This window comes from Lycium barbarum, chromosome 4 (assembly GCF_019175385.1).
Source record: "Lycium barbarum isolate Lr01 chromosome 4, ASM1917538v2, whole genome shotgun sequence".
In the NCBI taxonomy this organism is placed as follows: domain Eukaryota; kingdom Viridiplantae; phylum Streptophyta; class Magnoliopsida; order Solanales; family Solanaceae; genus Lycium; species Lycium barbarum.
This window is the reverse complement of record NC_083340.1, coordinates 146,912,657-147,056,047: the sequence shown is the minus strand read 5'-3', so window position 1 is coordinate 147,056,047 and position 143,391 is coordinate 146,912,657. Positions and strand designations below refer to the sequence as shown.

Here is a 143,391-nt window from a genome sequence, read left to right as displayed (position 1 = left end):
TGAAAAGAAGTGTAGAGAGACGAGCTCATTAATGGTGAATTTTAAAAACTACCATTAATAGCAGGGGCAGAATTACAGGGGTGCAAGGGGTGTCAATCGAACCCCCTTCGTCGGAAAATTGCACTATATATATGGGGTCAATTTTTTTATTCATGTATAAATATTAATGTTGCATCCCCTTAACATAATGGAGAACTCAGCCCAGCGGCTGAGGTGCCTACTATTGAGCCCATGATTGCGGGTTTGATTCTTTGTAACGACCCTTTTTCATCCGGTCCCTTTTTCCCTCCTTATCAAATGTTCTGGCTCCGCCCCTGATTAATAGCCGTCGAAAGAGTTGGCTCTCGATTATAAAAATAGTGCTAGGAGTGATAAAGAAGTTAAAAGACATAATGGCCATATCCAAAGCTCAATTACTTGTTTTATAGCGCAACTAAACCATCGTTAATTCATACGATCAATTATGGCTCAAGTAGAACTAATACTCTGATCTGAGAGATCACTTTTTTGAACAGTGTAAAGTCACTTAATCATATCCACAAAATTAAACAATCCAAATTAGCGTGTAACTTGCTCTAATGTTTTTGTTGCCACCTATAACTAATTCCAACAATGAATCAATCAAGAATATTGATAACACTTTATCATAAATATTTGTTGGGAATTTTCCTTTTACCCACTTGCAAAGAAAGAACAAAGAAACAAAGGTAATAAATGAGTTTGTAATGTATCTACCCTCGACATGTTTAATCAAATAAAACACTACTCCCTCTATCCCAAAAAAGAACGATACATAAATATATTTAGAAATAATTTAACGTAAAATTTCTTTTCTATCCTTAATAAAATGATTTACAGCCGCACAAATATTTCTGACTTATTTTAAGCACAATTTTCTGACTTAATTTTTAAAAGTCTAACTTTTCTTATTAAATTCCGTGTCTAATTAAACTATATTAGATGTAATGAGACAGAGCGAGTACTATTTAGACTTCGATTGGATAAGTTCTAATGACATATATAAAGGATGTCGAATGTTCGCTCCTGCGGAGCGAATTCATTTGAACCTAATATTTTCAATAAATATTTAATTTAAATTCATAATTCTCAAAGTAAACATGAATTCAATGTTGAAAACTTTAAAAGTCAAACCATTAAGTATAAATTGGATGATTGTTCATTCGATGATCAATCTAACACCCAAATCACATATTAATTTTAAGAAATTTACTCTCTTTGTCCATTTTTACTTGTCCAGTTTTGATTAGAGTTTGAAAAATCAAGATCAAATTTATCACTTACTTCCTAATTCATCCTTATTAATAACTATAATCATTTCCACTGCATTTCCCAAAATATTGAATTTATACCTTTCTCAAAATATTAAATTTATTATATTTAAAAGGTGATATAGTAAAATTTATTTTTTTATTAATTATTTCTTAAGAGGCGTGTCAACCCAACCATGAACAAGTAAAAATAGACGGAGTAAGTATTTCATACGAACAAATTATTAATTTACAATTAATAAGTCAAAATGACTATAAAAGTTCAACCTATAACTTTTCAAATCCTGCTTCACCTTTGATCAAAACCTGTCATTTTAGCAATGCATAGGAGAACATGACTCTAACAGTATCATAGTATGGAATTGCCGGGGCGCAGATAACTCGAATTTCTAAAGGAATATGACTACTAAATCTTATTAATAGGAATTATCATTTCTCAATACATTCTCCTGAAGTTCGAGTTATTTTCTCCTGACAATTCCAAAGTATAATATTTATATTTAATTGTTCAAGTTTATTGAAATCTCACCATGCTAAAATTGTTGTTTACTTCTTGCTGGTTGAGGTTTATAATTTTGTAGCCTATCAAGCTTATCTCGAGCTAGATTTATTGTGTCATTTTCTTGGTTTATTGTCTGGCCTCTCCTTATATTGTAAGATTTTGATGATAATTATAAGAATGAGGTTTTTTTTTTTTATCTTGTTGTGTAGTAGGTTGAGGGTTTTTAAAGGGGGTGTTGGTGTGTATAGTGAAATAGATTTTTTAAAGAAATAGATAGCCATGTTTTTGTTCTCTAAAAGGGTACGTGGAGAGTAGATAAAGCAACTTCATGTGAGGGTTGTCCATTTGTAACCTTACGTGTCTTCTTGCTAATATAAATTCACAAATGTTGATGATCAAACTTAGCTAATTAATGTTGCAAGACTTGGGCAATGCCAATTGTAATGCGATCAATTTCCTCAAAAACAAAATTGTTTCTCATTCAGTCGCCCGTATTTATATTGGAGTCCGTTTAATTTTAAATCGCGAACTGTAAGGTCCATTAGAATCATTTGCACTTTTTCCCATAAGCTACGTATTATATGTCAACTTCTTTAAAGAACTTATGCCCTATTAAGCATAAATTTAATTTTAAAAGGCAAAAATTAAAGACCAACTTATTTGAAGGGAAAAACATAAAAGACCGGTCCTTTTGAAGGACAAAACGTGCAATTACTTGTCCCTTTATGGGGGCAACACTTCAACGAAATTTTCCCATTCTGATGTTTTTTTCTGAAGCTCGAACCGAGACTTCTGATTAAGGGTGAAAGAACTCACCTATCCCACCAAATTGATATCGGTAAATTTCTCGTCTTAGTATTGAGTAAGAATTTGAGCGTTGATTTTCGTTCATTGAACAATATTGGCATAATATATAAACTGGCACTCAAACTTGGCTTCAGATAGCAAGTATGTCCTCCAACTTTGGGTGTGCACAAGTAGGTACCACAACTTGTATAAAGTTAAATACGTAAACACAAAAGTTGATTTGGCACCGACGTGGCACATAAAATTTGGAGGTGTCTAGATCACATTTTGTAAGTTGGAGTGTTTAACTGACTAAGTGGAGACTAGTTGAGGTGCCTACTTGTGCACACCTAAACTTGGAGGCCATACTTGCCGGCTAAGGTTAAAGTTGAGGGTTTGTTTATGTATTACGCCAAACAATATTCTATGCTCATAGATGGTCAAAGCTTTATGCGCTGCCCTTTAATTCTATCAACAATAAACTTCGTTAAAAATCTCTATATCTAGGCCTTCTTTTTCTTTCCTTTTCCTGTTCTTTAACCAAAAAATAAATAGATTTGAAGTAGAGACAATAAAAAGGATAAGTGTTGATAAAGTGATAGTGAAATACAAGTACAAGCAGAGATCTTCGTATATTTTACACCAGGATACAAGAAATTAAAAGAAAATAAATAATTAATCCTAATTAATATCAGTCCATCACTAATTATAAAGACCATGATAGAGTTACGCCTGATCAACTGTCCACGAAGATCTGTCTGCATTCAAAACCATCAACGTTTCTATGTCAAATAAGATGAAAAATAAATTATACTAAGGTGTATTTGGTGCGGAAAAAAAAAAATCTTAGAAAATTTATAGACATTTGGACATAAAAAGTGTGATATCTTAAAACACGTGGTATTTGAATTTTTTTTGGGCAATTTGCTGGATAACCCATCGCTGGGGTGGGTCTTTAATTTTTACCCCTCAAAATGGTGGTCTTTAAATTTTACCCTTCAGGCAGAATTTACATCTCATAGGCAAAATTTCTGTCCATGTAAATTCTGCCTAGCGATTTTTTTTTTACCTGAGCTGGGGTTCGAACCCACAACCCCGGGATGTTAGGCGAGGGGTATAAATTAAAGATTACCAATTTAGAGAGCAAAAATTAAAGACCACTCCAAATGAAGGGCAATCCGCGCAAAAAAAAGATTTTTTTTTAAGAAAGGGTATTTGAAAATTGACATTATGTTTGACATGTATTTAACTTGACCAAAAATTAGTAGAAGTTTTGTGAGTTAATTTATAATTTCACTTGAAAACCAGTCCAATGTATAACCAAACACAGTTTTAAAAATCATTTTTGCTAAAAAAGAAAACAAAATCATGTCCAAACAGCCCTTTGTCTATTTGGCAATCAAATACTAAAAAATGTGAAAATATTTTTCATTAAAAGGAAAAAATACGACTTTATTCGATTATGTCTTTTCTCTAATATTCTGTGTGAAATAGTTTTAAAATTTTAAAGAGTATTGGACAACAAGATAAAAAAAATTCTGAAAAATATTTTCATTCGTACCAAACGCACCGTAAAGGCCACTCAAGTCAGAAAATACCTTAGCTAGTATATATTGAAATCATTATCAGGCCATGATCCCTGCATCTGAAACCAAATTAAAAGTAAATTGATTAGTTCTATTTTCTATTGAAAAAGAATTATTAGAAGAAATTGATTATTAAAATAAAACAATTAATCGATTTGAATATTTAAAGCTTGAGAATAAACTCCGAATAAAAAACACTTATGAATGTATTTATTTTTTCAGCATAAGCTGATTTTAGAAGCATGGTTAAACAGACTATTATTTAAGAGTTTTAAGGCCTTATTATCAAAGTTAAACTTTTGACTGCTGATTTTATTGAGTCGTACCACTCTTGGCATGTGTAACTTATGTTGAGATCCTTCAAAAATATTGTATTTTGAAGAATCCAACACACACCTAACAGTATTTGTAAGAATCCGGGCAACATAATATCCAACAGAGATAAAACAAAAGTATATGGTTATGTGGGAAAAAAATTACCAGAACCATTGTGATGATTATCAACAGGGGCACATCTCTGATGCTTCTCCATACATTGCAACAAAAACTTGAATGTCTCAATCTCACAAGGAATAGTAAGCCCACCACTATGATCAAACCCAAACTCTTCCTCAACTTTTTCAAGTAACACTTTGAACAAAGGGTCACTTAGATAACTTGTTGGAATTATAAATCTCCTAAGTTCTGGCCCAACATAAACTGCTAAATATCCACGTGGCACGCCATGTGGCGATTCTGGACTCTGACAATTGTCCTCGTCTGAATCCCGTAGCCTCTTGCTTATAGATGGGGAAATACCTCCGTAGGTCTCGTTTTTTCTATTATTGGATGATTTTATACGTCCGATTTTCGGGCTATGGTTTTTTTCCTTAGTAGGGCTAAGTGTGACATTTTGCCATTTCTGTAATAATTGTTTGAGTCTCACAATTTGTCCAATACCTGTCACTTTGGTTCCACCATGACCATCCATTTTCCTTTGCTAAAATAGCCACAACAAGATTGATGATGAGGAAATTAATACTCCAGTGCTGAGGTTGATTACAAGGCCTTTGATTTGCTAACATATAATTGGACTCATCAGATCTTGTTGCACTGCATGCAATATCATTTGAGTTTAATTTAGATACACTAATAATTTAAAAAAAATTATAATATCAGGTTACTTTAAAATAATTGTAGAAACTCATTCATGAAAAGTGAAATTAGTAATGTAAGTGGAAAAACGAGGAGAGTTCCATTGTATAAAACCATCAAATTTAATGGTAACTTTCTTAGCAGTGCTATGTTTATTTTAGTGTTACAAATCAATGTGAATTGACAATGCCAGTGATGAAATTCCATGTAGGAGATCAAGCTTTTATTCGGCTAATAAAGTATAATAGGAAAATTAATTTAAATAGCTATCCGTCCAAAAGAATCAAACAATTAAAGCCAATGCTGAAGAAAATATATTGTGCATATAACCTTTTTCAAGCAATATATTGTTTAAATATGATTTTGTTCAAATATTTTAAACTATATGAAAAAGTTTATAGTGTTTTAATATGCGAATTCATTTTTAAAAAAATCAAAAACTATCATGCCTTTGTTTGATACTATATATGGACATCAAAAAGTATCATGCCTTTGACGAAAAATATTTCTTGAAAGCTGTTTTAGTAGATTAGCAGATAATATTTTCTTGAAGAAACATATATACTAAATTTAACAGTAGTATTATAAAATTGGAGCCTAGTTTGATATCTAAAATGCAATGATCTCCATCCATAAGTGTGCAAAATCTTTTTCCCCGCCCTTTGACAGAATGCTTTTGGATAACATTTTTTTGGTAAATAAACACATAGAAATGACTTGTTCATCCGAAACATTTTCTTGAAAAATGACTTCTCTCGTATCAAACATACATACACTAACATTAATACCGCAAATCCCGTCATTCATTCTCGATGAATGGAACATGTAATCAAATATATATAAGAAACGAGAATATAATATATTGAATTAATGCTCAACTTTGAAGTAAATTACCAGAATAGGGTGAGCTAGAGGTAGCGAGAACAATAACCCGCCATCTTAGAATAAACATACAAAATAATTGGGCTATATAGAAGATGAAGGCTCTTTGTTTAAGAATTTTCGCCTTGGAAGATAGAACATGTATAGATTTTTTTTTTTCAGAATACACTAAATATGATATAATGATTCTGAATAAAAAAAGATACGAATTATGTAACTTCCATGACATGAAAATAGATCTCTATCTTTTGCCTATATATGTATTCATTCTTTGTCGCAGTAAATTTCTCTAAAACTTATGGCTTTACTATGTTTTCGTAGGTAATTTTCCTTTTATTCATTCATATCCACCATTTTTTATTCTCGTTCATACAATGTTTAATTTTCCTTTTATCCATTCATATCCACCGTTTTTTAATCTCGTTCATACCATATTTTTCGAGAGAGAGAGAGAGAGAAAAATTATATAAACTTCAAAAATGGGCCAAGGGATGTAAGCATGAGAATAAATCATTAAAGATTAGGCTTTCATTTCTTACAATTTTACTGAATTTTGAGAATTAAAGCAGCGGCACACGCAAGATTTTTTGTAACCGGTGTCAATATTAAAAAAAGTGAACAGATGAATAAACCACTATATTAATGACAAGCAATTCATTTTTTATATCTAAATCTAATATTTTCATTTTGCTTATTATATGTATATGCATCAGCATATCTAGTAAAGTATTTCGAAAACAATTTAACTTAAAGCCCATTTTACCGTTAATAAAAAGTTTTTACAGCTATACAAATATTATGACATGTTTAAAATTACCAGTTTCAAAGATAATTTTAAGGACACAAGTTTTAAAAAGTCTTTTTTTTCCTTAAATTTATTATTAATGATGATAGGTAGAGCGCTCGCTTTGCATGGTAGAGCCCTCGCTTTGCATGCGAGAGGCACGGGGTTCGATCCCCCGGATCTCCACTATTTTTTTTTAATGTTCTTTATGAACTCACTTAAAAAATAAAATAAATTATATTTTGGTATTGAATAACTTCACTTGAACTTGTTCCTCGTTTCTACTGGTAATAATTTTGTTGCTTTAATTCGTGCATCTCTTTATATTTGTTATTTCCTTAATTCGAACATCTTTAATACTTCCTCTGTTTCAATTTGTTTGAACCTATTTCTTTTTTAGTCCATGCCAAAATGAATGACCTCTTTCCTAATTTGGAAACAAATTTACTTTATGAATGATTTACAGCCACACAAATTTTTAAAGCTTATTTTGAACCACAAGTTTCAAAAGTCTTCCCTCTTTCTTAAATGTCGTGCCTAGTCAAATGGGTTCATATAAATTGAAACGGGGGGAGTAGTATATTAACGACCACAACATTCAAAAGCGTTTCGATATAACATATCTTTAGTTTAAGATCACAACATTAATTTTTTTTTATCCCGTATCCACTTAAATTGAAACGGAGAGAGTAAAAAAAATATCGTCATATGAGAATGACACAATACAATCCATTAACATTAAGGGAAAATTTTAGAAATTTATTGCCAAATTTGGCTTCACTGACTTTCCTTGTAATCTGTGATATTACACTTATCTTTCCTATTTTAGTTTCTTTTTAACATAAGTTAACTTTGTCAATTTGATAGGGCAAAGGTGTAAATATACCTCTCAACTTTGCAATTTAGAGCAAATATATTCCTCGTTAAAAAAGTGGTATATATATACCCCTGCCGTTATGAAATGGTGCAAATATACCCTGTCATTATGAAATAGTGCAAATATATCCCTGTGTTACACAAATGGTGCAAATATACACTTTTCCCTGACAGAATATTTAAAAAAATAATAATTTAGCTTAATTTTTTATTAAAAAAAAAAGCCACGGGTCTTTTAAAAAAAGTTTGCCTATTTTTTTTAGTAGACATATTTTTCTAGAGTCACATGGTAATTTTTTTTTCCTGGTGGGTCGGGTATAGTTAGTTTAGAAGAAATATCTCTGTGACTTTACAAAAATAAGTCTACCGATTTTTTAAACAAACCAGAGCTGAACCACCAGAAAAAAAATTACCATGTGGCTTTAGAAAAATATGTCTACTCAAAGAAAAATGGGTAGACTTTTTTTAAAGACACGTGACATTTTTTAAAATTAAAAAATAAGCTAAATGATTTTTACAAAAAATTCCGTCAGCAAAAAAGGTATATTTGCGCTATTTTATAACGACAAAGGTATATATGCACCCCTTTTTGATGAGGGGTATATCTGCTCTTATCATAAATTAATAATTATATTAATAATTTAATTTAATTATAAATTCTAAACATTAATAATAAATAAAAATATTATATTAAAATACGGCAAATAAGCGTTATATCATAAATTATTTAAGATATTACTGTTATAGTATATATTTTCATGAATTGTACTAAAGAACTGGTCACACCACTATAAGAACATGAAAATAGAGTAAGGAGTATAAAGTTGAATAGGCTAGAATATGAAGTTAATTTTCAAAGCAATATTTGTTCTATACGATGATACAACACTATAAGAACATGAAAAGAGAGCAAGGAGTATAAAGCTTCAACTTAGAATAAAAGAACGAAGCAGTTCATCTAGCCTCAACATAAGTTTCCACATTGAAAATTATACAAGTCTAAAAATAGTTACTACGGCATAATGTATTCTACAAAGTAACTCCAATAGACCAAATTTTGTCTCCATTTATATTTTTTACTTGATATTTATTTCTACCAACCTCATTTCTCACATCAGTTAGGACTTCCCAAAAGTCAAATCATTTTCCAACTCAATGTATTTTAGGGTTTCAAATTCACTAATTTTTCCATGTAATAGTTGTTGGGAGGAGAAACACATTCATCACTTACATTAACAAAGACACTCCTTTTCAGAACAAGAAAAGAACACCCAACATAGCAATTTCAGAATACCCGAACAGCAAATTGTAGACACATGAATTTTGTGAAATTAAAATCCATATAAAATTCGGATAAATTCTTAAATTGAAGAAATATCAAGCCCAAGCCAAGATCAAATTATTTGTCCAAGACATGGATTTTAAGTCCAATTTCACCGGGCTAGTCCATTGAGTTGGTCTTCACATGATGAGCCCACTCTATTAGCCCAAGGTCCATGCCACGTATCAAATGACGTGGCACGCCAGGTCAAGTCAAGGACCAATAAAATCGTGCCACATGCATAAGTGAGACAGCATGTCAAGTCAATGGAAGAACCAAGCTAAGTGTTCAAATGATATGGTTCAACCAATCATATACAAACCCTAGCTCTCCCCTGCAACTATAAATAGGGGTCTTCACAAAGCCAAAAGTCATGAAGAGAAATACATAAAGAAGCTCTCATCCGCAAGTCTTCCGCATACTAAGAAGTCTTTGCTCCAGGTTGTGAGCCGCAAGTTTCCATACCTCTACTTTTGTGATTAAAGCTCGGCTCCGCATTCGTAGTGAAATCACAACCACAAATAATCCGTCGTTCAAGAACAAGCAAAGCCCTTGATTGACGGTCGTATCGTGAGGAGAAGAATCAGAGGATTACATCTTTTTATTTAAGATTTCATAAAGATTGTAACCCCCGCACAAATTCTTGAAATCAAATATTATTCTTTGTCGCTATTTTTCATGTCTTGATTATTATTTTTAGGAACGAAAGATTAGTCGTTACAAATTTGGCACGCCTAGTGGGACAATCTTTACCTCTTATCTCTTCTCTCTGAATTTCAAGAACACCAAGATGACCGCAATAAAGTTCAATCCTAGATCTGACTCCAAAAGCGGATTAGAAAGTTGCCACGGAAATTGTCGGCTAAATCAAAAGGAGCAAAGACAAACTGCTGGGACAACAAGTGCTTCAAGTACCGTCCGAGGCGTCTCATGTTTCTGGTTCGCCATCTCCAAAAGAAGGAATATTGTATCTGTACGTGTTAGAAGAAGGGAACGATATCGCTGAGGTGGTAGAAAGAACTTTGGCTCGACTAAGGCTGTCACAAGAACGCCATCGCCAGTCCAACGATCCTTTCATGCGGAAAGATGATGACGTGTTGAGCACTAGATCTGCTCCAATCTTCCCTCATGCCTCTCTCCAAGCCAAGCTCTATCCAAATGACGATCCGTACTATTCTCCATCATCTGCGGTGGTCATACAAGTGATGGTGATTGAAGCTTCCACCATAGAAGAACAACTTGCAAATTTGACGAAAGCAATTGAAGGCCTATCAAAGTACGTTAAAGATCAAGATGCTAAAATCACCAAATTAACAAATAAATTGGAGAGCATGGCCGAAGGAGAATCTACCCAAGCACCTGTGAAGCTTCATGAAACATAAGAGGAAGGACAGTTATCCACGAAACAAGAAACAATGATCAAGAAGGTCCAAGCCTCAGCCGAAGGTCTGATTCTCGTTGGCCAATTGAAGGACTTCATCATGAAGTCTGTTAAGCATAAATCTGAGTCCGCATCCAAATATTCTCTTACGTATGCAAAGCCTTATACATAATGGATTGATAACCTGAAGACTGCTGGCTATCAACCTCCTAAGTTGCAGCAATTCGACGGCAAGGGAAATCCGAAACAACACGTAGCATACTTTGTTGAAACTTGTAACAATGCTGGAACATATAGTGATTACCTTGTCAAACAATTCGTTCGATCCCTCAAAGGGAATGGCTTCGATTGGTATATAGACGTCGAACCTAATTCCATTGATAGGTGGGAGCAAGTAGAGCAAGAATTCCTTAATCGTTTCTACAGCACAAGGCGTGTAGTGAGCATCATAGAGCTTACAAATGCCTGCCAAAGAAATGATGAGCAAGTTTTTGACTTCATCGATCGATGGAGGAGCTTGAGCCTTAACTGCAAAGATCGCCTTAGTGAAACTTCTGGGATCGAAATTTTCATCCAAGGTATGCATTAGGATCTTCGTTACATATTGCAAGGAATAAATCCCAAGACACTTGAAGAGTTGGAGACCCGTGCACATTATATGGAATTAAGCATGGCTACAAGTGGAGATCAATGGTTTCCCATCTGTGAGCCTCACGAAGATGAAGATATAGAAGACTTCCATAGTAGGGGCAAGTTTGAATCCCAAAAAGAAATAGAAGAGTCCATGTATGTTACAGTGATCCTCGAAGCAAGAGCCTAAACTGCAAGTTAAAACGCTCCTTGACGCATGAGCCTAAACTGCAAGTTGAAATGCTCCTTGATACACGAGTCTAAACTGTATGTCATAAGCTCTTCAAATCGGGGTAAATCCTCAAGTCGTCAAGCTCATCAAATTCGAGCTAAATCTTCATATGAAGAAGCTCCTCAAATTAAAGATAGATCTATAAGTTATGACGCTTCTCTAATTGGTGCAAAGTCTTCAAGTTTCAAAGCACTTCAAATCCGAGCAAATCTTCACGTAACGAAGCTCCTCAAATTCGAGCTAAATTTTCAAGTTACAGTGCTCCTTGACACACGAGACTAAGTGTATGTCATGAAGCTCTTCAAAATACGAGCCGAGTCTTCTAGTTGCAGAGCTCCTCAAATTCAAGCAAAATCTTCATGTTGCAAAGCTCTTCAAATTTGAGCTAAATTCTCAAAGCTCTTCAAAATCGAGCAGAGTCTAGAAGTTACAAAAGCTCCATCTTCAAGTTGAATATTCCTGGCCAACCTAAGTTTAAACTGTGGATGGATCAACAAAAAAAATGTCTGCTAGACTGAAGACCTTATGTGAGGCAGCTTAAAAAAAAGTTAGGACGTCAAAACAAAAAAAGTCACTCTTTCGAAACTACGTTATGACTTGATCCTCTTCACCGAGGTATGTAGGCGCTTAGAATTTACATTCTAAGTTCAGTCGCATAAGTTTAACAAAAAGAAGGCACGACATGATGTGGTCACCAAAATTAAAGTTGGGGGCATCACATTACTTTTTTCAAATACAAAGATATACAGTGCAAAAGAAAAGAAACAAATTGCATCGAAGTGTAAAAGATATTTTATTGCCTCAATTCCGATGGATTTTGGTACATCAATTATTCAAAAAAAGGGGATGAAACTACATGTACATCATCATATACAAAGAATCTATGGTGAAAGCAATTGAAGCCAAGGATTGTGGTCAGTGCCTTTATCAAATGTGCATTATTTCTTCAAATGGTGACGTCACTACAAAAAGTTTGTGAAGTCAAATCTAATGCTAATTATGTCTCCATCATCCGCATAGTTGTAGCACTTATAGTTTGAGCTTCGGGGGATCAAGCAGTGCATAATTCGAAATCTCCAAGCTCAAGTTATGAATTTTACGGAACAAGTGCACAAAGCTTTGCGGAGATGCGCCATATGCTCGCTCGCAAAGGATGGAATACGGTTGTCGTGCCGCTAATGAGGGATTAAGGTTGCTGTGTCACCAAATTATGGAATGCGGTCGTTGTGTCGCCAATGGAAGTGTGCTTCTTGGTTCTATACGGATCAATGCCCACAGTGATAACCGCACGAAGTTCTCTTGGTTCTGTATGGATAAATGCGAAGCTTCTTGGTTCTATACAGATCAACGCCCACGGTGCTAACCGTTGACACCCAATTTTGTCCCGTCTTTCTTCCAAATATTTATTTTTGATAGATTAAGAATAGTTGTTTGTACTTTACCACAATTTTAATCAGTTTTCTATTAATACCGTCGCTTTTCTCATTATTATTATTATTATTATTATTATTATTATTATTACCTTTATTATTATTACTATTATTATTATTATTATTATTATTATTATTACCTTTATTATGTTCACTTTTAACATTTTTATTTACCGTCTTATGTACACACGCATCGCATTTTATTTTATGTAATTAAACAAAAGCATTTACTTACTATTAAACTTTTAAAATATTATTGCACGGCTATTACAACATCGTACAACTTTATTTAGTAATAAATATATTTTATAGTAAATAATATTTTGGCACACGTTAATATATAATTAATGGAAGAGGGTCTTTTTATTTAAATCTAGAAGCCCAAATTGTTTCTTTCATTCAGCCAATATCAGCTCAAATTCGAACCCAATCAATCCACATAATTTTTCGGACCAGTCCATAAAATCAGCCCACAAATATTTTCGGACCAGTCCAGCCCACCATTCATTTAAACTACCCAGTCCATTAACCCACTACCCACCTACCCGACCCGATTCATTCAACAAAAGAGGAAACCATTAGGGTTATTTCCTTCTTCACGCAGCACACCCCCCCTGCCCCTCTCTCTTCCTCTCCACTTTCAGTAAATCCCACTCTTCTTTTAACCATGGACAGTTTGTCTATCCATTTCCATACAAAAATTTGTCCATACGTCCGCTTACCTGTGCGTTCTGTCGATTGAAAGGGAAAGGTTTTCCCATTCTTGCTTCAAAACGCATCGGCTCCCCTTCGATTTTAGATCAGGTTTCACCACTTCGGGTGATGCCTGAACAATCACGTGAATGATCCCTAACGTTCGGATTTGAACAGAGTTTCTTGACCAAGAAATCCCGCCCAAATGGTAGTCAAAAACCCTAATTTTCGTCCTATAAATAAGAGATTTTGGAGTGCATTTGAGAGAGATTTTTGGGGGGAGAGGGAGCATCACCTTCATTTTGAAATTATTGTTGAAATCAAACCAAATTTCTTTTAAAAAGGGGAGTATTCTGTTTCTGTCGAATTTTGGATTTCGAAAGGTTTTTCTGAGTTTGGGTTCGTTGTGTTCGAGCGTAGATCTAAAACCTCCGCACCCCATTTCACTGCACCTGAAGAAGGTCAGCAATTTCCCCTTTTCCTTGTAGTTCATTTTCATTTTCTATTTGATGTGTATATGAGTTAATTTCTGTAGTTAGTTAAGCTTAGTTAAATTCTGTTCAGTGTAGCTGTAGGCTTGCTTAGCGTGTTAATCATGTTGTTTGTTGGTAGTTTAATTTAGATTAGACACCAAACCTGCTTATATGTTTGATTAAATACTCATGTTAGTGTTAATCTGTACCCATATGCTTGATTCTGTGATTAGCATGCTTACTGTTTAAAGTTCTGAGCTTTATATGCGATATCTTCCCTTTATTTAGTTGCTAGCATCATGTGTTATATTATGTGGTGGCTGTTTATTTAATCCAGAACTGAAAATGTCTACCATCTTCATTAAACATGAGGTTTGGTTTGATAACTCTGGATAGAAGTCTCAGTCTAGATGAAACCTTCTGTTAAGTGCAAATCTAAATTTTGATGAAATTTGATACCTTCTAGTCAGTTCTTTAGTCAACTTCTATGATTTCTTGTAAAGAGTAGCAATTCTAGAGGGATGTCCTTATTGTTCAAAGGATTAGCATGTGTTTACTTTCTTCTGAAGTTCTTGAATTAGGTAATCTGCTGAAGATATAATTATGTGTGTCAAGTTAATGAATCATCCTTTGCCTGGATACTTACAAACTGTTTTAAGCCCTCTTATAACGTTGTAGAATTGGTCGTATAGATGTCTTTAATAGAACCAGGTTTCCAGCTTTTTTTTATTAAAAATAATAATAATACTCACCTTCTTTAAGTTAAAAATTTGTTACAGAGGCATGTTAAAGGTGTTCCTCTGAGTAATTTTTCTGAGCTACAATTGCACTCTAATCAATTTAGAGTAATTTTTCTGAGCTACAATTGCACTCTAATCAATTTAGTGTAGGAGTTTCAGTTCATGTCCCTCCTTTAAGCTAAAAGCAACCTTTGAAATTATTTTCTATGGATAGAAGCTTATTGTCAAATTGTTAATGTAAGGAATGTATGTTCCGTGAGTTTCTGTTATCACCAGAAATATGTGGCTTATGTGTTTAGGTAGTTTGAGTCCTATCCCTTTGTTCAAACATGAATGATCATATGCCTAATTTGAAAAATGGAAGATTGATTTGATTCAGTCTGTTTAGTATATGTCTGTTCCAGAACTGTGTGTGCCCATTGAATTGAATATGAATACTGTTTTACTCTTTTAGTTGAAATATAAGTTTGTGTTTGTTGAATGTGTACATGGTGTCTTTTGATTTTTAAAAGGGGTAAGGAATTAATTCGTTTATCATTAAGTAAAATGAGCTTTTCTGGCTCTGATAGGTCTGCTGGTAGTGAGTCTTCCTAAGTTCTTACAGAATTTTAATTGGTGGTTGAATAGCTGGACTTATTTAGCAGTCATTTTGCTTGAACTGTTTTGAATATTTCCCTGTAGTTGAATGTTGTATTGAGGATATGGGTTCTCTGTTTTTTTTTAATTTGTTATTTGGAACTTTCATGTAGTTAGAGACATGCCTTCAGGAACACTTAAACATAAGATTAAGTTGCCTGTGTAGTGTATAGAAAATGCACAGAGCTGAAGCATAAAATTGAAATGTGCAAGGATTAATAACTCTGTTGTAGTTAATGTCCTGTTTGAATCATATGTTCCCCCCTAAATTTTTCTAATAACTAACTGTTATTTCTGTAGCATCTGATGTGTGAATGATCTTGTGCTTTATATTCTTCTTGATCGTTTTGTTGAGGCTGTAATGGCGTGTGGTGTCTAGGCAATATCCTTCGATGCATAATGAAGCTTGATCTTTGCTAGTTTATGTGGAGGGACTCACTTTATGATTTTGATTCAGTCGTCAGCAGTTGCAGTGACACCTCAACTAGGTGTTACCATTCTGCTGTGTTGAATTCCTCTGGAACAACTTATTCCAGTTTCGTTGTTTTTTTTTTTTTTTAAAAAAATGATTTCAAAAGCATGAATCGAAGTACTTTTTTTCTCCAGCTAAAAGCAGGAAATTGCATGAATGTTTGGTGATTCTATGTCTATTTAAAATTTTATGTGTCTGTGCATTGCAAGTATACTGTGTTTGATTATGTTTACATGTGTATATCTAGAGTATACTTTAGTTAATACGTTTATGGGGAGATTAGTTGGTCATTATGGATTAAGCTTGAACCCTCCCCGGTGTTAGCCATACCTGGGATTCATGAAATCCCTTGGAACTTGTGCAACATCGGGAAGACGGGGGAAAAAGCTTTCCAATATTAACCTTCTATACATTCTTATGAATGTGTATACATGAGGTATACTTAAATATAAACAGTATATACATAATCCACTGGTCTGTTTTGAATTTCCATTATATATGTTTAGCCCTATTTATTGATTATATACTAATCTTTTTCTTTCGTTTTTATGCATGACCATCGCGTACGAGTCCAAGGGACTCGTCTTCTTCCGCATTCGGTGTTGGGCTAAAGCCCAACATGACCTTTCTCTCGAGTCAATCCCGGTCCGCAGCAATATATATATATAAAAAAAAATACTGGGCCAAAGCCCAACAGCAGCAACAGATCGCAACAGTCCTAAAATGGGCCAAGCCCATTTAAACTTCTGATTTCCGTGGCTCTATTTTGTTTGTGTATTTGATTGCTTGACTAACACTTTGTCTCATTTTATTTTTTGTTTAGATGAATCCTAGTAGAATTAGTGGGGATAAGTTCAGTGATAATGGGTAGTGGTGTTTGAGTTTGCTTTCGAAATAACATACTTAAAGGTTTAATAATTTATCCCAATAACGGATTCGATTGTTTCTCGCTTCGGAAATGGACGTTATTCCGACGTAGTAGCGGAAATGTTTTAATTCAATTTTCACGAAGTATTTATGTATATCTTTGAAGGAAAACGGGCATTATTTCTATATGATAATAAAAGTATTTTGACATTTCTTTGAAAAAGGAAAATAAGTTTTCAATGTTTCGAAATCTTTATTTTCGCCAAGTCCCTAATTTGCCCATAGAAAAGAATCTGATTATAACATTATTTTCTTTTAAATTCATATTAGCTATTTTTGTATCTTGTCTATACTCCTAAACCGCAAAAATCAATTAATACCTCGCCATTTGAGTTATTTCAAATATTTATAAAAACGCTGCACAAACCCGCATTTTCTTTGCTTATATGCAAATTATTATAATTTCTACAAGTCTTATTTTAAATAAGCATTATTATATTTTCATTTAAGGCCTTAGCAACATTTATAAGTCTTATTTTAAATAGCATTTAAAGTCTTCTTTTATGCAAATTATTATATTTTCTACAAGTCTTATTTTAAATAGCATTATTATATTTTCCTTTAAAACCTTAGCAACATTTACAAGCCATTTTCTTAAAATTTAAATGCTATATTTGCATCTTTAACCTTAATTAATTAACTTAAGTTTGACCGGTCAACCGTAGTTAACGGATTCTAAAGGATGCCTAACTCATTCCCTTTAGGATAATCAAGAACCCTTACCTAGAATCACACTAATTAAGTAGACCATTAACTGAGGTTTAGTTAGGCTTTACCTTAGTTAATAAATTAGGTGTCCTAATTCACCGTTAAATTAATTAGGTGGCGACTCCTTAAAATAAAACAGAATAGGAATCACCAATATGTTGTACTCCGGTTTGACTCGTTTAAATGGGGTATAACACTAACTGCACGAAGTTTTCTTGGTTCTATAAGGATCGACACGTGCGGTGCTTATTGTACGATTTTTTTTTTTTTTTTTTGGTTTTATATGAATCGATGAGAACTGCACGAAGCTTCTGTTTCACATGACAGACATCTGAAGCAGCTAGTACAACTGCCTAGTTCAGCATGGCAGATATTGGCGCCAAAGCACGAAGCTTTGATTCGCGGCTAAATTCGATGTTGAACATCAATCTCCTTTGTTTGCGAATTTGAAACTTCTTGTGTTGGCGCAATCTTTCAATATTGATTCTGGAAGAAAAGCTAGACCATTTCTTTGACCACTGCCAACATATATGGAAGAACAAAGCAATCAAAGGGCATATTGAAACAAGTAGTTAAAACCTGTGAAAGGAAAACAAAGAGCAAGGATTGTTAGTTCTACAAAAAAAAAAAAAAAAAAAAAAAAAAAAAAAAAAAAATAGGAGGAGGACAAGAAGTAAACAACTGCTGGACGTTCTTATTTAGACATGCAAAGTCTAACCCCTTCACAATTAAAAGTGCAGGCGGCTGTAAACTAGGGTTTGTCTTTTTGTTTGAATTGAGAATTGCTATACCAAAAATACCACCCCTTGGTTTAAGACTCTTGGCTTTGGTCAAGTGTTTTTCTATAATACTTCAAGCCTCGACTCACTTTCGACACATCTACAACCCGACAAGTCTTGAAGTAGGGGACATTTGTAGACACATGAATTTTGTGGAATTAAAATCCATATAAAATTCGTATAAATTCCTAAATTGAAGAAATATCAAGCCCAAGCCAAGATCAAATTATTTGTCCAAGACATGGATTTTAAGTCCAATTTCACCAGGCTAGTCCATTGAGTTGGTCTTCACATGATGAGCCCACTCTATTAGCCCAAGGTCCATGCCACGTATCAAATGACGTGACACGCCAAGTCAAGTCAAGAACCAATAACATCGTGCCACATGCATAAGGGACACAGCATGTCAAGTCAATAGAAGAACCAATCAAATGTCGCCAAGTGTTCAAATGATATGGTTCAACCAATCATATACAAACCCTAACTCTCCCCTGCAACTATAAATAGGGGTCTTCACAAAAGCCAAAAGCCATGAAGAGAAATACATAAAGAAGCTCTCATCCGCAAGTCTTCCGCATACTAAGAAGTCTTCGCTCCAAGTTGTGAGCCGCAAGTTTCCATACCTCTACGTTTGTGATTAAAGTTTGCCTCCGCCTTCGTAGTGAAATCACAACCACAAATAATCCATCGTTCAAGAACAAGCAAATCCCTTGATTGACGGTCATATCGTGAGGAGAAGAATCAGAGGATTACATCTTTTTATTTAAGATTTCATAAAGATTGTAACCCCCGCACATATTCTTGAAATCAAATATTATTCTTTGTCGCTATTTTTCTTGTCTTGATTATTATTTTCAGGAACGAAAGATTAGTCGTTACACAAATCGACAGAAGTTTTAGCAGAAAAGAAGGGATACCTAGACTGGGCGGTGGAGTCTGATGGATAGGTGGGCGGCGGATTGGTGGACGACGAAGTGAGAGAGACACCGAAGCTAGCGGCGTAGTGAGAGAGGGTTTTGATAGAGAGGATTTTGGGAGAGAAGTGTTTTGAGGTGAAGTGGGACTGTATAGTATATCTGTTTCTAATTTGTTTTTTTTTAAAATATATATATATATATATATATATATATATATATATATATATATATATATATATATATATATATATATATATATATATATATATTTCGACCTCGTGAGGTCGCAAAGTTAATTTATGTTTTAATTTTTCTTAAATAAATACCGACCTCATGAGGTCCGTATCTCTAAAATTAATTATTTACTTTTTATATACGTATTCCAACCACATGGGGCAAAATTAATTTCTTTTTTAGTTATTCTTAAATAGATATCGACCTCATGAGGTCGCTCAAGTTTCATGAACATATTTGCGACCTCATGAGGTCGGTATTTAGTTTTCCAGAATTTTATTATTAAATACCATCCTCGTGAGGTCGGTTTCAGTAAAAAATAAATTAGAAAAAATAAAAAGGAGACTTATACCGACCTCACGAGGTCGCTTTTTTTCCGACCTCATTGATGTCGGTTTTTGTATGTTGCTTTTCAGCAGCTTTTTTAGTATCTCTACTTGTGAACGTAGGTTAAATAATCGAACCACGTAAAATTTTTGTGTCTGCTTTTTTATCTAACAATTCATCGTTCTAGACTCGGTTTGCATAACACCTGATTAATTTGATCATATTACAATATCATCTCATATCTTAATTAGGATCCTTCATTTGACTAAATGGGAATTAAACAAAAACAAAAAACAAAAAACAGTGCTCTTCGAATTGTACTAAAGAATTAATCAAACCATAACAAAGTAGAAGGATGTTTTCAACCTTTTTACTTTTCTACTCATATTTTGCACCAATTTCTACAATTAATAGCGCCACTATTTTGACTTTTAACAAAAAAGTAAAATTAGGTCGGTGAAAATTTATCGGCCCAATATTTATATCAAATCAATAAAAGTATGATATGCGTCTGTACACAAATTATTAGCATATAATCAATAATTAATTAACATGCATTCTAACCTCATTAAATCACTTAACTATAATAAATTTATATGATTGGGGTAAACATCATAATGCTGATAAATATTTACTAATTATGTTTTGTGTGTAAAGGGCGGATACAAGTATCAAGTTTCACGTGACATCGCTTCATGAAAAAGTTCACTAAATTTATCTATAAGTAATAATTTTTTTTTAAAAAGAAAAAGAAGAAAGATGAGGTCAATGTGAATAAAAATAACAAGCTCGAGAGTCAACAAATGTACACCAGCTACCTGTTAAGCTGTATATGCCTTACTGTTAGAAATTGTTTGAATAAAATTAAAAAAAAATATATATAAAAATGTCTTTTAAATGAAATAATTTTTTTTGATGCTACTATTAAATGAAAGGATTGATGTGTCCTTTGATTATTTTATAACCACCAAGTAGTATATAGTAACTACAAGTGGTATTCTTTTTTGAAAAGAATGTCTTCTATTCTAACGAACATTTTATATGTAACAGAAAATCATTCCCCATTTATTTTGTACTTTCTAATAGAATTTTTTCAATATTTGCTTGTTGTAAAAATTTAAAGATTTATCATATGCACTAAAGTTATTTACATACAATATTATCAGAGGCGGTCGATCTAGGATTTGAAGTCCATGAGTTTCTCACAGTCAAGTATTTATAAATATTTAGTGAATCTTTTAATATTGGGTTCACATGAATCTGTAGGCTGTAAGCGGGTCTCTAGATCCTGAACCCATAGGAGTTTCACGGAGGAAAGGGAATAAATATGGTTTTCCTTAGCGTTTTGGATGTGTTTACGCCTTTACTATTGTGTTCATTATTCGAGGTTTCACGCCTTCAATATTGTGTTCTTCGTTCATGTTTTCAAGCCTTATTAATCTTCACGATTCTTCTTCTTCAAGTTAATTATTTAGTTAGATTTATATACTTAGTGTGGGTAAGTACATAAGGAAAAGAAGCTCGTGATCAAAAGATAGATGTTGTAATATTTGAATGTCGCCTTTTTTATTATTTACTTTTAATTTGGTATAATACATGAATAGTCATTCGCACAAACTGCCATATAAACACATTAACTATATATATTGGTGACAGAATATACACTTTTTTTTAGCATAATACATCGATGAACACTTCTTTCTATTTTCCTCAGTGTCTGCGAGATTCATGAATGAGGAAAATTCAGAAGTACATGTGTTTATTCTATAAACAGAAATTTAAAATCAATTTAAGTGGCGATTGTTTTTTTGAATTACAATAGACACGACTCTCAAGTCATTGATTAGCTAGTGTACTGTTTTATTAACTTCAACTCACGTGCTAGAAGTTTATGTGCACCCTCTTTATTATAAGTATCATCAGCTAGTACTCTAAATAAACAATCCATCAAGATCACTTCACACTATCAATTGTTGTGTTGTAAAAAAAATGGAGATTGATCAGCAAATTATTTCATTCTTTCTTTTCATCTCCTTCCTCTTTTTTCTAATTCATAAGTCGAGTAATACAAAAATAGGTGTCAGCAAGAAATTGCCTCCAGGACCTTGGAGGTTACCTATTATTGGTAGTGTGCACCACTTGACAAAAGGAATACCACATCGTGTTCTCAAAAATTTGTCAAAAATATATGGCCCAATGATGTATTTACAGCTCGGGGAAGTCCCCACTATAGTCGTATCCTCACCACACATGGCACAAAAATTCCTAAAAACTCACGACCTCGCCTTTGCGTCGAGGTCACCGACCATGTTAGGGAAGATATTTTGTTATGACTGTACGGACATTGCATTTTCTCCGTATGGTGATTACTGGAGGCAAATGCGTAAATTGTGCATCATAGAGCTCCTCAGTGCCAAGATGGTCAAGTCGTTCAGCCCAATTCGACAAGATGAGCTTTCGAGTCTCTTGTCATCTATTGGATCGATGGGAAATACATCCATCAATATGTCAGAAAAACTATTTTGGTTTATGAATTCTGTGACATGTAGGTCATCTTTTGGAAAAGCGTGTAAAGATCAAAATGAGGCGATGATAAGTTTGCTTCATGGGGTATTATCCTTGGCTGGAGGTTTCGAGTTGGCTGATTTGTTCCCTTCGAATAGGTTTCTTCATGGGATCAGTGGGATGGTGTCTACATTAACTGAGGCACGTAACAAGGTAGATGTAATGTTGAACAATGTTATCGATGTGCACAGAGAGAATCGGGCAAACGGAAAAATTTGCAATGCTGAATGTGGAGCAAATGAAGATTTGATTGATGTTTTCTTGAGAGTCATGGAAACGAGGCAACTTCCATTTACTCTAACAAACGACAACATCAAAGGGATAATTCTTGTAAGTTCACAAACCTTTTGTGTTTTGATTATATAAGTTATAAAAATAAACTTTTTGACAATTTAAAGAGGTAAATTAAAACACATTTTATTCAATTTTGACAATGGTCCATATATGATATTAAAGAGCATATATACAGTCATAATATCTACTCTTTGCAATTATGAGCTAGGAATTGATTGATTAGGTTGGCGATAATTTAACCACTTAATATATGTGGTGTAGGATATGTTTGTAGCAGGATCTGACACGTCATCTTCAACCATTATTTGGGTATTATCGGAAATAATGAAGAATCCATATGTCATGGCTAAAGCACAAGCTGAAGTGAGAGACGTTTTCAAGGACAAGAAAACATTTGATGATGATGATTATCTTGACAAGTTGAATTACCTAAAGTTAGTGATTAAAGAAACACTAAGGTTACATCCTCCAACTCCATTGCTAGTCCCGAGAGAATGCAGGGAGGAAACAGAGATAGATGGATTCACAATACCATTCAAAAGTAAAGTTCTGGTAAACGTATGGGCTATAGGAAGAGATCCAGAAAGTTGGGAAAATTCCGAAAGTTTTATACCAGAGAGATTCGAGAACAGTTCGGTTGACTTGAATGGGACTCACTTCCAATTTCTTCCATTTGGTGCTGGAAGAAGAACTTGTCCAGGAAGACTATTTGGTTTAGCTCTTGTTACTCTTCCTTTAGCCTATTTGCTTTACCACTTTAATTGGAAACTTCCAAATGGCATGGATCCAAATGATTTGGATATGACTGAGTCAAATGGAATGACTGCTAGAAGAGACAAAGATCTCTACTTGATTGCTACTCCTCATATATAATATCTTCGAAACTGGACGATCTCAACTTGTTTGAAACTGAGGTGAAGTTTTATTATTGTAGACTAGAAGCATAAAAAAAAGTAATGAATAACTTAATGGGCTAGCTTGTAATCTTTTCTTTCTATTTTCCTTTTTTCAACGTTCCATACTTTCTATCCAGTGTTAATGTACCACGTGAGGAATAAATCAAATAATATATGACTCGTATTTGGCTTTACGAGTCGCGTGTGTTTCTATTATCCTTTGCTATCAGTATGTGTCGCTTTTCTAATTAAAAGTAGGAGAGCGCCCCTTCTCCCAAAGTTACGGGACATTTTACCGAGTTCCTTCGACATGGTTCTCTCAAGCGCCCTAATATACTTTACTTATTCAGTTGTGTCAGTTTGGGGTACAGTCAGTTCACCGGGAGAATCGCCCTCCCAATTCATAGTTTTGTTTGGTAATCAAGCCAGGGATAAATTGCACAATGAAAGTATACATTTCCATTTAAACAAGCTGCCTAGACTCTAGAATTTGAAGATCACATTGATATTTCTTCATCAAACAACTAAGATAACTCAATTCATGATCAACAAAATCATGAGGCTATAGTAATGCTTTCATTTATATGAATACATCGACACATGAATATTTCTGCATAAATTAAAAACTATACATTTCGCTTTTTGGGAAGCATCCTCATATAGAAATTGAATCCGAGGTAGTGTCTAGTGTGTATATCTGGGTGTTACTGAAGCTGGAAGTTATACAGACAATTAGGGATGCAGCTCAAACGGTAGAGCGCTTGCTTTGCATGCGAGAGGCAAGGGGTTCGATCCCTCGCATCTCCACTGTGTTATAATTTTTTTTTAATTTTGTTGATTCTTGTAAGACTTTGAATTGAGGCTAGACCTTTTATAATTATCTTGAATGATCTATTAAAAAATTCAAGAACAAAAAACAATGTGGTGCTCATTTTTTTCCTTTTTATTGTTAAAATTAAATAAGTGAACATGTGATAGTGGTACTAATCTTACTTGAACATTAATTTCAGGATTCTAATACTGAGACAACTTCACCATATGATAGCTGGAGAAGTATAGCAATATCTAGTGTGGCATGCAAGTGGAAGAAAGAAATTGGAGAGGACTAAAAGTGCACATTTTGTTGGGTTACCAGAGAACTTGGATCCTATGACTGTTTTGATGGAGTGATGAATGAAGTTGCAGAGAAGGTAGTGTACAGTAATTGTCAATGGATGTCCTTAGTAGTGCCTTCCAGTCTAGTCAACTAGTGATATTGTACGCTTTGGTCTGCGGCCTGCACGACTTTAAAACGTGTCATTAATGTCTAAACCATCGCTTCATAATTATATACCCAACATCTCTCCCCTATTCTGTCGACGTGAAATTTGTCAAAGGAGTTGCGTGAATCCTCTTAGAGACTCAGCGTCCTCACTGAGGTTTGTCATCCCACCATCATCTCAAATATGTGAGACTCGCGTAAAGTAACTTGGACGCTAAGGTTTGCCCAATAATCGCCCAAGGTTGCACGAGTAGTGCTATGATACCATACGTAACAGCTTAATCCACTAGTGAGATTATATGCTTTGGGTCTAGACCCTCGGGTTTATAATGCGTCAATAGAGGCTAAGACTTGCTTCCTTATTTCAACACCTCTCCCGTGTTTTACCTATGCGGAATTTGTCTAGGGTACTGTTACAATTCCCTTTTATCCTATGATTAGAGAATTTAGTATGGTCTATTACTATTTTCATTTTGACAATTTTATTACCAATCAACTCAATATCTCCTTTACTCTGCTGATTGGAATGAAACAGGATCAGGTAGAAATGCACAATTATTTGACAAGTTTATGATAAAGACAATGTCAAGTCGACTCTAATCGCCATGTTCCAGGCACATAACCACGCCAAACATGGTATTGGCATACTTTCAGGAACTGATATTAAACTATAAGTAGGTAAGGACTCTGACACATGTCCTCGTCTGAATCCCAGTACACAGTAGAGCTCTATAGCCTCTTGCTTATAGACGGCGATATACCTCCATAGGACTCGTTTTTTCGATTATTGAACGATTTTATACGTCGTATTTTCGGGCTATGGTTTTTTTTCCTTAGTAGGGGTAAGTGTGACATTTTGCCATTTCTGTAACAATTATTTGAGTCTCACAATTTGTCCTATACCTGTCACTTTGGTTCCACCATGACCATCCATTTTCCTTTGCTAAAATAGCTACAACAAGATTGATGATGAGGAAATTAATACTCCAGCGCTGAGGTTGATTACAAGGCCTTTGATTTGCTATCATATAATTGGACTCATCAGATCTTGTTGCACTGCATGCATTGTCATTTGAGTTTAATTTAGATACACTAACAATTTAAAATAATTTATAATATCAGGTTACTTTAAAATAATTGTAGAAACTCATTCATGAAAAGTGAAATTAGTAATGTAGGTGGAAAAACGAGGAGAATTCCATTGTGCAAAACCATCAAATTTAATGGTAACTTTTTTAGCAGTGCTATGTTTATTTTAGTGTTACAAATCAATGTGAATTGACAATGCCACCTAATACTTAGTGATGAAATTCCATGTAGGAGATCAAGCTCTTATTCGGCTAATAAAGTAGGAAAACTAATTTAAATAGCTATCCGTCCAAAAGAATCAAACAATTAAAGCCAATGCTGAAGAAAATATATTGTGCATATAACCTTTTACAAGCAATATATTGTTTAAATATGATTTTGTTCAAATATTTTAATTGATATGAAAAAGTTTATAGTGTTTTAATATGTGAATTCATTTTTAAAAAATCAAAAAGTATCATGCCTTTGTTGATACTGTATATGGACATCAAAAAGTATCATGCCTTTGACGAAAAATATTTCTTGAAAGCTGTTTTAGTAGATTAGCAGATAATATTTTCTTGAAGAAACATATATACTAAATTTAACAGTAGTATTATAAAATTGGAGCCTAGTTTGATATCTATAATGCAATGATCTCCTTCCATAAGTGTGCAAAATCTTTTTCCCGGCCCTTTGATAGAATGCTTTTGGATAACATCTTTTGGTAAATAAACACATAGAAATGACTTGTTCATCCAAAACATTTTCCTGAAAAATGACTTCCCTCGTATTAAACATACATGCACTAACATTAATACCGCAAATCCCATCATTCATTCTAGATGAATGGAACAATAATCAAGTATATATAACAAAACGAGAATATAATAATACATTAAATTAATGCTCAACTTTGGAATAAATTACCGGAATAGGGTGAGCTAGAGGTAGCGAGAACAATAAACTGCCATCTTATAATAAACATAGAAAATGATTGGGCTATAAAAAAAATGAAGGCTCTTTGTTTAAGAGTTTTCGTCTTGGAAGATAGAACATGTATACATTTTTTTTTTCCAGAATACACTAAATATGATATAATGATTCTGAAAGGTATGTTGTTTAATAAATGCTCTTTGTTTAATAAATGCTCTTTGTTTAATATTTTCATTTTGCTTATTATATGTATATGCATCAGCATATCTAGTAAAGTATTTCGAAAATAATTTAACTTAAAGTCCATTTTACCGTTAATAAAAAGTTTTTACGGCTATACAACTTTATCATATCTTTAATTTAAGATCACAAGATTAAAAAATCTTTATATCTTAAGCTCCGTACGTATCCACCACCACTAGAAATAAAGAGTTTTCCCACCGACATTTTGTGGGAAATTTGCGTTACAAAACATGATTTTCCCACCTCATTCCCACCAGACCAGCTCAATGGGAAAACGCATGATGGGAAACAAGTCCTCATTGAAATACTGGGAAATTTTCTATTTTTTCTATGTGAAAACACTTTTATTTAGATTTTTCCCACCGAATGGCCACTGAACATTTTTCAGTGAAAAATTAGTGGGAAAATAGAATTTTTTTAGTAGTGTATTTAAATGAAGCGGAGAGAGTAATAAAGCTAGTGTCATATGAGAATGACGCAATACAATCCATTAATCTTAGTTTTAAGGAAATTTTTTAGATATTTATTTTCAATTTGGCTTCACTAACTTTCCTAGTAATCTGTGATATTACACTTATCTTCCCTATTTTAGTTTCTTTGTGACAAAAGTTAACTTTGTTATTTTTAATAAAATCTAAGGCATTCTTTGGCACCTAAGGGAATCATGATTTTTGTTCTAAGACATTTTCCTGAAAAGACATTCACAAATTTAGTTAAATTATAAATTCTAAACGTTAATAATATATAAAAATATTATATTAAAATGCGGCAAATAAGCACTATATCATAAATTACAAGAGATATTACTGTTATAATATTGCAGTATATATTTGCATGAATTGTACTAAAGAACTGGTCACGCCAAGGGGAGAGGGGAGGATTGTAGCTGCCTTTATTTGACGAGTGCACATATTCAAAAATTTACCCTATCACTTAAAGTGAACCTCTAAGTGACCTTTTTTGAGTTTCTTCTCGATATTCTGTACTCTCTTTTATATACAGATAATAATGAATTGCCTATTTCTACTTGTGGATGTAGGTTAAATAATCGAACCACGTTAAATTTTTGTGTCTGCTTTGTTATCTAACATTTCATCGTTCTAGACTTGGTTTGCATAACACCTGATTAATTTGATACTAATACGATATCATCTCATATCTTAATTAGGATCCTTCATTTGACTAAATGGGAATTAAACAAAAAAAAAGCAGTGCTCTTTGAATTGTACTAAAGAAGTAATCAAACCATAAGAAAGTAGAATGATGTTTCCTACCCTTTACTTTTCTACTCTCATAATTGCACCATAATATACAACTATAATAGCGCAAACTATTTTGACTTTGGTCGAGAAAACTCAAAAAGGTTAAATTAGGTTTGTAAAAAATTATGTGCAAAATATTTATATCAAATCAATAAAAATATGATATGCGTCTATCATCTTTTTATATTTGTTATTTCCTTAATTCGAACATCTTTAATGGTATATTAAGGACCATAAGATTCAAAAAGCGTTTTGATATAAGTTTAAGATCACAAGATTAAAAAAACTTTATACCGTATCCACTTAAATTGAAACGGCATAGAAACGGCGAGAGTAATAAAAATATTGCCATATGAGAATGACACAATACAATCCATTAACATTAGTTTTAAGGGAAAATTTTAGAGATTTATTGTCAAATTTGGCTTCACTGACTTTCCCTGTAATCTGTGATATTACACTTACCTTTCCTATTGTAGTTCTTTGTAACATAAGTTAACTTTGTTAATTTGATTAACATAATTTAACTTGGTTAATTTGATAGGGCAAAGGTGTAAATATACCTCTCAATTTTGCAATTTAGAGCAGCTATACTCCTCGTTAAAAAAGTGGTGTATATATAACCCTACCGTTATGAAATGGTGCAAATATACCCTGTCGTTATGAAATAGTGAAAATATACCCCTGCGTTACACAAATGATGCAAATATACACTTTTCCCTAACGGAATTTTTTTTTAAATAATCATTTAGCTTATTTTTTTATTTAAAAAATGCCACGAGGCTTTTTTTAGAAAAAAAAAAAAGTTTGCCCCTTTTTTTTAGTAGACATATTTTTCTAAAGTCACATGGTAATTTTTTTTCCTAGTGGGTCGGGTATGGTTAGTTTAGAAAAAATATCTCCGTGACTTTACAAAAATAAGTCTACCCATTTTTTAAACGAACCAGATCCTACCTACGAGAAAAAAAAAATTACCATGTGGCTTTAGAAAAATATGTCTGCTCAAAGAAAAATAAATAGACTTTTTTTTAAAGCCACGTGACATTTTTAAAATTAAAAAATAAGCTAAATAATTTTTACAAAAAATTCCGTCAGCAAAAAGAGTATATTTGCATCATTTTGTAACGAAAAAGGTATATATGCACCCTTTTTTGATGCGGGGTATATCTGTTCTTAATCATAAATTAATTATTATATTAATAATTTAATTTAATGATAAATTCTAAACATTAATAATAAATAAAAATATTATATTAAAATAGGACAAATAAGCATTATATCATAAATTACAAGAGATATTACTGTTATAGTATATATTTTCATGAATTGTACTAAAGAACTGGTCACACCACTATAAGAACATGAAAATAGAGTAAGGAGTATAAAGTTAAATAGGCTAGAATATGAAGTTAATTTTCAAAGCAATATTTGTTCTATACGATGATACAACACTATAAGAACATGAAAAGAGGGCAAGGAGTATAAAGCTTCAACTTAGAATAAAAGAACGAATCAGTTCATCTAGCCTCAACATAAGTTTCCACATTGAAAAGTATACAAGTCTAAAAATAATTACTACGGCATAATGTATTCTACAAAGTAACTCCAATAGACCAAATTTTGTCTCCATTTATATTTTTTACTTGATATTTATTTCTACAACCTCATTTCTCACATCAGTTAGGACTTCCCAAAAGTCAAATCATTTTCCAACTCAATGTATTTTAGGGTTTCAAATTCACTAATTTTTCCATGTAATAGTTGTTGGGAGGAGAAACACATTCATCACTTACATTAACAAAGACGCTCCTTTTCAGAATAAGAAAAGAACCAAACAACAAATCAACAACAAGAAGGGATAACTGGACTGGGCAGTAGAGTGTTATGGACAGGTGGGCGGCGGATTAGTGGACGGCGAAGTGAGAGAGACACCGAAGCTAGCGGCGGAGTGAGAGAGGATTTTGGGAGAGAAGTGTTTTGAGGCGAAGTGGGATTGTATAGTATATCTGTTTCTAATTTGTTTTTTGTTTTTTTTTTTAAATATATATTTCGACCTCGTGAGGTCGCAAAGTTAATTTTTGTTTTAATTTTTCTTAAATAAATACCGACCTCATGAGGTCCGTATCTCTAAAATTAATTATTTACTTTTTATATACGTATTCAGAATAAATGGGGCAAAGTTAATTTCTTTTTTAATTATTCTTAAATAGATACCGACCTCATGAGGTCGCCAAAGTTTCCGGAACATATTTGCGACCTCATGAGGTTGGTATTTAGTTTTCCAGAATTTTATTATTAAATACCGTCCTCGTTAAGTGGGTTTCGGAAAAAAAATAAAAAGGAGGCTTATACCAACCTCACGAGGTCGCTTTTTTTTTTCCAACCTCATTGATGTCGGCTTTTGTATGTCGCTTTTCAACAGTTTTTTAGTAGTATCTCTACTTGTGAACGTAGGTTAAATAATCGAACGACGTCAAATTTTTGTGTCTGTTTTGTTGTCTAACATTCCATCGTTCTAGACTAAGTTTGCATAACACCTGATTAATTTGATCCTAACACAATATCATCTCATATCTTAATTAGGATCCTTCATTTGACTAAATGGGAATTTAAAAAAAAAAAAAAAACAGTGCTCTTTGAATTGTACTAAAGAATTAATCAAACCATAAGAAAGTAGAAGGATGTTTCCTACTCTCATATTTTGCACAAATTTCTACAATTAATAGCGCCCTATTTTGACTGTTAGCAAAAAGGTAAAATTAGGTTGGTGAAAAATTTATCTGCACAATATTTATATCAAATCAGTAAAAGTATGATATGCGTCTATACATAGATTATTAACATATAATTAATAATGAATTAACATGCATTCCTCATTAAATCACTTAACTATAATAAATTTATATGATTGGGATAAACACCAGTTGCAAATAAATATTTACTAATTATGTTTTGTGTGTAAAGGGCGGATACGAGTATCTAGTTTCACGTACATCGCTTCATGAAAAAGCTCACTAAATATATCTACAAGTAATTAATTTTTTTTTTTTTTTTTAAAAAAGAAGAAGAAGAAGGAAGAAGAGGTCAATGTGAATAAATATGACAAGCTCGAGAGTCAACAAATGTACACCAGCTACCTATTAAGCTGTATATGCCTTACTGTTAGAAATTTTTTGAATAAAATTAATATATATGTCTTTTAAATGAAATAATTATTCTGATGGGGAGAATTGACGTAGAGAGTATATAGTAACTACAAATGGTATTCTTTTTTGAAAAGAATGTCTTCTATTCTAAAGAACATTCTATATGTAACAGAAAATCATTCCCCATGTTTTACCTTTCTAAAAGTCTCTTTTCTTGTCTAACTTTTTTACATTCAAAAGATGAAGTTCTAGTTTGTATTTTCTTATCTTATGCACTAAAGTTATTTACATACAATATTATCATAAGCGGTCAATCTAGGATTTGAAGTCTATGGGTTTCTCACAGTCAAGTATTTGTAAATATTCAATGAATCTTTTAATATTGGGTTCACATGAACTTGTAGGCTGTAAGCGGGTCTCTAGATCTTGAACGCATAGGAGTTTCACGGAGGAAAGGGAATAAATATCGCTTTCCTTAGCGTTTTGGATGTGTTTACGCCTTTAATACCGTGTCCATCATTCATGGTTTCATGCCTTCAATATTGTGTTCTTCGTTCATGTTTTCAAGCCTTATTAATCTTCAGGATTCTTCTTCTTGAAGTTAATTGTTTAGTTAGGTGTATATACTTAGTGTGGGTAAGTACATAAGGAAAAGAAGCTCGTGACCAAAAGATAGATGTTGTAATATTTGAATGTCACCTTTTTTATTATTTACTTTTAATTTGGTATAATACATAGATAGTCATTCGCACAAACTGCCATCTAAACACATTAACTATATATAGTGGTTACAGAATACACACTTTTTTTTGGCATAATACATAGATGAACAGTTTTTTCTATTTTCCTCAGTGTCTGCGAGATTCATGGATGAGGAAAATTCAGAAGTACATGTGTTTATTCTATAAACAATAATTTAAAATCAATGTAAGTGGCTATTAGTTTTTTTAATTACAATAAACACGACTCTCAAGTCATTGATTAGCTAGTGTACTGTTTTATTAATTTCAACTCACGTGTTAGATGTTTATGTGCACCCTCTTTATTATAAGTATCATCAACTAGTACTCTAAATGAACAATCCATCAAGATCACTTCACACTATCAATTGTTGTGTTGTAAAAAAAAAAAAAATGGAGATTGATCAGCAAATTATTTCATTCTTGCTTTTCATCTCCTTCCTCTTTCTTCTAATTCATAAGTGGAGTAATACAAAAATAGGTGTCAACAAGAAATTGCCTCCAGGACCTTGGAGGTTACCTATTATTGGTAGTGTGCACCACTTGACAAAAGGAATACCACATCATGTTCTAAAAAAATTGTCTAAAAAATATGGCCCAATGATGTATTTACAGCTCGGGGAAGTCCCCACTATAGTTGTATCCTCACCACACATGGCACAAAAATTCCTAAAAACTCACGACCTCGCCTTTGCGTCGAGGTCACCGACCATGTTGGGGAAGATATTTTGTTATGACTGTACGGACATTGCATTTTCTCCGTATGGTGATTACTGGAGGCAAATGCGTAAATTGTGCATCATGGAGCTCCTCAGTGCCAAGATGGTCAAGTCGTTCAGCCCAATTCGACAAGATGAGCTTTCGAGTCTCTTGTCATCTATTGGATCGATGGGAAATACACCCATCAATATGTCGGAAAAACTATTTTGGTTTATGAATTCTGTGACATGTAGGTCATCTTTTGGGAAAGCATGTAAAGATCAAAACGAGGTGATGATAAGTTTGCTTCATGGGGTATTATCCTTGGCTGGAGGTTTCGAGCTGGCTGATTTGTTCCCTTCGAAAAGGTTTCTTCATGGGATCAGTGGGATGGGGTCTATATTAACCGAGGCACATAACAAGGTAGATGTAGTGTTGAACAATGTAATCGATGTGCACAGAGAGAATCGGGCAAACGGAAAAATTTACAATGCTGAATGTGGAACAAATGAAGATCTGATTGATGTTTTCTTGAGAGTCATGGAAACAGGGGAACTTCCTTTTACTCTAACAAACGACAACATCAAAGGGATAATTCTTGTAAGTTCACAAACCTTTTGTGTTTTGATTATATAAGTTATAAAAAGGAACTTTTTGACAATTTAAAGAAGTAAAACACATTTTATTGAATTTTGACAATGGTCCACATATGATATAAAGAACATATATATTCTCATAATATCTACTCTTTGCGATTACGAGCTAGGAATTGATTGACTTGGTTGACGATAATTTGACCGCTAAATATATGTGGTATAGGATATGTTTGTAGCAGGATCTGACACATCATCTTCAACCGTTATTTGGGTACTATCGGAAATGATGAAGAGTCCACATGTCATGGATAAAGCACAAGCTGAAGTGAGAGAAGTTTTCAAGGACAAGAAAATATTTGATGATGATGATTACCTTGACAAGTTGAATTACCTAAAGTTAGTGATTAAAGAAACACTAAGGTTACATCCTCCAACTCCATTGCTAGTCCCGAGAGAATGCAGGGAGGAAACAGAGATAGACGGATTCACAATACCATTCAAAAGTAAAGTCCTGGTAAACGTATGGGCTATAGGAAGAGATCCGGAAAGTTGGGAAAATTCCGAAAGTTTTATACCAGAGAGATTCGAGAACAGTTCGGTTGACTTGAATGGGACTCACTTCCAATTTCTTCCATTTGGTGCTGGAAGAAGAACTTGTCCGGGAAGACTATTTGGTTTAGCTCTTGTTACTCTGCCTTTAGCCTATTTGCTTTACCACTTTAATTGGAATCTTCCAAATGGCATGGATCCAAATGATTTGGATATGACTGAAGCAAATGGAATGACCGCTAGAAGAGACAAAGATCTCTACTTGATTGCTACTCCTCATATATAATATCTTTGAAACTGGACGATCTCAACTTGTTTGAAACTGAGGTGAAGTTATTATTATTGTAGACAAGAAGTATAAAAAAAAAAGTAACGAATAACTTAATGGGTTAGCTTGTAATCTTTTCTTTCTATTTTCCATTTTTCAACGTTCCATCTTTCTGTTCAGTGTTAATATACCATGTGAGGAATAAATCAAATATTTGGCTTTACAAGTAGTGTGTGTTATCCTTTGATATCAGTATGTGTCGCTTTTCTAATTAAATGTAGGAAAGCGTCCCTTATCCCAAAGTTACAGATGATTTTACCTAGTTCCTTCGACATGGTTCTCTCAAGCGCCCTAATATGCTTTGCTTATTCTATTGTGTTAGTTTGGGGTACAGTCAGTTCACCGGCAGAATCGCCCTCCCAATTCATAGTTTTGTTTGGTAATCAAGCCATGGATAAATTGCACAATGAATTTATACATTTCAATTTCAATAAGCAGCCTAGACTCTAGAATTTGAAGATCACATTGATATTTCTTCATCAAACTCTAAGATAACTCAATTCATGATCAACAAAATCATGAAGATATGTGATACTAATGCTTTCATTTATATGAATACATACATTTTCTGCATGGGCGGATTTATGTTGGTGTGAGGGGTGTCACGTGACACTGCTTCGTCGAAATGTTTTACTAAATATACATATATAAAAAATAAATGGAATGAAAGTAAAAGGTAAAAACAAAATGTGACACTGTTTCAGAAGAAACGCGCGCGTTGGTCTGATGGTAAAGAGCTCTATTTTGAAAGCAAGGTCGCGGGTTCAAACCCGTCTGGCCTCATTTGTTTTGTTGCTTATACTATAATTTAAATTGTAAATCAATAAAACAACTAAAATATAAATGGAACAACACGGTGGGGTCTAAAACCAGTAAATATAGTCCTAAAACTAGTAAAATAACTTAGCCTTTTCCTACTCTAATTCTATACCAAATTGGTCAAATAACTTAAAAGCTAAAACCCTAAAAAGAACTCATAAGTCATAACCTTAAAAATTCTTTTCTCAATTAGAATATAATTGATGGCTGCCCACCTTTCAAATTAGAATATAAGTTCTTCTCGTTCTTTATCCCGATTGCCACATCAGGTTAGCACTTTCTTCATCATAATATTTTATTAAGTGCTTGAAATTTTTTCATGACAATAATTTATTTTCTTTCTAATTTCTACAATGAAATTATTTAGTGTTCATTATATTAATATTTAAATTTACCTATTTTTTTATTGTTTCTTGACAGTTTTTAATCTTCGTAAGAGTTATCGACATGAACTTTTTATTTTATGTCTTGCTAATATTGAGATGGTTAAAATTTCAATTTGAAAACAGAGTTCGATTTATTTTCTAAAGGCATCCATAACACATATTTAATGCAATTATATATTGTAGTTACTGAACTAATCAATATTTGATCCTTAATTACTAATTGTGCAGATTACATCGCATTAGCCTAAATTTCAATAGAGCGATATTATCATAAAGTATCTTCCAAGCGTCCAAAGCCAAGTTCAACAACTCCAGATTCAATTGACTTGGGAGAAAAAATTAATGAGTCAGAACAACATCGACAAAATGAAGGAATTGATATAAGTTCCTGACCAACCGATCTTGGGGAAAGATTAGCTATTCGAAAATATCATCCAAATGACCATGATGCAATAAGGAGATCGTATATTCATCAAGGTCCCTTCCAACCTCGAAAGCACTTGTTTCCTAAGAGATATATGTATGGTAAGTGGCGTCGTTTTAATTCTAAATGGCTTGATGAGTATGATTGGTTGGAATATAGTGTAACAAAAGATGCAGCTTTTTGCTTCTACTGCTATTTGTTTCAAGATGAAAACATCAATCAAGGGGGAGGAGAGGTATTTTCAAGTATAGGTTTTACAAGTTGGAACAAGAAGAAAAGTTTTAATGAGCATATTGGCGGACCAAACAGTGTTCATAATCAGTCAAGAAGAAATGCTGGAGATTTGATGAGACAAAAACAATCCATTCAAAGTGTACTTGCTAAACAGTCTGATCAACAAAAGTTAGAATACCAAACTCGTTTAGAATCTGCAATTGATGTGATAATAAAGGTAACTATATTGAACTTCTTAGATGGTATACTAAACGATGTGATAATATTGCTGAAGCATTTAAAAAAGCTCCAAAGAATAATCAGTTGACTTCTCCATACATTCAAAGGGATATTATCACTGCATGTAAGATGGAAACAGTTAAGTATATCATTAAGGATTTAAATGATGATTACTTTTCCATATTAGTTGATGAATCTCGTGATGTGTCATGTAAGGAGCAAATGGCTATTGTTTTGAGGTATGTTGATAGAAGGGGGAGTGTAATGGAGCGGTTTATTGTATTGTTCATGTTCATGATACTAGTGCTTTGTCCGTAAGAAATCAAATTGTTGGTTTACTTGCTCAACATTCTTTAAGCCCATCTTATATACGTGGACAATGTTATGATAGAGCAAGCAATATGCAAAGATATTTAAATGGGCTTAAAATCTTGATACAAAAAGAAAGTAAAGGTGCTCATTCTATTCATTATTTTGCTCATCAACTCCAATTAACTCTTGTTGTGATTTCTAGAAGATGTGATGAAGTGCAGGAACTTTTATCGTTGGTTTCTGATTCATTAAATATGGTTGGAGCTTCTTTCAAGCATAGAGATGAACTTCGTGAATCTCAAGCAAAAGAAATTGAAGAAGCATTATGTAAAGGCGAGCTTAAAACTGGTAGGGGCTTGAATCAAGAACTAGGTCTTGCTAGAGCCGGTGATACTAGATGGGGATCTCACTACAAATCTTTTAAAAAATTTATTCTTATGTTTGGTCCTATCATTGATGTACTTGATGCTATTGCTGTTAATGCCCGTTTTGCAGAAAAGTGTAGGGCAAAGGAATATCTTAAAGCATGTTTAACATTTGAGGTTGTCTTCATGTTGCACTTCAAGCGCACTATTTTAGCAATCACAAATGAGCTTAATGCAGCTTTTCAAAAGAAAGAGAAAGACATTGTAAATGCCATGCTACTTGTTGGAGTGACAAAGAAGCGACTGCAAAAACTAAGAGAAGAAGGTTGGGATTCACTTATTGATGAGGTATCTAAATTTTGTATCAAGTATGATATTTCGATACCTAAATTTGATGAGTTTTATGTTATCCTTGGAAGATCACGTCGGAGAGTTGCTGAGTATACTATTTTACATCACTGCCAAGTTGCAATATTTTATAAAATTATTGATTGGCAACATCAAGAACTCAATAATCGCTTTGATGAGGAGACAACTGATTTGCTTCTTGGAATTGCTTGCTTGAACCCAACTGACTCTTTTTCAAGCTTTAACATTGAAAAAATATTGAGATTAGCTGAGTTGTATCCTGGTGATTTTGATAAACATGCTAGGATTGACCTTCGTTTTCAGCTTGAGAATTATATTGTTGATGTACGTGATCATGATAAAAGGTTTTCCGATCTTAAGGGACTTTGTGATTTTTCCAAGAAACTAGTAGAGACAAAGAAGCATGGAACTTATCCTCTCGTGTTCCGACTAGTGAAATTTGCTTTACTTTTGCCAGTTGCTACTGCTACAGTTGAAAGAGCTTTCTCTGCGATGAAGTTGATTAAGACTGACTTACGAAATCGAATGGATGATGAGCTTTTGAGTGGTTGTTTGGTGCCTTATATAGAAAAAGAAGTATTTAGTGCTATTTCTAATGAGGATATTATGGATACCTTTCAAAAGATGAAATCTCGTCGAGGAGAATTGTAATAATGTACTTGGAATGAGTTTTATTAATATGATTTGAGTTGTCTTTTTATAATATGATATCATTATAGTGATTTATTCAGTTGTTCACTCTTTTACATGGTGACACTGCTTATGCAAAAATCCTGCGTATGCCACTGATTTTCTAGACACATGAATATTTCTGCATAAATTAAAAAACTATACATTTCGTTTTTTGGGAAGCATCCTATATAAAAATTGAATCCGAGGTAGTGTCTCGTGTGTATATCTTGGTGTTATGCAAACTGGAAGTTATATAGACAATTGGGGATGCAGCTCAAATGGTAGAGCGCTCGCTTTGCATGCCAGAGGCACGAGGTTCGATCCCCTGCATCTCCACTTTGTTTTCATAATTTTTTTAAAATTTTTGATGATTCTTGTAAGACCTTTTATAACTATCTTGAAAGATATATTAAACCATTCAAGAACAGAAGACAATGTGGTACTCATTTTTTAACTTTTTATTGTTAAAATTAAATAAGTGAACATGTGATAGTGGTACTAATGTTACTTGAACATTAATTTCAGGATTCTAATACTGAGACAACTTCACCATATGATAGCTGGAGAAGTATAGCAACTTCGAGTGTGGCATCAAGTGGAAGAAAGAAATTGGAGAGCACTAAAAGTGCACATTTTATTAGGTTACCAGAGAACTTGGATCCTCTGAGTGTTTTAATGGAGTGATGAATGAAGTTGCAGAGAAGGTAGTGTACAGTAATTGTCAATGGATGTCCTTAGTGGTGCCTTCCAGTCCAGTCAACTAATGATATTGTACGCTTTGGTCTGCGGCCTGCATGACTTTAAAACGTGTCATTAACGTCTAAACCTTCGCTTCCTAATTATATAACCAACATCTCTCCCCTATTCTGCCGACGTGAAATTTGTCAAAGGAGTTGCATAAATCCTCTTACTGACTCAGCATCCTCACTGAAGTTTGTCATCCCACCATCGTCTCAAAGATGTTAGACTCGCGTGAAGTAACTTGAACGCTAAGGTTTACCCAATAATCGCCCAAGGTTGCACGAGCAGTGCTATGATACCATATTATATGCTTTGGGTCTATACCCTCGAGTTTATAATGCGTCAATAGATGCTAAGACTTTGCTTCCTTATATCAACACCTCTCCCGTGTTTTACCTATGCGGAATTTGCCTAGGGTACTGTTACAATTCCCTTTTCTCCTACGACTAGAGATTTTAATATGGTCTATTACTATTTTCATTTTGACAACTTTATTACCAATCAACTCAATATCTCCTTTACTCTGCTGATTGCAATGAAACAGGATCAGGCAGAAATGCACAATTATTAAACTATTTTGTCAGCAAAGAGTAGAGCGCAATTGGACTGTTTAACATTTTTCATCAAGTAACTGATATTAAACTATAAGTAGGTGAGGACACATTTTGCAAGGCCCAAATGGAATGACGTATTCAACAGAATAGCTTCAAGCATTCCTTTTCAACAGTTTGTAAAATAATTCTTACAACCTAAACTGTGATGAGAACTAAGCATGTGCATGCAGTTGATTCTTAAATTTCTTTGGAAGGAAACTGTTAGGTTTTTGGGTTTTCCCTTCCTATGTGGAATTGGATTAATAAAACTCAATCCAATTTGGACCAGGTCAATTTTGCCCAAAATTTCCTCTATATATAGGATCAATTTAGATCTTATTTTTAGAACACAAGAGTGAATTCATAGCAGCCATATAGAGAGAAAAATGTGAGAGAGAAAAGCATATTTTCGTCCAGAAATTTTCTGCTACAGCAGTCGGCTTTAAATTGCGTTTCTGATTCGTTAACCGTTGGATCGTGCTGAAATTTGAACTGGGGGTTATCAACATCCAGTTCTTCGATTTCAACGGTAGAGATCGGATTTTGTAGTCTGTAGCTCCAGTTGTCGAGTACGAACAGTAGCTCATTTTTTAGGGTGATTTCTCTCCTGTCTTCGCTAGTTTTGGTGCTATCCTTTATTTATTGTTGCTCCGTGCTTGGGTTTGTTGTTGTAGCCATTTGGAGAACATTGTTGTAACTCTTGTTGATTATAGTGGAACTTTTGTGGGCCGGAGATCCCGTGGATGTTTCCTCTTCACCTTGAAGGGGTTTTACCACGTAAATTTGGTGTCTCTTCCATTCGATTTATTTTTGCTTGTTTTGCTATTTTATTGTTGGTATAGTTGCTGCCCGGATTTCCATTTGTGCTAGTGTTTATTGTCTTCTCTTGGTTCAAATAGTGTGTGAAGTTTCGACTTGGGTATTTCTTCCGCTGTTACCTCGTCGTGCAATTTGGTTATTGCTTACTTCTTCCCAACAGAAACAAATCAGTCAGTACTAACTGTACTGAAGATACAATTTTTCATACTTTAACAAATAATTAGATCAAAACTAATTCCCTAAAGTATTTAGCATCTCCGTGAGAAAAAAAAAAAAAGGCATGAGTTAAGTTATATACACCGATATTGTTAAAGATGTTTTATGTATTATTAGCGTTATTAAACTTATTATAGCAGGTTCATCAGCTTACCGATTAATGCATATCATAGTGATGTACGGACTGACAACTATCTTGAAGTGACCTGATTGTGTAAATATCACTACCCCATTAGTGTATAGAACTTGAATTCAAAAAGTAACGAACAAACAGTCAGCAGAACAAAAAATCAAAAAGTAAATGATGCAGGAGTCTTCTACTGTGGGACCCCTGTCTTAGCCAAGTAATTGAAGAAGCCATCAAAACTCAAAAGTACTGATTTACAAGACATCCACAAGAATCATTTTTCACAAAGAATTCTTTTGAAGCTACAAAATTTGGGTAACAAGCAAAACTTTGTTTTTCTTTTTGTTTCATTTCTCTAGTTGTGTGTATAAACGGAGCTAGGGAAGCACAATGGGTTCATCTATATTCCCTTTGCTGGAAATACACAGAATGTGCAAGGTCAAAATTATTCTTTATGTGCTTATAGTATGAATCCCTTCACTTCTTTGTGTGTTTACTTATTATAGTTGAATTTTCTTAATGAAAAATTCTGACTCCACCCTTGCATATAGCAAAAAAGTGATTGCAGTGAGAAAGATATCTATATGTTAATGTTAAGAGTATTTTCAATAGAAGAATGTAAATTGCTAAATTTTGGGATTTTTTCTGGAAAATATTAAATATCTCTCTTGTGACGCAGGAAATTAATTTCTTTACAACTTTCACTAATTCAAATTCATTCTTCTCTTCAAATTTTATAAATTTTATATATTTGCTTGCACTTGTATGGCCACAGCCCTTACAAACAACAGCAACTTACATAGTTAAGTTGTTTACTTGTAAATTATTTGAAATCTATTGGGCGTCTGAACCAAAAATATCATTTGGTAGGTCATTCTCATTAATTTCTTGTGTCCTTCCAAATTGTGCTTGAAAAGGATGCTTAGATGAGAACTTTGATTTGAATTAAATTTTCAAATAAACAAGATGCCGAACATAACTTTCCAATTATTGGGGTTAATCAGCACAATAAGTAACAGTACAATGAAAGCCACAAACCCGAAATGACCCTCCACCAAAGGTTGTGGAGAAATTGATGAAATCCTTCTATCCTTAATTAAACAAGTTCGAGTCTTGGGTATAGAGAAATTTCTGGCAAGAATCGTTTTTTCTTAAATAGGCCCTACGCAATGTGAATTTGAGTTATATCAGGAGCCTGTAAATTTCGAATACCAAATGGTTAAATAAAAAAAAATTAAAAATGACCCTCTCGTGTCCTATTCCCATTTGGCTATAAATAATATTTTTGTATTTGTAACTTCTGTGGATCAATAGTATTTGAAAAGCAGAAGTTCATTATTTGAAATACTGAAGAAATATCAATTTAACTTGTTTGAAATATACTTCAAGTGAAATTATATAGGATATTTTGATTTCATGTTTATGAGTCTCCTCATTCCTTATTCATCATTTTGGAGTTTTCTGAAAAAGTAAACTATTCAATTAATGGAACCTTGTGAGCCGTGGCAGGTTATGTACAAACAAAAAATATTTATGGAAGAAGGGGCCATTTTAGGCCTTGTTGCACTTCAACTACTACTGATGACCCTGACTTTTAATTTCGATTAGGACGTACGACATATGATATGTATATAAAAAAGTAATATTTCCTTTATGTAATTTTCTGGCAAAGGGTGTTCAGTTGACCATACTTTGACGATAATATTTCCGCTCTTATTGACATGCGTCATTTTTTCTTGGCTTTATATTATTCAAATACGTGTAAAAATTATTTACATAATTGAATTATTCATAGGTCATCTAAATCGTCTGCGCTACGTATGAGTTGGTAAAAAAAAAAAACAATTATATTATATGAAATTTAGAGCAAATAGCTGATTGGCTTCTATAATTGTTTTGAATGGTAGGATTCATTGACCGACATTCCAGGATGAGTAAATATTTGCTATGTAGTTAATCAAGTAGCTAGTAATAACATGTAGTACATAATTTATTGAGCTTTTAGCCACATACAAAAACAGTACTCGTCTCAAAATAAGTGTCATCTTAGCAAAAAGGTTGTCCCAAAATAAGTGTTACCTTAGGAATTGAAGACAAAATTTGGAAGGGTGTTGCCAACTATGCCCTTAGCATTAAAGAATTAGTCCTCTTTAATATTGCTCAATTCTAAAAACAAAACATCAAATAAATAAGGGTAGTTTAGTAAGCTCCACATTGTATTTATTACTTTCTTAATAAGCATGATTTTTGCTAAGATGACACTTATTTTGTGACGGAGAAGTAATTTTTTAGCTTATTTTCAAATTTTGAGTTATGAAGCTCAAAGAAAATTGTACTAATACAAGGGAGTTTTGGTTTTGTTCAAGAGTTTTTGTAGAGAGTACTGTTTCTTAGAGAAATTTAAATTAAGTTACTGTTTCCTGGTACTCTTTCACAGTTCATAGCCAGTACATTTTTAATTTCCTTATGACATTTTGCTATCTTCCAATTTCTACTCTCACACAAGACTCAGTTAACCAATTTCTATTTCCAGAGTTGAGTTATTAGCTTATTGCTAAATTTTAAAAGAAAACTGCCCTTTAAAACTTAAGAGCATTGAAAACTGCCAAATCATGAGACATTTGTTCAAATTCTGAATGCCTTAAATGAATGCTTACTTATTAAATTCATCAACCCCTATAATTAAATCAGCAGCTAACCCCTAACTTCAGCTCACAGATACTTCATAGTTCACACTTTCACATTTAAGAAAAAGTCATCCAAAAATAAGAAAGGAAAAAAAAAACTCCATCACAACGGCACTCATCCATCTATTTTAATTGGCATAGTTGGCTCAACACAAAATTTAAAAAATATTAAAACTTGTGATTTTTAAAATATGTCATAACATTTGTGTTTCTGTAGGACTTCTAAAATTTGTGTGGCTATAAACTCTTCTCATTAAGTATAGAAATGTGATTTTTTTTTAAAGACGAACCAATAAGAAAACAGTATTAAACAAAGTGGAGCAACAGGAGTATATATACACAAAAGAGTTTGTTTTTTAATTTTTTGCACCGTAATTTTTTTATGAAGAGGATTCAATTGAACCCCTCCACCATATGTAGCTCTGCCCCTGCCTATATAAATTAGACTCATTCTAAACTCATCAACCATTACTGACTATAAATTTTAGATTCGACTCTGATCAGAACTGACAAATGAAGATACTTCTCTTTGTTCTCCTTCTTCTCCTCATTCTCCATTTATCTCACTTCACAAGTGGGGAAAAAACAATCATCTCATCATCTTCATCTTGCAAAAATCTTGTTAACACATCTTGCACCAATGCAAGTTACCCCAAAATTTGCATTAGAACCCTCTCATCATACTCAGCCATAAAAACACCAAAAGACTTAGCAAAAGCATCTCTAAATGTGAGCCTTTCAAGAGCCAACAAAGCTTCCAAATTCCTCATACATCTGAAAGTAAAAAGCAAGAGAGAAAAAGGGGCACTTGTTGATTGTATAGAGCAAATAGGCGACTCTATAGGTGAGCTAAAAAAGGCTATTTTTGAACTCAGGCATTTGCATAAAGGGTTTGGTTTTAAGTTCCAAATGAGCAATTTGGAGACTTGGGTTAGTGCTGCTATGACAAATGATGATACTTGTCTTGATGGTTTCAAAGAAATTAATGGCAAAGTTAGGCATGATTTGAAGAGAAGGATTGCTAATGTTGCTAAGGTTACTAGTAATGCTCTCTACCTCATCAATATACTTGACTAACCGAGGCGAATTCAAGATTTAATGACTTATAAGTATATATGTATTTTTGTGTCTATGTGGCTGGATTCAATTCATGAACTTGGAACCTTTGTTTGATGAATCTTGGAAAAAAGTGTTTTTTTTTTATTTGTCTTTGATCCATCAATTCAATTTTGCTTCCCTTATTATGTTTCGTAGCTTGTTATGATATAATCCTTTCTTCCATCTTTTATGATACATTCGACTAAGTATGAAGTTTAAGAAAGAAAGATTTGTGATCTAAACTAAGCTATAAAGATTCATATGGCTATAAATTTATCTCATTAAGAATTGCAAAGTTTAGAAATTAAACTGTTTCTAAATATAAAAAAATATTATACTTTGACAAACAAAAAAAATGCATCACAGAAGTTTGGAACATAAAAGAATGAACATTTACAAGCTAATGTTGTTTAGGAAGAAGAGAGATATGGAAATAGGAGAAGACTGGTTTGTCGGTGCAACTAATTTTGCATAGATAAAAGGCTCAAATATGTCATTCAACTATCGGAAATGGTTCATTTATGCCACTCATCAATAGTTTGGTTCATTTATGCCACTCATCAATAGTTTGGCTCATTTATGCCACCGAACTATAGGAAATGACTCATTTATGCCACTCATCAATATTTTGACTCATTTATGCCATCGCCCGTTACCAAAATGACTCATCCATACCATTTTTTATTAATGCCGATTTTATAATACCAAATATGACACGTGGCCTCCAGTTAGAGGTTTACGTAGTTTAATTAAACTAGCCCAATTTTAAATATCAAATTAATAAAAAATCCAACCATACATCTTACCCACCCACAACCATAATCTAATTGGAGGCCACGTGTCATATATGGTATTGTAAAATCAGTTTTAATGTAATATGGCGTGGATGAGTCATTTTTATTAATGGGCGATGGCATAAATGAGTCAAACTATTGATGAGTGGCATAAATGAGTCATTTCCTATAGTTCGATGGCATAAATGAGTCATTTCCTATAATTCGATTGCATAAATGAGTCAAACTATTGACGAGTGGCATAAATGAGTCATTTCTGATAGTTAGATGGCATATTTGAGCCTTTTTCGTTTTGCATATATGTTGGCTACCTTCTTTTTTTTTTTTCTTTTTTTTTTCTCTCTTTTTAAGACTTAAATGCAGTCGACGTCTTTTTTGTGTTTTTTTCTTTTTCTAATCAAGCCATAATAATATTGGTTCACTTGGATGTCTCGTTTAGTTGGAGATAAAGGACTCAACTACTGAAAGGACTCAACTACTGAAGTCTGACAAGAACTTTTGCTTGTATTTTATTACTTGATTTACGTAACAAAATTGATAACATTCAAGTTACATTATGTGCTCAGTGACATCCGTGGTCCATATATATTAGATTCTTAACACGTTGCACGTAACTAATGATACATGGATAAGGCCTACAACATCGCAAAATTGTCACATCAAAATTGTGCTGGGTCCTACGACCTCCCGGCCAAATTTATTTTTTCGTATTATCTATTTCCTTCACTAATTATACAATGAAAAAAATAAGTAAAGACGTAGCATGTGCAAATGTGTGCTTATTTTATATTAAAAAAAAAAAAGGAGGATTCTTTCAAATCCGACACTCATCAAATGATTCAGAAAAGAAAATGTGTTATTCATGATAGTCTTTTTTAGTTTCTATGCTTTATCCCAATGATAAGTGAATCATACCATGAGACTCATTGCCTCATACTAGTTCAAATATAACACATTCACACCATGAGACTCATGATCCAAGGCTAGCTTATATTCCTGAACAGTTTTAAGGATATTTATACTTCATTTAAATTTATACAACACTATTTTTTTATTAATCTGTTTTAAAAAAGATGATGTATTTTTATAATTGAAAATAATTAACACTTCCTGTTTACCATACAAATGATTTAGCATATTTTAGGCCACGAGTTTCATAAATTTTATCGCCATACAAATGTTATGACATGTTTATTTCTTAAACTCTTAAACGGAAACCAAGAGTGTACCATCAATAAATTTTAACCGGTTATAACAAGTTGTATTGCATTTTAATTTACCAAATTGGGATCAAACAGTTGCCTATTTTGTAGGTTGATCTAACCTGATGAGGTAAAAATGAACAAATTAAACACAAAATTATATAGTACAGAAATGGAAAAAACTTAACCTTGCATTTTTACACCAAGTTATTTTCTGTACATGAACACAAAGTTTGAGTTGCAATAACCCTGGTGAAACCAATTGCTGTAAATTAAGAAGTGCAGAAAAAACACTAAAGAAACCAAAACTTAAAGTTGTTAAGAGAAAATAATATGATATGTCCACAAGAGCTGATATGTGCTATCATTCAAAGGTTCTATAGTAACGCCATTTCCACACAATCATTTTCTGATGCCTAAGAAAACAAGATATCAGTTTAATGATCGAAAACAAGATATCAGTTTAATGATCGAAAACAAGAATGTCACAATGGCCATGATCGAAAAGTAAAAGGAAATCCTACGCGATTGCCCCTTCATGTGCTTGCTCCAACAATTATCTACAAGGAATAGCTTCTTCCACTAGAGAAGTCTCATCAAATTATGTTGCAACAAAGGAAACCATGATTCCAGTAAAATGAGACCAACTTCTGAGAACTTTGACTCCATGTAACTTGGAATCAAGGACCCTATTAAATTTTCCTGAAAAAGACAATGAAGTTCATGTTTATGACACGAATGTAAACATCAAGGTTAGTGTTTTCATGTAGAAATGAAATAAGAAGAAAAGAAGATATTTGGAGGAAAAGAAAAGAGAGAGGACGGGTAATTTATTCCGCTTGAATATAGAATTGCAAAGAAACAAGTTTTAGTTCGATTGCTTAACCCAATGCCAGTTATCAAAATCATCTATGTTATACATTTCATTCGCTATGAGTAACAATCTCCACGCCGTAAGTTTTAAACCAAATGAATTTAACCTCTATTTTATGGTTAATTTTTCTCATTTGCCAGATGAAAAAGTCATGGTTTAGAATCTAAACTTCAGATATTGGGGTTTTTGAATCGTTTTCTCAAGTCTACTAACTGACGAAACTGCTCTTAGTTTCTCACTGTATATTAAGCCTAGACTATGCTGCTACAGAAATGACAGTTCTCTACTCCCGTCACCACGTCGACATGTAACTTGGAGGGTGAAACTCCATTTTCTGTTTTCGCTATTGCACCCTTATTTAACTAATCTTTTTCTATTTCCTTAGCTACACTATATAAGGTGATAAAGTTCAACCTACATAAAAACGCTTAGAATTACTAACTGTACTCGCTAAAAAATCACATTTAAAATAAAAAAGCATGCATGCTTACATACCTTTGGCCTGTTGAATAGGACCAGCCTTGTCACAGATATCTACTTGTAAGGAGCAAATAAGATCGACGAATTATGGCCACCAAATCCAAATGAATTAGATAATGCCACCTTAATATCCAATCTTTCCTTTTTGGGACCGACAAGTAAATTTGTATCCTGTTTCATGCATTTACACATCATCAAATGCCAAATTGCTGGTCAAACACTATAATGTTGCAAGAGTTGAACTAAGAGAGGTAACATATCAGATGCTTCACATTCATGTCAAAAAAAGAAAAATATTTGTGATATGAGGAAAAAAAAAAAAACAATTCAGGTGATGTTAACCACTTGCCAGTATGTTTAATTATTTCAGCAGAAGGCTCCGTGTTGAGCCAAATTTTGGTTATAAATAGAGAGAATCTGGATAGCTCTAATTCTTCCAAGATTATGAAGTGTAACCAATTGATAAAAGTCTTTAATTAAGATACTAAATCAACGTAGAACGAACAATAAATGATTGGCAATGCAATGAAAAGAGAGCCATACCACACCCTCATCTGGGTTTTCAAGATTTATATTTGGATGAACCCATCCAGTTCGTATTGCCTACAAATCCATTTGAACTCTGTCAGACTCAAGCAGTAGAATTTTTACGAGGGTCAGCACAGAAAAGACATGTTTAAAGGGTACTGAGAAAGCCACGTTAAAGAACCAAACTATGAATAAGCTGTCAAACATATGAATTCTTCTTCGTAAAAGTACGATGTTACCCTATTAAAACTACTTCAGTTTTTATAACCACCAAATCGGTGTTAGCAGCCACAAACCCACTCCGTAAAAGCAAATATTGATTGGCATCTTCACCAATTCTCGCTTAAAGAAAGTATTATGAGGAAAATGTGTTGTTCGCATTAACCTTCTCTAATTTAATTCCAATACGTGTAAAATGTAAGCCAGAATAACTGGTCTATAATAGTTTGACACCCAAATAAGTAATAACATATCCAGATTGCACGATAGGCTATACATGCCGCATAGTAGACTTTGCCACCCTGCAAACTTATATTTGTGCAAACATGCGCCACAATAGTAGATTTTGCACCCTGCATCTCTATAGCTGTGTAAATATGTTTAGATGATGTGTTAGACGAGGAATTCAAGGCATATGAAATAAAATTACCTGAACAGTTGCTACAGCTTCAACGGCACCAGCAGCTCCTAGCAGGTGACCAATCATAGACTTTGTAGAATTCACTCGTAACTGTAAACAAGGAGTAAGCAACTGATTAATTAGCTGAAAGAAAAACCTGAAGGAACAGGCATAAACAACAATAGTTGAGAGAAAACTCTGACCTCTGGGTTCTGGCCAAAACAATGTACAAGCGCTTGGTACTCTCTGAGATCCCCGGCCGGTGTGGAAGTGGCATGTGCATTAATGTAGTTCACTTCTTCCTTGGATACACCAGACTGAGCTAACGCCTTCTCTATGCACAAGATAACACCAGCTCCTGCTTATTTGTGGAAAAATGCAGAGATCACGTTATTTCCTATTATGGTTCAATCAACATTACACAAAAATAAAATATCATGCTGCATTTCTTATCAAGTTAAGCTCTCATTGTTTCTAATTCAGCAAAATATTACCGTCTCAATTTATATGTCTTAGCTTGACTGGACACAAAGTTTAAGAAAGTTAAGACGACTATTGAATTTTGTGGTCTTAAACTAAAGATATGTATAATGTACCAAAATGCCCTTCAATCTTGTGGTCTTAAGCATGCCACATGAGATGTTGAAATTAAAGACTAGTCAAATTTGGAAAGAGGCATTCTTTTTTAAACAAACTAAAAAGGAAAGGACGACAAACAAATTGAAAGAGAGGGAATATAAAATTAAATATGAGATTAGAAAGAAACTTTGAAATTGAAATTACGTGAAAATCTTAGATCTTGTCATCTTGGAGAAACAACACTGGAAATAGAGCTATTTTTAGTGCATGTCTAACCAATACAGATAAAGAAACACAAAATTAGCAAAAAATTATTCATACGGTAGTGAGAAGAAATTCAAGCATGACAAACTAGAATGGCTAAACAGAGAAGCACTTCAAGAGCTTTATGTCATTAGTGCATCCCGTGATGTTGGAAGCAAATCTTATAAATGCCAAGAATTTGATGACAGAAATACACAAGTTACTAAAAGCAAGAAATTGTGACATTATTGATGTTTGTCACACTTTAAATTTAATTGTTCGCCTTAAAAGTAGGTGGCTAATTTACAACTGTAGTCAATTGTTCACAATACAGGGAACTTCAGGCTCCTGATTGTTTAATTTGATAGTGGGAACACAAGGGCAATTGTTAATTTATAATTTTAGGGGAGAACATAGAAGTTGCTCTAGTGCATTGGTTCTTTATTAGGATATAGACGAGAAAGTGACAACTGAAAGGCACTAGCAGATTTTTTTTAAGAAAAAGGATCAAATGCAAGAAATGGTTAGACATGAAGAGCTAGTCATAAAATCTTAATGAGTGCAAATTATTTAAATCCATCCTAACAGCAAATGAAGCTATAAGAGGCTCAAGAAGCGCAATGGCCCAATTACTTACAGCCACGATGTTTCCACTTAAAAGTTGGTCCCTTCCCTTAGTGACAACTTAAGAGGTTTAAATGATGCAATTAATAGTTACTAGGCCCTCCCGCGACCTTCCCGGTCTTCCTCTCTTCTGGATTGGTGAATTGAAAAATTGAGAGAGCAAAGTACCTTCAGGATGAGGCTCGGTCATATGATAAGCATCACATGTAAAGCTTCCACCCAGAAATTCAGCATAGATAGTTGCACCTCTTCTCTGCTCATTCAGACATTGAAACTAATTAGCCAGGGATTTGCATTCTTATTTTTCTCTTTTGTTTAAGAATCACAAGGGACAAAAAAACAGCAATCTAATATACTTAATAAATTACCTTGGCATGCTCAAGTTCTTCCAGAAGCAGGACTCCAGCTCCTTCACCCATTACAAATCCATCACGATTCTGTCCAAGAAAAACGAATATGCAATCATTTTTATCCTTAAAAAGTGAATTGAGCTCCATTAGTGCTATTTTTTTTAATCCCAAATCATTTCTTAAGTCATTAAAATCATGAAATACATCACATGAATTATGAGCCTGGACGGGGTCATAAATTCTGAAGAAAACGACATATGTCCAGAAAAGGACATATGTCCAGATTCAATCTCAGGACATGGAAGCTGTAACATTGAATATGCATAAAACTTGTGCACGCAAAAAAAAAGACAGAAAAAAGATGCAAAAAGCCCATTTGATCACAATGAGCCTTATAAGCTTTTTTGGCCAAGCTTCTGGGGAGCCAAAAGTACTAAGTTTCTTTAGAAAGTTGAGATGTTTGGTCAGGCTTTTAGTGGGGAAATAAGTGCTTTGAGTAGTAGCAGAAGCTGTTTTTCAGAAGCTAAAGATAGTAACTTTTCCCCATAAGCACTTTTGGAACCTTGACCAAGCACAAATTATTGCTCTAATATTATTGGCAAAAGTATTATGCAAATTGATTAGCCAAACGCGAACTGCTACTTAACACTTCTGACAAAAAGTACTTTTCAAAATAAGCAGATTTTGGAAGTTTGGCCAAACAGGCTATAAGTGCCTTACATGGACTATAACAAGTATTCTAGAATTAGCATTTCCATTCCAGATAAAATTAATGCATTTCCAACTAGACAGCAGCGTGAGAACAAGAGGAAAAGAATGATACAGAACATTACCTTATCCCAAGGCCGAGAAGCTCCAGTAGGATCACTGTTTCTCTGGGAAAGTGCTCTGCATGCAACGAATCCTCCCAATCCTACAAAAAGATAAAATCACTTGGGAAAAAAATAACTCAGATCGCTAAATAAAGACAAGACGGAGGATACATACCAATTGGTATAATTACTGCATCTGATCCACCACAGAGCATCATATCCTGCAGTTTTCAATAACGGAAAAAGGAGAACACAAACTATTAAGCATGTTATAGCTTAGAAGTCCTCCATTAGACCACAACGAAACTTTCTAAACAGGGTGAATAGCATTTTTTATCCTTCAATTATTGGTAAATTCTAATTTTAGTCCTTCTGATAGTTTATCAGTCACATTTAACCTTCAATTACTTGAAATGTGCATTTTTTATCCCTTTGCTTATGAATTTCACTACTTTCAGAATTATTAACAGTTCCAGCATTAAATTACTCATTTATTAAATTAAACTTATACTTTACTCCATATTTGAGTAGAAGGATCAAAAGCACAGATTTTAATTTATTGAAGGTTAAATGTGTCGAGTCGAATATCAGAAGGGCCAAAATCAGAATTTACCAATAACTGAGGGATTCCCAAAAATGTTGTTCTCCCTTCTAATGATTCAAGATATGCTTTCAAGAGCTCTTTCGTGATTCGAGGGAAGAAACTTACAGCTTCACCTCTAATGATATGGTTCGCAGCATTTAAAATGCAGAAGTTGCTTGTAGCACATGCTGTTGAAATTGAATAATTCGGACCCATCCATCCCTGCAATTTAATTTACAAATAAGCACATAATATGGACTTCCTTGAACATTAAAGCCTTCAAAGATGAAACACTGGCTAACCAGGTCCATGGCAAGCATTGCAGAGCCCATGTTTGTAGTGGCAAATGGTACACAGAAAGGATTCATCTTCTTATAAGAAATCCTTAAAGATTCTATTGCATCATTGAAGACCTGTAATTCAACCAAAACCTTTGAGGTTACTCATTTACTTTCGGACTAGCAAAAATTTACCAACTCATATAGTATTATTTTGTTATTGTTGTTTCCATAAGTCAAGGTGTTTGACAGGGAATGAAAGGAAGACTTGATACTAAAATAAGCCATAGATGTTTGTGTAGCTATAAATCATCTCATTAAGGGTAAAATGAGCATTTTAAAGTTAAATTGTTACTAAATATAGAAAGGTGTTGTTCTTTTTGGGACAGAAAAAAAGGAAAGACTGTCGCATAAATTGGGAGAGAGGGAGCAATATTTAAGAAAGTAAAGAGGATCACCTTCATCCCACCCATACCAGAGCCAATCAAAACTCCACATCTTGTTTTATTCAATTCTTTCATTACGTCTTCAGTAATTCCACCGTCTGACAATGCCTTCTTGCCAGCTGTTAGCATGTAAAGCATGAACTTGTCCATTCTTTTAGAAAGTTTAGGTGCAACCCAGCCATCAGTTGAGAACGACTTGATCTCTCCAGCAATCCTCTGCAATTGTACCCCTTTATTAACATCTAAAATATTAAAGTTACGGAAAGCTAACCCAAGAAGCAGTCTCAAGTTCAAATCTCAGCGGAGACAAAAACAATAGGTGAGTTTTGGGAAGTAGCAGATATCTTGTGGAATTAGTCGAGGTGCGCGCAAACTGACCCAGACACCACGATTATAAAAAAAAAAACTAACCCAAGAAGAAGACGTACTGTTGGAAAAGGCGAACAATCAAAAGCTTCTATCTCGCTTATGCCACTGACACCTTGAAGAAGGTTTTCATAAAACACATCAGGATCATGACCATTTGGTGTGACCACTCCCATTCCTGTCACAACCACTCGCCTTTCCTTGGTTGGTGGTTTCTTTTTTGATGCAACTTCCATTTCTGGTTGTACGGCAATGGCTCTTATGACACCTAGTACAAGACGGTTGCAGAATGTCAACATACATGTAGGGTAGCAGATAAATTTAAGGGGATTTCTATTAGGAAATTGACATTGAAATCACATGTTGAAACTAGATCATAAGCAGCTATTTCGTAAAAAGAAAAAATACTCAAACATGCAAAGATTGGTTCCTTCTTATGTATGAGAATACACATTAGAGGTAGGCTGACGAAACAGCCAAAAAAACACAGCTACTTTCACTTCTTAGAAAAAAAAGTAGTTCGACTAAACTACAACCAAATTGCATGATAACTTGCAATCGTGTCGACAAGATAACAAAGTACTCCATTCTTAATTAGAAATAACCTAACTTTAAAATTCGCATTTTATCATTATCGAAAGGATTTATAGCAACACAAGTGTTTAAGGTTTGTTTTAGACAACAAATTTCAAAAGTCTTCCTTTCTTTCTTAAATTTTGTGCCTAGTCAAACAGTGTCACATAGATTGGGACGGAGGGAATATAACATTCTTTCCATAATGGGACACACCAAAAGATTAGACACCATCTCATTTCTATAAAGTTAACAAATATCAAGATTTCAAATTCATTAAACAATTCAGACTTTGAACTTTAATGTGACATTCTCTCTATCAAACTAATTTCTCAAACCATTATTTTAACATTTATCTTTTACTATCACCAATATAATATGTAGATCAAATCAGCAGCTTAAACTTCATATTTGGTTTTTCATGTTGCATAAAGGGGCAATTTTAAAACTAAAAAAAAAAAAACATTCTTAGAACAGCAGCAGCAGCACCTGTATTACCTTTGAATTTAAAGACTGGCAGAAATTCCCACAATAAGAATATGCCATGCATAAATTAAATAGGATACACAAATAACAAGTCATATGACTTATGAGCTCCATTTTGCTCAAATCAATTCAATCACACTAAGGGTGTGTTCAGTAGGGAGGTTTGTCAATTTTTTCATATTTGGTTAATCAAAATTTTCGGAAAACATTTTCTCTAGGAAAATAATTTCCGGAAAATGACTCGCCTAGTGGAAGTAAGGAAAACAAGTTCCACAGGTGTCATTCCACATTTAGTGTGTCCTTTCCACCCTCTAACACAGATCATCTTCACCCAAACCCCTAGCCCCCCACCCCATAGCATTTGTCTAGATTATATACAAATACTTTTCGCATAATATTTTTGGCTTACGTACAGAACACAAGAAAATAAGTAAGAAATCCACTTATTTTTCCTGAAAACATTTTCCTTCATACCAATCACACCCTAAATGAAAAATGTAATCCAAGAAACAGGGTACACAAAATTTACACCCCTGAACCTTAAATAAAACAAATTTAGATTTTTTACAAAAATATCAAAAAATTTACCTTGTTTGCCACTGCAACTAAATTTGCTCCTCCAACAATTAGGATAACCACTTCCAAATCCATAGAGTGATGAAAAGCCATTATTCACTAAACTAGAATTGGAAAATGAAAGCTCTTTGCAAGTCTTTGAATTCTCTTGCCCATTTTTACAAGCACCTGACATGCATGCAACCATTACCCATGTCGATACATTCAATGAAGACATTCTTAGTTCAATTTCCAATCAAAAAATCAAATTTTTTTTTAACCTTAAACAACGTTAAACCCAAAAGGGTATCCTTAAAATGAAGTAAAAAGTCCAATTTCCAATTAAAAATCAAATCTTTTTTCACCTTAAACAATGTAAAACCCAAAAGGGTATCCTTAAAATGAAGTAAAAGACATTCTTGATTCAATTTCTAATCAAAAATCAAATCTTTTTTTCGATAACAACCTTATAAATATCATTAAACAATGTAAAACCCAAAATGGGGTATCATTAAAATGAAGTAAAAATTGCTGAGATTAAAGAAATGAGTGGCATTATATTTTTTTTATGGGGTTGCTTAAATCTGAGAGAAAAATAAATTAAAGAAAAACAAAGTGGTTTTATTTTTATGGATCTCTGTGCACAACAAACAGAGTTGTCTAAATGCCAAGTTTCAATATTTATAAAAAAAAATTCTTCTCTATATATATTAGTAGGGACTATATCTGAGTACTACTCATCACAGAAAAAGACAAAAACAGAGAGCCTTGAAAAGCTAATATTAAAAAAAAAAAATGTTTCATTAATGGAAATGAGGCCAATTAATAGAATTATACTGTTAATAAAAGCATATTAACCAAGAAAGAAAAAAGTTAACAAGATTATGATATCTATATCTCAGGTTTTCTGGGAATTGAGAGTACATAAAAGGAGCCAGGAGAATTGTGGGGTTTTTTAAAAAAAAAAAAAAAGTGTGTGTGTGTGTGGGGGGGGGGGGGGGGGGGGAGGGGGGTAATATGGGGTGGTCTGATGAAAAATGTGAAAAGATTCTTTGGATTTTGCAGTAGTAATAAATAAATGTATTACTAGTATGTGTAGTGTTATTTGGCTTTTACTTATTCAACCTATTAGTAGTTTGGGCAGATGCTACTTGCAAGTAATTGCTGGAATATTAAATACATGCTGGCCAAAGCAAATAAAAAGATTAGACTCTAATGAGGTGTGAGAGGTTGGCTATAGCACGAGTTAGGAGAGGTAGATGTAGGTCGAAGAAGAGTTTGGGGAGGTGATTAGACGGACATGATACAGCTTCAGCTTACTGAGGACATGACCCTGGATAGGAAGGTGTAGAGTTGGTGATTAGGGCAGAAGATTAATAGGTAGCCGTATGTTCTCCTTATTAGTAATTTTAGTAGTAAGCACGTAGTTTAATTTCTCCTATATGCATTACTATTTGTTGCATCATTTGTTTTTAATCTTTATATTTTGTTGTCGTGTTTTTCTTGATATCGTGCTTCAAATTTTCCTCTCTTTAGCCCAGGGTCTATCAAAAACAGACTCTCTACCCCACATTTTACCCTCCGCAGACCTCACTTGTAAGACTACATTGAGTATGTTGTTGCTGTTGTTGTTATATTTGTGAACAAAATTTCAGTTTCAATTTGAAATTTTATGGCGTATGGATCATTTAAATAGTTGTAGCAGGTTAATATTTTCATATTCAAGTTGTATTTGACAATTTTCGGGAAAAGGTATCTATTATCAACTTAATTTGGTAGTATGAAGAACTATCTATAATCGGTGCACAAAATTTAAACTTCTCATACACTTATTCATTGGGCCAAATTACACATTTGACTCGTTAGCCAAAAATAATTACATCATCTAGCCAAATATATAAGTTTTACACTGATTATACAGTTATGTATATTATATATACGTATGTTATATAGCTGCAGATTATTATATTTAGGTGATAGCTATAAAAGTGTAAAAATCCCTATCCGTTTAGTACAAGCATGTGAATAAGCATTTACTCTCATTTTATCTTCTGAATGGTTTAGGGGAATTACAGGCCATACAAACTATATATGTAGCTATCATTCCTAGGTACTACTCTTGTCTGCCAGAAAATTCAATTTTGGTTTAAATTTTCAAATCTCATTCTGCCTGAGTAGTGTGAACTAATCTAGATCTAGGTTAGCTCATTCTACCATATATAGCTTTTACTATTAACCATACAGGTGTGAATTTGAATGAAAAGAGAATTTAACCAGAAATTTGACCACAAAAAGATGATATAAAAAATTAGTGAATTTAAAATAATATTAAATATATTTTATTTAAAAAAAAATGTCACGGAGAGAAAAAAAATTCAAATGACAGGTAAAATGTATACCACTTCCTTGGGATTTCCTAGGGATGACAGTGTTCACGGGGTAAAGACTAATCAAATAGCCAAAAGTCCAAGAGGATAAGTAAGACTAAGTATAGTTTGATGAGGGAACTAATAATCGAGCCAAGTTTAGAGGTGTTTTAGATGTTTTGCTTAATTTAATAAACATATAGGGGAGTTCTGGAAGACTGCAATCTTTAAATGTTTGAGATTTTTTGTATCAGATACTATATTAAATTCATTAATTGAACGATTAACCTCTAAAATAACTTACTGAAGATGGGAAAAAAAGGAAGTGTCCAAGCTAGACACTAAGCTGAAGTCAAGGGTACTTGACTAACTTTAATCTAGAATTACTTGTAAAGAATGGTACTCAATCAATATTTTGTATGTTATATAAGTTTCCTATATAAAATTTAGCGTTCATGTGAAGAATAATGGATGCCTAATTGCCTCACGGCGTCATTGTAGGTCAGCAACTATTTCAGACTAATTTTATCGGTCTAATTGAATTCATTGCTTCCAGCTCGAACTATATATATATATGAAAAGAAAAGAAAATTACACTAATTCTTAATTAACAAATTGATGATTCTAGATTCGTCTCAAATACTAGGAACAATATTGAAAAAGTTCTTTGATCAGACCAATATTTGTACTTTGTGGGTGCTCAAGTACCTATTCCCTCGGACTTGGAACATCAAATTTTTATATAACAAATTGAAAAATTCGATAGATACAGAAACCATCTAATCTTGTCAATTCTCTATTTGTTTATCAACTGACTGACCCAAACTTGCTGGAAACTTCAAAAGGTTGTTACATTGACGTGACATCACAACCATATGGACAAAACCATAAAACCTGCATAGTTTTCATTGTGATCTAACAGTGTACTATTAGGATGCCAATAATTACAAACACGTAAACAAGTTGTTGAATTATTCAAAGTTGGTAAGACCAAATCGATCATCCAAATTAATTGATCACACAATTGATTCCTGCCAATAAACCAGCCTAAGGCTGCTCTAACTGTTTACATTTTCTCAACTGTCTAATTTCTATCTGACAAATTCAATATACTATTTATCTTTTGGAAGATAGAAGGTGATAAGCAAAGAATTGAATTACTCTTCCAAGAATATAGATCATCATTCCCATTACTGCACACAAGAGAGTGAGTGGTCAACAAAATTGAGTGTAAACCTTGGAGAAAGAAAAATCTTGCATCAGGGTTCAAATTTCAACCAACACAAAAATATTAAGTAATTTTTTTCTTTCATTTGCCTTATTTTGTCGGCAAAATTATTTGATACTTGTGTTGATAGAAAATTATAGATATCTCATGGAATGAATAAGGTGCGCGTGAACTAACTTGGACACTACCTTTATAATTAAAAAAGAACACATTTCTCATAATAGACATTTTTTTGGGAGCATACTGCTCACAACTTACAAGCATTGAAACATATCATTAGGGAAAGAACCATATAGTAACTCTAAATCCGTGTAGAAAATGGGAAAATTTAAATCAAACTTGGACTAATTACAACACATTTGAGTTAATATATGAATTATCAGTCACATTCATTTGTTTTTCTAATTTATAGCTATACAATTGAGAGTCGCTAGAAATTATCCGTTGCATAATAAAGCAAGATCATATACGTATCCTACACGACTTCCTTTTCCTATTTTTATTTCAATAAATTCTTTTTGCCACTCTATTTTGGCCACAATGACCCAAATGGGATAAATTTATTTCTTTTTATTTAATCTAATAAAGCAAGATCATTTCCCACACCACTTTCTTTTTCTATTTCTAATCAAATACTCATTGTTGGTTGATTTGGACTATTTAACATCCCAAGTTGAAACATTTAGTTGTTACGGCCATTTTAACGTTACAAGGTATTCGGTACTCTAACAACTTATGGGTTTGACTAGTGACACTAGTTACACATTTTAAAATGAAATTTCCACCGGTTATCCCTTTTTGGGATAGCTGTTTAGATATATGATTTTTTTTTAATTGCTCTTACAACTTTTCGACTTAGTAAACTGAAAATCTAATAAGAAAACACTAGACTTTGATCTAAATTTTTATAAATTATTTTAAAATCCTCTGATGTCTTAGATAGTGATATATGTGCAAACACTAGACCTGAGTCTAATATTGTGTGGAAGGATAATTCTCAAGACTTATATTTGCACAACTTTTAAAATGAGGACAAAATTTAAATGATGGCCTAAAAGGGGATATTTACCTAAATCGGACCATTTAATTTACTAGTTAAAAGGATAGGGCAATTCGCAGAATTGCCCTTCTTTTGGGGTGGTCTTTAAATTTTGCCCCTCATATTTGAAATCTTTAAATTTTGCCCTTCGGCTAAACTCCATGGGTTCCAGGTTCGAACCCCCACACAGTCAAAATTTTTTTAAAAAATTCGCAAGGCAGAGTTTAAATTTTGCTATGCCCCCATCGGCATACATTTGTGAAGGAATTACCAAAGTTATGCCGGACTCGGCATACTTATGCCTTATGGGCAGACTTGGCATAAGTATGTCGGGTCCGGCATAAGTTTGGTAATTCCTTCACAAGTTTATGCCGGGTCCGGCATAAAAGTTTGCCCAATAAAAGTATGCCCCCACCGGCATAAACTTGTTAAGGAATTACCAAACTTATGTCGGACCCGGCATACTTATGCCTTATGGGCAGACTTGACATAAGTATGCCAGGTCCGGCATAACTTTGGTAATTCCTTCACAAGTTTATGCCGGTGGGGGCATACTTTTAATGGGCAAACTTTTATAGTATGCCACATAAGGCGAATTTTTTCCTTAAGGCATAACTAAAAGTTTGCCTTATAAGGCAAAGTCTATACCTTAAGAAACAATTCTCTGCCTTATGGGGCATACTTTTGGTTATGCCTTAATTAAAAGTCTGCCCCATAAGGCATAGTTCCTTAAGGAAAAGTTTTGCCCCATAAGGCATAACTAAACTATGCCTTGAAGAAAAGTTATGCCCCCTCCGGCATAACTTTAGTTTTTCCTTAAGGACTTTATGCCGGATCCGACATACACTCCCCCCAGCCCTGCCTTGCGAAATTATTTTTTTTATTTTATGCCTGAGCGGAGGTTCGAACCCAGAACCTCAGGTATCCAAGCGAAGTGCAAAATTTAAAGACCACAAATATGAGGGGCAAAATGTAAAGACCACCCCAAAAGAAGGGAAATCCGTGCAAAAAAATGAAAAGGATATACACATAGAGCCCGTTTGGGTTGGCTTATAAGTCGTCTATAAGCTGTTTTCAATTTTTTTGAATATTTGGCTGGTCAGCTTAAAGCCATTTTATGCCTAAAATAATTTGACTGACCAACTTAAAGTCATTTTATACCTAAAATAAGCCTAAAAAATTAATTGAATCCATTTAACTTAGCTTCTCTAAAACAATTTCTAAACTGAAAACAACTTATAAGCTAAAAAAAAAAAAATTAGGCTACTCCAAATTTTTTTTCTTATAAGTTGTTTTCAACTTATAAACTGCATTTTTAAGCCCATCCAAACAGGCTCATACTCTAATCATTGTTTGAAGATTTGTGGTGCTTAATAAAGAACCTGAAGTCGAACAAAAAGAAAAACAATCAAAGTTCATTCACTTTGTTAACATCAAGTTGATTATTATAGAAGTGAAGAGAAATTAAGAATTGCACAGATATATGAAAGCCAAAATTCTTGTAATCTTATCCTATCACTAGGAGTGCACATAGTTCGGACCAACCCAAAATCTAAAATCGAAATCCAATTTTTTTTTTTATATTTGATTTGAATTTTTGGATTACGAATTGAAATTTAGATCGCCAATTCGAGATGGTCACACAAGGGTTGATCAACTCTTTTTGATACTACTATTGTTATATTTCGAACAATAAAAAGCCCAACCCAAAAAGCTAAAAATCTAGCCTATTAGGTGGGAAACCCCGCTGAAGCTATTGTTAATTGTTATATCAACAAAGCAACTTCAGCATAAACTTATAGGCAAATGACATTTTTTCTCCACTGAGAAGGGGTTCAATTGCAATTTAGCAGTCCTCCACTAGAGTGCGAAGTTTTTAAATACAAACTTTACAACAATTAACCTACCACCAAAAAAAATGTAATGCAGCAAATAAGACTGTTTCTCCCTTATGACTTGAGGTTGGAAGCCTAAATATAGAAAAAAAATAAGTAGGAAAAATTTCCCCAAATAGCCCTACACGGCACAAATTCATATGCGAGTATCGAACACCGATTGAAAAACCAAAAAACAATAATTACCATGAGTGTCTCTGAATTGTCTTAGGCCGACACACCCTTGGGTAAAATATAAAGGCTGAATTCCTATTGTTCTATTGGGTCATATTATCCCACAATGATCATAGTTTGTATTTATGAGCAATTGCTAAAGCCGTTTTTATATCAGCTTGATAAAGCACATTTTCATGAGGATCATTCCTTTCACAAACAATACAACAGAATGAAAAAGAGAAACTACTATATGCTAAGCAAATTATTCAGTAAACTCTCACAACATTTTCTTGATTACAACTGCAAGTATGAACCCAACGCACAGACAATTACACACACATAAATCGAAATAAAACCTTAAAAACTCCTTGACAAACAAAAAACATCAGAAAACAAACATTATTGACTTTGATCAAAGACATTGATCTGCACTTCCTTTAACCAGAGATATCAATAGCTTTCACTTCAGGTTTCTTCTCTTCTACTTTAGGAACAGTAACAGTAAGCACTCCATTCTCCATAGCAGCTTTAATTCCCTCCATTTTAACATTCTCAGGCAACCTAAATCTCCTTAAGAACTTACCACTACTCCTTTCCATACGATGCCATTGATCATTCTTCTCTTCTTGCTCTTTACTTCTCTCACCACTAATCTGTAAAACTCCTCCTTCTTCAACTTCAACTTTCACTTCCTCTTTCTTGATCCCTGGAACATCTACTTTGAAGACATGGGCTTGTGGTGTTTCTTTCCAATCGATTCTTGCATTTGCAAAAGCTGAGGTTTCACGAAAAGATGATGGGGTGTTTGAAAGTGGGAAACCTTCGAATGGATCAAATATGTCGAGTGAAAATGGATCGTAGATGTTGCTCCTACGACCACCAAAGAAGCTTGGAATCAGAGACATTTTTTGCTCACTTTGAAAACTTTGGTTTGTTTAAAGTTTTGGAATTTTGGTTTTGGTTGTAGTGTTTGAATTTACTTGATGACTTGCTGATGATGATGAATGAGAAAGGTGATGTGTGGTATTTATAAGTGATAAACTGAGGAACTTTTGCTACTCTAGTGTAATCTAGGATGTTCTTCACTTATGTAGGTTGGGACAGAAGAGGATTCTACATTCCATCATGAAATAATTTATATGTTTAATTTTTAGATATTCTATCTCGATTAGACTGGAAAGGTCCTTTTCATGTCATCCAATATCCAAATATTTGTATTTTAATTTAATTATTTAACGATAGAAACTTTTCAAATTAATACTATAGCTTACTTATTTTTTTGTTGGGATATTTTTAGATTATAGGAGAGGATTCTACATATTCCATCCTGGAATAATTTTTATGTTTACTTTTTAGAAACTCTATGTCGAAAAATAGACTGGAAAGGTCCTTTTCATGACATCCAATATCCAAATATTTATATTTTTAATTATTTAACGATTGAAACTTTTCAAATTAATACTATAGCTTACTTTTTAATGAAGGTGTAATTTTAAAAATTTAAAACTGTTTGACTTATATTTTAATTAATTATTTTATTGAACAATAGAAACTTTTGAAATTAATACTATAGCTTACTTTTTAATGAAGGAGTAATTTTAAAAATTAAAAACAGTCTGACTTCTAGAATTATATATTCGTATTGCACTTTTACTTATCCACAGTAGATTTTGTATTTTTTTTTCTAAAGAATAATAAATGAAATTCACATTTTTATTATAATACTTATATTAATTAGTGTTAAAAATTAAAAAAAGTTTGACTTATATTTTAATTAATTATTTTATTGAACAATAGAAACTTTTGAAATTAATACTATAGCTTACTTTTTAATGAAGGAGTAATTTTAAAAATTAAAAACAGTCTGACTTCTAGAATTATATATTCCTAGTATACTTTTACTTGTCCACAATACAACAACAACAACAACAACAACCACCCAGTGAAATCCCACAACGTGGGGTCTGGGGAGGGTAGAGTGTACGCAGACCTTACTCCTACCAAGGTAGGACGGCTGTTTCCGAAAGACCCTCGGCTCAATGAAAATCATAAAAAGAGGTCAGATAGGCTAAGAAATTCAAAGCAATATGGAAATGCAAATAACGAAAGCGACACAGATAAGATAGAATAGAATAATCTTTTACTTGTCCACAATAAACTTTGTATTTTTTCTAAAAAGTAAAAATGAAATTCACATTTTATTATAATACTTATATATATTAATTAGTGTATAGATGAAATTGACTTGAAAAATAGTTTGCAAAATAAGTCGTTAATGTGAAAATATATATAAAAAAAAATCTTGCTATATCAGCATGGACGAAAAATTGAAATTCACTTATAATATAGTGGACAAGTAAAAGTGAACATTGAGGAGTAATAAGATTAATTTGTAAAAACGGAAGGAATAATGTTAACAACTATAGGGAGTCGTTTGTTTCGCAGATATAGTTATCCCGTAATTATAATCCTAAAATTATATTCTTTGGACTGATTTATCTCACCTTCAGGTGGGATAAAATAACATCAAGTTTGAGGTATGAATTTATCTTGAGATCAATACAGATCTAATTCCAAACTTATCCCCTTTTTTTTACCATGAACCAAACAACGCCTAAGGCACATAGTTTTTGGTTTAGAAAAACAGTTACTCCCTCTGTTTTAATTTATTTGAACCTATTTTATTTTTAGTCCGTATTAAAATAAATAATTTCTTTCCTAATTTAGATATAAATTTACTTTATGAATGATTTACGATCACATAGATTTTTAAGGCTTATTTTGAATTATAAATTTAAAAAAAAAATCTCTTTCTTAAAGGGTAAAAATCATTTTAGTCCTCCAACTTTACTTTAAATATCAAAGAGCTCCCCCAACATTGAACAATCGACATTTTCATCCTCTTATCTCAATCTATTCAGCCATTGACCGGTAACTTTATATTATTTGACCGATCATCAAAGGGGTAAAAGGAAATTTCACTTATTTTTTTATTATTAGTGAGTACCCTAATTAATAATATAAAAAAAATTCACAGTTTCCTCCGTTAATTAATTCTAACGCTTTCTGCCGTCTTCAATTTTTCTCCATAGCCAGAGCAGTTCTTCATATTTCCGAAGAACCTTTCAAACCCTTGTAACCTTCATATTTCTGGAGAATAATTGTTTATCAGAGTTTGAAAGGTCCTCTGAAAATACGAAGAACTGCATAGGTTATGGAGAAAAATTGAAGACCGCATAAAGTGTTAGAATTAATTAACTGAGGAAACTATGTAAAATTTATATATTATTAATTAGGGTACTAACTAATTAATTAAAAATATAAGCAAAATTCCCTTTTAACCCTTTGATGACAATCAAATAATATAAAATTACCGATCAATGTACGAAAGTTTAGATAAGGGGATGAAAATGTCGATTGTTCAATGTTGAGGGAGGTCTTTAATTTTTAAAGTAAAGTTGGAGGACTAAAATGATTTTTACCCCTTTCTTAAATATCGTATTCAATCAAATAAATTTATATAAATTGAAAAGGAAGGAGTATTACCGGATATAATTACAAAGTGAATGACAATTGCATCCTGTGTGGCTGACACGTAAAGGACCTATTTAGATAATGGATGACATGAAAGGGACATTTCTAGTCTGTTCGAGATATCTAAAAAGTGGGCACTAAAATTACAATACTATTTTAGAAAAAATCTGTGGAATATTGTAGAATCCTCCGTTGTTATCCAACCTCTAAAAAAACAAAAAAAGACTGAAGAACTTCCTAGATTATACTAGAATTGCACAAGTTGGTTTATGGCCTATAAATACCACCGTACCTGATCTTGTTTATCATCAGTAAGTCATCAAAAGCAAATTAAACACAACAATCAAAACCAAAACTTCAAGCTAAACACATCCTTAAAAAATGTCTTTGATTCCAAGCTTCTTTGGTGGTCGTAGGAGCAACACCTTTGACCCATTTTCACTCGACATGTTTGATCCATTCGAAGGTTTCCCATTTTCAAACACACTTGCCAATACCCCATCATCTTTTCGTGAAACCTCAGCTTTTGCAAATGCAAGAATCGATTGGAAAGAAACCCCACAAGCTCATGTCTTCAAAGTAGATGTACCAGGGATCAAGAAAGAGGAAGTGAAAGTTGAAATTGAAGAAGGAGGAGTTTTACAGATCAGTGGTGAGAGAAGTAAAGAGCAAGAAGAGAAGAATGATCAATGGCATCGTATGGAAAGGAGTAGTGGTAAGTTCTTAAGGAGATTTAGGTTGCCTGAGAATGTTAAAATGGAGGGAATTAAAGCTGCTATGGAGAATGGAGTGCTTACTGTTACTGTTCCTAAAGTAGAAGAGAAGAGACCTGAGGTCAAAGCTATTGATATCACTGGTTAAACAAGTGTTTGTTGAGAGTCCTTGTTGTTAATAATGTTTGTATCTTGAAAGTGTTTTGGTTTGTAAGGAATTTGAGGTTTTAATCTGAACTATGTGTCTGTGTAATTGTGTCTTCTACTTGCAGTTGTAATGATCAAGAGATTAATGTTGTGAGTGTTAGTTAATTGTCATTTTAGTAAGATTTTCACTGTCTCTCTCTTTTACATTTCCAGTTCAATTGCAGAGTGTTAGTTAATTGTCATTTTAGTAAGATTTTCACTGTTTCTCTCTTTTACATTTCCAGTTCAATTGCAATAAACTACTCAATGAATTTAGCTTCCAAAACCTATGTATTTTGTTGTAGTATATAGTTTTTGGTTTAGAAAGTTTCTGGAAATCTTTTTCTAAACCAAAAAAATTGGCATGTATTAGGAATTTAAGTTAGGCTACGCATTAGCTCTTCGACAGGACGAATGCAATAACTATAATTCTTACGTCTCGATTTAAGCATACTCTATTTTAGCTCATCTAAAAGATCTTTTTTTTTATTTATTTATATATATATGTTGTGTCCCTATTTTTTTTTTGTTAGGTTGAATGGATGTCCAAAGATTATACTTCTAAGTGATTCAGGTGTACCTCGTCAATTGGTTCAAGCGACCCACTCTCATCTTATTCTTGATTTGTGTTGCTTGCACCTCATGCAAATGTGCTCATGTCTACTGTTATTCATTCTTGTATGATCCAATTTAACGATATCTTATGGATATATTGCTTGCCATATAACTGTACAAGAAAATCTATATACCTGCCTGCAGGTAGCCATTATCTTATTGCTAGCAGGTACAATTACTAAGTTCTTTTATATAAATACAGTGGAATGTATGAGCTGAGATTTTACTTGATCTAAAGGTATCATACATATATTAATGCATACATTGTTTTCCTTTCAGAAGTATGTCAACGAGAGAATAGGATGACAAGAAAGCCAGTGAGTCTCAGGGAAATGCTGGAGGCTATAATATTAAGATTATAAAATCAGTATCATATAATCATCTGGCTGGCGTATTTTTAGCTTAAGCAATTATTGGAATCTTGTCAATAGCACACTAGCTGTTCTAAAAAGCTGTGTTTTTTCCAGTCCTTTGCATGTCTAAGTGAAAACCACACCAGCTGATATCATTCCTGACTTAAATATCTTCACAATCTATCTTTCTTCACTACTAAAAACTTGATTTCTGCAAACTAAAGAAAAAATAGCAGTTCCAAAATTGGATTCTACAGAATATTATATTAATTGCTAATTTGCAAAAGTTTTATCCCGAAGTGGTACAACATTCTCCTCTTATCTAGACTACACCGCAAGTATTATTAGTATGAGAATTAAGACTTGTTACATATACATCTATGGAAGCACAGCAATTACATCGGATGCCCTTAGAGTGATGTATTCAGAGCCATCAGCTCCTTTGAAGTCATTGCCAGCATATTTGGAGTACAGAACTGTATTTCCAGTGGATATTGAAAGTGCTTTCCTCTTCCCTTCCTCATCAAGAGGACCGGATCCAACGGCTACCACCTGTTTAAACCACAGAAAGAGTAACATATTAGAACAAGAGTTTAACTCCTTTACACAGACGTTTTCCACTATCAGGTTACCTAAAAGATAACCACAACATGTTAAAATACATTGATAGTGTAAAATTATTTCACCGTCGAGGGCCATTTGGTTCACATCGTTGTTATATGAGAATTATAACACAGGGCTTGTGCATATGGAGAGTAATGATCAAAAGATTTTTATGCAATGATGAATAATGAGATTGTTGTATACATGAGTTACTAAATTTGAAATGACATTTCTGCTTTAAATAGTTTAATTCTGCTCCTGCCATGCCAACGCACACATTCTTATTCCACATTCTGTCTCGCATAACTTAATGCATGTATATTACATACATACAGCCAACGAACGCCGCATTAGTTATGCCGCGAACCAAACATTATATTATCTTATGAGGAATTTTATGTTGGAATTAACCATTCCAAACAATCAGCATTATATTATCTTATGAGGAATTTTATGTTGGAATACTATAGCTTACTTTTTAATGAAGGAGTAATTTTAATAATTAAAAACAGTCTGACTTCTAGAATTATATATTCCTAGTATACTTTTACTTGTCCACAATAAATTTTGTATTTTTTCTAAAAAGTAAAAATGAAATCCACATTTTATTATAATACTTATCTATATTAATTAGTGTATAGATGAAATTGACTTGAAAAATAGTTTGCGAAATAAGTCGTTAATGTGAAAATATAAAAAATATAAAAAATCTTGCTATATCAGCATGGACGAAAAATTGAAATTCACTTATAATATAGTGGACAAGTAAAAGTGAACATTGAGGAGTAATAAGATTAATTTGTAAAAACGGAAGGAATAATGTTAACAACTATAAGGCGTCGTTTGTTTTGCAGATAAAGTTATCCCGTAATTATAATCCTAAAATTTTATTCTTTGGACTAATTTATCTCACCTTCAGGTGGGATAAAATAACATCAAGTTTGAGGTATGAATTTATCTTGAGATCAATACAAATCTAATTCCAAACTTATCCCCTTTTTTTACCATGAACCAAACAACGCCTAAGGTACATAGTTTTTGGTTTAGAAAAACTGTTATTACTGAGTATAATTACAAAGTGAATGACAATTGCATCCTCTGTGGCTGACATGTAAAGGACCTATTTGGATATTGGATGACATGAAAGGGACATTTCTAGTCTGTTCGAGATATCAAAAAAGTGGGCACTAAAATTACAATACTATTTTTAGAAAAAATCTGTGGAATATTGTAGAATCCTCCGCTGTTATCCAACCTCTAAAAAAACAAAAAAACAAAAAAAAGACTGAAGAACTTCCTAGATTATACTAGAATTGCACAAGTTGGTTTATTGCCTATAAATACCACCGTACCTTATCTTGTTCATCATCAGTAAGTCATCAAAAGCAAATTAAACACAACAATCAAAACCAAAACTTCAAGCTAAACACATCCTTAAAAAATGTCTTTGATTCCAAGCTTCTTTGGTGGTCGTAGGAGCAACACCTTTGACCCATTTTCACTCGACATGTTTGATCCATTCGAAGGTTTCCCATTTTCAAACACACTTGCCAATACCCCATCATCTTTTCGTGAAACCTCAGCTTTTGCAAATGCAAGAATCGATTGGAAAGAAACCCCACAAGCTCATGTCTTCAAAGTAGATGTACCAGGGATCAAGAAAGAGGAAGTGAAAGTTGAAGTTGAAGAAGGAGGAGTTTTACAGATCAGTGGTGAGAGAAGTAAAGAGCAAGAAGAGAAGAATGATCAGTGGCATCGTATGGAAAGGAGTAGTGGTAAGTTTATGAGGAGATTTAGGTTGCCTGAGAATGTTAAAATGGAGGGAATTAAAGCTGCTATGGAGAATGGAGTGCTTACTGTTACTGTTCCGAAAGTAGAAGAGAAGAAACCTGAGGTGAAAGCTATTGATATCACTGGTTAAACAAGTGTTTGCTGAGAGTCCTTGTTGCTAATAATGTTTGTTTCTTGAAAGTGTTTTGGTTTGTAAGGAATTTGAGGTTTTAATCTGAACTATGTGTCTGTGTAATTGTGTCTTGCTGTGGATCTTCTACTAGCAGTTGTAATGAATAATGATTAAGAGATTAATGTTGTGTGTGTTAGTTAATTGTCAGTTTAGTAAGATTTTCCCTGTTTTCCCCTTTTACATTTCCAGTTCAATTGCAATAAAATATTCAATGAATTTAGCTTCCAAAACCTGTGTATTTTTTGTAGTAGTATATAGTTTTTGGTTTAGAAAGTTGAAGGAAAGCTTTTTTGGAACCAAAACAATTGGCATGTAAATAGGAAATGTAATGCCAATAATATCACCTCAAGTTAGGCTACCGCATTAGTCCTTCGACCGGATGAATGCAATAGCTCATCTAAAAGATGATTTTTTCCATTTTGTCCCTATTTTTAGTTAGGTTGAATGGATATCGAGAGATACACTACTTTAAGTGATTCAGGTGTGCCTCGTCAGTTTTTTCACCCGACCCACACTCTTTTATTCTGCTTGCATCTCATGCAAATCTGCTCATATCTACTGTTACTCTATCTTGTATGATCCAATTTAACGATACTCCTATGGATATGTTGCTTGCCATATAACTGTACAAGTATATCTATATACCGGCCTGCAGGTAGCCATTATCTTATTGCTAGGAGGTACCATTACTAAGTTCTCTTCTGAATGTCTGAGCTGAGATTTTACTTGATCTTAAGGTACCATATATATAGAACAGGATGACAAGGAAGCTAGTAAGTCTTGAGGGCAATGCTTGGAGGCTATAATATAAGACTAAAAGATCAGTATCATATAATCATCTGGCTGGTGTATATTGTAATCTTGTCAATAGCACACTCCTCTGTATTTTTGTCCACTCCTTTGCATGTTTAAGTGAAAACCACACCCGCTGATTATCATTCCTGAGTTACATATCTTAACAATCTATCTTTCTTCACTATTAATAGAAAGCACAAAACTTGATTAACCAAAAGAAAAAGTAGCAGTTCCAAAATTGGATTCTACAGAATATGATATTAATTACTAAATTGGCAGAAGGTTTTTTATCCCGAAGTGGTCCAACATTCTCCTCTTATCTAAGACTACACTGCAAGTACTAGCATGAGAATGAAGACTTGTTACATATAATAATTACATCTATGGAAGCACAGCAATTACATCAGATGCCCTTAGAGTGATGTACTCAGAGCCATCAGCTCCTTTGAAGTCATTGCCAGCATATTTGGAATACAGAACTGTATTTCCAGTGGATATTGAAAGTGCTTTCCTCTTCCCTTCCTCATCAAGAGGACCGGGTCCAACGGCTACCACCTGTTTAAACCACAGAAAGAGTGACATATTATAACAAGAGTTTTAACTTCTTTACATCGACGTTTTTTACTATCAGGTCACCTAAAAGATAACCACAACATGTTAAAATACATTGATACTGTAAAAAGTTTTCACCGTCAAGTGCCATTTGGTGATTCTGCTACTGCCAACACACACATTCTTATTCCACATTCTGTCTCGCATAACTTAATGCATGTATATTACATACAGCGAACAGACGCTGCATTAGTTATGCCGCGAACCAAACATTATATTATGTTATGCGCAATTTTATGTTTGGAATTAACTATTCCAAACAATCAACCAAACAACCGTTTAATTGATGTATAAATTTTATGTTGTTCGGACTCTCCAAAAATGATGCCACACCCGTTTCGGATCCTCCAAAATACACCACTATTGGGATTCGACACACACCCCTAACATTTTTTACGAGTCCAAGCAACATACATAAAACTTATATCCTTTCAACAAATATTGTAGCATTGACCTAAAGAAAATATAAGACACAGAAAAATTGACACGGGAAATAAAAATAGGAGTAATTTACTAGCAGAATTGCAGGGTGCATATTTTTACCGTGCCAATTGAAGGTTTCTCCTTTGCGGCCTCACTCAAAAACAATCCTCCAGAAGTTTTTTCCTCAGCCTCAGCCACCTGATAAAAAATGTGATGGACAAAATTAGCAATACTCAGCAAAAGGCACTTCAGAAAATGAATCTTGAAGCAATATGAAGAATAGTAGAACCGGAAATGAAGCAAAAATATTAATTAGAACTACTTTGGGGAGAAAAAATTGAAATAGGAAAACAGTTCTTTATGTACAAATATTTATCATACAGAGCATGTACTGTTTAATCAAAATATAGATGCCACACAGAGAAACAAATAAAGGGCAAGGGCAATAATGACAAACCTTGATTAAAACTCTGTCATTCAAGGGCTGCAAATCCTTGATATCATCTGTCTCAAGAATACCAACAATGTCGTCCTCTTTCAGAATCAGGTGCTTTGATCCATCGAATTCCAATTCAGTTCCCGCATATCTCGAGTACAACACTTGGGTACCATTCTACACGTAATACGATCCTTTTAGCGAAAAATGATTAACCATGCTTAGTGGCCAAGTTGAGTATGTCATTGGTTATGGAATTACCTTTATACTAATTTCCACTGTCGTTTTGCCAATTGTACGACCCTCCCCGACAGCAACAACCTCACCTCCTTGTGGCTTTGACTGTGCTGATGTTGGAAGTATGATACCACTTGTAGTCTTCTCCTCTGCGGTCTTAATCTTCACAAGAACTCTATCGCCCAGAGGTTTAAGTGAAGTGTACTGCACAAACAACAGCAAGAGAACAAGGAAGCTTATAAATATGAAAAATTTCGGCAATTGACATAGAGCCAGTTTGGCTTAGCTTATAAGTTGCTGAAGACAGCTTAACAAGCTGTTTTCAGCTTTCTTGAGTGTTTGGCTGGCCAGCTTATAAGCCATTTTGTGCTTAAAATAAGCCCAAAAAAATAAGTTGGCCCGTTTGGCTTAGCTTAGAAAAAGCAGCTTATAAGTTGTTTTCAACTTATAAGCTGCTTTTTTTAAGCCCATCCAAACAGGCTCATAGAGTCAAGACTCTGAAAACCACTAATACTAATAGCCTATTTGGCCAAGCTTTAAAGAGAAGAAAAAGTGTTTTCGCCAAGAAGCAGAAGCTGAAAAAAGTAGTTAGTTTCTCCCCAAAAGTACTTTTTTGCAAAAGACTCTTGAGAAAATACACGTAGAAGCATTTTTTAAAAGCTTGGCAAACACTAATTGCTGCTCAAAAGTGCTTTTCAAATTGATTAGCCAAAGACAATAAGCCGATTTTAGAAAGCTTGGCCAAATAGGCTATAATTTAACTAATACATTCAACTAAGAGAATGCAGAAAACAACAGATATAGATATGTTTAGGATGCAAAGAGGCATCCCCCATTTGAGAAGAGAGTATTAAAGCCTATACTGAACAACTGACGAAACCTAATGTTCATTGAATTCATCTTTGGTTTTCAGATACATATATTTGCGGGAAGGTAACTATTGTATCCGTGCTATGAACGCCAGAATCACAACACTTTGACTAGAAAAACAAGAACAGAATAGGGATAAGTCCAATTACGAGCTTGTCAAGTAAGCTTAAGACATCAGAACGAACAGTCAGCTTAAGTCAATTAGCAACTTACGTTTAACCAATCAAATTTTTTGTTGACATTAAGTGGTTCAGAAAACTCTTCCTAGCAGGATTAAATTGACTTTGAAATTGCACTAACTGGGGAATGAAGAAGATTACAACAGCCAATTTGGGAACAGCGGAAAAGCCCATCAAGGTGATTCCTCATACCTTTCCAGCTATTAGAAATCGAGCAAAACAATGGAATAAAACAAGAACTACAGAGGAAATAAACCAAAATTATATACCTTAGGGGCTACAACAGTTGCAGCCTTAACGACAAGTCCACGGAACGACCTGTTATTCTGCTTTAAAGAAGCGAAAGATGCAACCTTTACATTACTTGTGGATCTAAGCCCTTCGAAGGATGCAAAACCTTTAGCAGAAATGGATGATGCGGTCAGCTGAGTTGTCGCCATTGCTTTCTGAGCTAAATCAAGAAACCCCACAGCAAAAATAATCAATATCCTCAGCACCCAGACGCAAAAAGAGTACATTTTTTTCCAGAGTAATTTTTCAATTTATTTCAAAATTAGTGTATGGTTATAAAATTTCCAAATCCAACTTGGAGTTGGATTCCAAATTTGGAAAAGTGCTCCAAACCTGTTTTCCAACTCATGTTCATAAATTCCAAATGAAGTGTCATCTTCGCTCCTTTGCAAAAAGTATGACCAAACAGAACTCTATCTTCAACTCTAAATAAATTCCAAATAAAGTGAAAAATATTTGGTATCTATGGCCAACGGCCTACTTAATCAAGAATCCCATAACAAAAATGGTTAAATGAACACTACCCCACAAACAAGCAAAAAGATTCAAATTGAAGGTAAGAACCATAGAATTCTGATCTAAATCAATAACCCCACAACCAAAAAAAAGATAAAACAGCAGCTCCCCACAAGCAAAATTAGCAAAGTTAAGATAAGAGAGAATTCTGAGCAAACCCCACAACAAAAATGGTAAAAATGCAGCAACCAAGAAGCAAAAAGAGTAAAAGTTAAAGATAAGAACTTTAAAGAATTCTGAACTAAATCAAGAACCCCACAACAAAAATGGTTACAAGCACAGCACAACAGAATCAAAAAGATAGTAGTAAATTTGAAGGCAAAAACTCAAAAATTTGAATCAAATAATTAAAAAGGAAGCACCTTTATTGGAAATTGGTTGGACTCAATAATTCTGAACTAAATCAAGAACCCACAAAAAAACTGGCAACAAAAACAGCATACTAGAAGCAAAAAGATAGTAAACTTAAGGACAAGAATTTGAATCAAATGATAAAAAAGGAAGCACCTCTATTGGGAAATTGGTTGGACTCAATAATTCTTAACTAAATCAAGAACCCAACAACAAAAATGGTTACACGAATAGTACCCCACCAGCAAAAAGAGTAAAATTGAAGGTAAGAACCACAGAATTCTGAACTAAATCAATAACCCACGCAACAAAAAGGGCAAAACAGCAGCTCCCCACAAACAAAATAGTACTACCTCCATTACAATTTGTTTGTCTTACTTTCCTTTTTATTCCATTTCAAAAGAATGAATCTTTCCTAATTTGGTAACTCTTCGATTCCACTATCTCATCACTCTCTTTCAATTTACTTGTCTTACTTTCCTTTTTAGTATGTTTAATAGTTTGTTTGAAAAGAATGCAGCTTTTCTAATTCAGCATTTAAGACCATAAGATTTAAGGGCCTTTTGGTACATTATACAAATCTTTAGTTTAAGACCACAATATTCGAAAGTCATTCTTTGATTCCTTAAACTCCGTGTCAAGTCAAACTAACAAACAAATTGAAATGGAATGAGTAAAAGTTAAGATAAAAGCCATATAATTCTGAGCTAAATCAATTCACAACAAAAATGGTAAAAGGGCAGCACCCCAAAAGCAAAATAGGAACAGTTAAAGATAAGAACTTTAATGAATTCTGAACTACATCAACAACCCCACAACAAAAATGGTTACAAAAACAGCACAACAGAAGCAAAAAGATAGTAAATTTGAAGACCCAAACTCAAGAATTTGAATCAAATGATAAGAAAGGGAGTACCTTTATAATAGTATCAGTTTCAAAAAAAAAAAAAAAAAAGTACCTTTATTGGGAAATTGGTTGGACTGATTGAAAAGAGATAAAAATAAAGGTAAGAACCATAGAATTCTGAACCAAATCAATAACCCCACAACAAAAAGAGTAAAACATCAGCTCCCATAAGCAAAATTAGTAAATTTATGAAAAAAGATACATAATTCTAAGCTAAATCAAGAACTCCACAACAAAAATGGTAAAAGGGCAGCACCCAAGAAGCAAAAAGAGGAACAGATAAAGATAAGAACTTTAAAGAATTGTGAACTAAATCAAGAGCCCCACAACAAAAAATGGTTACAAAAACAGCATACTAGAAGCAAAAAAGATGGTTAATTTAAATACAAAATTTCAAGAATTTGAATCAAATGATAAAAAAAGGAAGCACCTTTATTGGGAAATTGTAGAACAACTATGTTGTATGGGGCGGAGTGTTGGCCAGTCAAGAAATTTCATGTTCAGAAGATGAAAGTGGCGGAAATGAGAATGTTGCGATGGATGTGTGGGCACACTAGGAGCGATAGGATTAGGAATGAAGTCATCCAAGACAAGGTTGGAGTAGCCTCAGTGAAAGACAAGATGCGGGAAGCGAGGCTAAGATGGTTTGGGCATGTGATGCGGAGAGATGCAAATGCCCCAGTGCGGAGGTGCGAGAGGCTGGCTAGCGACGATTTCAGAAGAGGTAGAGATAGGCCGAAGAAGTATTGGGGAGAGGTGATTAGATAGGACATGACGCATTTCCTGCTTACCGAGGACATGATCTTAGATAGGAGGATATGAAGGACTCGTATTAGGATAGAAGGCTTTTAGGTAGTCGGATTTATCCTTTCTTACGAGTAGTATATTGCTCTATAATTTCTTATCTCTTGATTTCTGCGAGTATCTGTTGGTTTATAATGGCTTATTTACTTTCATTTTCATGATTGCTTTGATTTATTTGCCCGTATCTGACCTTTCCTATGCTTCTTCTTGAGCCGAGGGTCTTCCAGAAACAGCCTCCTTACCTCTTCCTTAGGGGGTAAGATCTGCGTACACTCTACCCTCTCCAGACCGCACAACGTGGGATTCACTGAGTATGTTGTTGTTGTTGTTGTTACCTTTATTGGGAAATTGGTTGGACTCAATAATTCTTAACTAAATCAAGAACCCCACAACAAAAAATGGTTACAAGAACAGCACAATATGGTAAATTTAAAGACAACAACTCAAGAATTTTAATCAAATGATAAGCAAGGAAGTACCTTTATTGGGAAATTGGTTGGACTCAATAATTCTTAACTAAATCAAGAACCCCACAACAAAAAATGGTTACAAGAACAGCACAATATAGTAAATTTAAAGACAGCAACTCAAGAAATACAATCAAATGATAAAAAAGGAAGTACCTTTATTGGGAAATTGGTATTACTGATAGTAAAGGAGAGGTTTTTTTTTTTTTTTTTCTCTACTATGGACTGAGGAAGTGAATGAAGTGTGTGTTTAAACTGTGTTGAAGATAGAATGTGAGGAGCTGTTGAGGATAACAAAACCCTAGAAGGTTCTAAAAGATTTTCTTTTAAGGAAAAAAAAAAATTTGGGATATTAAATATCTCAAAATATTTGTCTGATGGCATTACTTTCTGCCACTATTATAGTATGCTGTCATCATTTATTCATTTTCATTTTTGTCCTTATGCTGAGGTCGGTCAAAAATAGTCTGCGGACACTCTATCCTCCTCAAATCTTACTTTGTGAGATTTACTCGATATATTTTTATTGTTATTGTTATAAAATTTGATATCAAAAGTAAAATGAGAAGTTTAAATTAAATTATTTTTAAAAAAGCAAGTTATTGGCACATAAATTAGAACGAGAAAGAAAAAAAAAATAGTATGGTGTACTTTAAAGTAGCTTTCCACGTTAAATTTTTGGTTTATTTTGCATTTGATTATTTTCCCTAGGCTATGCTTATTGTTGATGTCCATTATTATTACCGCCTTATGTTATTCGACTTCTGAATAATGTTGATGAGTGTGTGTCAGATCCTTTAAAAACAATGATATTTGAAGGATTTAATACGGATGCGATAATATTTTTGGAGAGTCTTGAGCAATATAGATTACCATTGGTAGTATATATTAGCGCATCCTTATTGTGGTGCCTTGCTCTTTCTTTCCAACACAAACCACCTCAACAACAAAAAGGAATTTTTATATAAATATCTGACCAGATTCGTTGTTTACTTTTCCTAGCCGATATACAAATAAGATTATGGGCATATAATACATGGTATACATATTTATATATCCAAGGCTATTTAGTTTAATTCTTTTAATTTTTTTTAAGTCTCTTTCACATATCCGTCTTTCCTTACAAGGAAAAGCCAAAAATGTTGGACTTTGCAAACAAAATATAGGAGGAAATAGCAGTTACAAAATTGGACTCTATACCTTACATTCATCATTAATTTGCAAGAATTTTAACCCAAACTAGTACAACAGCTTCTCCTCTTCTCTACACTAAACTGCAAATAATGGCATGTAAATGAATTGTTATATAAAACACATCTATGAAAGCACACCCATTACATCAGATGCCCTTAGAGTGATGTAATCAGATCCATCAGCCCCTTTGAAGTCATTGCCAGCATATTTGGAATACAAAACTGTATTTCCAGGAGATACTGAAACTGATTTCCTGTTTCCTTCTTCATCAAGAGGACCGGGTCCAACGGCTATTACCTGTATTAACCATGAGAAAAGTAACAGATTTCAACCAGAGTTGACTTCACGATCAGGTCATCTAAAAGATATCTACAGCTAACCTTCCATTAAAAATAAGACTAGTAAACTAAACAACATATGTTACAGTACATTGATAGCGTAAATACTTTACACTGTTGAGGACCACTTCGTTCACATCATAATTATACAGGGATTAAAATCCAGGAATTGTTTATACAGGGATTAATAATCGCCTGCACCTTCCTTTTATCAAATATCAGGGTGGTTCCATCATGAGGGGTATCTTGTCATGGTGTCGGATCCTAAATTTTATGGATTCCTTCTTTGTTACAAGATCGACCCCTAATCCATAGTGTCTCAACAAGGAAGCCAAAGAGATTCTTTTTTTCCTTTATACTGGGTATGTTATTGTTGTTGCTGTTCTTTATTTCAAACTTGAAGGAATTGTTATGAAGTGATTAATAATGAGGAGATGGTCATACATGAGTTACTAACTTTAAAATGGCATTTTTGACTGTTGATAGATTAATCCCATCATTGATAATACAAGTATTTTTATTCTACAATCTATCTTGCATAAAACAATTCATAGATTCCCACATAAGTTAATGCAAATATATTCAAATACAGCCACCCAAACGCTGCATTAGTTATGAGGAGATTATTTTTTTTCCTTATGCAGCCAACCAAACACGGTATTAATCTATGCGAGATTTTATGTTGGAATTAATTATTCAAAACCAGTGAACGACCCCTTAGTGTATGAAAATTATATCCTTCCAACAAATATTGGATTGACCAGCAGAAAATATAATATCAGACACAGAATTTGACTGTGAAAATATTAAGGGTAGGAACAATACTAGGTGAACTGAAGGGGGCATATTTTTACCATGCCAATCGAAGGTTTCTCCTTTGTGGCCTCACTCAAAAACAATCCTCCAGCAGTTTTTTCCTCAGCCTCGGCCACCTGATAAAAAGTACGATGACTATATATCAGCACTACTCAGAAAAGACAAACTTTTTTTTTTTTTTTGTTATCAAATGTCCCCGAAGGGACACTAAAAAAACTCTGTAGAAATGAAAATTTGAGGGATGTGCAATATCAAGAAGAGCAAGAGAAAACATGGGAACGAAGCCAGAATTTCAAATTGCAACTCAGTTACCAAAAACTACATGACAAAAATTAGAATTAGGACACAAAAAAGGCTCATTTCATTAAACGAGGAGATAAAGTGTGATAACAACATAATAACAAACCTTGATTAGAACTCTGTCATTTAAGGGCTGCAAATCCTTGATATCATCTTTGTCAAGAATACCAACAATGTCATCCTCTTTCAAGATCAGGTGCTTTGACCCATCAAACAACACTTCAGTTCCTACATATTTTGAGTACACCACTTGGGTACCGGTCTACACAAATAAGATTCTTTTTTAGAAAAATGATCGATCACGTATACAAGCCAGGTCGAGTACATAACTTGATTACGAAACTACCTTCACACTAATTTCCACTTTATTCTTCCCAACAAAGCGACCTTCCCCAACAGCAACAACCTCACCGCCTTGTGGAATTGATTGTGCTGATGTCGGAAGTAGGATACCACCTACACTTTTTTCCTCTGCAGTCTTAATCTTCACCAGAACTCTATCACTCAAAGGTTTAATGGAAGTGTACTGCATGAACAACAGCAAGAAAATAAGGAAACAGATAAATATGAAAACTTTCCTGCGAAAACAACAAGGGAATTGCCGTTTGGTTCAAAACCAGGATATCCCAAGATTATAGTTCTAGGATTATGACCAAGATTATAACCTGGATGATCAATTCCACCTTCTATATGGGATAAGTTATACCAAGAATTTGGTATAAAAATAATATTGCTTTTAGCTAATACCTCCACAACCAAACACGGAATACATTTAACCCCAAATTTTATACCAGGATAATCCACCTAATCCCTTGAACCAAACGGCCCTTAATGCATTGCAATTGACATAGCTTGACTAATTCCAGGGGCAGAGCTACAGTTCTGCTTACGAGTAACTTGTTTAAAAATCCACTTCATATGTGTAATTTTTTTTATCTAGAACCCAGGAAACTGCCTTCCCGTAGATTCAGGAATTCTACACAAATAGCCAGCCGAATTCATTGTTTACTTTTCCTAGCCGGTATACACAGATTATAAACTAATTATATATGGTTATACACATTATTATACATGGATTATACATGTGCCGGCTATTTTTTGTTCAAGCAGTTAGGTGGCCTGGTATATAGGTTAATTCTTCTTTCTAGAATCCAGAACTCATAAACTCAAAATCCTAGCTCCACCGTGGTTCGACAAAACTCAATAACTTTAGTCCAAACTCTGTATTCGTGTTCAAAAATTCACTTAATATGTATAAATAGCTTATCAAGAACTCATGCCTCTACTAAAATCCTGACTCCATAAACTCAAAATCCTAGCTCCACCTATTCTTCCTAACTATTCAGCTACTATAACTAACTACTACTACCAACAACAACATACCCAGTGTAACACCACAAAGTGGGGTACGCAAACCTTACTCCTACCTTGGGAGGTAGACAGGTTGTTTCCGGAATACCCTCGGCACAAAGATAAACAACTCAAAGCAATATAAAAAGTCATGGCAAAATATATAAAAGCATAACTCAAACTACTCTAGCTAACTGAAATAATAATGAAATAAAACAAGAACTATAGAGTAAACAAACCAAATTATATACCTTAGGGGATACAGAAGTTGCAGCCTTAACAATAAGTCCACTAAACAACCTTCCATTTTGTTTCAAAGGAGCAAAAGATGCAATATTTACATTACTTGTAGACCTAAGCCCTTCAAAGGATACAAATCCCTTAGCAAATATGGATGATGTAGTCAGTTGAGTTGTTGCCATAGCTTTTTTCTGAGCTAAAAATCAAGAAACCCCACAGCAAAAAAGAGTCAGTATTTTCAATCAAGAATTCATAATAAATCAAGAATACCATTAACAGAAATAACCACAGAAGCCAAAAAATAAAAATAAAATGTGATGATAAGCTTGAGAATTTCAATTAATTAATTTAATGATTAAAAAAAGGAAGTACCTTTATTGGGAAATTAATGAGTGATTGAGGTGTGTGTTTTGACTGTGAGAAGATAGAATACGCATTGCAGTTGAGGATAACAAAACCGTAGAAGGTTCTTTCATATACTCTTTCGATTTACGTTTGCTGGTCTACTTCTAACTTTGCACGTCCGTTAAAAATTAATAAATGAAGTATATATTTTATCATAATATTCATATTAATTAATTTATAATTTTATTGAATTAGAAAAATGATTTAAAAATAAATAATTAATGTTAAGGGTAAAATAAAAGGAAAAAAAAGTTTATTTTTTCTTAATATGCTAAAGTGGACGAGTAAAAGTAAATGGAGGGAGTAGTTATTCTCAATATCCTTATATACATAAAAACTTTTATCTTTACCCTTCAAAACCAAGCTCATATTTGAAATTTTATACTCCCTCTGTTCCAATTTAAATGTCTTAGATTGATTAGGCACAAAGTTTAAGGAACAAAAAAAATTTAAATCCTGTAATTTTAAATTAAAAATGTGTGTAATATACTAAAATATAGTTTGAATTTTATGATTATAAACTTATCATGATGTTTGAATTGTCGTCACATTAAGAAAGAGATATTTTTTTTGGACAAATTAAAAAGAAAAGTTAGACATTTAAACTGAGATGGAGGGGTATTACTAAGGCCTCAAACTGAGTTAGACCGATATCATTAGATGGGTAGGCTGATCTTCGCTTTTGGATTTCTATTTCGGATCGGCAATTCTTTGAAAGCAAGGTTGTTGACAACCTTTTCCTTATAGCCAATTTAATAGGGTTGGGCATAACTATCGAAAATTTAAAAATTAGATCGAATCGAACCGAACTTTAAAAAATCAAATTGACCGAACTAGTTTGGTTCGGTGTTCGGTGTCCACCTTCAAAAAACAGAAACCGAAATAGCTGAACCAAAATTTGATAAAACCGAAACGAAGAACCAAACGCCCACCGAAATTTTATACATTACCCAAAAAAATTAAAATAGTCCATGCCCATTAAGTTTAAGCCCCCAAAAAAAACTAATTGTAACAAGCCCTCTTTTGCTTTTGTATCCCTAATTCTCCACTTCAGTTGAGAAAATCAAATATCCTAAGGAAGGTAACTAGGATGTATCTTTAGGATTAATGCATATCCTTTATGTGTTTTCTTAATTATTCTTACGATATGTGTATAAAACCTAGTAATCCTATATCATGGTTATGGTTTTATGTTCTTGTGTATCCTGTTTGTTTGATTTTGATTTCAATTTATCAGTTTTACGTTTTATTGCTTTTGAGAATATGAATTGGTGTAAATGGAATCGCTTCTAATATCATATCAAAAAACCGGATTCAAAAAATCGAAACCAAACCGAACCGAACTTCAAAAAACCGAAACCGAAAGAACCGAACCGAACTAGTTTGGTTCGGTGTTCAGTGTCCACCTTCAAAAAACCGAAACCGAAATAGCAGAACCAAGTTCGATAAAATCGAACCGAAGAACCAAACGCCCACTCCTACAATTTAGTGGTGCTCCAGCACCCGTTAAACCCGATGTAGATTGGGTAAAGAAAATATATGAAAATTAGGTATAAATACTTAAAAAGCACCCTAGAAATTGAATACACAGTTGGGTGTTCTGGTTTTCAGGTGGAACTTTAAAGCTTTAGGTGATTAGGAAACTTGGGTTCGAACCTCCACTTAGAATTTTATTTTCATTAATTTTAATGAGGCACCCACGACCCTTAAATCCTAGGTCCGTCAATGTGGGTGATTCCTTATTCTCATATTCGAGTGTTTGTTTGCTCGTTTTTAACCACATGAGTGAGATTTCTGTTATTAAGGTTTCATGTCAACAACAAAAAAGGTTCAAATTTGCTCCTTTACAGTGAAAAATGATCAATTTTATCTTTTGTTGTATTTTACATTAAACCTGTTAACTGGTTTGAACCGGACCGGTAACCGGTTAACAAATCGGCCGGTTTTCGGTTAAAAAATCGGAACCGGTCACCGGTTTCGGTTTAACCTGTTTCGGTTTACCGGTTAAAAATCAGAAATCGGAACCGGTCCGATTCAAACACGTCCAAAACCTCTTTTCTTTTTTTTTGTATGGTGTATATATATATATATATATATATATTAGTATTTATTAGTATATTGTAGGTATATTTACATATGTTATATAAGTTTATAAGTAAAGTTTATATATTTACTGACTAACAGGCTAACAGCAAGTTTACAATACAACATATACGTATATATATATATATATATATAGAAGAATTAAGTGGTACAAAATAAAAGAAAAGGAGGATTAAAGGGTCTTTAAAAAAAAGGGAAAAAGAGATGTGGGCCAAGCCCACAAAAAGAAGAAAAAGAAAATAAAGAGAAAAAGGAATAAAAGTCTGATGCATCAGACGTGAAAACAGAAAACAGAAACGATAGAAGCAGAAACAAGAAAAAGAAAACGCAGTAGAAGGAAGGGAAGAAAAAGAGGGGAGAAAAATAAGGATTTTCAACCCAAATCATCAAGGTAATGCCTCTGATCTTCTATCTAAGTTTATTACATAATTATGGGTGAATCTTTATGGTGAAAACATGGGGATATTTTGAGGAATTGAGAAAGTTTAGTTCTAGGGTTTTTCAACTAAAATCATTGATTTGAAAGGGCAAATAGCGTCGGATTTTAGACTTCTATATATCGTTGGAATCCTCTCGTTAAGGCATTTCCGAAAACATAAGTCTTGTCGGATTTTGAACACATTGACCAGAGGGCGTTTTCGTCCTTTGAAATTTGACTTTAACCGTTTAAGCCTCTAAAAATATAGAAGTGGTTTATCCTAAGGGTTTTGACCATTCTAAATCCGTTTTTGTGTAGTTTGAGGCAATCCGGAGACCCGAGAACGCAATTTTGATTTTTTTTGGGGAAGTGTGCTTGAATTGTGAATTTGAGGTAAGTGAGACTTTAAGCTTTGGGTACTTGCTTTTCAAAATCCGTTTTAAAAATATGTTTTGTCTGCCTGGTCCATGTGTTGGGGCAAGCGTGTGCTTGGCAGAATCGGTGGTTCTTAAGGCCAGCCGCATATACTTTATTTTCAAATACTCTAAAACTCTATTTATAAGTTGTTTCGTAATGTGATACGGCTGTGAGCCATGATATTGGGGCATTGTGTATGCTTCTTGATTATATCGAGGCATTGTGTATGCTTCCCTAAGCATTGTGTATGCTTCTTGATGATATTGGGGCATTGTGTATGCTTCCCTTAGCATTGTGTATGCTTCTTGATGATATTGGGGCATTGTGTATGCTTCCCTTAGCATTGTGTATGCTTCCTGACATATTTGGCACATTGTGTATGTTGCCGTGGATTCATAGTGTTGACTAATTCTTTAATTGCCACTTATGACGGTTCGTAGTGTAAATGGTGTGGAGATATATAATATATTCGATAAGCAGTGGTTTGGACCTTGATTGCTATTATATAATGATATATTCATGTGCATAATATTTTTGTGCTTGTTGTGTGTTTGTATTTTCTAACACTTGTTCCAGGGGTATTTGAAGTGGCGGGTCGAGTATCTTACTGGGTTATATTTATGTATAACTCACTCCTTACCTGCATGTCCATGCAGATACTGTCGTTGAGAACGAGGCTGGTAATTGAAGACTTCGTGAGTGGATTCTGTTGCTGAGGTGAGCCACCGCATTGTTCGTGGAGGCAGCCATTTCAGCTTTATCTGGTTTATTTCTAGTTATTTCTTTTATTTTGGGTTTACATGCCCGACACTCAAACTCATGTAACTCTGTTAGATGCTCCATGGTCTTAGCGTGGGATGTGGGCTAGAGATTTTTTTTATCTTAGCGTTGGTTGATTTTCATAAATCGATTATGGATTTGGTTGGCGACTATTTCGCATTTTTATCATTAATAACGTTGTTGGACCTGCACTTATTTTCTTTTAGTGCTTTTGTAAATGATTAAGAGTATGATATATGGTTCGCCTGGCGGGTGGTGTTTGCTGGGTGCCAGTCACGTCTAGGGGGTATTTTGGGACGTGACAATATATATATAAAGTTATATGCTTAAGTTATACTTCATATACCTAAAATATAGTAAGAATATACTTATATATATCAATATACTTAGGTTATATAACTTTTATATATATATATGTGTGTATGTATGTATGTATGTTTAAGTATACTATATATACTTATAACTTATATATTATAACTTAAGTTATTTATAGCTTAAGTTACTCAAATTCGTATATACGTGTATATATATATATATATATTAAGTTATATGCGAATTTATAAACTTAGAAAAAAATTAAGCTATAAATAACTTAAGTTATAATATATAAGTTATAAGTATATATAGTATACTTAAACATACATACATGTATATATATATATATATAAAAGTTATAAGTACATATAGTATACATATAACTTAAACATACATACATATACATATATATATACACACACACACATATATATACAGTATACATATAACTTAAACATACATACATATACATATATATATATGTATGTATATGTGTGTGTATTTAAGTTATATGTATACTATATATTATAAGTATATTCTTAGTATATTATAGTTATTTATAAAATAATTTTTAAAATAAAATACTTTGAGCACTTTTACTTAAAAATCATTTTTTTTTCCGCTAATCCAAACGGGATCGCCCGCACAAAGTCTTGTTGACGTTGTATTGCACCAAAAGAACATCTCACTTATCATAGTGTCAGTTTCATAGAAATAATTACATCTTTCTAGATGAAAAGAGTAGTAGGAGAATTCTTGTGGTATTCCCAACTTGTCTTCCTCGAGTCCACACGCTGAGTTAGGAATTACAAGTCTAATTTGATGGTAGATATAACGAGTTAAAAAAAAGTTACTACATGGCTTTAGAAAAGTATGTCTAGTAAAAGTCACGTGGTATTTTTTAATTAAAAAATAATCTAAATGATTTTTTTTTAAAATTCGTCAGCGAAAAGGGTATTGCACCATTTTGTAACGACAGAGGTGTATTTGCACCATTTTATAATGGTAGGGGTATATATACACCGCTTTTGTAACGAGGGGAATATCTGCTCTAAATCGCAAAGTTGTGGAGGTATATTTGCACCTTTGCCCTTTTTCTTTTATATACTCTCTCCGCTTACTTTTACTTATTCACTTTTGACTTTGCACGTCCCTTAAGAATTAATAAATAAAGTATATATTTCACCAAAATACCCATATTAATTGGTGTATAATCTCATTGGATTTGGAGAATGATTTGAAAATGAGTAATTAATGTTAAGAGTAAAACAGGAAAAAAAGTTTGTCTTTTCTTGATATGCTAAAGTAGATAAGTAAAAGTGAAAATTTATTTTTAGTATAGTGAACAAGTAAAAATGAACGGAGGGAGCAGTTATTCTCACTATTCTTGTATATATAAAAACTTTTATCTTTACCCTTCAAAACCAAGCTCGTATTTGAATTTTTATACTCCATCTGTCTCAATTTAAGTGTCTTAAATTGACTAGACACAAAGTTTAAGGTACAAAAAAAAAAATGAATCCTGTGATTCTAAATTAATAGTGTGTGTAATATACTAAAATGTCTTTTGAATCTTGTGGTTATAAACTTATCACGATGTTTGAATTGTCATATACTAAGGAGCCGTTTAGACATGATTTCATCTCATGAGATGAAATTATGTTTGGATATGCAATTTGAATTTCTTAAGTTGCAGTTTTTTTTATAAACATAAAAATCCCACAAGTTGTGAAAATCATCAACCTTTTCTCAATTCTTACCAAATGAGTAAATCATAGTTTATAATAAAATTAATACGCTACTAGAAGGTCTTTCTAAAAAATACAACATCAATTGATCAAACTTTAGTTCAATAAAAAGGAAAATTTAACATGAATAGTAATGTAATTATACTTTAATATAATCCTCCCACTTGGTAAACGTGATTGATAAATATATTTTACCAACTTGCATATTAATATTTAATACAAATGGTTGGTAAATATATCTACCAACTTATGGGTCTTTTTTTACAAAATATAAATATATGGGTCAAATTTTACCTTTATATATTTTGAAATCATGATTTCAAATCCCAAATCATGCCTTTTTGGATGATTTGGGATTTCATCTCATGAGATTGAATCAGAGATGAAATCGTATGTCCAAACGCTGATTTGATCTCATGAGAGATGAAATTGCATGTCCAAACGCCTACTAAATATAGAAAGAGACATTTCTTTTGAGATAATTTTTTTTTTAAAAAAAGGTTAGACACTTAAATTGGGACGGAGGGGGTATTACTAATGCCTCAAACTGAGTTAGGCCGATATCATTATAGGTAGACTAATCTTCGCTTTTGGATTTCTATTTCCGATCGTCATTTCTTTGAAAGCAAGGTTCTTGACTACCTTTTCCTTAGAGCTTGTTCCTTCGTGGGTGATTCCTTACTCTCACGTTCAAGTGTTTGCTTGCTTGTCTTTAACAGCATGAGTGAGATTTCTGTTATTAGGGTTGCATGTCAACAAAACAAAAAAAAGGTCGAATTTGCTCCTTTACATTGAAAACTGATCACTTTATATATAAAAATTACATCGCACGTTATATAATAGGCTCAAATATACGTCTCCAGTACTATTAAAGCTGTCCAAGATGGAAGTCCAATCTCACATGACACTAATATTTTGATGAAAAATAATAGAGTACGAAATAAAAGGTTAATTTGAGATACGAAGTAAAGGCTCGAAACAAATATTATTAGTCTTAGATCGAACTTTCATTTATAAATCAAATATGACAATAAACTAAGAGCCCATTTGGATTGGCTTATAAGTTGGTCAAACCAGCTTATAAGTTATTTTAAACTTATTTGGGTGTTAGACAAAAATAGAAAACAGCTTAAATTAAGTTAAAAAGTGCTTAAAATAAGCCAAAACCAAGAAGTTGTTCAACCCCAAGTTATATTTTTATTTTTATTTTGGGTTTAAAAGTCATTTTGGTTTGACCAACAACTTTATCCTTTTATCCCTTATATTTTCTACTAATTTCAATAATATCCTTACTTCTAAAAACCTTTTAAGCACTTTTATCCAAATACGTAATTGCTTATTTATAAAATAATTTTCAACACTAAAAAATACTTTGAACACTTTTGCTTAAAAGCCAATTTTTGTCCGCTAATCCAAACGGATCGCCCGCATCAAGTCTTGTTGACGTTGTTGTGTACCAAAAGAACATCTCACTTATCATAGTGTCAGTTTCATAAAAATAATTACATCTTTCTAGATGAAAAGAGTAGTAGGAGAATTCTTGTGATATTCCAACTTGTCTTCCTCGAGTCCACACGCTGAGAGTTAGGAATTACAACAAGTCTAATTTGATGTTATGTATAAAGAGGATAAGAGTGCATGCAGCTCAATTATTTGATAACTTGATAGTAACAGTGGTCAGGTGGACCTGAACTCCTTAGGAATTGGGGTATATGACTTACTAATACATTACGTCAAGATTTGACTATATATATATATATATATATGACATAAGGCTCAACAACACACCATAACTATCACTTTCTTTTCAGTTTCATATCTAAATTATCAGAAGGTTGAGAAAACTACCTAAACTATCATTATCTAGTTTGCAAAACACATCTGAACTAAATGTGTGAACTCACTCTCCAAAAGGCAAGTGACGCTGAAATATTCTCAAAATATTTGTCCACATGGCATAAGTGATGCTATGAGGCACCTACATGGAAATTAAAAAATAATGTATTTTTTTTATTAAAAAAAAGGTTTTTTTTTTTAAATCTGGATATTAAAAAAAATTGTAAAAAAAATTAGAAAATCAGAAAAAAATGATTTAAAAAATGGAAAATTTGATTTTTTTTAAAAATGTGAAAACTAAATAATCAGTTTTTTTTTCTAATAAAAAAAAATTCCATTTTTTAAACTATTTTTTTATATTTTCTATAATTTTTGATATTTTTTGACAAAAATTATTATTATTCAGTCTGTTTTTTAAAACAAATAGTTTTTTTAAAAAACAAAATTCCATATAGGTGCCATTGTGACATTATTTATCCACATGGACAACACTTGGCAACATTTTTATATAAAATGAAGAGTGTAGATCACATGTCTTTCAAGAATAATTTGAGGTATGTTTTACAAACTAGATAGTGATAGTTTAGGTAGTTTTCTCAACCTTCTAATAATTTAGGTATGAAACTCAAAAATAAAATAAAAATTGAGGTGTGTTTTTGACCCTTATCTCTATAATATATATATATATATATATATATATATATATATATATATATATATATACTTGAGTAAGTACTTAAACTGTTAGACATTAAGTTTGAAATAATTGTCATCAAGTGCAGAGGCAAAGGGGGATTTGGAATTTGAAGTTTATGGTTCCTAGTTATAATGGTCTCAACTTACTATTTAATGGTAAATGGTTCATAGTCAAATATTTATGGACATTTAGTAAATTTCTTAATATATATATATATATATATATATAGCGTTTGCGTAAAAGCTGTTAGAATTGAGATAGAGTATTCGAGACCTCCATTGATGAATACACAATAGCTTGATCAAGCTCTGAGAAGGAGGAAGAATAAAACAATGCTGAAACTAATTAGAGAGAGAAATAATGAACTATAGTTGATTTGGGGAAATGAAAAATCAGTTGATTTCTTCTAGTAGTTTGCAAATACATACACGTGTGAAACAAAGAAGGAAAAAAATACACAGCTGGCCTAACTAACTTAACAGCCTTTCACTCATCATTTACAAAACTGCCTCCACTACCTTTCAACTAACTAATTAACCACTCCATTAGTCTAACTAATTACAAGCTAATGATTATAACCTAATTATCAGATAATCTCAACACCCTCCCCCCCTCTCAAGTTGGAAGGGAGATGCTTACTGCCATGTGCAGTATATTAGAGTGTTTAGGTCCCGACAAAGCCTTGGTCAAGACATCTGCAAGCTGATCATCAGTAGAAATGTGGCGAAGCACAATAAGTCCCTCTTGAAGTTTATCTCGAACAAAGTGGCAATCCACCTCAATGTGTTTTGTCCTCTCATGGAACACTGGGTTCTTTGTAATATGAACTGTTGCTTGGCTGTCACAAAAAACTGAGATAGGCAGGCTGAAAAGATAGTCAACTCTTGTAGCAACCTCTCCAACCAAACCAATTCACCCACTACCTTCATAATGGCTCTATACTCTGCTTCTGCTGAGGACAAAGACACTGTTGTTTGTTTCTTGGATTTCCAACTGATTGGGTTGTTTCCAATCAGGACGACATAACCACTCACTTATCTTCTTGAATCAGGGCATGCAGCCCAATCTGAATCACAGAAGGCAGTAATGGTACAGTCTGGATTCTTTGAGAGGAAAATACCTTGAGTAGGATCACCTTTCAGGTATTTCAACACATGGAAAGCTGCTTTAAGGTGAGGCTCTCTTGGTGTCTGTAAAAATTGACTTAAGTGTTGCACACTAAATGCAATGTCCAGTCCTGTGTTGGTCAAGAAGTTAAGTTTTCCTACAAGTTTCCTATAGAATGTAGGATCACTTAAAAGCTGCCCCTCACCAGATTTGAGCTTAACAATGGGATCAAGTGGTGAGGGAACAATCTTGCATTCATTGCACTCAAATTCCTTGAGTAAATCCATGGTAAACTTCCTTTGGGAGATAAGCACACCATCCTCTCTATAGAGTATTTCAAGTCCCAAGAAGTAATTCAATTTTCCCAAATCCTTGATCTTGAACTGATCATGTAGAAATGATTTCAAAGAAGTAATCTCTCCCAGATCAGTCCCAGTCAGGATCACATCATCAACATACACTGCAACAAAAACTATTGAAGATCAATTTTTCCTAAAGAATAAGGAATAGTCACTGTTTGAATGTGAATATCCTCTTGAACACAAAGCTTGTGCCAGTTTGTCATACCACTGTCTGTTGGCTTGCTTCAAACCATATAATGATTTTCTTAGCTTGCAAACTAGACCCTTGTTGACCAACAACCCTTGAGGGACATCCATATAGACCTCCTCATGCAAATCACCATGCAAGAATGCATTATTCACATCCAATTGATAAAGGTTCCACCCCTTCTTTACTGCTAAGCTAATCAAGTTTCTAACAGTGGTCATTTTGACCACTGGGGAGAAAGTCTCAGTATAATCTACTCCAGCTTGCTGTGTGTATCCTTTCACTACTAATCTGGCCTTGTACCTTTCTATTGTCCCATCAGCTTTATGCTTTATTTTGTAAACCCACTTGCACCCTATTGTTCCTGCAAGCAACTGAACTAAATCCCAAGTGTTATTAACATATAGTGCTTCAAATTCTAGTATCATAGTTTCTTGCCAAGCAGGATCCATAATTGCCTTCTCATATGAGCAAGGCTCACAATCATGAGAAAACAAGTTCAACTAACTGCTGACTATCAGAAGTGAAACTGGCAAGAGATATATGGTGATTTGTGTCAAGTGAATCTGTGTGCAAGTTGGTTGATGGCGTTTGAGGCTGTAATACAGGTAAGGAGTGGTTGTATTCTCTTAGAAAGTTTGGTATGGTATGAATCCTATTGGTTCTCCTAGGGCCTGGGTCTTGAGGTTGAAGTTGAGTTGTGGGAGGATATAAGGATGGTGGTACTGTGTGTTGTTCAGATGGTTCAAAACTAGAAGTTACAGGACTGTTAGGTGGTTCAGGGTGAGTAGTGTCATGTGCTTGGGGTGGTGAGGACTGGTGTAGCGGTGTAATGGTGTTAGTGTTTGTGACTTCATCAGGAACTGCATCATCCAACCCATAACATTTGCTAAAATCATTTAGATTAGAATCAAACAAACTAGAGTTGAGTGTTACGTTTCTCAGGACACTGCTAAAATTAGAATCAGGAAAAGAAACTGCAAAAGGAAAAATGTTCTCATAGAATGACACATCCCTAGAAATATGTATCATCTTGGTATTCAGATCCAGTACCTTGTACCCTTTTGTGTTGAATGGATATCCAACAAAGATGTGAGGGGTTGATTTTGGTTCAAACTTGTCTAGATGAGTTTTCAAAGTGTTAGGGAAGTAAAGGCAACCAAATGACTTGACGTGTGAATATATAGGTTGTTTTTTATACAGGATTCCAAAAGGGCTTTTATTCTTGAGGATAGTACTTGGAAGTCTATTTATAAGAAAGGTTGATGTCAAGATGCATTCTCCCCAATACTTTATTGGAAGTCTAGACTGGTATAAAAATGCTCTTGCAATCTCTAGTAGGTGTTTATGTTTTCTCTCCACCACACCATTTTGTTGTGGTGTGTATGGGCATGTTTTCTGATGTATGATCCCTTTTTCTTGAAGGAAAATTGTGGTTTCATTATTGGTGAATTCTGATCCATTGTCAGTTCTGATTGATTTGACTGTAACTGATTCTCTACTAAGGTAATGAAAGCTTTCAAGGTCTGTAAGGTGCTACTTTTGTAACTGAGTAGTTGAGTCCATGTTGATCTACTAAAGTCATCAACTATGGTTAGAAAGTATTTGTAATTGTCATGAGTGGGCACATGATATGGTCCCCACAGATCTAAGTGAAGTAAATCAAAGATTTCATTAGAAGAGTTTGTTGTTTTGGGTGGAAATGGTAGTCTTCCTTGCCTAGCTATGGGACAAACAGTACACATGAAAGGTTGTTTGGATGAGAACTTTACTGGTATGGTGGGAATTCCCATCATCTTTACAAAGGACACATGGCCTAATCTGTTATGCCACAAGTGATCAACACTATCTCCATGGGACATGCATGACATGAGAGTTTTAGCAGAACTAAAAACAGAAGCAGAAACAGTATTGTCATCAAATTTTAAATCAGAAGTAAGATTGTTATTAGGGTTTGAAACAACAGCATTATCACAACAAACTCTCTTATTGATTGAACCAGTGGAATTTACATATGTTGTCCCATCATGATTTGTTCCCTTATTATTGGTGTGAGTCAAATTTACAGATGAAAATGAAGGGGAATGTAGAGTTTGTCTATCATAACTGGCAAAAGTTGAATCTACAAGCAATTTGTGTGGTCCAACAGGAACATGAGAAGGACTGCATTTGTTGTGACACTTTGGACAAAGAAAATATAGCCCATTTCTTGCTCTACCAATCTCCAGAGGGCTCTTCAGTGAAGGGCCCTGCATAAGACAGGAAGAACTGCTAAAACTAACAATCCCTTTGAGTTGTAAAGCCAAACAGTGTACAGAAATCAAATTAAACTTGAAACTGGGGATAAACAGGACTTTGTACAAAGTTAATGTAAGAGTAAGATGTGCATTACCAATTTCAGTCATTTTCACCCTATATCCATTTGGTAGTGTAACTAGGAAGGGGTAAGGTAAGGTTTTGATGTTGATGAGGACAGTTTTGTTATAAGTCATGTGGTGTGAAGCACCAGAGTCTATGATGCAAGAGTCAGCAGATAGTTTTACACACTTACATGAAAGATTACCAATCTCAGTATTTGAGGAATAGCAAGCTAGAATACCTGCAAAGTTCACAGCTCCTCCAGTGATGTTGTCTGCAACCTCTCTTACTGAATTTCCAGTTGAGTTTCCTTCTTGCACTTGTACATGTTCTAGTACTGATCATATTGCTGCTTTGTCAAGACTTTCCCAGGAACTTGCTTGTTGCTGCCCTCAAGATTTCTTCCTAACACTTCTTTAGGTGTTCCATATACACTTGATGTTGATGCTGAGTTCTTACCCTTTGTAAACTTAAAATCATGAGGAAATCCATGTAGCTTGTAGCACTTATCCCTCGTATGTCCAGGTTTCTTGCAATACTCACAAAACAAATTTGATCTATTTGAAGGTCTGTTACCCCCAGAGCTTCTGCAAGAGTTGTTGTTGTAAGAGTTGTGATTTGGACTGTAATTTATCCTGAAGTTGGTACCGGTGCTTGCAGCATTGACATGGAGTGAAGTGGAACCTATGTTGAGGTGGTTATGGGGCTTAACTTCTCTTTGTTTCTCCTCTTGTGACAGAATGGAAAAAGCCCGAGCCATGGTAGGCAATGGACTCATCATCAAAATGCTACCTCTCATCACTGTATGCGCTTCATTCAGCCCCATAAGGAACTGAATTAGTCTCCTATCCTGCTCAGCCTTATGCATTTTGACTTTTCCACCACAAGTGTACAAACATGTGCACTGTGAGTTAGTATCTAGAGTACTGAGTTCTTCCCACAGCTTCTTAACTCTGGTGTAGTAACCAGTGATGTCAAGATTCCCTTGAGTTAGTTCATTGATTTCTCGTTGGAGTTAGTAAAGTTTAGCCCCGTTAGTCTGGTCATACCTATCCTCCAACTCTTCCCATAGCTTTCTCGCATTGTTGACATACTGCAGACTATCTGCAAGGTCCTTTGACAAGGAACTCAGGATCCATGAGGTGACCATATCATCACATCTCTCTCATTGTGCAAAGTAGGGCTGTGCGTTCGGTATTCGGTTCGGTATTTTTAAAGTTCGGGTTCGGTAATTCGGTATTCGGTAATACCATTTTTTTGCTAGTAGCTGCATTCATTCATCATGTGCAAGAGATATTTTTAATATTTCCACCAGCAAACAGGCACAACAAACAGATGGTTCAACGAACAATTTCTGCGAATGCAAGAAATCCAAAACCAATAGTTGAAACATAGCGATACTAAGTGTGAATGTTCAAATTACAGATGGTATGGTTCAACGAACAGTTCCTTTTGTTTGAAACACCAAGGCTTTAAAGAAGAACAACCAGAGAATATTGATATTTTCTTAAGATTATAATCACGAGATTAATTAGCTTTGAACTTCAGTTGGTATGAATCTATGGTTTTTGTACTTGCAGTTTCAATCCTGTTCCTAGATTGGTACAGTTTATTAAAAGTAACATATCCATATAAAATTAACTTAAATGTCATTTTTTCAGGAGCAACTTAGCATCTAGTACGTATCTCTATGATTTAACCGTTGAAATTAAAATTGATGTGAAGATAGGGTTCTATCTTGTCGATTTCAATACATGTTTAACATTTATAATTTACTCATATTTTTGTTTTAATTAGTATCATTTAAATGAAAAGTAAAATGTCAACTATTTAAGTCAAAAGCTAACAATGGAGTTAAAACAAGAAATATGAGACAATGGCTGACCTTCCTTTATCTTCTCCACAGAAGCTTGGGGATTAGAATACAACGAAATTAAAGAAAAAGAGACTTGGAGCCGAGGTGATAGGGATTACCAGATTAGGGATTTTTTGTGTGTGGGTCGAAATTGAAGAACTGATGGGTATTGAAGAAAAAAAGACTTGGAAGTTGGAGCTGAGGTGAAGTAGAACTGATAACTGTGAAAGTGGTGAGACTAGTGGATGGTTGGAGATGAGAATAGGTAAGGAGACTGGTGGATGGTGGGGGGTTTTTAGGGATTGTATTTAGTGTGAAGTGATTAAGTGAACTGATGGCATGGGCGATGGATAATGGGTATAGATTTAAGACTTTTACTCCTGTAGGCTATTGGGTTTGGGCTGGACTAGAAATTTATTTACAATGGGCCTTTAGACCTTTACTCCTTTAGGCTTTATTGGTATTAATTTCAGTATTCGGTATTTACCGAATTATCGAACTGTATAATTGTAAATAGCGAAATACTAAATTTTATATTTCAGTCCCGAATACCGAACTGAAAATCGAATTACCGAAATACCGAAATAGCTGGTTCGGTTCGGTAATTTGGTTTTCGGTATTTTATGCCCAGCCCTAGTGCAAAGTTAGGTGAATCTGGACCAGGCTTTTCTACCTTTCCATTGATGAATCCTAGTTTATTTTTCACTGAAAGTGCCCTAAGCACTCCTCTCCTCCAAGAGCTATATCCAATACCATCAAATACAACTGGCATTATTGAGCTTCCTGCAATTTCTGATGGATGCATATACAATGCATTGGTTGAATCGATAGTTTCCTGATTTTGGTTTTGACTTGCGTTTCCTTGTTCTGGATTAGGTGCCATGGTGAATTGGTTTTGAAGGTTTGAATTTGAGGATATTTGCTCACACTACTCGATAAGATGATTTAAAGTAACAATTTATCAAACAGCTGTGGTGCTCGATTGAAAAGGGAAAACAAAACTCAAAATTATCAACCAGAATGCGACAAAAAATCGAAGAACAACACTGAATCGATCAATCGAAGGATTAAAACAAAACGACAGTTGAGATACAAAGACTAATTGAATGGTCGAAGAACAGAACAAGGAGAAACAACAAATTACTTCAATTTGGAGATTGAAACAACGAATTGAGAAAAAATATGAAATTAAAAGATGAGCTGAGAAAATGAAGATTTTGATGCGGAAAAACACGAACCTTTACGGCTCTGATACCATGTTAGAATTGAGATAGAGTATTCGAGACCTCCATTGATGAATATACAATAGCTTCACCAAGCTCTGAGAAGGAGGAAGAAGAAAACAGTGCTGAAACTTAGAGAGAGAAATAATGAACTATAGTTGATTTGGGGAAATGAAAAATCAGTTTATTTCTTCTGGTAGTTTGCAAATATATACACGTGTGAAACAAAGAAGGAAAAAATACATAGCTGGCATAAAGCTGGCCTAACTAACTTAACAGCCTTTCACTCATCATTTACAAAACTGCCACCACTACCTTTCAACTAACTAATTAACCACTCATTATTCTAACTAATTACAAGCTAATTATCAGATAATCTCAACAAAAGCTACTGATTCACATGAATCCGTGACTAGGCTTTTAAATCTGCCCCTACCAATAAGTGAGATGGAACGATATAATTGATTGGATATAAAAGAAAAGGTTAAAAAGTTTAGCATATATCAAAAGTAATCTTAATAATTTATGATCTTGAATATGTATAGTATAATGTTATCCTTCTCTTTTCTTTTGATAACAATGGTGTTCAGGTCATATATATGTATAGAGTGGCAACTGTGCGCAACTTGATTATTTTACAAAGGGAAAATGGTCAAAAATGCTTCTCTATTTTGGGAAAAAGGCTAAAAATATCCTGCGTTACAAATTTGGGTAAAAAATACCGCTCTCGTCATTAAAGTTTTCAAATATATCTTGGTGTTAACGGGAATCCTCAAATCCCCCAAAATAATCCGATTTTATTTTTAAACCCGCTCCAGTTAAACCCGGCCAACTACATAAAAATACATATGCGACCAACTTGTTCCCAAGTTCTACATTTGGAGCCATTAGGCACAGGAACGGATAACTCATATTAATTTTTTAGCCCTTTTTTTTTTTGAGATAGAAAAAGTTTTTGTGATACTAATAAACTAATATCGCCCGCATAAAGTCTTGTTGACGTTGTTGTGCACTAAAAGAACATCTCACCTGTCATAGTGTCAGTTTCATAGAAATAATTACTTCTAGATGAAAATAGTAGTTAGAGAATTCTTGTGATATTCCAACTTGTCTTCCCCGAGTCCACACGCTGAGTGTTAGGAATTACAAGAAGTCTAATTTGATCGTATATATAACGAGCACGAGTAACTATAATGAATAACGACAAAAATGGTATAAACGTGCATGCAGCTAAATAATTTGATCGTATATACACTAAATAATAACAACAAAAATGGTATAAACGTGCATGCAGCTGAAATAATTTGATGATTTGAATTTTGAAGGTAACAATTCTTCTAGTGAGGTGCACCTGGCCACCTCAGCTCTGACATAATTGGGGTATATATGACCTAATATATTACGTCAACATTTGAAAGAAATTGACTATGCTACCATGTATATACTTGATCATTAGTAAACAGTAAGTACTTAAAACTTTGCGTTTAAAATAACTGTCACCAAGTGAGATGGAACTTTTTTGTTGGTTTCTCGTCAGGTACATGTATTGGAATACGATTAAATTATTTAGAGCCCATTTGGGGGAAGCGTTTCTTATCAAGAATTATTCCACATTTAGGATTCGAATTTGAGACATCTGATTAAGGGAGGTAAGTGAGATGAAACTATATTTGATTGGACACATTGGGATTAAAAAGTTTAGCCGTTATCAAAGTTACTAATCTTAATTAGAGTTTTTGATCTTAAATAAATATGTCATAATATTTCTTTCTTTAGTTTTGATTAAAAAATGGTGTGCACTCTAGCAGGGGCGAAGCTAGCTCTAAGCTGACGTGTAGATTCAATCGAATTGATGAATCCAGTAACTTCAGTTAAGAAATTCACTAAATATGTATAAAAATTAAATTCAAAACTCAATTCCTAATATCTAATGTTATTATCTTAAAACTTAGAACCCATAAAATTAAATTCTGGCTCCGCCGCTATACTCTGGGCATATTTTGCAAGCATCCTTACTAATTCACATATACTTGCTACCTTTTACCAATATATATATTAAGATTAACTTGGATAGATGTACGAAGATATTAGCTATTATTTTTTGTCTCTTATCTGTAAGCTTGGAAGCATGAGGCGACACCCTATGGAAGCATGAGGCGACACCCTAACATTTCTATAGTTATGTTGTAAGAACATCGATATCTTATTAAGGTAAATCAATGAAAATTTTAAATTTAAAGAGTTTGCAAATATATATAAAAAAATGTAATTCTTCTTTATATGCTAGAAATATATTAAGAAAATAGCGTCTCGTATATATTAATTTTTTCAGTAACTAGCTGATTTCATTAATCACCAAAGCGCAGCCTTACAAAATCGTTGCAAAGACTAACACACCTTGCTATCTCAATCAGAAAAACAAAAAGTAGAAGACCTTTACAATATAACTATATATTATTGGTACATATGAACTACTATATGTACATGACAAATTTTATGTCTTGTCCCTCTTGTTTCAACCACTACTCTTTTAAAGCATATTAAAAATATTACATATATTAAAAATGAAATATATGTAAGTGTGAACATATACAACGTTTTCTGATAAGTAAGACCACTTTAGAGAATTAAACTAACGCGCTTATCATTCTCATAATTTCAAGTGAGAAAACCACTACTTGGTAAAATGTTTACACTTAGAGAAAGAAAATGTGAGAATCAAATGAGTACATTTTTAAATAAAACTCCCAAGTATTGACTGCATGAAAACGAGTTTAATTTGATTTGCTGCTGACTTCACTGCTGACCAAATGAACAGTTCTTTTATGCCTAACCTTTTAACATTCCTTCTTTGAATAATATGGCTGACTGCACCAAAAATATTTGTTCACATTAGCACTAAATTATATGCACCAAGTAGTGGCGGAGCTAAAACATTTCACTCAGAGAAGTTAAAATATAAAGATATATACATGTGAAGAAACCAAAAGATTCAACATATAATTTGTGTATATATAAGTTTCTGATGCCCCTTAGGCACAGATAGCAATTCGCCACCGATAATTACAAAGTAATAAATGCATGAGATTATGCTTAAGATATATCACTTAATTAAACGGATGATATAGGTTTGTATTTTCATCTATCATTTAACCATAATATATTAACATATTAATGAATGCATTAGTTCTAGATAATGAAGTTCTTTTGTGTGAATACAATTTCATAACATATTATTATCGTATACTTCTGTATCCCGTAATATAATAAAATCCTTCTAATTAAATAACTATTCTATTCGTACTTATGGTCTCAAAGGCGAAGTGAATTAGCACACTATTAAAAATGTGAATTTGCTTGTGTCATTAATGTTGCAATTTGGACTTACGTTAAGTGGTTATAGCCTGAAAATAAATTATATATAGTAATGTGGTTTAAGTGGTGGATAAAATAAAAAACCTCAGAATATTAATTTATTTTGTATGTGTGTGTGATGGGTAGACGCTCTCTACAAATGGAGATTAACCCCTTTTTTCCTTTCTATAGGAAAAATCGTAGCGTATTCTTTTCTACAATAATGTGGTAACGGTTGACTTCCTATCAGCTGAGTTCTCCAAACCGAAAGAGTGTGATAGTAATAGTTGGTCTCAAGCTTATAAATCGTAGATTGTTATTCCTGTATCAATGGAGTTTATAACAGTACGCTTCATTCATTCTAACTCGAGATTATGATTTTATATGACTATAAGCGTATCTTAGTTTCTGATATGATATTACGTAAATTTCTTAGAGTTGCAGCACGAGAAGATAAATTAGGGGATATTTGCAAGCTGACGCAAAGTGTAGTCCACTTATAAAATGCTTTTAGTTTTATAATTTTTTAATATGAAATTTTTATTTTTACACATAAGATATTTGAAAAGGTCATTTTTTTCCTATTCAGATTGTAAGAGGACAATAAATCTCATTTCCTCGACGCAAAGTGCAGGAAGTCACGAAGCAATTCACTACAAAAAAAAAAAGTAATTTGTGGAGGTTGAAAATTGCAATTCGCGGAGGTTTTAAGCTACGCTAGCAAATAGTGGAGGCTAAAACCTCCGCGAATTGCAACTTTCAACCTCCACAAATTACCTTTTTTGTAGTCCGCAAGAAAAAGTCTCATATAGAGTATATGTTTAAACGAAAGGAGCTTTTTTTTTTTTTTCAAAGATTGAAATGAATTTCTTTCTGCCTAAAATATTACTTGTTTAATTTCTAATCATAACAAGAAAATCAAAGAGGTAATTAAAGTAACACGCGTAAGAAGCAACACAGTCTCACTATGCATGCTTAGCTACTTTTTTCTGCGAATACTAGGAATGTAATCATATACTCCATTAAAGACTTTCGGAAAGTACGAACCAAGACATATAAATTATAATCACATGACAAGATTCACATGATCAGAATCAAACTTCCATGTCTGACACATTAAAATTATACGTTATTTTTTTGGAGCCGCGTGAGAATGTAAAAAAGAGGGTAAAAGGAAATTTAATTTTCGTAGAAAGAAAACCTTCTTTGTCACTGAAAAACACCAATACGTATCGATGAATCCCAACGTTTTCCACCTAAAAATCAAAATCACTTTATAATTCTCTCTTGTACATGCGCTCTCTCCCTCTTTTTCTCAACACGAACCAAGAGATATAATCACATGACAAGATTCAAATAAAAGGAATCAAGTTTCCAAATTTGACACATTAAAATTAATAATGTATCTACATTAAAACAAGTAGAAGTAGAGGATATAGCGTATAATAGTTCAACTGGTTCTAATATATATTGTGAACACGAATTATAAATGTTGATATTTATATATACATATAAGAATTACTAATAATATATAAATATATAATTCTTCTAAAAGGTGATGAATCTAATAAACGTAAAATCGAGCTCATTAAATTTAATTGTTGAATCAACCTCTTTTTATGTAAGAAATACTTAGAATTGTGAATATGCCACACGGAGAAGAAACAAACGTTTGATAAGTTCGACCAATTATTGGTACTTATCAAAAAAAGACAAACAAGAAGGAACGGACACAGACAAAAGTCAAAGTAGGTCCCACAAAAAGTTCAAAAAATGCTGACATGTCAATTTCAGTATAAACTACGTGGTACCCCAAAAGCACATGTCTAATGGACTTATAGTTTTATACTCTCCCAGCTTCCACGACACAACAAAGGTCAAAATCGGTCCCCACAAAAGATTTAAAAAATGCGGACATCACGGGCGGCTTCACACCATTAGTTATGAGTTTGTGGGAATTCACAACTTTTATCTGAATTTTGTATTTATAATATGAAATCTTTCAAATATATAAGAAATTTGAGCTGGGAACCCAGTAACAACAGTCACTGTTTGCTGGCAACCCACAAACTTCAAATCCTAAATCCGTCTCTACTGACATGTCAATTTCATTACAAACTACGTGGCACCCCAAAAGTACATATCTAATGAACATTAAGGGTGTGTTTGGTATGGAGGATTTTTTTTCCGTAAAATGTTTTACAATTTTTCATGTTTGGTTGTTCAAAATATTTTGTATAAAATATTTTTGTCAAGAGAACAAGTTCCTTAAAAATGAAAAATTAGCTTCCCTAATTGAAGTAAGGAAACAAGTTCCATATGTGATATTCTAAGTTCATTGTCTCATTTCCACCCAACCCCCACCCTTGAACCCACACCCTCGAACCCAGATGCGAATCTACGATTTAAACTCTATGGATTCAATCTTAAGATTTCTGGCATTGAACCCATTATATTTTTAAAGTAATGAGTTCATGTCTACTATTATTTATTATCATTTTAGTAATTCTTTACACATAAATTTATACTAAGAGTTCGATTGAAGCTCTACCTACAAGGTTAGATGTGACCACTGCCCAAACACCCACTCCTCACCCCATAGTGTTTTACTAGATTAATAGCGTGTTTGATCAAACTTCTAAAATCAGATTATTTTGAAAAGTACTTTTCTCAAAAGTGTTTTTAAAAAAAGTACTTTTGGCAAAAAATAATTTGTGTTTGGCCAATTAAAATCACTTTTAAGCAGCAATTAGTGTTTGGCCAAAGTGTTTTTGGACAAAAGCTATTTTTTTAGTTCTGCTACTTCCAGAAGCACTTATTGAAGAAAATAAGCACTTTTAGGGAAAAATAAGCTTTGATCAAACAAGCTATAAACTGAAATGCTTATGTAATACTTTTTTCTTACTTACTTACCAAACACTAGAAAATAGGGATAAAACACTATTACCCCCTGAACTTTGGCCGCAGTTGGTACGACACTCCTTACCTTTTTAGGGATCTTATTACCGCCTGAATTTTTTTAAAACGGAATAGTTACCACCCTAAAATTGGATACCTACTCTCTTATGAGAGGGTGACATACATTCTACTTGCCACATGTATATTTATTTGTTTTCTATTTTTTAAATTCTTTCGCTTACGTGGCAATTTTTTTTTAAAATTGAAAAACTGAATGTTCTTTAAAAAGGATATATAAAAAAAAAATCTGAAATTTTTGATTTTTTTAAAATCCGTTTTTCTTAAAAAAAAAAAAAACAAATCTAAAACATTGATATTTTCTTAAATATGGAAAACTGTTTTTTTTTTAAATGTATTAAAAAATCTAGATTTTCATGATTTCATTTTTTAGGACACTTTTATTTTTTAAATAAAATCTGGATTATTTAAAATAAATGAAAAAAATATTTTGTTCTTGTCAAAATGTGAAAAAACTGAATTTTTATAAAAATTTAGAAAAACTAATTATTTTTCTAAAATGAGGAAAACTCATTTTTTAAAACTAAATTTGGAAAACTAGATTTTTTTTTCATATATAGAAAAAAAAAATCAGTTTAGCAAAAAAACTTTAAGCTTCAATGATAATTAATTCGGTGAAATTAAATGTGAACTACCCAATTAAAAAATGATACGTGTCAGATTTCATGCTTCTCAGTCTTCCTAAAATACACTCTTTTTATCACATCAGCACTTAGATGATAACTATTTCGTTTTAAAAAAATTTAAAAAGATAATAAGACCTTAAATACTTTGCCATCTTCCACGACACAACCAAGTATTATTATCCACACGAGTAATTTAAATCACACGTGGTCCTCTATTCTTCTTTCTTCTTTCTCTTGTTCTAAAATACTTCCACCGCGTAGTCCACAACACGGCCTGTTGACCCACAGTCTCACTCTCCACTCTACCATACATATATATAGAGCCGCCAATTCCATTTTTTAACAACAACCAACATTCCAATTCATCACTCACAACACAATTGCACAAAAATCTTGAATCTCTTCACAAAAACAAAAATCACTAAAATCTTGAATTTATTCATCCCCCCCCCCCCCCCAAAAAAAAAAACACTATAGAGCTTCCAATTCCAAATTCTAGCAACTACCCAGATTCCAATTCATCAACCCCAATACAATTTCAGAAGAATCTTGAATTTTTTAGCCAAAAAAATTTCACTAAAATCTTGAATTTTTTCACCCAAAAAAAAAAAAAACACTATAGAGCTGCCAACTCCAATTTCTAAGAACAACCCAGATTCTAATTCTTCAATCACAATTCAATTCCACAAAAATCTTGAATTTTTTCACCCAAAAAAATAATACGAGTATTTTTTTCTTAATAAATAATGGTGAAACCCAATAAAAAAGATATGTCTGAATTTTCGCCTTCGTCGTCGTCGTCGTCCTCATCATCGTATAGAGGAGTAAGAAAGAGGAAATGGGGAAAATGGGTTTCAGAAGTTAGATTACCAAACAGTAGAGAAAGAATTTGGTTGGGTTCTTATGATACACCAGAAAAAGCTGCAAGGGCATTTGATGCAGCACTTTTTTGTTTAAGGGGTAAAAGTGCAAATTTTAATTTCCCGGAAAATCCCCCAGAAATAGTTAACGGACAGTCAATGACACGTTCGGAGATACAAGCGGCGGCGGCCCGGTTCGCGAATACTGATTCGGATCCACGTGTCAACCCGAGAGAGCATTCGGATCATTCATCGTCATCTTCTGAAATGTTTCGAGCAGAGTCGCCATCTGTTTCTGTTTCTGATAGGATGGAAAGTGAAAAGACTGAAATGACCCTGGATAATGGATTTATGGACATGTTTAATTCGATGGGGACAGCTAATGACATGTCCAATTTTGGAATTTTCCCGGGTTTTGATGATTTATCTAGTGAATTTTGTGTACCACCAACAATGCCTAATTTGGAATCAGAAGAAGAGAACTATCTCAACTATGATGGTTTTCAATCACATGGGTCTTCATTTCTTTGGAATTTTTGAAGATAGAAATGTTGACTATATTCACAGGGGTTAATATAAAATTAGGAAAGGCTCAAATACAACAATAACATATTCAGTATAATCTCACGAAGAAAGGGTGAGATGGTAATAATAATTATTGAGTAGGATTTAGGGGAGCTTAAATTTGAATTGTAAACTTTAGTTGTTGATTTGTAGACAATTCTAGACTTTTTTTTGGTTGCTAGAATTGCTACCACAAATGTGATTCTATACTTATGAGGATATACTATTCTGCCACTGAAAATTTTGTTCCCTATAAGACCCATGTGTTGTTTTTGGATCAATTTACTCTACTGCAAATTAAGCAACATGTTCAAGTTTTTCCTTTACCCCCTTCCCATATACTCGTATAAGGTTACCTATAAACTGATAATCTGTTTGACCAAGCTTTCAAAATTTATTTAAATGTGGTTTGATCCCTATTCATATACAGTACAGTTATCTATAATAACTTTAACGTGATGTGTCAGACTTGGAAATTTGATTCCGATTATGTGAATCTTGTCATGTGATTAATTATAATTTATATGCCTTGGTTCGTGTTGAAAGAGAAGGAGAGAGTCTGCGTGAGAGAAAATTATAGAGCAATTTTAAGTTTTAGGTGAAGAACAATAGAAGGTGATGAATTTATCGATAATGAAGTTTTTCAGCGACTGAAATTTTTTTTTGACGAGAATTAAATTTTCTTTTTATCTTTTTTAATTTTTTCATGCGATTCCAAGGAAGTAACTATACTTTTTTCTCCACCTCGTCATCATCCGAGGAGGTAATACGTTCACTTCGAACAAGTATAAAATAACAATAGGTCTTGTAATTGATTATGTGAGACAATATATATTAAGTTCAAGGAGTACTTATGCATTTTTCCTATTTGGTACTCTTTATATAACTCCATCAAAGTCTAGAGAATTATAATTGCGGGGATCGAGACCATACAATAGTTCGCACATCGGAAATAAGTACGCATAGAAAAGCAAAATTTTATGTGAACAAAAGAGTTAAATGCACCATTCGATTCTTTCTTATGGAAAAGAACTGTAAAATATAGCATAATCCAAATATGTATTTTAACTTTAACTAAATGGACCGTTCATGTTGATTTGAGTCCACTTTTTTGTGAGAGAAAAAAAGTGGCGAAGCACATAATAAATTTTTTTTTGGTTGAAGGACAACAAGCTTGATAGCCATGTAAGTGAACACTCTTTATTGAAAAATTATATCGTGTATATAAAAAATAATCGAACAATATGAGTTAAAATTTATTTTTCATTGATATTTATTAAAACTTGAATATCATTAGCATAATTTTTGGCTTAAGTCACTACTGCTTGGCAGGGGTTGGGGATAATATTTTTTTACTAATTAGCAGTAAAAGATGATAGGTCAACACGAAAATGGGAGTCCAAAAGATACTAAAAGTCTAAAATAATCTCCAATTAGTACGAGGTACGCTCTAAAAGCAGACAGTGAACTTAAAAAATTGGAAGTAGGGAGGAAATCTTAATTAATCGAGTCAACAAACATAATGTAGAGGATTTTAGTCCTAGATTAATATTGTGATACTCTTTTGTACTTTCCTAAAGTCTTCAATATATTCCTAGTATTTGCAGGAAAAAGCAGCTAAGCGTGCATAGTGAGACATAGTTACTTCTCACGCGTGTTACTTTAATTACCACTTTGATTTTCTTGTTATGACTAGAAAATAAAGTTTACTAATCAAAGTGAAATTACCTTCAGCTAGATATGACGGGGTTGCTCATATGGCAAGCATCCTTCACCTCCAACCTGAAGGTTGGGTTCAGCTCACCAAGAAAGCAAAAAGGGAGAGCTCCTGAGGGAGGAGCAAAAAAATAATAAATAAAAAGAACTACTTTCAGCGCTCCTTTCGGCTAACACATATATGATATATCATATATATATTGACGGTAAATTATTATTTTTTTACACTATCATATCACTTATGAGTTAATTGTAAGTAATCCATCAATAATTAATACTAATGGATAATCTAGTAAAAATGACACAACCTGCTATCGCACATTAAAATTCATTGCTTAATCTAGTAAAAATGACACAACCTATGTGCTATCGCATATTAAAATTCATTGCTAATCTAAGAATATAATTTTTATATTATTAGTGTATATAATTTAAATTAAAAATTTTAATTTGATGTTCCCCACATTTCCAAAAACTAAAGTGCGAAGATTAGGCATAGGTACGCCGTTAATTTGGTCAGCAGTCAGCACCAATGAACCTCTCCCTAAACTCGTTTTCTTGTATATACTACATAGTAGTCAATACTCGGAGTTTTATTGTTTTAGCCTGTCACATTTTGCTATCTCTATCATAATAACAGTCCAGAAATTTTCACTAATTGCGATTAGTCAAATTAAAAGAGAACGTGTGTTACCTAAAAAGTGAAGTATTGTTTATTTCCAAACGTCTAGAAGTATCGGAGCCAGAGCACTTGTAGCTTACGGGTTCAGTTCAATCTAATAATTTTGGTCCAAATATTATCTTTATCTTTAAAAATTCATATATATATATATATTGGGACGCACTAATTTTAAAAAAACTAAAATGCTGAATTCATAATTTCAATTTGTCTCTGTCATGAGTGTCGGTTCAAATGTCATTAAAATGTGGAAGCAATAAATGGTGTCATCGAAGTAGCTCAGGGTGACTAAATTCTTTAAGAAAACACGATTTTCTGTTGAGCTTGGAACTAATTATTCTAACATTTTTTCTTTTTTCAATTGCTAACTTTTGTAAACAAGGATCAAACACTAACAAATTATCTTCATCGAGCACATTTGATTCCGTTTAAGGCTGTCTTAGCATTTTCATTTCATATTCAATGTTAATTAGCTAAACATTAAGAGAAAACTAAATTTTAGGCACTAATAATATATAAATTAACATATAAAAATATTACCAGTTTGGGTAAGGCCATTCAACCATTTTTTGCATATTGATAAGTGTTTAGACATCTTCATGATGGATAAAACTATATAATAACCACTTGACGTTCTTGTTATTTTTAGTTCCTTACTACTATTAAGATTTATATTTTTATATAAAATATTTTTTTTCATTTGACCCACGGGCCGACACGACCCAATTGAGCTCGATCAAGCCTCAAGGGCCTGCAAACTAACTTGGATTGGGCTAGCTAAAACTCTTCGATCTTAAATGATTCGAAAAATCTTAATCAAAATATTATCAAATAAAGGCTAAGTTGAGTCGAGCTAAGTCCATAATGATAGCTCTACTCACAACTAAATAGTGTCGAGTATATAAATAGACTTTGGTAACGCCCCTTTATGATATTCTTTTCTTAAAGGGAAACTAACGCTTCTATTATTGCCTAATTCCAATTTTAGTTCCTATAATATTTAACTAAGCACATTTAACGTTTAATTAATTGCGAAGTGTGATTTTGATCCTTGAAGTTAATGGGAGTTAAATGTATAACGGAATGGTATTTCAAAATAAATTAAATTAATTAAAGAGAAAAAAAGAAGATGAAGGATTAGTAATTCTAAAGGCTTAAAGTTCCGCCTGATGTATATCGACGGGCGAAGAGATAAAGCATAAATTAGACTATGAAGGGTAGTTAAGTCTTTTCCTCTCAAAAGATGTTAACTAACTAATTAGTTATTTAGTTAATTATTTTCAGGAAATTAGTTATGAGGTTAGTAGTTAACTAACTCTCTAGCTAGGAATGTTAAAAAAATTCCCTTCACCTAGCTTGAGGGGAGTGTTAAAACATAAATTAGACTCTGAAGGGTAGTTAAGTCTTTTCCTCTCAAAAGTTTTTTTTTTTTTTGGTCGAAAGGTAACTTTTTATTCAACCAAGTGGAAATATTTAAACCAATTAGCTGTTTGGACTCTTAGCTAATTCCTATCTACATAAAAACTCTCTAATGACTATAGAACTCTGGTAACACTACAATTCTAGCTAGGAAAATTGTTAAGCCTTTGCAGTACATTCCTCCATTTTGTCTGGTGTTGGCCCTTGATGTGTAGGTGAAGTATAATCTCTGTGCTCCAATATCTGCTATCCCGGTGCTGTTGATGAAATCTTCGAGCATTCTGTTCAAGCTAAACATGATAAACACAAGCACCAAAGAGCCATCCTATTATATGTGTTCCAGCTTTGCCTTGTTTCACCCTACTAGACAGCCATTGAATCTCAGTCTCCCATGTTGTAATCTGTCTCATCATTCCCAAACATTGTAAAAGTGACTTCCACATACTCCTAGCATATGCACAATCAAAGAACAAGTGAGTGAAAGTTTCCATCTCTTTTGTATTGCATAACACACAGTCTGGAGGCACCTGAATGCCCCATTTTTCTAGCCTGTCCACCGTAGCCAACCTTTCTTGTATAGCCATCCAGAGTATAAATTGATGCTTTGGTATTTCCCCTTGAACCATAGTTAAGCTCTTCCAATTGACTTTTGGAAATTGAGGAGTGAATAACACATAAACACATTTAATGCTGAATTTTCCAGTATTTGCCATCTTCTGCAGGTCTGTGAACAGTGTTGTGGTATTGAACCATGATCTGGCCTAAAGAATCTTCCTTACAAGCCAATAAGCTTGACCAGGAGTCTTCATTGTCCTTATATCATGTCCCTTTATGTAAAGGTTGTGTATCCATTGGACCCAAAGGGTGTCTTTCTTAAATGTAACAGCCCAAAGCAGCTTGCAGATTGTTGCTTTGTTCCAAACCAGAAAATCAATAAGATTCAGCCCCCCTGCACTTCTAGGTTTGCAAAGTGTTTCCCATGATACCAAGGCGCTCTCGGAAGCTTCTGTATTTGCCGTCCAAAGAAAGATTCTACAAATACTAATCGAAAGTTTTATCACCTTCTTTGGTAATAAGAAAATCTGCCCCCAGTAAGTATGCATCTCAAACAACACACTCTTAATCTGTTGGACCCTTCTACTGTATGTCAAGAACTTGGTGGACCAACATCTAATCCTTGCTATCATTTTATCCACCAAAGGAATGCATTGTTGAATTGTGATTTCTTAGAGGATAGAGGTACCCCCCAAATATTGAAAGGGCATCTCCCCCACTGAAAAACTCATCTCCTCAGGAATCTGGTCTCTAAATTCTTGGGTTGTGCCAGCCAAATATAATGAACTTTTCTCCATGTTTGCCTTCAGCCCCGATACCTCAGAGAAATGGTTGAATGCTTGTAGTATCAGCTGTATAGATGTTCTTTCAGCTTTGCAGCATAGAAGTAAATCGTCTGAAAAGCAGATGTGCACAAGCTTGAATTTTCCACATTTGGGATGATACTTGAAGGAAGGGTTATGCCTTAGCTGTTTGAGTGATCTGTTCAAGTATTCCATCACCAGTACAAATAGGTATGGAGATATAGGATCTCCCTGTCTAAGCCCTTTTTTTGCTTTAATTTTTGGTGTTAGACTCCCGTTAAACAGTAGTGAATAAGTTACTATTGTGACACTCCATGATAAGCTCAACAAACTTGACATGCAGCCCAAACTCCAATAATACCATCCTCAGGAAGGCCCATTCGACTGAGTCATAAGCCTTCCTGATATCTACTTTAATTAAACATCTTGCTGATATTCCCTTCTGTGTGTATCCTTTGACTAATTCATGTGCCACAATGACATTATCTAGGATATTCCTACCCGCTATGAAAGCTGATTGTGAAAGGCCTACCAGATAGTCTACAACTTATTTGAGTCTTGAGGTATGCACCTTAGATATAAGTTTATACATTGCACTGCAACAAGCTATTGGTCTGTACTCTTTGACGTATGTAGTGTTGGCTACTTTGGGAATTAGAGTCACAGTTGTACAGTTTACCTCTTTTAGGAGTTTTCTTGTTTCAAAAAATTGCAAGACAGCTTCCCCCACCCCATCACCAATAAGCTCCTAGTAGTGTTTGAAAAATTCCACACCAAAGCCATCTATACCAGGTGCTTTATCAGTAAGTAAGTCTTTCAGAGCTAGTATTTCTTCCTTGGTCACTTATTGTACCAGGGCCTGTTATTGTTGTCTATCTAGACAAGGTCCATCTTTGGCTATGTATGAGTCTAAGCAAGGCATCTCAGCTGCACTAGTACCCTGCAAAGCCTTGAAGAACTTTATAAATTCCTGCTGGACTTGCAATGGATCAGTTAACATGTCACCTTGGTCATTACATATAAATGCAATCCTGTTTCTTAATTGTCTAGCTTTCAGGTGTGCGTAGAAGAATTTTGTGTTTGAATAGCCATAGGTAAGCCATGTTGCTCTTCATTGTTGTCTCAATACCTGTTCATGAAGTAGAGACCATTTTTCTAGTTCTGACAAAACATTCCTTTCCTCCACTACATGTTGTGAATTGAATAGATCATCTTGTAAGTCTTCTTGAATATGTTGCAATCTCTTTTGAAGTTCAGCTATCCTTGTCTCTAAGGAGGAGGCTTTCTTATGCAGATATTTTGTAGCTGTCTCAATAGCTTTCAACTTCCTGCATACTGAGTACATAGCATAACCATTTATATGTTGACCCCAAACAAGTTGTACTGCTTTTTTAAATGCATGCTCGTGAAGTAGTGCATTAATTAATCGAAAAGGCTTTGGCAATATTTGTCCGGTAGTATTAGTGGTCATTATTATAGGTGAATGATTAGAACATTGAGGTTCTGCATAGAAAGCCTCAAAATCCCCATATTTAGTGAACCAATATGAATTACCAAATACCCAGTCAATGCGACTATAAATTCTGGCCTCTACATCTCTCTTGTTACACCATGAGAATTTGCATCATTTTCTAGTAATCTGTCTAAGTCCATTATCATCAAGACACTCTTGAAAATCTACAGTCCCAGAGGGGTGTACTGGAGCACCTGTTGACACCCAATTTTGTCCCGTCTCTCCTTCGAAATACCTATTTGCGCTTTTAATATTTTGGGAAAATAAAAATATATATTATGTCTTACTATAATCATTAGCCTTTTATCAATACCGGCATTGCATTATTCTATTACAGTTACTAGCTATCCTCATCATCATTTATCACTTATCACTTATTATTATTATTATTATTATTATTATTATTATTATTATTATTATTTATTACTATTATTATTCACAATTTTCTATCATTTCGACATTTTACCAGCTTACGCACACGCATCGCATTTATCTTTGCATAATTAAATAATAGTGTTTCTTTACTGTGGATTTTCTCGAAATATTATTGCACGGCTATTACAACGCCATTTTTTTATCTGAGCACTAATAATTGCATATTTTATATTAAGTAATATTTTAACACAAGTTATTTAAATAGGTATTTTATTTAAATGTAGTAGCCCTATCAACCCATACTATTTTCGGACCAATTTATAAATCGGTCCACATTTTAATTTACCTGACATCATTTAATTCACCCCATCCCAAATCAATTAACCCACATTTTGATAACCTCGCCCAAATACCCAAACAGAAAACCCTAACTCGAAATAAACCCTAATCTCCGAGGATGTCGTACGATGACGTGGAGATTGAGGACATGGAGTGGAACAATGAGCTTCAAGCTTTCACATATCCTTGTCCATGCGGTGACTTGTTTCAGATCACAAAGGAAGAGTTGAAGATTGGTGAAGAAATCGCTCGATGCCCTAGTTGTTCCCTTTATATTACTGTTATTTATAATCTCGAAGATTTCCTCGGAGAATCCAAGAAACATGTTGAGCCTTCGAAACAGCAGCCTGTTGCTGTCGCTTGAGAACCTTATTTTTTTTTCCTTTTCCCGATATAGGTTTTTTTCATAATCAATTTAAGATTTTGGTATTATATTGTAATATGTAGTGATTCGAGCTGGCAAAGCTTTGACTCTGAGAGTGAGAGTTGGCATCAATCTCACGCCTTGTCATACTTGCCTGAAATTTTGATGTATTCAGAAAGAAGAATTACCGGTTTTGTTTGAAGTTTGTCAATGGTAGGAATAGGTTTTGGCAATGCAATCTCCTTCCTTTTATTCTTTCGTGCTTTCTTCACTTCTTCCTCAGTTGGCTCATATCCCAAACCGAATGTAAACTGTTGCGTAGGGAGAACGACTGGCTCAATCCGCCCATTTAATGTCTTACCCAACCCGAATCCAGGTTGGTACCCATTTCTCAGCATTTCTTTTGCAACCATAATTGCGGCGCATGATCTTTTGAACTATTGAGTTTGACACACTTCACTCTCTTTAGTGACATTCACAACCTCCCAAGCGTGGTAAGCTGCTCCGTCGAACCCTCCTTCTGCCTCGATGAATGGGGTGGATTGCTCTAGATAGAAAGACGTGTCCCCTTCTCCATGTATACATATTTGTTGCTGATCCCACTCGAATTTGACAGTTTGGTGTAAAGTAGATGGTACAGCCCCAACCAGGTGGATCCACGGTCTACCTAACAGCATGTTGTATGTCGTGGAAATATCAAGTACTTGAAAATCCATAATGAATTCAACAGGGCCAATCAACACTTTCAACTCTATTTCCCCAATAGGGCGCCTTTGAGCCCCATCAAATGCTCGAATATTCATATCACTGGTCTTGAGCTCACTAACATTATATCTGATCTTCTTCATACTTGCTAATAGACAGATGTTGAGTCCAGAACCCCCATCAATCAATACTTTAGCCATAAACATGTTACGACACTTGACAGTTATATAGAGCGCTTTGTTATGCATATATCCTTCTGGCGGCAGTTCTTCATTATCGAAGCTGATTCGATGGATGTCAAGTACGCGCTCAATCATCCCAGCTAACGCCTCACTAGTTGTTTCGCTTGGGACATATGCTTCATTCAAGATCTTCAACAGTGCATTTCTGTGCATATCCGAACTCAAAAGCAAAGAGAGAATAGGAATTTGAGCATTGGTCTTTTTCAACTGATCCACAACTGAATACTCACTAGCCTTAATCTTCCTCAGAAATTCTTCTGCTTCGAATTCAGTCACGACCCTTTTGGGAGGTACATTGGTTTCGTGAGTATTTACCAACACCACGAATTAGATCTGGGTTTCGTGTTATTTTTTTGGCCGCCATTGTTGTTGAAAGCTCTGTAAAGACCAATGCTCAAATTCCTATTCTCTCTTTGCTTTTGAGTTCGGATATGCACAGAAATGCACTGTTGAAGATCTTGAATGAAGCATATGTCCCAAGCGAAACAACTAGTGAGGCGTTAGCTGGGATGATTGAGCGCGTACTTGACAGCCATCGAATCAGCTTCGATAATGAAGAACTGCCGCCAGAAGGATATATGCATAACAAAGCGCTCTATATAACTGTCAAGTGTCGTAACATGTTTGTGGCTAAAGTATTGATTGATGGGGGTTCTGGACTTAACATCTGTCCATTAGCAAGTATGAAGAAGATCGGATATAATGTTAGTGAGCTCAAGACCAGTGATATGAATATTCGAGCATTTGATGGGGCTCAAAGGCGCCCTATTGGGGAAATAGAGTTGAAAGTGTTGATTGGCCCTGTTGAATTCATTATGGATTTTCAAGTACTTGATATTTCCACGACATACAACATGCTGTTAGGTAGACCGTGGATCCACCTGGCTGGGGCTGTACCATCTACTTTACACCAAACTGTCAAATTCGAGTGGGATCAGCAACAAATATGTATACATGGAGAAGGGGACACGTCTTTCTATCTAGAGCAATCCACCCCATTCATCGAGGCAGAAGGAGGGTTCGACGGAGCAGCTTACCACGCTTGGGAGGTTGTGAATGTCACTAAAGAGAGTGAAGTGTGTCAAACTCAATAGTTCAAAAGATCATGCGCCGCAATTATGGTTGCAAAAGAAATGCTGAGAAATGGGTACCAACCTGGATTCGGGTTGGGTAAGACATTAAATGGGCGGATTGAGCCAGTCATTCTCCCTACGCAACAGTTTACATTCGGTTTGGGATATGAGCCAACTGAGGAAGAAGTGAAGAAAGCACGAAAGAATAAAAGGAAGGAGATTGCATTGCCAAAACCTATTCCTACCATTGTATTCTCGAAATGATTCGATCGACTTTTTCTGCAACTTTGTAATTGAGATTCTGTCAGGAGCGATCTCAACATAAAACTTGTAGTGATCCACAAAAGCATTTGCCAAATCATCCCAAGTACGCCATTTGGTTGTATCTTGCTTGGAATACCATTCCAAGGCTTTCCCACTCAAACTTTGATTGAATAGTTTGACTCTTATCCCTTCATTCTTTCCTACGCCAATCAACTTTTCACAATAAACTTTCAAATGAAAGAAAGGGTTTCCCGACCCATCAAACTTCTCAAATTTTGGGATCTTGTAACCTGGTGGCAATTCTATCTCAGGAAATGCACATAATTCTTCATGTTAATTGAACCTTCTTGTTGGCCTTCAATAAATTTGAGCCTAGTATGGTATATGTGTCTGGTCTAACTCTATAAAGGATGATATGCTAGCATTTGTGTCTGTTTGATGCCTCGGTGGAACTCGAGGTATGAATTAGTGTGGGGTTGTGCTTACTCAGATTGGTCTGTATGTCCATTAAGCTATTCTCACATGTTATAGGACTTTGTAATCATCATCTAAGCTCAATGGTGGATCCTTCCTAATATGTGGGCTGGCCAAATCATTATATAGTTGTGTTCTATCTTTTATCTGCTTAATAAAATCATATCTTCGCTATGTGGAACATGATAGTTAGAGTTTCCAAATCATGTGTAGTTGGGTTGTTATGAATTGTATTTGATTTGAGCTGTGTTGCATATGCACAATTAGTAAGTGTATGTCCCTGCCAAACAATCATGTAGTTTGTAACTCTCCATGCCATTTCTGTTTGGTTCTCCTAAAGTTTCTGGACTGATCACTTTAGGGCAGAACTGGTCCTCTCTTATTTCAGATTTCCCTGTGGTTAGTTTGTTTCCTTGCAAAAGGTTCGATTAGTGCCTAAATAAGCCATGTGAAAATCCACAACGTGCTTCTCATATTTGTTAACTTTCTTTGAAATCACATATCTAATTAGTATGCCATCATTGAGAAGTTAGATTTGAGATATGCTTAAAACTCTCCGACTTGCCCAGTGCTTACTGCACATGATAGCCTGAGAACTGGAACCAGTGCCACATCTTTTGTATATCCAAAAGAGAATAGCTTTGTGAATAAGGTGATGGAACTGTTACTTTCAAAAGGTAATTTGATAATGAAAGATTAACCTTTGAATTTCATGAATATTTGGAACCTTCTTCTACTGGTTGAATGGTGGCTATTGCCTTTTACATTGAAAAGGGGGTTGCACACTTGGATTAAATCTGAAAAGGGCTGACTTAGTTTTGAATTTGGAAATGTTCACTTAATTACAGAAGTTAGTCTGCTTGTATGCAATTCTAGCAAGCTAAATTAAGATCTTGAAATGACTTTGGTTCTGTATTTTCTACCTAGGTTAAGGTGTTTTGCCTAAAAATTCGCATCCTTCTCCTACTTAGTCTTCTTTTAGATCTTACGTGTAAGCACGAAGCGTGAAGTATGACATTTAGTTTATGCCATGGTTATTTTCTTTAAAAATTGCTTAATCTTGTTAATTGGAAAGGTTTGAATGATGCAATAGTCATAGCTAAGTGTAAATCTTTTCACCCAATAGTTTGAAAGGGATTAAAAGAACTGCTTTGTCTTCAAGTGCATTTGCTAAGGTGACATGATCCCTAGGAAACTTAAAACGAGGCTAGTTCTAAGATCTGATCTGTGTCAGCATATTAAATTTATTTAAATGATTTCACTAGTTGCTGCTTTTCTGTTATTGTGATGGCTGAAAGCCAAGGCAAACTTTGTTATTCGGTTCAGCCTCCCCCAATAGCCCACCATGCCTAAGATTCTAAAAACCTTCTGATCTTGTTGTGACATTGGAAATGTGGCTGGTGGCAGCCCATTTGTTGCCTGGTTTTAAAGATTGGTGACCTATGCTACGTACTATAATCAGTCTTTGAAGGTTCATTTTCCCTTAAAACATCATATCATGTGTTAGCTGTCCATATCCTTTCAAGTAAATGGATTTCCAGATTTTTTTAGAATTAATGAGTCTTTTGGTTTCTGATTCTTTCTGGAAGTTCTAAATAAAAGTGTCTCAAACTGGTATTGCCTTGAATATGTTTCACTCAGGAATAAGAAATATCTTCGCCTCTTGGTAATTTGCATACATGTGTCTTAAACTGTCCACTTAGGAGTGTGTGTTGTTTCCCTTAGATTCTGCAACTGTTCATCAGATCATGCTTAGTCCGCAAGTTGTTAAGTATGTGTAGATTGGTGTGTTCGTTTTTGTTTGAACCATATGACATGCCCAAGGAATAGGAAGAATCATCATGCTGAATCTATAACTTTAATGTTTTGAACTGCATGGGTTAAAATGTCTGGAACGCTGCTCTTGGAATTCTCTTACGTTTAATTCTATTCGGATTTGTTGAAATCTGCCTTAACAGGTCGTTGCATTGTTTCCTAGTTTAATTATTGAACCTAAATTGAAGTGTGTTAGCTGCAGCACTATAAACAGCCTTTGATAGTTAACTGACTGAATTGCAGATATTACACAGGTCCGTGTAAATTTGTTCTGTCAATGTCTAATAAGTTTTAGTGAATGTCACCAGTTTAATGATAAACATGCGTGGCTTGGGTTTAGTTTAAACTAGGTAACGTGAGATGTTTGTCTACTGTCTTAGGATGCATTTGATTATATTAGCCAAAAGATTTTTTTTAAACCATCACATAGTTACAGAAGATCGTATGTATTCATAAGGTATTCACATGACTTTATAGTTTGACTCAGTCCACCTTGCGCCTACTGTTGAGATGTTTATGTGGGAGTTGTTGAACATATCGACCGTCTTTTATTGTCATGTTGTCAGAATATCAAAATACGTATTTGTTCAAGTAATAACATGTTATAGCCATATATATGTTTAGCATTCGTTGATTATATACTAATCCTTTTTCTTTTTATTTTTTATGCATGACCATCGCATACGAGTCCGAGTGACTCGTCTTCTTCCGCATTTGGTGTCGGGCTAAAAGCCCAACGCAATCTCTTCTCGGGTCAATCTACCGCCGCAGCAGATAAAAAAATATTCTGGGCCAAGCCCATACAGCAGCAGGCCACATCAATACAATGAAATTACTGGGCTGAAGCCCAACAACAATCTGATCATAGCAGCCATGAAATGGGCCGAGCCCATTTAACTTATTCACTCCTCCATTTTTTTTATGCATTTAATTTGTATCGCACGACTAACACTTGTTAATTTAGATGAACCGTAGTGAAATTTAGTGGGGTTTAGTCTTAGTAATGGGTAGTAAACTAATAATTAATTCCATAAGTTTTATTCTCTTCTTCTCATGTTAAAACTATTTATAATGTCTAATATTTATTTTATTTGGAACAATTGATTTGCAAAATAACATGACTATATATTTTAAGTAAAGGGAATTACATTTTATTCTTATTATCATATACATTTTAAACGTCACTAATACGTAAATATAAACTCAAGTATATTTTATAAACACTGTTTTCAAGATTCATTCAATTATACATATTTATAGTCAAGCATAATTAAATAAAAGAAGAAAGAAAACTATTATCTTTTGCATTCAATTTATAAAAAATAAGTTTAGATTTTCTACACTATTATACTCATATAATATAATTTTATTCTAAGTTTAAATTGACTAGGCCTTCTCTTAAAAGCTTCTATTTATATGCGAATCATTATATTTTGCAAGTCTCATTTTTAAAATAACATTATTATTTAAAGCTTAGCAATATTTATAGTTTTATTTAAATGGCATTCAAAGTCCTCTTTTATACAAATTCTCACCTTCATTAATTAACCTAAGTTTGACCGGATAACCGTAAGTTAACGGATTCTAAAGGATGCCTAACCCCTTCCCTTTAGGATAATATAGAGCTCTTACCTAGAATCACACTGGTTAAGCAGACTATTAATTGAGGTTTAGTTTTAACTTTACCTTAGTTAACATCTAGGTGTCCTAATTCACCGTTAAATTAATTAGGTGGCGACTCCTTAAATAAATAAAATAGGAATCACCAATAATGTCCTAATCCTAATTTTGACCCGGGTTAAAATGGGGTGCGACAACACCATGTATCATGTCCTCTACTGTTAGAATTGTATTAAAATCACCCAAGACTAACCAAGAGTCAGTCATTTTATTATGAATCTGCCTCAATGTATCCCATATTTATTTCCTTTAATTGACAGTATTAAACCCATACACAAAGGATATGTAACTTAAGAAGCTAGAATTCCTATCTTCTAAAGAGCAGTGAATCGGTTATGGATCAGACCGGAGAATAGTAACTTTCACCTTAGCATGCTTCAGCAGATCCATAATCTGCCATTTGGGTTGACTGAGTAATCATATGCAACTTCCCAGTCATCCCTTAACTTCCGTTGCACTTTAATAGCTTTCTTGGCCTTTTCTTTAGTTTTCAGACATCCTACTAAGTCCACTTTATTCTTTATTAAGAAGGTTTTGAATTCTTTCTGTTTAAAAGGCTTATTAAGCCCTCTTATATTCCAAGATGTGATTATCGTGAAGGGTTATACACACCCTTCTGTACCCCTTTTGTCACGACCCAATCAGAGGGCCATGACGGACACCCGGAGCTAACCCACCGGGCACCTCTCATCATACTTCCACAACCATATCTAGATGAGCCGCGTGGCCAACTAAAAATCTCTATACATCAATAATACAATTTTCAACGGGCTAAGGCACTTTTATATCAACATCAACAACTATGCCCATACATATATATACGAGCCGACAAGGCTATCAAAATGATATACAAAATATGAGCCGATAGGGCCAAAAGACATCTAACTATACAAAACTGTCTACGAGCCTCTAAGAAGAGTATGTAACATCATATAGACGGGACAGGGCCCCGTCATGCCCATATATATACACAAAAGAATAGTACCAATAACTGCAGCTCCGAATCAAATAGAGCTCCTCTAAGCAGTCTCTGGATAAGCAGCCTAAAGGATCAAGTCTATCTCCCTGTCCACCTGCGGGCATGACGCAGTGTCCACAAACAAAAGGACGTCAGTACGAACAATGTACTGAGTATGTAAATCATAATCAATAATATAATAAAAGCATGAGAAACAACATAAGATATAAGAGTCATGGGATGATATAGCCATTTATACCTTTAGCGACGTTCATCATATTTTCTTACCCTTTTCTAATGAGAACCTTGAATTACATAGGCTTACGTACATAGTAGTATCATACCCGACCATAGAGGTTCAGTGTCTCACATACCCGGCCATGACAAGGCTCGGTGTTATACATACCTGGCCCTACCAAGGCTCAGTGTTATCCGTACCCAACTGCAGTGGCGTGCGCGGGATAGATATCATACCCGACCATATAAGCTCGGTGTTCTTAATAGTCATACTTTGATATATATATATATATATAGGAGCATATACGTACCCTTAACATCATCATCATCATCACTTTCATTATATCCTTCCTTAGAGGATCAACTATCATAGGATGAAACCAATGGTATCACGAGAATATCAAGAATTATGAGCTTTAGTGATTCTAGGAATGAAGTCATCATGGACGACATTATGGAACTCACGTGAAGGTATACAACAATAGGATCACGCCTTAAGAAAGAAGAGTTAACCTTACATACCTTTTTGTCTTCTTAACTACTTAACGTTCACCTCCAAAGCTTGAGAAATCTACATTTCAAAAGGATTCATACCAAGGTTAAGCCTTAAAGACACTCTTAAGTTCAAACTAGAATAATTCATGAGCTAGCGAAAATTGGGCAGCATTTCCCCTATTTTATCTACTTCTACCAAATTCCAAAACAACCCCTAACAACAATGACATTATTGGCAATACCATAATCAAGAGACTTTACTCAAATTAGGCATCATTCAATCCCCAAAACTCCTTCTCAAGATCATTCATAACAATATCTACAACACAACACCATACATACGTACAATACTTCCTCAACATCATTATTATCATCACAACAAGATTATACTCATAGCATGCCAAGAATCACAATTCAAGTTAACCTATAGCTCACAATATCCTTAAATTCATACTTGAACTTCATTTTCACTTTTCTTCCTTCAACCATATGGTATAACAATCAAACAACCTTAACCATATGCAAGAGATGGGAAAACTTACCTTAATCACACAAGAACAAGTCTTGGATCAACTTACTCCACCAAAGTGAAAAACCCTAACATCAACACCCAAGGAAACTTGAGTTCCACAAGCCCCTAGCAAGCTTCTTAGCACTTGAATCTCCTAATTCTTTTGGACTTGGCTTAGATTAGTTTATGGAGTTGAAAAGAGGGTTTTTGGAGAGCTCTTGGATCTGATTTGGGAAAATAAAATGTCCAAATGAAGTGAAATGAAATATATAAAGCATAACTTAAAATCCCGTCGGGCAATCCTACGCCCACTTTGATGGACTGTCAAAATTCCTACGGTCTGTCAAAATGCTCCGTCAAACTGCCCAGCTAAACATGGCTCACTGTGACTATTTTACGCTGGGAAAATACCATTTGACGGGCCGCAAAAATTTCTACGGTCCTTCAAACTGATCCGTCAAAATGTTCTGCCCGAGCAGTCTGTCTTAAAACACCCATAACTTTTTACTCCGATGTCACATTGACGAACGGTTTGTTGCATTGGAAACTAGACTCAATGAAATTCAATTTGGATAAAGAAAACACACCAAAACTCCTCATATTCTAGGAGATATACCTCTCTCAAGTTGGACCAAAAATCCTGTCCAAAATTTTCCAACTTTTCCCAAAGTTCCGACAAACTTAATTTCCTTAATTCGCTTGTTCTCAAATCCTTCCATAGCTTATTTCATGAACTTAAACCCTCATAACCATAAGTTAGGCACATATAATCTCATATATCCTAGAAGATAACTCCCGTTTCCACGATTAGGACAACCAACACCTAACGAATCTCAACGTACAAAACCACGAGGTGTAACACCTTTTGCCCCCTTACTAGTCACCTTCTCTGTATGAATTCTTAGGCCATAATGCTGATTTTGTCTTAGTAGTCTCTCAACTTCCCCCCACATCCTTTGCCAGTGCCTGTTCATAATCATCCTTCTTTGCTTGTTCCACTAGTTTAGATTTTCCTTGAGCCTTAGCATTAGCCATTTCCATATTGGATTGATCAGAGTTTGCTATACGAGTCCCCTGAGATGACCCTGGAATATCATTAGTCGCCTCAGTGGTCTGTATCTGATTCGTCTCTTGTGTTTCAACACTCGGAACCTTGATTTTCTCTGTCATTTTAGATACTGCTGTTATTGATTGCCATTCTTGCTTTGGTGGTCTTCTTCTTCGGTGTGGATTCTGCTTGTTCCACTGTGGTTTTTCTGGTACCTTACAACTACCGCTTTTGTGTCCAATTGAACAACAATCATGATAATTTAATGGTCTTCATTCATATTCTAACTTCTGGTTTACGTGCTCTCCTGAAGGATCCTCTATTAGTACTGATTCAGGGAGAGGTTGTGAGACATCCATGTCTACCAACATTCTAGCATATGAAATTCTATCCCCATTTGCTGTAAGTTTGTCAGTACAAATAGATTTAATAGATTTTCTGATGCAGCTTGCAATGATACTTAGATTTTCAGGAGCCCAGTATTGAACAGGCAAGTTAGGTAACATTACCCAAACTGGATTGTTTGAATAGGTTCCAAGCTCATTTTGAAACTGGGAACCCAATGATTAAGGATTAAGGGTCTGTTGTTGAAGGTGTATGGGCTATGTTGCGATATTTTCACTTTATCTTCGTCACTTTCAAAGCGAAAGATGTAATACCCCTCATCGTGTAGATAAATTTGTGGTGTTGGGACAAAATTCCAAACGCCATAGGCAAATTGTAACGTCTCCTTAAATGGAGGGGTACCACCTATCACATACTCTATATGAGATTTCTGCCATTTCGAAGTTTGGGCGATTACCTCTTTCGGGTTTAATTTGCCAACCTTAACTCCATCTTTCAGCTGTGGTGGAATATAATTCAATTTGACGCCTTGTTGTGATCTGTTACCACTTACCATATCTGCCATAATCGATTTAACCTCACTCGAGCTAGCCGAAAAGGTAAGCTTCCTTGCTGTAGTCATGGTGCCATCTTCCAGATTTGGGGATGTTTCATTCTCATCTTGAAAGAAAGGCTTGCGCGAACTAGATTGAATACCCTAGAGAATAGTTGGAGCACTTCCCCTACCAGGTATCCAGTGTATCAATTGCATTGGAGCAAGAGTACGAGGTACACCATCAGCTGGGGTAACTTGTCGTTCTTCCTCAACTTGAGCTAAGGGAGTAGGGTCCGTTGGAACAACAGGTTTTCTCCGATGGGCCATCGTACTGACGTAGGATAAGTAGTCCTTGCCAACCTACGCTGAGAGCAAATCAGTCCCTTCCCTTTATTCCTCTCAAAAGTTGTTAACTAACTAATTAGTCACTTAGTTAGTTATTTTCAGGAAATTAGTTATGAGGTTAGTAGGTAACTAACTCTCTATATAACAACATATGTATCAAGTTTACTATTAGATTATTGAATCAAAGATATTCTCTCAATTACTTCTCTCTTCTTCTTCAATGAGTTCTTCATAGATTCAATCATAAATCTTAGAATATTTCATTTGTCAATGGCGTCTCAACCTTTAATTTAGAATCCCCTAAGCTTTACTTTTGAATTTTTAATAACTTTTTAATATTTTACATAATAATTATGTTAAATATTCAACATAATGATTATGTTAAATATTCAACTTCCGTAAACTTCAAGGATCAAACGCACACTTTTAAATTAATTAAAGGTTAAACATGCTTAGTCAAATGATACAAGGACTAAAACTGAAACTAAGTAATAACAGAGGAACTAAAACTGCTATTTTCCCTTTCTTAAGTTAGTTCTGAAAGTTCTATATTTAAAGAGCTTCAATACTAATATTTTCATTTTATTTTTTGTTGGCACTTTTTTGTACCCTCGTGATATAAAAGTTCATTTTAATTATAGAGAAGGAAGTGTATAGTGTTTATTATCTCTAATCTAATTGTTAGTTGCAAAATGGTTTTTGACACTTTACTCATGTTTAGCTTAATTATATATCCACTTCTTGTTTTTGGTTCTTAGTTGAACTTTGCACGTTAAATAATATACAACATGTGTAATCTATTTTATATAATAAAATGTTTTATTAGTTTCCTAAATTTAATGATGGCATTTGTTACCCAAACATATTATTGTTTCTGTCAAATGACTTCTAGTTTGTGTACATCTTCTCTATCAAAGTCTGCAACTGACTTATCTTTTCTTTCTTGCTTCAAGTTCTTCTTTCTTAGTATCTCGACCTTATTCATTTTTTCTCGCTTTTGTTTATCCTGTACTTTCCGTACTCAGTGACAGAGCTAGTAAGAGTTAGGGGTTCATCTTCGGTAAAAAAATTACACTATATATATAAGGTGAAAATTATTTTTTATGCATACATAGTAGACGTTGAACCCCCTTGGCTTTTTCGTTTGTTAGTTTCTTTGTATTTTTAAACCCCCTTTGTTCAAATCCTAGCTCCGCGCACACTCTTCTAAAGAGCATGTATCATTGGTGCGTCATCCAGCAGGATCCCCCTTTTCCTACATAACTCCTTTAACTTAACTACAGATGATATCAACTTTTCCCTATCTTCCTTTTTCTTGATCTCTTCTTCCTTTTCTTTGTTGGGAGCCACCATCTTTTAGCCTATGCTACTTCGAGATTTTTAACTAGTGACGCAAAAACTACTTCTGTTTGTCATTTATTTGCCTGGATCACTCATCTCACTTGTGCATGTGAGCTATATTTTACTATATTTTTTTATGGTAGTTGTGTTAATAAATATTAGCCTACTTGTTGCTTATAAGTTGTGATTTATTTAAAGTATAACGAAGGGAGTAGGTTTTATGAAGTGCAATTTGAACCATCTAACTCGTTACTCCTGGAGTTGATATGACGCTGATGTGGTGCTGATGCGGCGCGCGAGTGTAAAGCACCACATACTATGAGTATGGTGTTATATGTGTTAAGGTGATAATAAAACACTTCTGATATGTGTAGGGGCAACTCGATTAGATGGAGTATGTATTCGATTTATCAGGACGACTTTAAAGTGCATTTGGCGTCTTTTCCCTTTTGAATATCATATGGTAATAAAAAAAAAATAGTAATATTGTTATTGAGGAACAAGTCAAATATACCCCTCTATTTTTATTTATTAGTTAACTTTGTCCCTCTTTACATTACAGGGCTGATTATACCCCTACTATTATCAAACTTACACATTTGTCTCTAATTGGATGGAATCCCTCAAATCAACTTAAAACGCCTGATTTCACTTAAAATTACACGGTCCCCTCTTTTGATCCGACTCACTAAATTAATTTAAATCGTACAGATTAAATTCCAAAACTCATTTTCCAATTTCAATTTCCTTAAAAATGACTTAATCCGCCATTTCCATTAGAGGTTCAAGCAATCAAGCAAAAAATTCCTGACAAAGAATAGAATTTGTGAGTCGACTCCATAGGGTTGTGGTCGGGTTAAAGAGGAGATGGGGTAATTTTAAGTGAAATGATATGTTTTAGATGGATTTGGGGCGATTCCATCCAAATAAGGACAAACCTGTTAAATTTAATAACGACATGGATACGACTGTCCTATACACTAGATGCCAAATTCATCTACCTTAATGCTTATTACATCTTCCAAGATTTAATTGACAACCCCTCAGCATTTGGATTCAGCAGCTTTTCGATATGTGATTCCATCTCACGATATGAAATCATATTTGGATATGCAATTTGAATTTCTTAAGTTGCAGTTTTTTTTATAAACATAAAAACTCCACAAGTTATGAAAACCTTCAAAATTTTCTCAATTCTTATACAACTTACCAAATGAGTAAATTATAGTTCAAAATAAAATTAATATGCTACTAGAATGCCTTTCTAAAAAATACAACATCATTTAATCAAACTTTAGTTCAATAAAAAGAAAAATTTAACGTGAATAGTAATGTAACTACTCTTTAATATAATCCTCCCACATGGTAAACATGATATGTGAATATATTTTACCAACTTGCAGATTAATATTTAACACAAATGGTTGGTAAACATGATTGGTGAATATATCTACCAACTTATGAGTCTTTTTTTTTTTTTACAAAATATAAATGTACGGGTCAAATTTTACATTTATATTTTTTGAAATCATGATTTTTTATATCCCAAATCATGCTTTTTTTTGGATGATTTGAGATTTCATCTCATAAAATGAAATTAGAGATGAAATCGCATGTCCAAACGCTAATTTGAAATGAAATCGCATGTCCAAACGCTTACATTTTAGAGTGACGAATGTGGGATGTTGTGGAGTAGGAAGAAATAACGGGCAAATAGCATGTCTTCCACTACAAAATCCATGCCCAAAATAGAAATGAATACCTATTTTGGGATGCATTTCATCCAGGTGAAGCTGCAAATATAGTCGTTGGGAGGAGATCATACAAAGTTAAAAGGCCATCTGATGCTTATCCCTATGAAATTCAACGCTCAGCTCAACTCTGAAGACAAGAGATGAGGCTAAATATCAATATGAAATATATATATTCTTGTGGAATTTCTATTATTGTTGTCCTATAAGTATATATTCTGAGTTACTAGTTAATTTTATTATTTGAGAAATGTTGTAACTTAAAAAAAAATAAAAAACTAGTCCTACAGTTAATGACGACAAACTTAATTACTCCCTCACTCTCAATTTATGTGATATAATTTAACTAGACAAAGAGTTTAACAAAGAAAGGAATATTTTTGACACTTATGGTCTAAAAAAATCTATATATATTTGTGTGACTGTAAATGAACAATTTACAGGATTGCCCTTCGTAGGGGGTCTTTAATTTTTACCCCTCAAAATGATGGTCTTTAAATTTTGTCCTTCAGACAGAATTTATATAGCACATGCAGAATTTCGCTAGGCAGATTTGCAGAATTTTACAAAGTCTGCCTTGTAAAATTCTGCCTTGTAATTTTTTCTTTTTACTGAGCTGAATTCAAATCCACGACCTCTGAGTGTTAGGGGAGAGGTAAAACTTAAAACCACTAATTTGAAGGGCAAAAATTAAAGACCACCCCAAATGAAGGGTAATCTGAACAAAAAAAGATTGTAAATTCTTATATTAAGGGCAAAATAAATTTTTTTTAAGTGAAATTATTTTTAAATATAAAAATAAATTATTATTTTGAAAACAGAGTCAAAATGAAAGTGTATCATAAACATATGTGGAGTAATAAATAAAGGGAAGCAGACTGTTACTTTTAAACTTTTTCCCATTATTATTAGTACTAACTATTCTATAAAAAAGACCTAACCTCAAAGCCAGGTGGAGTTACCTAACACCATATTTCTTTCCATCAATCTTTCAGTTTTGCAGCACTTCTCCCTCTTCTTTGAGGGTTTCTTTTCTTTTTTCTTTTTTTTCTTTTCCTTTTTTTTTTCTTTTTCAATTTTCTTCTTTTCAATCAAAACCCTAATTACCCCTTCAAATTTCCTTTATCTTTTTTTTTTTACTATTTAAATTTCCTATCTTTGCATTTGTTATTATTTAGAAAATGATGCAACAGCAAAGATTGAAACAACAACAACAACAAGCATTGATGCAACAATCACTTTATCATCCTGGTCTTTTAGCACCCCCTCAGGTATAAATTACATGTTTGCCCTTACAAAAAGTTTCCATTTTTAAGTTTTAAATTTCATGTTTTGGTTCTTGAATATCCATTCAGCTATATTAGCAGTTTACTTTCATTCCTAAGTTTTTTTTTTTTATTTAGGTTTATGGTTGTTTGTTTGAGCATTGAGTTTATGATTCTGTGTCCTATTTATTTGTGTATTATTTTGGCTGATAATTTCTCTTTGTTTATTCTCTGAAAGATTTAAATTTTCCATGTTTGCCCTTTGAAAGTTTCAATTTTTATTTTGAATTTCATGTTTTGGTGTTACCTTTTTGAGTTCTTGAATATCAATAAGCTACCAGTATTGTATTTTCATTTATGGTTTTTTTTTTTAAATCATAATTTTGGTTTCTGGATTGTTGTTTGTTTCAACATTGATTTTGTGATTCTGGGTCCTATTTTTTAGCACCCCCTAAGGTAATTTTCCATGTTTGCCCTTACAAAAGTTTCAATTTTTATTTTTAATTTAATGTTTTGGTTACCTATTTTGAGTTCTTGATGTCAATAAGCTACTAGGTACTAGCATTTGTATGTTTATTTTTGGGTTGTTGTTTGTTTCTAATATTGAGTTTGTAATTTCTCTCAAAGATTAAATTTTTCCATGTTTGCCCTTTCAAAAGTTTCAATTTTTATTTTTGAATTTCATGTTTTGGTGTTACTTATTTGAGTTCTTGAATATCAATAAGCTATTAGTATTGTATTTTCATTTATGTGTTGTTTGTTTCAACATTTAGTTTGTATTTTCCATGTTTGCCCTTTCAAAAGTTGTCAATTTTTATTTTCAATTTCTTGTTTTGGTTACCTATTTGAGTTCTTGAATATCAATAAGCTACTAGTATACTATTTCATTTATGTGTTTTTTTTTTCAGTATTGTTTGTGACTTTGGGTTTTATTTGTTTTTTTGTTGTATTTTGTTGTTTGTTTCAACACTGAGTTTGTAATTTCTCTCAAAGATTGAATTATTCCATGTTTGCCCTTTGAAAAGTTTCAATTTTTATTTTCAATTTCGGGTTTTGGTTTACCTATTTGAGTTCTTAATATCTAGTGAGTTTAATAGTTTGAATAATAATGAAGCTATTAGCGACAAGCATTTTATTTTCATTTATGGGTTGTTGGTTTTTTCAATATTGAGTTTGTGGTTCTGGTCCTACTTCTTTGTTTCTATGGTAATTTATCTCAAAGATTGGATTTTTCCTATTATTCAAGGAAGTGTTTGTCATCTTTACGTTTTGACCTCTTAACATGTATAAGATTTTACACGTCCAGTGAAGCTACAAGCATTGTGTTTATTTCCTACTATTTGTTCCCCTTCGAATTTCATGTTTTGGTTTGCCTGCTTGAGTTCTTAATCTGTAATGGGTTTACAAGTCTGAATATTAATGAAGCTATTAGGTACTAGCATTTTACTTTCATTTCTGGGTCGTCGTAAGTTTAAATATTGGGTTTGTGATTCTGAGTGCTATTTGTTTTTTTATCTTCGTATTTTGGTTTCTGGGTTGCTGTTTGTTTCAGCATTGAGTTTGTGATTCTGTGTCCTATTTCTTTGTTCTATAGTAACTTCGCTCAAAGATTGGATTTTTCCTACAATTCAAGGAAGTATTTGTCATCTTTGGTTTTGACCTCTTAATACGTATCCAGTCGCACACGTCCAATGGAGCTACAAGCATTGTGTTTGCATTTCCGGGTTATAGTTTATTTGAACATTAAGTTTAAGTTTTTGAAACAAAAGGAATTTAACTTTTATGCTGGGTTAACAAGTCTGTAGAAGCTACAAATATTGTGCTTTTCATTTCAGAATTATAGTTTGTTTGAGTATTTAGTTGAATCAAGGCCATATTTGTTAGGATTTCTTTTGTTTCATATTTTTGTTACATATTTGACCTCTCAATATGTACTGGGTTTTTTAGTTGGACTATCAAAGGAGCTACTAGCATTGTGTTTCATTTCTGGATTGGGTATGTTTGAATTTTATGTTTTTTGGTGTCGGTCACATTTTTTTTTTGGGTTACTTATTTGACTTCTTAATATGTATAGTTTAGTAGCTACAAGCATTGTCCTTTCACTTGGATTGTGCTGTGTTTAGTTTTATATTCCGTGTCATATTTGCTTGCATTTTAATTTAATATTTTGGTTACCCATGGGACTTCTTGATGTCTACTGTGTCTAAAGGTCCAAATATGAAGAAAGCTACTAGCATTGTGTTTCCATTTCTGGGTTGTAGTTTGTTTGGTTTTTTTCTTTTTCTTATAACCGTGGTGTCCGGGCCAGATTGTGAGCCTTATATTTTTCACTTTATATCATACTTCTGTTACCCATTTCTCTTCTTAGTATGTAGTGGATTTACAAGTCTGAATATCAAAGAAGCTACAAGCATGTGAATATCAAAGAAGCTACAAGCATTCTATTTTCACTTCTGACTTCTTCAGTAGTAATATGTTTGAATGTTGAAAGTTCTGAGTCTAGGTCCTAAATTTTAATGCTTGGGTAAATATTTGGTTTTGAAGAGAAATATGGCATATAGGAGAAAATTTCCAAGTTTATCTTATTCCTTAAAGTTCGTAAATAATTAGAGCAAGTGAAAAGGGGCTGGCTATATAGTGTTCTGTGAAAGATCAATGCTTTGTAGGACTTCACGCAAATTCTGTTCATTTTAAAGGATTTAATAGCATGCAGGAACATTACTGAGTTCTACGCCTTTTGGTTAAATTAGTGTATATTTTGTGTATACGGGTTAGGAAAAGTAAACAGTGAATCAGGCTAATTATTTGTGTAAAGACCCCTTTATGATTTTCCTTAAATAAGTCATAAAAAGCAATTTTTTGAAATCCTTGGGGTGGGGCATAGCAACTAACCAGCTCACTCATCTGTCCCTTTCTCCCCCCCCCCCCCCCCCCCCCTCTTTCTTCTTTTCCCCCTCCAATTTTTTTTGTAACTCGTATATGCGAGACTGTTTTGTATTTTCACAATGCATAGTCATTCTTTTATTGTCACCCAAATTACTGTTCTGAGATTCTTAGTCCATGATAACTAGGGACTGAATATTAGCGTTGATTTCCTTTTCATTTTCACTGGCGTATTGTTATTTATTTACAGATAGAGCCCATCTTGAGTGGAAATCTGCCTCCTGGATTTGATTCAAGTACTTGCAGGAGTGTGTGAGTAACTTACACACAATTTGTATCTGATAATTTGTTTCATGTTCTCAATCCTGTTTACTTTTCTTTTGCTATTGTTGATTGGTGCAAGCACTCACTTACAAGTTAATAATTGCTCTTTCATCTATTTCTTCTATGAATTTTATTTCCCAAGCAAGCTGTTCTGTATACTTATAAAAGAGGAATAATATGTTATGGAATTCCGTTAACCTCTTTTGCTTTCAACATGATCGAATACAGGTATGTCGGAAACATCCATTCACAAGTCACACAACCACTTCTTCAAGAGGTTTTCTCAAGCACCGGTCCCCTTGAGGGATGCAAACTCATAAGAAAAGATAAGGTATGGTCTTATTTTACTTAGACAAGCCATGAGAATCAATTTAAAAATCTCACCTAATTACAATAGTACAAATGATTAAGGTCTTTACTTCATTAAACATGTTAAGGTCTTTTTATTTGGCATGTGTTGTTGTTTTATGTATTTGTGCATTGGAGCAAGTCAAATTGTGATGGGAGTTCAAAATTCATGAATCAGTCTTGAGCTCTTGTAGATAAATATATTTCCAGTTTGAATCTATTGTCGTTTTTTTCTTTTAGTAAGTTATTCATAATGATGTTGTTGGTCTTATTCCTTGATTTTATGTTTCGGAGGGAAATTGTCTGGCAAGAAAAAAGCGGGTTGGGGAAGGATGTGCTGATTACAAATCAAAGCTGACCTAGGTCGACTTAGTAGCAGTCTTATATTTCTTAGTGTCGAATCTAGTTCAGAAATTATATATCTGTCTTTCTCTGGAATTTCCTATTAATAAATTAGATTTTTGTAAGAAGGCAATACTTTTGAGTACATTTATTTTATTACTCCCTCCGTCCCAATTTATGTGACACTCTCTCCTTTCTAGTCAAAAGAATGACACCTTTCTATATTTGTATAACAATTTGACTCTGAAATGTCCAATTTATTCTTAATGAAATGATTTATAGCCACACAAAGATCTATGACTTATTTTGGACCACAAGTCTTAAAAGTCTTCATTGCTTTTTATTTTTTTTTATTTTTTTTAAACACCGTGTGCAGTTAAACACCATCAAATAAATTGGGACGGAGGGAGTATAAGTTTGCAACACTAAGAAGCTATTTGTTTAGTTGTATAAGCTGTGCTAAAGGTTACTGCAGTCTACAAGTTACTGGAGATTTTGGAGTTACTAATAGTTAAACATTTGGAGTGTTTTTCTGATGTTATACACACACACACATAGATACATACATATTCCCTCTGTCCCAATTTATGTGGCACCATTTTCTTTTTAGTCTGTCCCAAAAAGAATATCACCTTTCTATAATTAAAAACAATTTAACTTTAAAATTTCCCTTTTACCCCTAATGAAATGATTTATAGCCACACAATTGTCTATGGTGTGTTTAGACCACACATTTCAAAAGTCAACCTTTCTTTCTTAAACTTTTGCCAAGTCAAATGGTGCCACATAAATTGGGACCGAGGGAGTACTATTCTTTGCATTAACAGTGATCATATCATATTTCCAACTTGTTAATCTTGACAAGTGAGCTATAGCCTAATGATAAGGACCCTCCGCCTCTAACCATAAAGTTGGAGGTTCGAGTCTCCTCGAGAGCACAATGGGGAAAGACAACTATTTGACTTGGGGTATATCACATTTACTATAAATCCAATTTTTAGTCGTATATTACTAATCCACATGTATTTTATTGCAATTCAGACAACCCCATAATATAGATCAGCAGTTCATGTGAAGTCTGAAAATGGTTTGAGATTCTCCCTTTGGTTGTTGTTAGGAGTGGCAAACGGGCGGGTCGAAAACTAGCTAAACGAAAACGGATAAAATATCCGACCCGCCTATATTTAACACGAATAAAAAATGGGTTAACCTACGGATAATATGGCTATCTACATTGTCCACGGTTCAGGAATAGATAGATGAGAACACAAGCTAAAAGGCAAAATAAGCTTAGACTCCCAAAAAACAACTCATGAAAAATGACAAGCAGACAAATGGGTATTGATAATATGGATATCCATGTTATCCATTTTTTTTAGTGGACAACATGGATGATTCATATTTTGATCCATTTTTAAAAAGTCAGTTATCCATCGGATTGGATGGTTACTTGTTTCTTTTAACCATTTTGCCTGCCCTAGTTGTTATGATGACTAGTTAGTACGAGAGTGATATATGGTGATCCTCTTTCAATGCAGTCATCCTATGGTTTTGTGGATTACTTTGATCGCCGGTCAGCTGCGCTTGCTATTGTGACACTTAATGGGAGGCACTTGTAAGAGCTTAAACAAAAAAAGTTACTTCATAGTTCAATAGTTTGCTGCATGGTTTTGGCCTAACTTGTAAATCACAGGTTTGGGCAGCCTATAAAAGTTAACTGGGCGTATGCCAGTGCTCAAAGAGAGGACACATCAAGTATATATCTTACACATCTCCTTTTTCGATCCTCTTATTATTTTTTACATTATCTTTTTAAGAACTAAAACTGTTTCTTCTCACTTACAGATCATTTTAACATATTTGTGGGTGATCTTAGTCCGGAGGTTACAGATGCCACATTGTTTGCATGCTTTTCAGTATACCCTGGCTGCTCGTACGTTCCACTCTTTGTTTATTTTGTACTATACACGTTCTCCTGGCATTCGTATTCAGAAAAAATGGCTAGGTATACTCAATGCTACATTAATGTTTTCTCTTGCAGAGATGCAAGAGTGATGTGGGATCAGAAAACAGGCCGTTCAAGGGGGTTTGGGTTTGTTTCCTTTCGTAACCAGCAGGTATTAACCTGGCTAAATGCAATCTTCTGATGCTTTGCTTCTTATGGTTGTATCTTTAGCCCTGCAGAAAGAAAACCCCCCGTCCATAAAAAGCATTTATTTTGTATCTTTTTAATAGTGCCGTGTACTTGTTTGGTGTGTTTTGTGCAGGAAGCGCAAAGTGCAATAAACGATATGAATGGTAAGTTCAAATATTTGGTATACTACTATACATTCTTGTTTCTCCATTATATTTGTATACCCTTAAAACAATCTCATCAAATTAAGACCATTGTGTTTGTAGAGAAACTTTTTACCATCCATCTACTATTGGAAAAAATGTGGTTGTACCTATTTATATTCCTTATGTTGGTTCGAGGGTAGCCCTAGATGTGTAACCATGATGATGAGTGAACGTGTTAAAAGGGACAGGGTAGACTTAAAATCATTTGGGTGGAAGTTGTCTTGAAGGAACTAAAAGGATCTATATATATGAGATACCTATTAGTTGAGAATATGTTCTATTCACGTTAGTGCTTTTACTTTATGTGCATTGCTTTTCTAGGAGTATTTAGCCCTTCAGAGATTTTATGTTGTAAACATAAAGAACTTCTAGTACTTATTATTATTATTAATTTTATTTTTATAATATTGACATGTTAGTGAAGATTCATGTAGCCGACCCCAACTTATAGGGACCGAGGCATAGTAGTAGTTGTTGCTGGTTTGATAGTAGACGCGCTTCTCTTGATTTTTGCTGTGGGCCCTTACTTTATCTGTGCACTTTATTATTACATGTTGGTCTTTAATTTTCAGAAGAAATAAGTCGTCATACCTTTCTGCCAGTGTCCATTCCAATCTAGTCCCATTTAGATTCTATTTTGATAATCTGAATTTCTACCGCATTTGTGTTCACGAACTGGAAGGTATGATGGGTGTAGGTATGCAAAAAAAGACAAAAAATAAATAAATCAAAGATGATGGACGAAAACCATTCAATCTAATTCGTAACAATTAAGGAATACAAAGATTGGCACTATCTTTCCTTTTAGGAATTACTTTCATATGGCTAATAAGTTAGCTTCTTTGCTTCATCAATTTAGAAGAGTGAATTCTATTGAAGGCACCCTGGTTTTCTTTCTTACCTAATTCGAAATTTAGTGAATTTTGTCTAAGGCGCCCCTGGTTTTCCTTTCTTGCCTAATTTGAAAATTCGCTGATTGAAAACAAAAGGAAAGTGGCTTGGAAGCAGACAAATCCGCTGCAACTGGGCAGCAAAAGGTGCTGGAGCCAATGATGATATGCAGAGTTCAGATGCCAAAAGTGTTGTTGAGTTGACAGCTGCAACATCAGGTTGGTTTTGTTGTATGCTTATATTGGCCATTACTTCTGTTTGTATTCTTGGCATACTATTTCAACTTCTGATGGCTTCGAGTCTAATACTCGTTTATATTTTAAACATCTGTATTTTTAAGTGCTTTCTATTTTTCAATTAGCTTCAGTGTTCGTTTATGATCTTTGAATATAGACCAGAGCACGTGCATATACTATGGAATTCTGTGCTATATACATAAACTAAAATAAAGTTGTGAACTATAAATATGACATGAAAGTGCGTAGTAGTGCTTGGCGGTTGCCCTATCCTTGTTTATTATGGGAACTTGTATTACGAAGAATCTTCTTTTCATTTATTTTTTCATTATGTAGATGATGGTCAAGAGAAGGCCAACGAAGACGCTCCGGAAAATAATCCCCAGTATACAACTGTTTATGTTGGCAACCTTGCTCAGGAAGTAAGTATCTTTTGAACCCTTTTAAGCTCCATTTTTATGAATTTATTATAAGTTGTAGGGATCATTCACCACTCTCTTTCCAGCCTTGTTTTCAAAGTTTAGCATCTCTGTAGGATGAGCATCAAGATGCATAAAGGATTACATAGAGCTGATGTGATTAAAATTTTATACTCCCTCCGTCCAGATTTATAAGACGATGTTTGGCTGGGCACATAGTTTAAGAGGAAAAGAAAGACTTGGGAAACTTGTGGTCTAAATCATTTCATTAAGCGTAAAAAATGGGAAGTTCGAAGTTAAATTGTTACGAAATATGGTAAGATGTTTGGGACCATCTGAAAAGGATGATGGGATGGAGGGAGAGTGACTATATCAGAAGTGGAAATAATGTTTGGAAGCTTCATAAATTGGGACGGAGGGAGTGTCACTTTTAAGCTTAGTTGGTAGGAATTTATTTGCAATTATTTAGAATATCTATTTGTTCCAACTTCCAGTTGTGTTTCAGGTCACTTCAGTTGACCTCCATCGTCATTTTCACACTCTTGGGGCTGGTGTTATTGAAGATGTCCGTATTCAACGAGACAAAGGTTTTGGTTTTGTAAGATACAGCAGTCATGCTGAAGCAGCTCGAGCTATTCAGTTGGGAAATGCCCGAATCCTTTTTGGTAAACCTGTTAAGGTACTGTGTGACGCCACGATATGAAAATTTTGGCAGTATAGGTATCCCTAGCGTTTTCTACCCCCCCCCCCCCCCCCCCCCACACACACACAGAGAAAAAGTGATTAGAAGTATGATTTGGGTTGGCAGAAAATCTGAGAATATTAGTGAACTTGGCTGTGACGTCTGTGACATTTTCATAGTCGAAAGGGAAGCGTAAGTTTCTCTAACCAAAAGAAAACAGTCGAGTATTGCATCATAATCTATCCCTTGTTTATTGAGGGATTTTCAGAACCCAATGTAGATGAAATTTAGTTTGTGTAAAGTAGGGAGGAATGTTTCGGTTGGTCAAAACTTATAAAATATTTTCTGTAAGAAAACAAGTTCTTTAAAATGAGAAAAATGACTTCAAGTTTCACAAGTGGCATTCCTTATTGATTGTGTCCTCCCCACTCTCCTACACACCTCATCTTCAACCCATCCTCGTAGCCTCCATCGCTCTACCCCTACCCCTACCCCACCTCCCATAGGATACGTCTAGATTATGTACAAATGTTTTTAGGATAATGTTTTTTGCTTATGTACCAGCAAGAAAATAAGTAGGGAACCCGCTTATTTTCCTGAAAAAACATTTTCTTTCATATCGAACACCCTTAAATCAAAGTAAAACTGATTCTGAATTATAATGGCAATTTTCTGTTTCCGTCTGCAGTGCTCGTGGGGAAGCAAGGCTACTCCACCAGGAAGCAGCTCAAACCCTCTACCACCTCCTGCTATCGGACAAGTCCCCGGTTTTTCAGCAATGGATCTCGCAGCATACGAGAGGCAGATTGCTTTGGCTAAGATGGCTAGTGCACAGGCTCTCATGCATCCTCAGGGCCAGCGAATTGGCGCTCCTAGTCAGGCTATGTATGATGGTGGCTATGGAAGCATTGCTTCAGCGCAACCACCAATGTACTACTAGTTGAGATTCAATAAAAGCAACTTTGTAAACACCACCTGTTGTTGCTACTTCACTGCTATTTTAATTTATAGGATCCTTTTGTTTTCCTATTTATTGTTAGTTTTTCAGCTTCCTTTTATAATACCTTCAGCATGTATGGATATATAGTTTGTATTCTGTTTGAGAATGAAGGTTATTTTTAGCTAATACTATGTCAGTTCATTGGATGAGCAATTATTTCCTCTTTATCTATTTTTTTGATTTATTTATTGTTTTGTCTGTTCAAAGGGGACCTAGATGTAGACCCTTTTCATCCTTTGTTTCCCAACTATTTTGTAAAATCAGGATCAGTTTATTCAAGACAATAAATGTGCAGTAGCAACTACCAAATAGAATGAACATCTTTTGGCACATTATTAGCTAGTACTCCCTTGTCCAATTTATTCATAGCTCATAGTACTAGCTAGTAGATACCAGCAGCGCATTAACAGGGGAGTAGCATCTCTCTTTCCTTAAGCTATAAGCTAAAAACTAATGGCTAGTTTGTCTCTTTCTCTCTTTGTTTTGAGAATTTTAAGGTGCATTTGGGTTAAAAAGTGATTTAATCTTTTAGGGAGTCAATAAATATGTATATGACAAAAGAAAGAACCAAAAAATAAAATAAAATGTGCATAGTCAGAATTTATGAATAATTTGTTTCTAAGTAACGACTCAATTTGTACTATTTCTTGGTGTATTACACTTATAGCAAGGCTATCCAGCAAAGTTCATAGTGATCCACCAGGATATTTTGTACCAATTCCTGGTTATCCGACATGATTGTGACAAGACAAGTCTTCTGATAAACTATCAAGATTGAACTCCAACTTCTTACGCGAAGCTATATTCACACAACTTTTTAAAATGGAGTCAAAAGTTAAATAGCGCCAAGCGCGAAATAATCCTATATGTGTAAATCTTCCCATTTTACTACTCCGTTTGTGTTGTTTTGTATTTGAGTTAACACGCAGTAATGCATTATTCATGTCACGCTGACTATAAAAACATGTGATTAAACGTGAAACATGAATATAACAATTAAGGAGTTCCCATACATATATATGGTGTCAATTTTTCAGAACTATCCAAAAAAGAAAAAGTGATTAAAACAACAATATAAGCTAAAAACTAGAAAAAAACAGCTTCGTTCTCATGACTTGCAAAAAGGAGATGGTATCAACGTTTCAATTTAATTCTTTACATTTCTTTTATTCATAGACTACTCTATAGTATTTATTAGTAGTAAAAGACTTTTAATAAGGTGGGAACAAAACGTGACTATTGTAAAGTCTTTTAAGAAATACTAGTTTATTCCATATTTAAATATTACTTTTAAGAAAAGATGCAAGTCCAACCTGACCTAACATTTTTCCTACCTACTTGGCTATCTATTTCTTGTGACCACGTTTATATTATTTTTAATTTTATTATTCATTATCTGGTGCTTATTGATCCGATTAATTTAGATTTGCGCTGAGGGTCCTATTAAACGAGAAGTATCTGTTCAAGGATCTTTTTATTCTTAAAGCTCGAATTCGGGACTGTTAATTTAGGGGAAGGATCTCATCTGTCCCACCGTTTTTGGTTTATTCATTTTTTTCCTTTTAATTTATCTTCCATTTTCACCATTTTTTCAAACCTTTGTCCGTGTTTTATTTTTCAAAACCGCGTGGTGGATAATGACGGTGGATTTTAATCTTGTTTTTATCCTTTTTGGCTTTCTATCTTTTCTTTGGGAGTGGGGCAATAATAATGGACCTTCCAATTATAAAAAAGAAATTTTCAGGTTGGAGATCTTTTTATTTTTCTTATTTTTGAGTGTTTTTTGGGAGGAGGTGGGGTGGGGGAATTGTTGGTTGTGAATAAGTGATGGTAAGAAGATGTAGGGAAGGATTTGGTCAAATTTGAATCAAATTTGAGGGGAGATATGTGTTAGATGTATAAATTACAAATGTTCTTTAGTTATATAGTCTTTTCGATAAAAAAAACAATAATGTAGGAAATCGATAAATAAAATATGTGATCATTTTCTTTTATTCAATAGTAATATGAAATCATTTCCTTCCTAAGTTATGCAGAGTGGAATATTCAAGAGCATAGTTAGGTTTGGATGAGGTTCAATTGAATCCTTCGCCGAAAATTGTTTTGAATATAGACATAATGAATTTTTTTAGACATACCAACAAAGGCGACTCGAATTGCTTTAAGTCGTAGCCCCTAAGTTTGAATCCCAAGTATGATATTCACATATTTTCATATATATGTAAATTGTTGAATTCACTTGCATAAAGTTCTTTTTCCAAATCAAATCAGTACTCCTAATTTGGTCTAAAAAATGCATTAAATGAATGAAGAAAGCCAGACCAAATTCTGACTATAATTTAGGTAGTGTAAACATTATGAGAGTTTGGCCAAGAAGAACAAAGCAAAACGTGCGAAATTTTCTTAAATAGTGTTTGGTCAATTATTAGAGGCCAACAAGATACCAAACCAATAATACAATATCACCGTATCATGTGAAACACTTACCAAAGTTAAAAAAAATATTTCAAGCAGGCATCTTTGACCTTACCCCACTTTAAGCTGTGCCTTGTTGATTGTTTCCATTACCATTTTTAGTTTTTAGTTTTTAGTTTTTGTTTTTTTTTGTTTTTTTGTTTTGTTTTGTATATGCATTAGTTTATTTATATTTTATAATCGTGATGTTCGAGTCAGTTGTTTCGCGACTTAACTATTTCATCAAATACCTCATAAGACTTTACGTTTCAGGCAACTTTGCAAAATTGGATAACTGGAAAAAAATAACTAACGGTTTTTCATTTCTATTAAAATTTAAATCCCGATCTACTAAAATTTTCACTCTTTTCCTTCATCATTTTCTCATCAATGATAGAAACTACATCACTTTGAGCCTATGTTGCTTGAATTCTTTAAAAATGTTGTTGCGCCCGTGTCAGATCCTTCAAATATGCACTACTTTTGGAGAATCCGACATGTATGCGAATGACATTTTTGAAGAGTCCAAGCAACACTATTTGACCCTTCCCTTTGAAGGAATGACTTGTTTCGCAGAGATACCTTCAAATCTTGGAAAAACAATCAATTTATTGCTTTATTTCAAGAAAACCATGGAGCCATAAAGAAAATTACAACACAAATATAATAAAAGCAAAATCAATGAAAGTTGATTAATCAAATAGTAATACATATGAGGTACTGAACAAACATCCCTAGTCTTAGTTACAAAAAATGGTACTAGTAAATATTCATAGTTAGATCAAAATGGCTTCAATCAAGCTTGAAGCCACAAAAAAGAAACTTGGGTCATTTAATAGTATTATATCAAAGCAATAGTCCTATATTCATCAAAATATAACTAAAAGTACTGCTCAGTTTTAACAAATTGAGCACCTAATCCCAACCATGCCTTGTTCTCCTCATTCTTAGAATTAGCAATTTTTTTGTTGCTGATTTGGTATGGTGCAGTTGCTGTTACTCTATCTTTTCTTTTCTCCAAGAATCTTGTAAGTGAATTTCTTCTTGCAATTGGTAAATCAGCAACAGATGGCTTTGGAATTGGGACTTGACACTTTGGGAGTTCTTGATTATTCACCATGGTATAAGAAAAATTATTTGTGGAGTTCTTGGTGTTTTTCTTGCTGGCTAATTTCATGATTTCATTTGCTTTATCAGCTGGAAAATCATCAAATACAATGACTTGTCCACCATAGAATATGGTCATTTGTGCCTTTTCTGGTTCAGTGTTTTTTGAGATTTGTTCTTTGGCAAAATCAACTTCTTGTGGGAAAAGATTCATTGGTTTTTGAGGAATTTTTTCTGATGATGATGATGATGAATCACCTGATTTTTCAATCATTGGTAACAAATTCATTGTAGTGGTGGTAGTTGTTTGTTGAGATCCTGTTTCAAGAAACATAAAAAATTTAATCAGTTTTAGTAACCAACAAAAGGTACAATCTTTGCAACCAGAAAAATGAACAAAATACTTTCAAAAACCCAAAAAAGCTTCAATCTTTGCAACCACAAACATGAAAATATACTTTCAACAACCAAAAAAAACCTACAATCTTCACTTTCAAAAACCAAAAAAAAAAAGTAGTCAGTACAATTTTTGCAACCAGAAACATGAAAGAAATACTTTTAGAAACCCAAAAATGCTACAATCATTAAAGAAACATGAAAGAATACTTTCAAAAACCAAAAACAGCTTAAATCTTCAGAAACATTATTCTAATATACCCTTAAACTAGAAACCAAAAAAGCTAGTACATTCTATCTAACTAGAAACATGAAAAAAAAATATTTCCAAAAACCCAAAAAAGCTTAAATCTTTGCAACCAGAAACATTATTCTAATCTACTCTTAAACTAGAAACCAAAAAAGCTAGTACATTCTATCTAACTAGAAACATGAAAAAAAAATATTTCCAAAAACCCAAAAAAGCTTAAATCTTTGCAACCAGAAACATTATTCTAATCTACTCTTAAACTAGAAACCAAAAAAGCTAAAATCTTTGCAACCAGAAACATGAAAAATACTTTCAAAAACCAAAAAACTACTAGTATATACAATCTTTGTAACCAGAAAGAAGAAACAATACATTCAGAAACCCAAAAAAACTACAATCTTTGCAACCAGAAACATGAAAAAAATACTTTCAAAACCCAAAAAAAAAAGAGCTTAAATCTTTGCAACCACAATAATGAGAAAATATTTTCTAAAACATAAAAAAGCTAAGATCTTTGCAACCAGAAACATTTAAAGAATACTTTCAAAACCCAAAATAATAGCTAAAAACCCCAAAAGCTACAATCTTTGCAACCAAAAACATGACAAAGTACTTCCAAACACAACAAAAAAACTTACATCTTTGCAATCAGAAACATTATACTAAAACATCCTTAAACTAGAAAATGATTCATAAAACAGCAATGGAGTAATTAAAACCTAGTTTTTTTTTTCCAGTTTTAAAGAACATACCAGTTGGTTCAAAGTTTCTGTAGATACCAAGATTATTAAGATCTCCAACAGAACCATTTTTCTTCAAGAATTGACTCAAAAGATTACAAGTTTGAGAAAACTGAGATTTCTGACCAGTAACCTTGCTTGAATCTACAATTTCTGATGACCCCATCTTGTTAAAAAAAATAATATAACAAGAATCTAATTTAGCTTGTGAGAGATATTTGAATGGTTGAATAAAAGAAACAGGAAGTGCTTGTGGAACTGTTTGTTTGATGAAGAATCTTGTTTGAGGATAATGTGTATATATAAGGGGGTAGGCGTGGTGAGGGGGGTTGGTTGGGTAAGGTGGTGGGGTAGAGTGGGTATGTGTTAAGTTTAATTTATGAATGTGGAACACATGGGGTTTTTATTTGTGGAAATATTCTCTATTCTTTTGTTTGTTTGAAATACTTTTGTGTTTGATTTGAAAAGGAAATTAAATTATTAGGGTCCTTTAGTTGCTGGTTTGGACGTGAGTTATGCTGGTATTAAATTCTGTATAAGTAAGTAATATTACGTTTAGTAACTGGTTAGGTGGTAAGTTATTCATGTATAAAATTGATAAGGTGTTTGGTTTGCAATTTAAAAAACACGCATAACTAATACTCCATCCGTTTTAATTTATGCGAACCTTCTCGGAGTACGAGGGTCAAACTTTATAACTTTGACCTTAAATTTTGACATAGATTTTTCAAGTTTGTAAAAATAAAATCTATATTTTTAGAAACTACATAAAAAATATTATAAGTCATGATAATTTATGATTCAAATAATTTAGAAAAAATGTAAGGAAAACGTGGTCAAAGAACCACCTCGAACACTCCCTAAATAGTAATAGGTTCACATAAATTGAAATAAAGGGAGTACATATATGTATAAGTTACGAGAGAATCTTTGCATTATTTTATATAGAATATAATTTGAAATAACTAATACTCCTCCGGATAAAAAAGAGTCCACTTACCAAATGAAGAAATAATTAACCTTATTCTTTCAAAATTGCCCTTATTAAATATTAAGTAATCAAATCCCAATACCTAATTAGAAGTAGTTTAGTCAAATTACTTATTTTTGCTTAGAAATTAATATTTTCTCAAGGAAGTATGATGGTTAAGTGAATACTCTTCTGATCCGGAGGGACTATATGACTAACTAATAAAGTACGTTAAAAACTAAATTCTACATAACTCATCCCTGCTTAAAATAATATATAAATTCTCTCATAACTAATCCATATGTTACTAATACCTGTGTAACTCTAAACATCTCCTTAATTTATGAACAAGGAACACATGGGGTTTTTATTTGTGGAAAAAAACTGAAGTGTTGTGTT

At 33.7% G+C, this 143,391-nt stretch overlaps 16 protein-coding genes and 1 long non-coding RNA gene across 26 annotated transcripts; 10 read left to right on the top strand and 7 right to left on the bottom strand.

Annotated features, from left to right (window-relative positions):
• Positions 1-3,146: 3,146 nt before the first annotated feature.
• On the bottom strand, positions 3,147-6,447 carry LOC132638812 (uncharacterized). The gene is made up of 4 exons (XM_060355576.1): positions 6,192-6,447; positions 4,644-5,255; positions 4,176-4,222; positions 3,147-3,335 (listed from the first exon to the last, which is right to left on the bottom strand). The coding sequence occupies exons 2-3, from the start codon at positions 5,131-5,133 to the stop codon at positions 4,203-4,205; spliced, it is 510 nt and encodes a 169-aa protein (XP_060211559.1). The 5' UTR covers positions 5,134-5,255; positions 6,192-6,447; the 3' UTR covers positions 3,147-3,335; positions 4,176-4,202.
• A 15,218-nt stretch (positions 6,448-21,665) lies between these two features.
• LOC132636941 (premnaspirodiene oxygenase-like) lies at positions 21,666-23,710 on the top strand. Its single transcript, XM_060354041.1, has 2 exons — positions 21,666-22,634; positions 22,860-23,710. Exons 1-2 carry the CDS (start codon positions 21,729-21,731, stop codon positions 23,469-23,471), a joined length of 1,518 nt encoding a protein of 505 aa, XP_060210024.1. The 5' UTR covers positions 21,666-21,728; the 3' UTR covers positions 23,472-23,710.
• An 8,789-nt stretch (positions 23,711-32,499) lies between these two features.
• On the top strand, positions 32,500-34,486 carry LOC132638811 (premnaspirodiene oxygenase-like). Its single transcript, XM_060355575.1, has 2 exons — positions 32,500-33,449; positions 33,669-34,486. The coding sequence occupies exons 1-2, from the start codon at positions 32,544-32,546 to the stop codon at positions 34,278-34,280; spliced, it is 1,518 nt and encodes a 505-aa protein (XP_060211558.1). The 5' UTR covers positions 32,500-32,543; the 3' UTR covers positions 34,281-34,486.
• Positions 34,487-36,045: 1,559 nt separating this feature from the next.
• Positions 36,046-38,806, top strand: LOC132638013 (uncharacterized). Its single transcript, XM_060355008.1, has 4 exons — positions 36,046-36,353; positions 36,425-36,643; positions 36,919-38,005; positions 38,648-38,806. Exons 1-4 carry the CDS (start codon positions 36,046-36,048, stop codon positions 38,804-38,806), a joined length of 1,773 nt encoding a protein of 590 aa, XP_060210991.1.
• Positions 38,807-43,695: 4,889 nt separating this feature from the next.
• LOC132636940 (pectinesterase inhibitor 3-like) lies at positions 43,696-44,546 on the top strand. The gene has a single exon (XM_060354040.1). It carries the CDS (start codon positions 43,819-43,821, stop codon positions 44,380-44,382), a length of 564 nt encoding a protein of 187 aa, XP_060210023.1. The 5' UTR covers positions 43,696-43,818; the 3' UTR covers positions 44,383-44,546.
• A 2,151-nt stretch (positions 44,547-46,697) lies between these two features.
• On the bottom strand, positions 46,698-55,737 carry LOC132636939 (3-oxoacyl-[acyl-carrier-protein] synthase II, chloroplastic-like). Of its 2 annotated transcripts, none has more exons than XM_060354038.1 (14): positions 54,829-55,737; positions 53,244-53,449; positions 52,828-53,031; positions 52,394-52,504; positions 52,122-52,313; positions 51,684-51,729; positions 51,530-51,609; positions 50,715-50,783; positions 50,515-50,599; positions 49,104-49,258; positions 48,931-49,011; positions 48,297-48,356; positions 47,769-47,924; positions 46,698-47,101 (listed from the first exon to the last, which is right to left on the bottom strand). In XM_060354038.1, the coding sequence occupies exons 1-13, from the start codon at positions 55,031-55,033 to the stop codon at positions 47,808-47,810; spliced, it is 1,611 nt and encodes a 536-aa protein (XP_060210021.1). In that variant the 5' UTR covers positions 55,034-55,737; the 3' UTR covers positions 46,698-47,101; positions 47,769-47,807. The 2 variants fall into 2 exon arrangements, with proteins under 2 accessions (XP_060210021.1, XP_060210022.1); XM_060354039.1 differs by having other exon boundaries at positions 52,218-52,313; positions 54,829-55,733.
• A 5,991-nt stretch (positions 55,738-61,728) lies between these two features.
• Positions 61,729-62,506, bottom strand: LOC132636938 (17.8 kDa class I heat shock protein-like). The gene has a single exon (XM_060354037.1). The coding sequence runs from the start codon at positions 62,382-62,384 to the stop codon at positions 61,917-61,919; it is 468 nt and encodes a 155-aa protein (XP_060210020.1). The 5' UTR covers positions 62,385-62,506; the 3' UTR covers positions 61,729-61,916.
• Positions 62,507-65,309: 2,803 nt separating this feature from the next.
• Positions 65,310-66,055, top strand: LOC132636937 (17.6 kDa class I heat shock protein 3-like). Its single transcript, XM_060354036.1, has one exon. The coding sequence runs from the start codon at positions 65,395-65,397 to the stop codon at positions 65,872-65,874; it is 480 nt and encodes a 159-aa protein (XP_060210019.1). The 5' UTR covers positions 65,310-65,394; the 3' UTR covers positions 65,875-66,055.
• A 2,784-nt stretch (positions 66,056-68,839) lies between these two features.
• On the top strand, positions 68,840-69,587 carry LOC132636936 (17.6 kDa class I heat shock protein 3-like). Its single transcript, XM_060354035.1, has one exon. It carries the CDS (start codon positions 68,925-68,927, stop codon positions 69,402-69,404), a length of 480 nt encoding a protein of 159 aa, XP_060210018.1. The 5' UTR covers positions 68,840-68,924; the 3' UTR covers positions 69,405-69,587.
• An 884-nt stretch (positions 69,588-70,471) lies between these two features.
• LOC132636933 (20 kDa chaperonin, chloroplastic-like) lies at positions 70,472-76,733 on the bottom strand. Of its 7 annotated transcripts, none has more exons than XM_060354026.1 (7): positions 76,491-76,733; positions 76,347-76,383; positions 73,268-73,449; positions 71,974-72,153; positions 71,734-71,889; positions 71,397-71,474; positions 70,472-70,796 (listed from the first exon to the last, which is right to left on the bottom strand). In XM_060354026.1, exons 1-7 carry the CDS (start codon positions 76,716-76,718, stop codon positions 70,623-70,625), a joined length of 1,035 nt encoding a protein of 344 aa, XP_060210009.1. In that variant the 5' UTR covers positions 76,719-76,733; the 3' UTR covers positions 70,472-70,622. The 7 variants fall into 7 exon arrangements, with proteins under 7 accessions (XP_060210009.1, XP_060210008.1, XP_060210010.1 ...); XM_060354025.1 differs by lacking the exon at positions 76,347-76,383 and adding an exon at positions 76,203-76,239; XM_060354027.1 differs by lacking the exon at positions 76,347-76,383 and having other exon boundaries at positions 73,268-73,444; positions 76,491-76,650.
• A 743-nt stretch (positions 76,734-77,476) lies between these two features.
• LOC132636935 (20 kDa chaperonin, chloroplastic-like) lies at positions 77,477-81,080 on the bottom strand. 2 transcript variants are annotated; one of them, XM_060354032.1, is made up of 6 exons: positions 80,945-81,080; positions 80,584-80,768; positions 79,329-79,508; positions 79,089-79,244; positions 78,721-78,798; positions 77,477-77,825 (listed from the first exon to the last, which is right to left on the bottom strand). In XM_060354032.1, exons 2-6 carry the CDS (start codon positions 80,752-80,754, stop codon positions 77,652-77,654), a joined length of 759 nt encoding a protein of 252 aa, XP_060210015.1. In that variant the 5' UTR covers positions 80,755-80,768; positions 80,945-81,080; the 3' UTR covers positions 77,477-77,651. The 2 variants fall into 2 exon arrangements, with proteins under 2 accessions (XP_060210015.1, XP_060210016.1); XM_060354033.1 differs by lacking the exon at positions 80,945-81,080 and having other exon boundaries at positions 80,584-80,878.
• A 2,192-nt stretch (positions 81,081-83,272) lies between these two features.
• Positions 83,273-84,920, top strand: LOC132638810 (uncharacterized). Of its 2 annotated transcripts, XR_009581899.1 has the most exons (3): positions 83,281-83,471; positions 83,817-83,891; positions 84,572-84,920. It is a non-coding gene; the product is annotated as an uncharacterized LOC132638810 (long non-coding RNA). The 2 variants fall into 2 exon arrangements; XR_009581898.1 differs by lacking the exon at positions 83,817-83,891 and having other exon boundaries at positions 83,273-83,471.
• Positions 84,921-103,681: 18,761 nt separating this feature from the next.
• Positions 103,682-105,019, top strand: LOC132636932 (ethylene-responsive transcription factor ERF017-like). The gene has a single exon (XM_060354024.1). It carries the CDS (start codon positions 104,086-104,088, stop codon positions 104,737-104,739), a length of 654 nt encoding a protein of 217 aa, XP_060210007.1. The 5' UTR covers positions 103,682-104,085; the 3' UTR covers positions 104,740-105,019.
• A 3,848-nt stretch (positions 105,020-108,867) lies between these two features.
• On the bottom strand, positions 108,868-109,290 carry LOC132638012 (uncharacterized). Its single transcript, XM_060355006.1, has one exon. It carries the CDS (start codon positions 109,288-109,290, stop codon positions 108,868-108,870), a length of 423 nt encoding a protein of 140 aa, XP_060210989.1.
• Positions 109,291-112,221: 2,931 nt separating this feature from the next.
• Positions 112,222-112,737, top strand: LOC132638809 (diphthamide biosynthesis protein 3-like). The gene has a single exon (XM_060355574.1). It carries the CDS (start codon positions 112,281-112,283, stop codon positions 112,524-112,526), a length of 246 nt encoding a protein of 81 aa, XP_060211557.1. The 5' UTR covers positions 112,222-112,280; the 3' UTR covers positions 112,527-112,737.
• Positions 112,738-127,305: 14,568 nt separating this feature from the next.
• On the top strand, positions 127,306-137,201 carry LOC132636931 (oligouridylate-binding protein 1). The gene is made up of 12 exons (XM_060354023.1): positions 127,306-127,616; positions 130,744-130,805; positions 131,046-131,148; positions 133,046-133,122; positions 133,201-133,262; positions 133,353-133,440; positions 133,549-133,624; positions 133,775-133,805; positions 134,837-134,956; positions 135,311-135,396; positions 135,899-136,072; positions 136,764-137,201. Exons 1-12 carry the CDS (start codon positions 127,527-127,529, stop codon positions 137,013-137,015), a joined length of 1,221 nt encoding a protein of 406 aa, XP_060210006.1. The 5' UTR covers positions 127,306-127,526; the 3' UTR covers positions 137,016-137,201.
• A 2,995-nt stretch (positions 137,202-140,196) lies between these two features.
• LOC132636930 (protein TIFY 10A-like) lies at positions 140,197-142,302 on the bottom strand. The gene is made up of 2 exons (XM_060354022.1): positions 142,035-142,302; positions 140,197-140,954 (listed from the first exon to the last, which is right to left on the bottom strand). The coding sequence occupies exons 1-2, from the start codon at positions 142,186-142,188 to the stop codon at positions 140,410-140,412; spliced, it is 699 nt and encodes a 232-aa protein (XP_060210005.1). The 5' UTR covers positions 142,189-142,302; the 3' UTR covers positions 140,197-140,409.
• Positions 142,303-143,391: the final 1,089 nt, after the last annotated feature.

Coding starts and splice junctions, on each gene's coding strand:
- LOC132636938 (XM_060354037.1), bottom strand. CDS start 62,384: ATGTCTCTGATTCCAAGCTTCTTTGGTGGTCGTAGGAGCAACATCTAC.
- LOC132636932 (XM_060354024.1), top strand. CDS start 104,086: ATGGTGAAACCCAATAAAAAAGATATGTCTGAATTTTCGCCTTCGTCG.
- LOC132636931 (XM_060354023.1), top strand. CDS start 127,527: ATGATGCAACAGCAAAGATTGAAACAACAACAACAACAAGCATTGATG. Junction 130,806..131,045: donor TCAAGTACTTGCAGGAGTGT/GTGAGTAACTTA, acceptor GATCGAATACAG/GTATGTCGGAAACATCCATT. Junction 135,397..135,898: donor TTGGCAACCTTGCTCAGGAA/GTAAGTATCTTT, acceptor GTTGTGTTTCAG/GTCACTTCAGTTGACCTCCA.
- LOC132636935 (XM_060354032.1), bottom strand. CDS start 80,754: ATGGCAACAACTCAACTGACTACATCATCCATATTTGCTAAGGGATTT. Junction 78,799..79,088: donor ATGACAGAGTTCTAATCAAG/GTTTGTTATTAT, acceptor ACTTTTTATCAG/GTGGCCGAGGCTGAGGAAAA. Junction 77,826..78,720: donor AGAAACCTTCGATTGGCATG/GTAAAAATATGC, acceptor TGGTTAATACAG/GTAATAGCCGTTGGACCCGG.
- LOC132638809 (XM_060355574.1), top strand. CDS start 112,281: ATGTCGTACGATGACGTGGAGATTGAGGACATGGAGTGGAACAATGAG.
- LOC132636941 (XM_060354041.1), top strand. CDS start 21,729: ATGGAGATTGATCAGCAAATTATTTCATTCTTTCTTTTCATCTCCTTC. Junction 22,635..22,859: donor ACATCAAAGGGATAATTCTT/GTAAGTTCACAA, acceptor TATGTGGTGTAG/GATATGTTTGTAGCAGGATC.
- LOC132638013 (XM_060355008.1), top strand. CDS start 36,046: ATGTATGGTAAGTGGCGTCGTTTTAATTCTAAATGGCTTGATGAGTAT. Junction 36,644..36,918: donor CAAATGGCTATTGTTTTGAG/GTATGTTGATAG, acceptor TGTGATTTCTAG/AAGATGTGATGAAGTGCAGG. Junction 38,006..38,647: donor AGCTTTTGAGTGGTTGTTTG/GTGCCTTATATA, acceptor CATTAATTTCAG/GATTCTAATACTGAGACAAC.
- LOC132638812 (XM_060355576.1), bottom strand. CDS start 5,133: ATGGATGGTCATGGTGGAACCAAAGTGACAGGTATTGGACAAATTGTG. Junction 4,223..4,643: donor TAATCATCACAATGGTTCTG/GTAATTTTTTTC, acceptor ATTTGGTTTCAG/ATGCAGGGATCATGGCCTGA.
- LOC132638012 (XM_060355006.1), bottom strand. CDS start 109,290: ATGGCAAATACTGGAAAATTCAGCATTAAATGTGTTTATGTGTTATTC.
- LOC132636937 (XM_060354036.1), top strand. CDS start 65,395: ATGTCTTTGATTCCAAGCTTCTTTGGTGGTCGTAGGAGCAACACCTTT.
- LOC132636939 (XM_060354038.1), bottom strand. CDS start 55,033: ATGTCTTCATTGAATGTATCGACATGGGTAATGGTTGCATGCATGTCA. Junction 52,505..52,827: donor CTGGTATGGGTGGGATGAAG/GTGATCCTCTTT, acceptor GTTGAATTACAG/GTCTTCAATGATGCAATAGA. Junction 49,259..50,514: donor GACCGAGCCTCATCCTGAAG/GTACTTTGCTCT, acceptor ACAAATAAGCAG/GAGCTGGTGTTATCTTGTGC.
- LOC132636940 (XM_060354040.1), top strand. CDS start 43,819: ATGAAGATACTTCTCTTTGTTCTCCTTCTTCTCCTCATTCTCCATTTA.
- LOC132636933 (XM_060354026.1), bottom strand. CDS start 76,718: ATGCCATCAGACAAATATTTTGAGATATTTAATATCCCAAATTTTTTT. Junction 71,475..71,733: donor ATGACAGAGTTTTAATCAAG/GTTTGTCATTAT, acceptor ATTTTTTATCAG/GTGGCTGAGGCTGAGGAAAA. Junction 70,797..71,396: donor AGAAACCTTCAATTGGCACG/GTAAAAATATGC, acceptor TGGTTTAAACAG/GTGGTAGCCGTTGGACCCGG.
- LOC132636930 (XM_060354022.1), bottom strand. CDS start 142,188: ATGGGGTCATCAGAAATTGTAGATTCAAGCAAGGTTACTGGTCAGAAA. Junction 140,955..142,034: donor CAGAAACTTTGAACCAACTG/GTATGTTCTTTA, acceptor TTCTTGAAACAG/GATCTCAACAAACAACTACC.
- LOC132636936 (XM_060354035.1), top strand. CDS start 68,925: ATGTCTTTGATTCCAAGCTTCTTTGGTGGTCGTAGGAGCAACACCTTT.
- LOC132638811 (XM_060355575.1), top strand. CDS start 32,544: ATGGAGATTGATCAGCAAATTATTTCATTCTTGCTTTTCATCTCCTTC. Junction 33,450..33,668: donor ACATCAAAGGGATAATTCTT/GTAAGTTCACAA, acceptor TATGTGGTATAG/GATATGTTTGTAGCAGGATC.